General features: G+C 37.3%; 4 protein-coding genes across 8 annotated transcripts; 3 read left to right on the top strand and 1 right to left on the bottom strand.

Annotated features, from left to right (window-relative positions):
- Window positions 1-974: 974 nt before the first annotated feature.
- On the top strand, window positions 975-22,295 carry MS3_00009667 (uncharacterized protein). 2 transcript variants are annotated; one of them, XM_051218066.1, is made up of 10 exons: window positions 975-1,036; window positions 1,747-1,874; window positions 1,910-2,145; window positions 3,218-3,406; window positions 5,029-5,365; window positions 8,770-9,096; window positions 10,913-10,951; window positions 14,854-15,743; window positions 18,144-18,598; window positions 20,812-22,295. In XM_051218066.1, the coding sequence occupies exons 2-9, from the start codon at window positions 1,802-1,804 to the stop codon at window positions 18,144-18,146; spliced, it is 2,094 nt and encodes a 697-aa protein (XP_051064501.1). In that variant the 5' UTR covers window positions 975-1,036; window positions 1,747-1,801; the 3' UTR covers window positions 18,147-18,598; window positions 20,812-22,295. The 2 variants fall into 2 exon arrangements, with proteins under 2 accessions (XP_051064501.1, XP_051064502.1); XM_051218067.1 differs by having other exon boundaries at window positions 975-3,406; window positions 7,717-9,096; window positions 14,854-22,295.
- An 81-nt stretch (window positions 22,296-22,376) lies between these two features.
- On the bottom strand, window positions 22,377-44,586 carry GSK3B_2 (Glycogen synthase kinase-3 beta; the record flags this gene model as incomplete). Of its 2 annotated transcripts, XM_051218065.1 has the most annotated exons (12): window positions 22,377-23,421; window positions 24,938-26,070; window positions 28,508-29,113; window positions 30,910-31,126; window positions 34,067-34,260; window positions 35,701-35,807; window positions 38,371-38,501; window positions 42,038-42,151; window positions 42,189-42,272; window positions 42,313-42,494; window positions 44,326-44,360; window positions 44,448-44,586. In XM_051218065.1, 4 exons carry the CDS (start codon window positions 35,798-35,800, stop codon window positions 28,539-28,541), a joined length of 1,086 nt encoding a protein of 361 aa, XP_051064500.1. In that variant the 3' UTR covers window positions 22,377-23,421; window positions 24,938-26,070; window positions 28,508-28,538. The 2 variants fall into 2 exon arrangements, with proteins under 2 accessions (XP_051064500.1, XP_012798718.1); XM_012943264.3 differs by lacking the exons at window positions 22,377-23,421; window positions 24,938-26,070 and adding an exon at window positions 43,187-43,496 and having other exon boundaries at window positions 44,448-44,517.
- Window positions 44,587-56,888: 12,302 nt separating this feature from the next.
- Window positions 56,889-73,344, top strand: MS3_00009665 (uncharacterized protein). The gene is made up of 8 exons (XM_012943267.3): window positions 56,889-56,959; window positions 70,125-70,314; window positions 70,556-70,599; window positions 70,988-71,057; window positions 71,090-71,290; window positions 71,328-71,456; window positions 71,809-72,463; window positions 73,127-73,344. The coding sequence occupies exons 2-8, from the start codon at window positions 70,150-70,152 to the stop codon at window positions 73,300-73,302; spliced, it is 1,440 nt and encodes a 479-aa protein (XP_012798721.3). The 5' UTR covers window positions 56,889-56,959; window positions 70,125-70,149; the 3' UTR covers window positions 73,303-73,344.
- Window positions 73,345-106,558: 33,214 nt separating this feature from the next.
- MS3_00011194 (uncharacterized protein) lies at window positions 106,559-109,742 on the top strand (the record flags this gene model as incomplete). 3 transcript variants are annotated; one of them, XM_051219600.1, is made up of 6 exons in its annotated part: window positions 106,559-106,754; window positions 106,996-107,039; window positions 107,428-107,730; window positions 107,768-107,896; window positions 108,249-108,903; window positions 109,567-109,742. In XM_051219600.1, exons 3-6 carry the CDS (start codon window positions 107,536-107,538, stop codon window positions 109,740-109,742), a joined length of 1,155 nt encoding a protein of 384 aa, XP_051064497.1. In that variant the 5' UTR covers window positions 106,559-106,754; window positions 106,996-107,039; window positions 107,428-107,535. The 3 variants fall into 3 exon arrangements, with proteins under 3 accessions (XP_051064497.1, XP_051064499.1, XP_051064498.1); XM_051219599.1 differs by lacking the exon at window positions 106,996-107,039; XM_051219601.1 differs by having other exon boundaries at window positions 106,996-107,730.
- Window positions 109,743-121,896: the final 12,154 nt, after the last annotated feature.

Genomic DNA, 121,896 nt, shown 5'->3' with positions numbered 1-121,896 from the left:
CTTCATGAAGTCTCGGATGATTTTGTTATTTGGTTCCGTTCATCCAGGTCAGCCATATAACTGTTAGTAGTCAAACTTCGGAATTTCTGAGTTTCCTGTCTACATCTTCCTGAAGCACCCTGTTGTTTTTGTCTTGAAAACTGAGAGGAAGATCATAGCTGTCTTTAAGGCTCGTAGCTGTTGAGAAATTGTCGCAAAACGTGGTTGGTTTTCAAGACTCTGAGGAAAATTATGGTCCATTTTATTTGACAGTCAGATTAAGGCCCAGATTCCCGTGTTTTCCGTTGACTGGTCGGAGATTTGAGGCGCCAAGCATTTCTGAAAATGAACTTTTATTCTTTATATTCATACTGAAGGGTGTACAATCTCATACAATAGAATTTTTGAGTCCCACAGTTGCAACAGGAGAGGCTAGGGCACACAAGTTTGCAGAGAAGGCCTAACACTACCGATGTTATGATGGTGCTGAGTTTTATCTTATCCTCAGTGATGTCAGTGCTTATTCCACTAATACTACTGTCATTGAAAACCCTCTTCTTTGCCTTACTGTGTGCTGCTTAGTGCTCATTCGTTTCGGGACTAGTTTATTTTGCGCTGTTGAAAAGTTTTCTGTAAACCTATCAAGAGACTGATGATACTTCCCAGAATATGCTTACCATCTTTCAGCATTTTCAGCAAACAACGGTGACGGTGGTATGGAAGTCAAGCTGCTTACATATGCTCTTTATGGTGAAATATAAGTTGCCAACCGAGCGTGAACAAAAGTTCACACCCGTGAGAAAATATGGTATATTCAAAACGAATGAAAGGAATGCAAAGAGGTGGATATGTAGGATTAAGGTTTATTTCGATATAATTACGTATATCTTTGTAACTATTATAATAGACCCTATCCCGAAAATTAAGACTTGTCATGATGCGACTACCTAATCAATAAGATCTTGCGTCGAAGTCACATCATTGTCTATTTTGACTCACTTTGTCGTGAAAATCAGCAATCGAATGTTTAGCGCTCCATCTAATAGACAAGGTCATCGTGAGTTACTTTCTGGCTCCGGCTGAGGTCTTTTGTTATTTTAATTGATGGTTTATGCAAGTTTTCGTGATATGTTTTTCATTATGTGCAAATCACAAAATTGTCATTGAGCTACACATGAATTTTTTGATAAATCTTAAGCACAATTCCTGAGTTTTTGACGATATTTTGTTTGTCACCAGTCCATCTACTTAGCACTTGTTCCATCCAGTATGCCCTGATTGGGTCATCAAAATAGGAGAAGCAGATCACGTCAGAGTAGCAGATATAATATGGTAATAACATCAAATTTACCAAGTAATGGAATTATCTTAGGTCATTTATCATATTTATACTTTTTCTCGGTATTTCTCATGAACACACGTTTGTCACCATTAAGTGACTTAAGACCTGTCTTACCAAGTACATGAAACATTTTATTTTCAGCCCTCAGATAACGAACAATGGTGTATGTGGAAAACCATTTTCTCTTAAACACAAACTTAATTGCTTAAAGTTGTATAAATGCGAACCGGAATTAGTAAATGAAGATATATAACACCCTGGATTGTTGTTGTCTGTCAATTCAGCCTACTTAATTCACGTTGTTTGGTAGTAGCTGTAACCAACTTGTTCTTTTTGCTGGATCTACTTGTTTATTTCTAATTATGATCCCCTCTTTTTTTTCTCGATAATTACTTCGGACATCTTTTGTTTATTTGTCTTAAAAGCATTGGTTTTATTGGTGATTGGGTAGACCGATTTGTTTTTGATGCTGTAACGTCCATGAAGAATGTAGCACTCACCAGCATTATCTTAGTTTATCATGCTATAACTTGTGATGTTTTCGCAAATAATTGTAAGTCTACACTCAGTACATCAAGAAAGTTGTAGATGTTCTGCTTTCTAGTTTCGATAAGCTGTGCAAGGAAAGGAATGACAAAGGATTTGTCGCTAATTATGTAGTGGATGATATTACAATCCGTGAACAGTTAGTGTTATCGTGGCCTGGGGATTTAAATACGTCTTCGTTTTATAATCCTCCAAGGAATCCGAAATTTGCATTGTGTCCTGGATTAGTCATTCATCCTTCTGGTCGTTTTGTAAAAAGATCATTTCCAGAAGGTCTAGTAAGTTCTGATCTTTGTAATCAAACTACAATAATATTTTCTGTGAAACAAAATCAAAACTTGCTAAAAAAGTTCAATTTAACAAGTAAAGCTCTCACTTGACAGTTCTGTAATCTACTTACAATGCTACAAATCTTCTTTTGGGAGCAGAAAGGAATCTTTTTCGCACCTTGTCTAACTACCCAAAGTTTTTCAGACTGGTTTTTCTTTGCTATGTTATTAAAAGCTAAAGCTATAGAATCAATTTGCACTTCGCTTAATTAGAATGTGATGATTGAAATGAGCCAATGTATTTTCTTCCATTGCCCCTTGAAGACTGGTCGCTGATAAAATCTTGGTCCAAATAATATTGACTCTAAGCTATTTTGTATTATTTATAATACCTACAAAATGCTTATTCAAGAAGTATGTGTGCAACTTGTTGCTGTCGTGTACTTTTAATATGTAAATTCATGCCTTAAAGGGATACAGAATTCAAGTGTTTAGTCTTGTGCATCTACGAAGTAGTAGTCAAGTATGGTAAGACTACTGAGAACTTAATGCTAGCATTATATAATTTCAGAAAAAGTAGTAGATTCTTTGATATGAACTTTCTTTGAGCGAGTGAGTGTACTGGCATATTTCATTCTTTGTTTTTCTCAAGACCTGGCAGTGACTTCCTATGCCCTTGCAGGTGTAAATATGGCGATGTATTTGTAAGCTTAACGAGGTCTTGTAGATGATGTTTCAGTTGGCGGTCGTCTGAGCTGTCCAAATAACTGGTACTATAAGAGCACACAAAGGTAGAAATACTCGGAGTTGCGGTTTTGAACGTGGTTTCAGGAGACCGTCGATAGAATTTTGTATGATTGGATCATTAGTATTGATTGCAAGAGCGGAAAGTTGGGATCAGGGAAGGAGCGTTTACAATAAGGATAGAAATGTTAGGAAGCAATAAATAGATTTTGTTCTGTCCAATTCTTCCATGTCTAAGTTGTTTTATATTAATAAATTCTTATCGCGATGTGTAACATAAATATCAATCAAAGTAGTGTGCATGCTTATTTTACATTTCTTTTTCGTGAATAAATAGGCTCTCTTTTGGCTATTAAGAGCTAATATCCACTTTACTTGTCCTAAAAATGCCCATTTGTCTGAATCCTTTTATCTTAAATTGGAACAATGGATTGAATCGTTGGAGTGGAACACAAAACACCGGCGACAAGATGCTTTAAAGGATCAAGATGGTGATAATATAGATTCAACTAGTATCGGAGAAGCAGTGAGTTTAATTTTGAGACGCTAATCTCCTTATTATGTAGTCGATTACCATTGGAGTGTTGCTTACATTTGAATACAGAGTGTTTTAAGCAATAATCGTGGAGTAGATGAAATATAGCTGACTATGGTATCTGCGATGCGGGTCGTTTCATCCTATTTGTGACTTGTTAGCTGCGTTTACTCGCTTTGTAGAGTTAATATTCACTATGGAGTTCGAACCCAGTACCTTTCACTTCAAACGACAACGCGTTATCCACTTAGCTATTAAGTTCAGTTAGGCACTCACTTGTGTAATAAGTATGAATTTTCATGTAGTTTTTAGTGGTTTGGATTATCACAACCAGTGATAACCAGGGTATGTAATTTGAAGACATATCATTCACAAATCTATATAATATTTTAAAAACGATAGCCTATTGCCATTAGTTTAATTAAAACAAACTACGTATTCGGTTGTCTGAATCTATTGAAATTTTACAGACAGACATGTTCAATAGCCTTCAGTGAAGTTATCACATAACCATTTATCTTTTCAGTTTTCTGTTAGTTAATTGTTCAGTTTTTTAATGTGTAAATTCTTCTAATAAGCAAGGGTTTAGTTGATAAAACTGATTTAAAGTCCCATCAAGGTACATTATCATATATCATTGGTACTTTAGAACACTGTGAAAGATTTAATCATGCCAATGAAGGTCAAGATGTAAAAACCACTCTAAAAGTAGATGATTTCCCTTAAGCTGTTTCTTACTTCAAAAAAGTCAAATTATGTCTTAATAATGCTAGTTTAATTGATTTTCACTCCTTAAATTATGTCTACATAATGCTATTTATTCTATTGTATAAAAATAATAAATAAGTATATGGTTATTACGTTGTATTAATATTTTGTGAGAAACTTATAAACCTGGTTGGATATATATCACAGGATGTCTTCGTAAAATATGAAAACCATACATTAAATACATCATTTGTACATCGTCCCTCAGTCGTCTTTTACATACTTCATAACTCTTTTAATTCTGTTTTTACTCCAATTGCTATCTGTTCCCCTTCTTGTTCTTCTCAGTCTAACCTTCTTTTGGCAGGCTTTCCACTTCAGACTGCTGCTACATACTACTTATATCTGTCGGCATAAGTAGCATGAATCACAATACTACGCGGTTGCCGAAATTAAAGTTAGTAGAGTGGTGTTCGAACCTGTGCCTTGAAAACTGAATGCCGAAAGCTTAACTACTAGGCCACCGCTTCACAAAAGGGCTAGTTCAGGATGGAACTATTAAGTGTACACAGTAAGCACCTTTGTATATATCTGAGTATTTTGAGAACTTAACGAGAATACCTTTCCATTCAAATATGCTTGCCACAAACTGTTGTATTTGAATATTCAATGCATGAAAATGATGGTACGATCATCTAATGTTGATGTTCGTTAGAGTGATCTGCTTAGCAGTCAGAAATATTTCTACTTATGTCCTACTTATCGAATGTTTTCAGCCGTATATTATAGTTTCTGTCGTTTATCCAAAAGTCACACTACAGTATAATAATATTAACAAGTAAAATACTTAACCTCTTTAATTTATAGACTATTTGTGCTGTTTCTTTGCTGTCCCTTAAAAATAGCCTGATGAAATCTTACTGATCAACTGCTCGAGTTCTTACATTGGTCAGTCTAACCATTGGAGTTTATCTGGATATTTACGAAGAATTCGCATTACTTGGAAGCTGAGAAATGAAACAGAAATTACAGATCTTACGACAATTACAAATACATCACTGTCGAGTACTTCTTCCTCTTCTGTTATCTTTTTGAATACAAGTTTCAGTGACTCTTCATTGTCATCAACATCCCACTTAAACAATCTGAATAGTCAACATTTTCTTTCCAGATCAGGCATTAAATTTCTTGTGCGTATCTCTTCACATATGCTATTTGTAGGAAATTTCTCTATGGAACGCCGTATGTTATTTGATATTTTTCGGCTTTAAAATATGTTTTAATCAACCGTTTTTTTTTCATTTTGAGTTATATTTAGTAGACATCACATCAAAACCCCTCAGGTAGACTGATGTTGTTTCTGCATAATTCATATAAGTGAATATATACAATCTGATATAATTTTAATACAGTTATTTTCTTGTTAACTATTAGATTTATACCAAATCCCCCATTAATGAACAGTAAATTTCTTAGAAGGTGGATTAAAACGTAGACGAAATAAAAATCTTAGACATAGTACTCTCTTTTTCTCTCCCTCTTCATGATGTATGTACGATATAGGTACAAGTCAGCAAAGGTAGCTGTGATGACCTTGCCATTCTGAAATCGCCTTTCTTTCATCGAATGAGGAAAAGTTACGATTTAGTAGAAAAAAAACATTTCGCTACAGAAATTATGAAATATGTTAGTTGTTTCAAGAAGTATATTGATTCCCCAACGGTTAGATCAATATTTCAAAATAGTTTTCATTAAAATATCGCTAAGTAGCGTCATTTGTATGAATGCGAGTATATCCATGCTAAATGGTCGTTTTCCCAATCCTACCAATAAATGGTTGTCAGTAAAAGGTTGTGGAAATTGTTGAATTACAGTGAAATCACGAACCGATCTAAGTTAGACCACCATTAAAATCTTGGAAGTACTGCACGGCCGTTTCTTCGTGGTATGGAACTCCTCAGCAGTGCACATCCACTAACCCACTGTGGTAATCGAACCCAACACCCGTGATCTCGCGCTCAAATGCTTAACCTTTAGACCATTGAGCCGTTATTCAACATTATCATTGTCTAACTTCAACTAATAAATAGTTTTATAGGAATTTTTATCATCGTTTAATAAATTTACTGATGAAGTTATAAAAAGGTGATACGTATAAGTCATGCATATTTTACACAGATCAATTCCCACTAATTTGTTTCCCAGTTAATGAATCACTAATCAAGTGACTTGTTTAAGAAGTTTACTTACCATAAACAAAGTAGAGTACAATAAAGAAAAACCCATTGATTTACATGTTATATACAGTCTATATAGAAAGATATAGGCATACAACATATTACACACTGTCATTCTCATTTTTTTTTATGTAGAAAAGAAAGGATTCTTTTTCTATGTAATGTAAATAAATACAAAAGTTATGGTATATGGACGAGTCAATATACCATTAAGAATGAAATATTTGATTTTTTTCTTTAATATTCAAATGTTACTTATAGCAAGGAGTAGAAATACCTTTTTATATACTGTCTGAAATAAGCAAATATGGATAGTGGCTAGCAGTGAAATCGAGGATGCGCGTTTTGTCTTATTTGGGACTCGTCAGCTAAATGTACATACATCTCAGAATTGATGTTCACTCTGGGACTCGGTTCAACGTTACTGGTTCCTGATAGCCACTTGCTTATGCAATGGGGTGAAGTTTACATTCACTTGGTATTGTTTTTTAATATTATCTTTACTTATAATGCTTGTGAATTAAGGCTATATCGAGGCAATGCGCATAGTATGCACATATACCAATAAGACTGGTCAACTGCAGTCCTAAACGTCAATGGGAAGATTCAAGTAAACAATACCAAGTGAATTTCCTAGTATACACCCTTTTAAACTTTTGTACAACACCATAAAAGTCGAGTTAAGATCAATCCTATGGCCTGTTTCAAGTATGTGTTTGGCAATAGAGGATGATGGATGTTTATCCTCTACTCTTATTGGGTCATTTGATTCTATTTGTCTGTGCAACCATTTAGGTACATGTTCATACACCCTAATTTTGTGATCGCATCTACTCCTCTCTATTTATATATGGCCACACACACATTTAAATTGGTAAATACAGTGAGATGTGACGAGATAGTTTTCATGTCTCTTAAGTGTTCGATGAAGTATAGACCTTGTTCTATACTGTCTGAAATGTTTCAAATGATGTCGAAAAATTATTTTTTGTCATCATACAGTAAAAATTGTTATCTTAAATGTGTTAAATACTCAATTCTTTCTCAGTAGGTTGTATATATCAGACAAATCGATACTATTTATTAATTACATTCATAAATTCTTAATCCTGAAACTAATTTTAACTTAGCGATACACTACATTTTATGGATAAACTAACCAGTTAGCATCTCTGGCATTTTTTGCGCGAAATTTGTTCATCCATATGGTTACAAAGCATTTTTACATTATAAGTGATGTTGATTTGTGATGAAAACTTTAACCTTAAACCCCTAATCCTTACTTTAAATCCTTTGTCGTAACTAGAAACAATGTAGGGACTTAGAATTATGTTATTTTTCTTTACATGCTCTAAGGTCATGCTTGGAACAATATATAAACAATGGAGCAGTAGCTTACTGGTTAAGGCGTTTGACTTTCAAACACTAAGTCATAGGTTCGAAAATCATTCCATCTACTTCGGTTTGGACAGCTGCGCTGCAGTATCCCACTTAATATATGGCTCATATTCAAGTACCTGGAGAATAAGTTAATTTGACTAATATGATATAAACAGGTTTGTCCTACTACAGTTTTGAATATAAAACTTATGAAAGTTCCGTTTATAATAGTGCAGAATCATACCGTCTAACCAAGCAGAATAAAGAAGGCGACTTCAAGGAAATGGGAGATTTATTGGTGTAGAGGGACCTTTATCTAACTATATGAAACTCAGGATATTGACCATGAGCTGGGAATTTCGGCAAAAAAACAAGATGGATTGCTAACACCAGCACTTAAGTATGAATGCGGTAATGAAATGACGGTGCATGAATGTAGAAAACATAAAATGGTGTGATCTTTCACTGCAATGTTCGCTGAGGTTAAAATTATTACTTAGTGTTGGAATCACAGTAAAACTTTGTGTCAAAGGTCAGGATTATGATTGAATTAAGGCTATGGTTAAAATTATGTTAGTTCGGAATAGGGGTTAAGACTGAGGTTAGTTTTATAAAATTAAGTCTAGATCCTAATCTTTAATCGTAACTCTAATCGTATACTCTAGCAGTTCAGAATCAATAACAAGCGAAGTTAATCAGTCATGTTCAAAGAATATCCTTTCTGTAAATTCTTTGACTTCGTATTGTAACTCGTTTCTGATTGGCTGGGATGAGTGATTTTCACAAGGTCATTCGGTAGTATAGTTTAACAACTACAATCCCATCTCCCCTTGATTCACGTACGAATTATTTGGATTGAAGTGTAGTAGTGTATAAGTCATCTGATCTTTCTAGTTCTGGTAGATCCCATTTCTTATTTAGGGGATCTTCCTCACGTTTTTTAAATTTGGAACTACACTTTAGATTATCTATCCCAAATCATAACAGTTACAATCATTCACAATCATGTATTTCAATCGTAAATTTTAGAGAAAGCATTATGTGAATTTTTCTCTGGATTTTGGTGTCTTCAATCTTTATCTACTTCTAATACTACGTCAACTAATCATCACCAGGACAACCAAAGTAGTCTTATATCATCGTCTACGTCAATGTCGTCCTCACCACTAACACCATTACCGAATCAATCTAATATCTTATCAAGTAAACATCCTATTTGTGTTCAAGCTACAATGCTGTGTGATAGCCTTCCAGATTGTGATTTGAGAGTGCCTATGAATGAAGTTAATTTATCACAGGATGAAGCAAATTGTAATATGATCCCATCAAATTATTCCCTGAAAACATCTAAATTATGTAAGTTACTATTTTGTTTTGTTTTACCAGTGTAGAGTTATAAATGAAGCATTACGTGCATACATGTTCACCTCATAGGTGAATTCATTGGTTTTATTTTGATAACTAGTGATACAGTATAATTCTCTTGACTAAATCAGCTAAATAGGTTCGAACATATAATCTGATACTCATGAGTTATTTGGTTAATTCATAGTTAGATCAGCGTTGTAGTTGTTGCATGTGATGAAAGGGTGTTTGTTTGTGAAGAAAGCAGGTGGTCTTGAGTCATGTCACAAGTATTCCGGCGTTTCCCTACACCATGGTAAAGTACTTCTATGAGTACCTTGAAACGAGACTGGATTAGGATTGGTTATGATGAGTTGGGATTGTGATTGCAGTAATCTAGGGATAACGACTTATCTGTATTCATTCGTTGACCAATCATGGCTTGCTTTCACCTGACACACCTAATATCTGTTCTTTGGCATCTTTTTCAACTACGGTAACAATGAAAAATTCACATATTTTCATAATTCTTCTTATTGTGATGAAACCAGGTTACACACAGGGAAACATATGTTAGTACTCATTTTTTGTGAATTATTTTTTTCTGGTTAGCGTTTTTTAGCGAGTTCGTTTTCTACGGGATGGGGTCGCTAACCCTATGCCCAACTCTCCTCCTTTACCCGGGCTTGGGAGCGGCAGTAACTCTAGACGAGCTAAGATCATGTGTAGTATTCATTTTTTGACAGGGGAAGGTATATAGACGAATTTAAACATTTTAGCCAATCAGAAAATTGTTGGGCTATGAAATAATTCCTAGTAAAATAGTTATAAAATTACAAACGATTAAAAACTTGGGCATCATTAATAAACAATTATGTGTGAATTATTACTTATAGTAAATGAAAATATGTTGAAATTACGGGCGAATAAAAATATTTCCATTTACCACAATATACTACTGTTATACATTAATACAACATGACACAAGATTATACTACCTCTATACTGAATACTCGGTCGATAAGCTATACACAGACTGGAATCACGTTATATCAGATAATTGATTTGCGACTGAATCTAGTGAACTAGAGTAATAGATCAAACAATAGATTTATTCGACACAAACACTAGTGCTTCATACACAGTGAATCCAGAGTAGCAAACAATGATAGAAGAGAATTCATGTGTTAAATATTTAGTAAGACGAATGTCAGTCTGTCTTTTTTCGCTGGCCAATCACATCTTACTATTCCATATGAGAAATGTCATAAGATTTTCATTGCCATGTGATATCGGCTATAATGTAACGATGCTTTATGTACATGGATGAATGAATTCCGTGCACATATCCACAGCGGACTATTTTACCTCTGTTTTTTTACGTCCATAAAGTATAGCACCAAAAATTTTGTTAATCCGTTGTGAGTTTCAAGTGTATTTAGTTTCAACTGTTTCTTCCCTTAAAATTTCTCATCATCATTCCAATAATCGCATACAAGCTTTATAGATCTTTAGTCTTATCATGTTATGAAATTCCAGCTTCTAAATAACAAAATATTGTTAAACATTCCTCAGTTTCTATATAACTCTCAACAAGTTAAAAGTTAACCGTTATGGCGTCGTGAATTTCGCGCTAAATTTTTGATGACTGCCATCTTAAGTCTGATTGGTTCGTCCATATACTTTATTCCTACCACTATTATTATTATTATTTCTATGCGTGTAAATGCATGATATTTTAAATATTTGTAATATTTATTGTAAAATGGATGTTTATAAATTGTTGTTTCTTTTTCATGCTCTACGCATATGTTTGTGAACCCGTCAGCTAAAGACGATCATTGGATATCTAAATTACCATGGATAGGTAAGTATGAAACTTCTGTTATTGTAATTCTTCTTTATGTTTTCTAGAAAAAAGATAATCCTCTCAAGATGTTTCATCACTACGTTGGGCTTTGTTTCTGTTGTAGATATATTGAAACTAGGCTACTCTCTCATTAAGCCTAGCTTCGGTCGCATAATTATTACTTTAGATAACAATTTAATCTATATTCAGTTTTTTTCTTGAGATAGTGGGGATGATTTGTAGATCAGGTGAGTGATTTCGGCAGCAACAACCCTAAGAACTTACAAAATCAACTGTATACAAATTTTATTCAAAAGGACGAAAACATTTACAGCGCGGAATAATGAAGAAAAATATCTAATAACTATCTTTTAAAATAAGGGATATTCACTCATCTTCATCAGAAAATATCAATCCAACTCATCAGCAGAAATGAAATGAAATACAGAAACCAACAAACGGATCATCCTATTTTATGTTGAAAGCATATCAGAAATTAAAACGAGATTGTTGAAGCCGTTTGGAATAGATTTACAGTGAACGTACACTAAGGTGGGGAAGACTAGTTCACCGTTTAATGCTAAATTAGTGTCTTAGTAAAATATGAAAACCATACAGTACATACTTCGTTTGCACATCTTTCATCAGTTGTCTCTTACAAACCTCATCGTTGCTTCATTCATGTTGTTATTACAATTAAACTCTGTTCACATTCCTGTTCTCCTCAATTCCATATTGTCAATATTCTACTACCAGGCATTCTACTCCAGATTTGTGTTACATACTACTTTTATCTGTCAATATAAGTAGCGTTACACCACATGGGTAACACATGAGCCGGGGAAAACAAGTCAATCAATATTATGAAATCATAAGGATGAAATGAAAAAAAAAAAGAAACATCATCTTAAAAAATAAACGGTTCCATTTGTGAGAAACACTACATCGGACAAAATAGACTCCTCTTTCATCTACGCTTGCATGAACATCAATTAGCGATCAAATGCCGTGACATATTTTCCTTATATTAATACATGTGCACAATTGTGGACACACATTCAATTGAGAAAAAATATCGAAATCTTGAATAGAAGGAATACTAAGATTTGAGAATTTTTAGAGTCTTGGAAATCAAGTCAACCAACAATCAATAAACACATCAAAGTCGATAAAATCTATCAACCAATCAGAAAAAAAATCATGGACAAATGTAGGACAAGTAGGAGATTCAATAAAAATAAAAATACGAACAATTACAGAATAAATGTTACTTACTTATTTACTTACGCCTGTTACTCCTAATGGAGTATAGGCCGCCGACCAGCATTCTCCAACCCACTCTGTCCTGGGCCTTCTTTACTAGTTCTACCCAATTCTTGTTCATTTTTCTCATGTCTATCTCCATTTCCCGGCGTAATGTGTTCTTTGGTCCGCCTCGAGTACCTCCGGGGGCTACTGCCGGTCCCAAACCCGGGTAAAGGAGGAGGGGTGGGCATGGGGTTAGCGACCCCATCCCGTAGAAAACTAACTCGCTAAAAAACACCAACCAGAAAAAATTATTCAAACAGATTAAACGTCAACACTAACTAATCAAGTTCGAGGTCGACAAGATAAAATGTTAGTCACATGTGAGGAAACTCGAATACCTCACTTCTACCATAAGTTTATTTGCCTATGATGTTGTAATTCAGTAAAATAATGTAAGCTGCTTCATCATTATACTATCCAGATCAGCGAAACAAAACTCCATCAAAATTAGTCCTTTTGTTTAGGAAATTGAAATTAAATATTTTCACATGTAGATTGTTACATCCTTTTGCAAATCGATCTTGATAGCTTGTTGTATTACTATGGTAATAAATATGAACTAAATTCGTGTCTAGTTGAAATGTGTCAATAATTCTGCTTGTAAAACTTGCTAGATGGATATATCAACAAATGGCAGCAATTCTGGTGTTTATTTATTTGATTTGGACTGGAATCTAGGATTTGGTAAAAGAGTAGGTGGAAAAAATAAGTGAAAATTACAGAAAAAAACCCGAAATATTAGTGATAGTAATAATAGTCTCGGAGGATTTGTGGAGACTGTAGAGTTTTCGTGGTTTAAATCAAGAACTGATCTTAGCTAAATCACCATGGGGAACCTGTAAACACTGAACCACCGTTTTGTTATATCATGGGACCCCTTAGTTCATGATTTAAAACTACGAAATTCTTACTTTCTCCACCGACCCCCCCTATTATACTAATAATAGTTATGTGCTGATTAGTGACTAGGTTGATGATGCAACTACCGGAGTTCTAGTGCAGTCCAATCGGTGTATAGTGTGAGACAGTTATCCATCTCAACCAGTGGATGAGAGTTGCGCAACTTCGTAAATTGATTGAGGTTGGACTTGTACACTATTGCACGCTTATGTTATAAGACATAGGGCAGACATTTCAGCGTACGTCCCTATTGCATATACTTGCAGACAAAGCTACACAAACTGCGACTCATGAGATTCATATACAGATCTGGCAGCCCACAAGATTTAGTGAGCCTCGAAGTTGGAACTCGAGTAGTCCATATTACAACAGAATGTGGGATCAATTCAATCTCTTTCGATTGCTTAAAACTAGCTAGCAAGGTTTCCCCTACTACCTAGCAACTCCACGAGCAGACCTTGGGTTGTATTTTGCTGACTTAGATAGACATAAAATGATAAAAGGTCTCTTTTTGTACTTGTACACTATAAAAGTATGATGATTTGAAATATTCTGTATTGTTTATATGTAGGATAGTAACAGTTATTAATTGGATATGATATGGTATAAAGTTTTTATAATCATCTTAAAAATATTTATTAGTTTACTGTTATTGCAATCAAGTCTCTTGTTATTTTTTCTCGTAATTTATTGTGTAATTTTTCTAAGGATACCATTCATAATGTAGATTAAAATGTTTCTTTGGGAATGGAATCTTCAGTGTTATTTATAAGAAGTATTATTCTTCTCATTTTAGAATAAACTTAAATCCTATATGACACTAGACACTAGTTTTATCTTCACAGTTTGACTTTAACTACACATGCACACAAGTAATGTTTACGTGATGAGCAGTAGGTTTAACGTCCAATTATAATTCACTGATGATCTACCAAATGGTCGTGGCAACTTTGTTGTTCTACTGCAGCATTAAGTTAGATGTCCAGGTTGCAAATAACATGGATAGTGTCTGATTTTGTCATAATTAATATGAAATTAACAAATCAAAAGGTATATAGTTACAATTGGAAATATAAAGCTATGGATCACTGTTTAAATATGTTCGACTTTTAACTACTAAGTCATTAATCTGAACTTCATCTATTTTGATAACTGAGTGGGGTATCATCACGTCTAACACTTGAACTGGACATAGAGAGTCCACCTAAAGGAGGTGGAAATCCCTGATTCTAAACCAATGGTGTATATGAGCTTCAGGATCCTGAGTGAATAAATGGCATATGAACCAATCGTTGGTCACCGACTACCATGGGACTGCATTTCTTGATGTTGCTCCACTACCTTATGGATCAGACCTTCAAATCGAAGGCTCCGAAGTGTGCCCGCTAAGAAAACCATCTGCTTCGGTTTGGGCACCTGAACAGTATCCCAGCCCCCACACAAATCGAATGATTTATGTGGAGCATATCTGTTCGGTGCCTCTTTGTACCGATGTTTATGTGTTTAAATAAATAAATATAAATAAACACATGGAGTGTATGTAAAAATTAAGTACTTGAATATGTACCTGATTAGTGTGTTGGTATGATTCACAGTTATAAATAGGAATTCCTTGTTGCTTTTTTTCACCGAATGAATTTATTTCTGGTTATTTTTTATCTTTTGTTTCATTCAAGAACATGTTTTTCTTTTTACTCTTCTAACCAAACTAGTTCTCGCACCGGTACCTGCTATATTAATCTGTGCTCTAATACGTATCTGTTCACAGAAACGTCAATTAGACATGATTGAAGATAATAATAATAATCATTATAATTTTAATATAAATAATCTTAATGAATGTTCAACAGTAATATCCAGTTCCACAACAACAACAACTACAAATCACTGTGATAAATGTTTACATATGCAATACAAAAAATTACCTAGTAATTATTTTATAATTAAACGTAAATTACACAATTATCGAGGAAGTATACCGGGACTATTGAGTCGAATAAATAAATTATCTAGTGTTACTGAAGTTGATGATGAAATTGATCCCAGTATAGATCAACAAGTGAATATATTGAAAATGAAACCATTGAATACTACTACTACTACTACTACTACTACTACTACTACTAATAATAATAATAATAATAATAATAATAATAATAATAATAATGTTAAAACAAAATTGGCAAATAATTCAAATCATTGTGGTAATTCATTACAACATTGTTATTCCTTACCTGAATTTACTATAAAGCATGATGATAACGATGACGATGATGATAATGATGATGATAATAAATTCAATAGTGATTTGATGTGTTATAGTGTTAACAATGTGATTATTTCCAATCGAAATTTTCATGCAATCAGTACTTGTTCAAGTCGTGAAGCAAGTTTCGATGATGATGATGACAGGCTTAATATCAATCAACATCTTATTACACATTATCAATCGCTAGAAACATTTAATAAAAGTAAGAGTTGTGATAGTCTACATGAAATAAGTACACAAAATGAAAGAATGAATTATTTATCGATTTCTCCTTGTTCTTCCACTTCATCATCAATAGATCGTAATAATGATGAGAATAAAAGGAATCATGTAGTAGGTTTTGTTTTTACTTTCTATTCATTGTATTTTATGTTTTAAGGGAGTTTTACAAAATTATTGCTGAAAAGATACTGATAAGATTTAAAATAGGTGAATGGTGACTAACTGTAAAATCTAGGGAACACGTTTTATCCTGTTTAAAACTAATCAGAGGAAAGTAACTTTATCCCCAGTACTTTTACACTGAAAAATATCATATTCGTTTTTTCTTTACAACAGAAACAGTATATGGTACGATGATTCTGTATTATTGCTCAGATTTCTCTGCTATATCAGCTATTATCCTTTGATCTTGTTTAACTAATATTGACTTAATTAGATACCTAGTATTTATTTGTTTAAACACAAACATTGTCAGAAGGGGTTTTGTGGAGATTTTAGTAATTTCAATAGTTGAAATCATGAGTCAATTGAAGCTAGACCACCATGGAAAACCTGACAGCACTGGACGGCCGTTTCATCCTAGTGTGGGACTACTCAGCTGTGCGCATCCACGATACCGCCCCTGCGAGATTCGAAGCTAGGACCTATCAATCTCGCGCCAGGCGCTTAACCAACTAGACCACTGATTCGGCATCCAACGGTGTTAATGTCTAACTTCAACCAATCCACCAAGTTGAGCCACCGTACACCATTGTCTTCAGTGAGTTGATATCTCACAACAGACCTGGTTGAACTCCACTGGTAACGGCTTCTCACTGGAACTACAGGAGTATCTCTTGAAGTCAGTCATTAGTGAGCAGATGACATCTATCTATCTTAAAATCTTGAGCTATATTTTTAACCAATAATGGCGTTTGTTTGCTCATCATTTGGCCTGTTTAATCCTCACAATGTATCAAATAAGTATTGAGTAACTTTGGTATTAGGTCTTTGTTAAATTTACATTTCCCTATTCTTCATTCGGTTAATGATTATTACTGCGATCTACATTTAATGTCTTACTCATGTGTGTCTGTGTGTGTGCACATGTGTGAGAAGGAAGTTTGTGCTTGTAGGACGATTACTACCTTCTTGTTTCTGTTTGCCCTCTTGAGATGTTTGCAGATATGACTCGGAATAGAAGTCAGTGGTGATCCTGCTGTCACTTTCTTCATCAAAGTAAAAGTAAATTCTTTTACAGAAAGAATCATTTCTGGTTGTATTTTCCTAACTCAACTGTTTGTATTATTAATATTATTATTATCTGACTTACTTAATTACGCCTGTTACTCCTAATGGAACATAGGCCACTGACTAGTATTTTCCAACCCACTCTTTCCTAGGCCTTCTTTTCTAGTTCCATCCAATTCTTGTTCATTTTCCTCATGTCTATCTCCATTTCCCGGCGTAATGTGTTCTTTGGTCTTCCTCTTTTCCTTTGGCCTTCAGGATTCTATGTGAGAGCTTGTTTTGTGACGCAGTTGGGTGCTTTCCTCAATGTGTGTCCTATCCACTTCCATCACTTCTTCCTAATTTCTTCCTCCGCTGGAATCTGGTTTGTTCTTTCTGTTAGCGGGACATAGACTAGATTAAAGCATGCTCAATGCATGATTGCTTTGGTGCACGCTGATTAGCTAATTCTTATCCAATCAGCACTAGTCGATAGTCGGAGAATACTCTGGAATCTTCTTATGTAAAAACTATAAATATACCGACGTTTTCCCTATTGTGCTTCTGACTTGCTTCTCGCTTCCATCTAACCTTGTTATTTGGAATATAATCTCTTCCTGTTCAACCGTGTTTTGATTTGGGGTCTTGTCGAGTGAATCGGTGTCCAAGAATACTAAGCAATAGGAATAGCTGGGTCATAATCGTAAGAGCGAGAGATTTATAACACTTTCCCACACTAGGTTGTTGCTAATAGTGTCCAGCCAACGGATCTGAAATATTTTACGTAGACAACTGTTAATAAACACCTGTATTTTCTGGATGATGACTTTCGTAATTCTCCAGGTTTCCGCGCCATACAGTAGAACTGCCTTGACATTTATATTGAAAATCCTGACCTTGGTGTTGGTTGACAGACAGTTGTTTTGAGTTCCAGATATTCTTCAGTTGTAGATATGCTGCTCTTGCTTTGCTGATCCGCGCCTTCATATCTGCATCAGATTCACCGTCTTATTTCACTCTCATACACTAATTTTAGTTCGTTGTTACTCTCCTTCTGTATATATTCACCTTTCTTTTAACTATCTCTTCACAACCTCATTGTATTTGATGTCGCTTCCTCCATGTACGAATGTTTATGTGTTCAAATAAATAAATAATCTAAATTAGTGATAGTATGAAGAATACCTTTTCATCTTCTTGATAGGATATAGTTAGGTTAGTTGAACAATATCATTATTATTATTTTTTCTTTCTATATCCTATTTTCTTTTTTAATGAGAAGATTTTATCTGATTCCCCCAGTGACAACAATAGTCAATTCATCATACAAAAATTTCCTAAAACAATCATAATATCCAATCAATATTCTAATAATGAATCATTATCAAATTTCAAATTGAATATGAGCGCTCAATATAATAATCAATATCATGATGATGATGATGATGGTGGTGGTGGTGTAATAGAATATGATTATTATAATCAATATCAATCAAGAAATCATTCATTATCTGATTCAACAACATGTAATTCTCAACAGAAATTCAATGATTTACCATTGAATTATACTTCATCTTTGAATACATTCGATGAAATACCAAGAAAACTTTCAACATTGACAAAATGTATAAAGCATATTCATCAATTCATGAATTCTTCATTTACACTTGGTAATTATTTAAAAAATAAACATGTATATAATAGTCAAACAAAATTATTAATGATGGAATCGAAGTATAATATATATCATAATAGAAGTGAGTGAATAATTTAAAATTATATTGTAAATAATATATTAAATTAATTAATGACTCAAGATTTGAGAGAAACTTACATACTTACTTACTTACGCCTGTTACTCCTCGTGAAGGAGCATAGGCTGCTCATCAACATTCTCCATCCAACCCTGTCCTGGGCAATTCTTTCCAACTCCTTCCAGTTGTTGTTCATCCTTTTCATATTTGCTTCTATTTCTCGACGTGATGTGTTCTCTGACCTTTCTCTTTTACGCTTCCCTTCAGGAATCAAAGTTAGGGCTTGCCTCGTGATTCAGTTTGACGATTTGCGTAATGTATGTCCTATCCGTTTCCATCGTCTTTTCCTAATTTCTTCTTCAGTTGGAATCTGATTTGTTCTCTCCAACAGTAGGCTGTTGCTGATGGTATCCGGTCAATGGATGTTGAGTATCTTGCGTAGACAATTATTTATAAATACTTGTACCTTCTTATTTATGGTTGTATTAGTTCTCCAAGTTTCAGCTCCGTACAGTAGAACTGCCTTGACATTCGTATTGAAGATTCCGCCTGTAGCTCTTTTAGAGTTACTGCCGGTCACAAGCCCGGGTAAAGGAGGAGGGTTGGGCATAGGGTTAGCGTCCCCATCCCTTAGAAAACTAACTCGCTAAAAAAACGCTTACCAGAAAAAATAATTTGAAACAAAGTATGGAATATTTTAGTTGGGGCCCCTTTATTTTGTGGTCATTTGAGATCGCATGATGTTGTCGATGGGTTCACCAATTTAGTGGCCCGGGATCTGACTCCAAGTAGATGGTATGAATGATTGTTAGTCGCAGCCCAGGTCCAGGGTTTCCTGTCGACTACCTCCAACCTTGTATCACACAGATTCACAGTAAATATATACGTGAATTTTGTCATACTACTGTAATTTTTGCATAAACAATGGGACACAGTTGAACGAGTTTAAAATTTTTTTGTGTTATACGAAAAGCCCATCTTAATGGAATCCGGTAAACATCTATGATTTATAGAGGACACCTGAGATAGGGATGAATATCTATCGACTGATATGGCTTGAACATTATTACATATGCTTGTCCACCTACTATCTCGGCGTGCCGATGATGGCTAGTATAAGAGCAGGTTGAAAGGAAGCCGAGAGTGGACAAATACAAGACACGGTATCAGTCCACAAGAACACTGACCGTTAGACCGAGCCATGTAAGTTAGTGCAGATTACGTGGTTGGGGTTCATATGATTATCGTAAGCAATGGTTAGAGACTTTGAATAATATGACTCAAAATCGTTCACAGTGGCTCATTTGTATTTACTATTTGTCCTCCTTTAGATCCTAAATTTCTAAATATTCCTCATATTTTTGTTTTACTTCACTGATTTATATTTTCTCGAATTATGTCTTTGATAACTAGTGTTTCCTGTCACTATTAATACTGTTATTATCTCTACTACTCTGTGATTGGTTTTAACAATTTCGTCTCTCTATGCTTTGACAACTTGAACTGATGTCCACATATTTCAGGTTCCATGTTGTGTTTGTCTGACTTATGGCGAGCTATAAAACAAATGTACTGATCGATTATAAAAAAAATAGTTGTTAACAGTGTTACAAACACTTTCGAGGAGAATTTATTTATTTAAACAAACAAACATTGGTACAAGAGGGTACCAAATAGATATGCGCCACATAAATCACTCGATTTGTGTAAGGGTTAGGATACTGTCCGGGTGCCCAAACTGAAACAGGTGGGTCTCTTAGGTGACCAAACCCGGAGCCTTCGACCTGAAGGTTTGATCCACAAAACAGTGGAGCAACGTTAGGAGATACAGTCCCATGTTAGCCGGTGACCAACAATAGGTTCATGTGTCATTTATTTCCTCAGGATCCTGGAGCCCATATGCACCAGTGGTTTAGAATCAGGGTCATCCAACTCCCCTAGGTGGACTCTCTATGCCCACCAACCCGGTTAAAGCGCCGGACATTCGCTTTTCGTCCTCTCAATTTCGTAAACAACACCTTCGCCACGAGAAGGCAGTGAGTAGAACTTCCCTGGCAGGGGCTATATACGCGTGGCCGTGCGAGAGCATTTCAAGAGGGAGAGCTCATAGGTTTTGAATGATTGTCTAACTTAAATCGATTTGTGATTTCAATAAACAGGTACTGTTTTAGTTATTATTATTATTAATCCAGTTTATTTACACTTTTATTCAACAGATGATTGATTTCCTACGGATAATATTCAACTTCCATCTTTTTATGTCGATAAATGAAAATAGTCTTCGAAACCTAACTTATCTGCATTTTTGTACTTATTTTCGTGATGCTTTGAGAATCCTACTTTTTCTCATTAACAACTACTGCTGATGGGTATAGTTATTTCATTGTTTTACCCTTTTTTCGATTATACTCTTCAATCTCACAGTATTTTTACTTTATAAAAAACTGATTATCTAACAAATTTTGTTTGTTTTTTTCTTCCAATTTTTATTTCAAACATTTCTAGACACCTTATGATCAAACCAAATACAAAATTGCATTTAGTTCTATTCTCATCATCTACACAATTCTTCTCAATGTATTTTTTAAAGTTTCTATTGTTGTTGTTGTCGTTTTTTTTCTTTTCTTTTTCTGTATTTTTGTTTACATGTTTATCCTGAATCATTCATATTTTACTGATTTTCTACTTTTATACATAGATACATACATATATACATGCACATACAGACACACACACACATACAACATGTTTCTTTTCTCCAGTTTTGTTATTGTATTAAATGATTGATTTCATTTATATCGTTAAGTGTATATTCTCTTGTTACTAGTTCATAAATATGTTCTGTTTTTTTTTTTGCTTTGAAATGTTCCACACACAAAAAATATTTTGCATGATTAACATTCAGTATTATTTTGTCTATGAAATTAGTTTTAGAAACAAACAAAACAATGTGTGTATCTTATATTTTATTTACTCCCCTATATACATACAAATTCTAATCGATGTTTGTTGTTGTTGCTGTTGTTGAGGTATTGACGAAGAAGAAATCAAAATGCTTACAATATAACTATAGTGATTTATTGTTGAGATTGTATTTAGTTGTGAATTCTTGTTAACGTTCGATTTTCATGGGAAAAATGTTACATACTAATGTATTATTTAGTCTTAGATAGTAGGTGAACATTCGTAAGGTCAATGTAATGTCACTCAAAGGTTGCACATAAATTATAGTTCTCACTGATGGTGGTTCTTGATAAGAGAACATTTTTATTTATAGAACGACGACGTCAGTAATATATATCACAACAATCGAAATGATGAAGGTCAGTTTTACTTAACACTGTTAACAACTTATGGGTTAGGGATAGATTTTTCGGTCAGACTATAAATTATGGACGACCTTTCAGCGACACTAAAGTGACATTGAGAATGTTCACCTAATAACTAGGATCAAATGAGGATTATAAACCGATGCGAGGATTTAGAATTACGATTTACAGTTGATGGTTAAGGTTATGAATTCGATTTAGGGTTTTCACCATGAACTACTGATATAATCTGTAATGCCAAAACTCCATTTAGCAAATTAATGGGTGAATTTCGCGCCAAAATCCGAGACCGGTTATCTGAAATCTGATTGGTTCGTCCATAAATTATCATATCGCCGATTTTCCATTTGTGATCACGTAGTTGAGCAGCAATTTGTTGATCATTAGAATGATTTATTGCTTATTATTAAACCAGCTCTCGGTTAAGTCGCTTGACAGGAGAGGATATACATTGTTTGTCAGTTTAAGTTATCGTACACAATGTACGAGATACATATATTCAATTCTAGGACGCAAGTACTATCGACAGAATTATAAATTGTGAAACGAAAAGTGTCACAAGACATTTATTGAATGTGTTGTATCTTTAAGCTCGGCTAATTATCACGTGATTTATTCGCCAATCGAAATACGACTTATTCAATCTTAGTACTGTGTCAAACCAATGACGTTCGACTGGTATGAGCAGCCTAGCGTCCCTATTTGTCCTTTGTATCCCTAGCCCTTCCAGTCGAGTCCAGAACGTCAATAACAACTTCCACTGTGTGAATCATTTATTTCAGACAGTGAATTATCAACCGGACCAATGACTCATGGGACAAATACGAACAGTCTAGAGTCCTTATCGGTCCTGCTTACTGCCTAACCCTGCCTGTTAAGTCCAGGACACTAATCTCAACCTCCGCCATATCAATCATATATTTCAAACATACTTGGTTTATATAGTAGCCAAACAGACCGCATTATTATACCATAAAATAGGAAGTAACATTTATACAAGATCAAGCCAAAAAGTGGCTGTGAACGTGGGAGACGGTAATTAATAAACTGAGGACAACTTAGGAATAGTAAATTGTATCATCATAGTATATACGTGAAAATAAAGCTTATAATAAGAATACAGATATACAATAGGAATATATACATATGTATAATATTAGTCCATCAATAGTTCTCAGAAGTTACCCGTAATTTTATCTTCACTAAGACATAACAATGCATTTTAGAAGTCACTACAGATTTCTAGCAAGATGAACATGTGAGATTTTCGAAAGTTCTGTAACACTTTACGGTGGAACATCAGATTTTATGGTGACATCGGCATGGCAAACAAGCGAAATCCAAAAAGTAACAAGTTGTTACATTGTTTAGAGTAATCCTTCAACTCAATTACCTTCCCTTTCTATACATATTTCCGGAATTTCTTTTATATAGTTCCCAGATCATTGTTTTATTATATGGACCCTTCAACTACTTTGAACAAAGATGGAAAAATCTCTAATTAAAAGTAGAAAAGAGGTCAAACACATGTTGATTGTTATTAGCATCAATGCATTTTTAATGAAAATAGTCTGCTTTAAATCTCAACCGATTATAAACCATAGAAAAACTCGCAGTCAATTATCATTAATGAGGAACCTGACACAGATGTTCGTTGACCAATGTCAAACCACAATTAACACGGCGAGAAGAAATTAGCAATGTGTATAATGCATAGACATCAAAATAATATAGTATCAATGACAATGTGAACGACTGAGCATTCGGAATAGCGAACGAAGAGACAGTGGGTAAAGGAATAATTGGATTCAAGATTGAGAAAGTAAAGGGTGATTCCATCCACGCTGTTGTGAATGATTCTGAACCATTTCACGCAAAGCCTCAAACTACTGACTGGAGTTATCGCTTGGACCGCTGTTATATCCTAACGAAGAATAGTAATTGCTAGGAATTATTTATGGACTATTATTACCTATATTCCTATTGGATAATTAATAACTATATTCACATTACATTTAACCTATCGACTACTCTCATACGATTTATTATCAGTTACAATCTCTCACAATAACAGCCACTTTTGGTTTGATTGTGTATAAGTGTTATTATTTTATCTTATGGTATGTGGTCTGGTTTCCTTGTATATAAACCAAGTATGTCTGAAATATACAATCTATACAGAGGAAGCTGATATTTGCTTTCTGAACTTGACGGGTAGGGCTAGACGAGAATAACCAATAAGGACTCTACACTGCTTCTACAGATCAACGTTATTAGTTTGACACAATGTTCTAATTAGTGATTAAGTCACGTGATAATCAGCAAGGAAGAAGCCATAACAATCTCAACTATTTAGTCTGTATCTAACAGAAAGACCTAGATCAACAGTCAATGGCTTCAAAGTCTGATATCATGTTTTGGTTTAGAAGCTCCAGAAAAGCTCATCAGTTACACAGAGCCAACATATACACCCCTTTCTCCATATTATTTTAGCGCTCAGTGTGATCATTAAAGCATAAACACTCTAAGGTTCTTGTTAGCGTTACTCGGGTTCAACCAAACGATATTGAACGTCCAAAATGACTAGATCGAAATATGATGAATATTTTTTTACGATTGCTTATAATAATCCGATTAAGATAATACTTTACTTATAATATGATCTCAACTATTGTTTGCATATGTCAATTATTGAAAAGATCATGTTAACATTGAATAGTGTTTACCAGTTTGTGGCTCACAACTGGACAACATGACAAATTAAACACATTTCAATTATTAATCAGAAATGTCAACTGTTTCAACACTGAATTCTTCTTCTTCTTCATTAGTATTATTATATACTATAGACTAATTATTATTATTATTGCCAATAAGTTTCATTGAAAGAGAATTACTATTTATACTGTTGTTATTCTGTTTTATTGTTTGTTTGTTGCATTTCACAATAATGAAATATCTAAATGCATAAGAATAAATTAATATAGAAAAAAAGAAAACAAACGGTTGTTACCTTTTTTGTTGTCAAGAGTTAAGTTAATCATTAAATGATCTATCTCCCTCTCTCTCTCTCTCACACACACATATATATATAATGAATGAAAGAAAAATGATAATTGCACTATGAAAAATTGAATAAGAATAATAAATAATAGAGTGAAGAAATATTGATATTAGGATAAAGAATGATGAAATAACCCATTGTCCATGAGATAATGTATGATAATCATAGAAAGAAATAGAATAGACAATTTGAAGAGAGAATAAGATACAACAAAAATGAAAGTCAAAATGAATTTTACAATGGAATTTTTGTACATTATCTAAAGTTTCATTTTCGGATGAATTCAATGATGATAATATTGTTTCAACATCATGAGGTACTACTACTAACTAACTAACTAACTAATTGTGCGTTATTACTAAATATGAAGAAAATAGTAGTATATTGTTGTCATGTTGAAAATAGTACAAATTGTTGTCCGATGGAACTATACACATCTATACAAATTAAGATACACACACATACATACATACATACATACACAACAGAAGAGAGGAAAATAGACAACTTCTCATTAGTTGACCAATTATTACATGTTGAACAAATAGACAACAACAATAATAACAACCAAAAAAAGAAGGAAAAATTATCACTGTCAATATTGTAATTAAACAGATCTAGTTTAACGTTGTTTTCGTGATGACAGAAATTGAAACAAGATCAGTCAAGGAGACAAAAAAGAACAGACAAACAAATTGTTGAGAAGGTAAAACAAAAAAAGTGATTGTGTAATGACAGGGAAAAAAGATTCACTGGATAGAGAGACAATATGCAGAATAGATAATAGCAATATGTTGTATACAGTTGAAACGATGAAAGGGAGAAAAAAAGGTGAAATAGTGTAGGAAGATTATGTAACAAAATACATTAATTATTTATTACAAATGTAAAACTGAGGTGGATATACATAAGAGAATAAATGTTAGTAAATGATATTCTATTTGAGAAAAGTACATTATGATGTGACCGTTGATTGAAATGGATAGCATAGTAAAGTATATAACATTGCCAGATAAACATTCTTTCATTTATTCATATACATACACAATGTATAAATAAGATGATAGTAATTCAGTAGTATCCTAGATAAAATGAAATAAAATGAAAAGCTTTAGAACAAACCACCAAATGTAGATGTAGTTATATGCACAATCAATGGTAATTATACTAAAAAGATTAAAAAATTGAATTGGTGTGTGTGATGGTATACTCTCCAGGTGCCCAAACCAGAGCAGTTTTTGTAGGGGTGGGGCTCTCCGAGCCTTTGACCTAGATGTCCAATCCACAAAGCAGTGGAGCAACGTTAGGAGATGCAGTCCCATGGTAGCCAGTGAACAACAATAGGTTCACACCCCATTGTTCCTTCAGGATCCTAGAGCCAATGTGAACCATTGGTTTGGCATTAAGGTTTTTTAACTCTTCTGTCGGTGGATCCTCTGTACCCACCAACCCAGTTAAAGCTCCGGATATTCGCTTTTCGTCATCTCAATTTTGCAAACAACACCCTCGCTGAGAGAAGGGAGTGACCAGGACTTTTCTGCCAGTGACTACATACAAATATCCGAATAAGAACATTTGTAGAGCAAGAGCACGCTTTCCCTACCCTCTGTCATACCAGTGTATTTGAAGGTTGTATCAAATTCTGATACCCACTGAATTATGTTGACGTTAAGCAAATGTTTGCAGTAAGAAAACATAAGTTAGACGCTGAAAGCATGAATCTATCAAGCATATGATATGACATTGTGCAATATCATCAGGATTCAAAAAATGAAATTTGAATGGATGAGCACTACAGACTACTACTACTACTACTATTATAGCCCTGAGCCATGTTGCGAATAATAACAATTAATCATAAAGGGAACACGTATTTCTAATCTTTTTATAAATATTATTCCCACGTATATTTGTTTTTCAGTGTTTGATACTTCTAATGTCTATTTTGACATATTTTCGTTTCCTGGTGTTCACGGAGCATGGGTAAAGTGGATTTACAAATAATGCAGTGCTGTCCTTACAATGATAGTTTCAACACCCGCACCAAGAGGAGCTGACAAAATTGAGGGCAACCAAATGCAGATCATATTCAAAGAAACAACTTATGCTACCTGAAAATAATCATTCGACGTTTATTGAAAAGATACTATTGCCGAATTACGTCTAAATATACAGATGGGACTGAATTAATTTAACAGTTATATGAATTTAAATTGACTAATTCACTAGGTATTTGGGTATAATGAGCCATAATCCAAGTGTAAAGATTAGTGATATTATTCGGTTGCTTAAACCGAAGTGAAGTGTGGTTCCAACCTTGGATTAGGTGGCTAAAAAAATGCAATTCGTTTAGGACCCATATACGTCGATAAAGACTGATCACTTGTAACGGTTAACAACAACACCGAGCAAATAGATCTACTAACATTTAAATGACCAGTTAAATAGTGTTTGACTAGTAATTGTGTTATTTAGTGGTATACATTACGAAATATTTTCTTAGAGGAATTAAATATTTCAATGGAAAGTTAAGAAAGTGACACAAGAATACATCTCACAATGGATCTACATCATGGAGTGAAGGTATTGAGAACAAGAGCTTATTTGTATATAGTTTCACCTTTGTCTACAACTTTTTGCTTGTGAACATTTACTTACTTACACCTGTTACTCCCAATGGAGCATAGGCCACAGACCAGCATTCTCCAGCCTAATCTGTCCTCTGCCTTCCTTTCTAGTTCTATCCAATTGTTCTTCATACTTCTCATATCTGTCTCCATTTCTCGACGTAATGTGTTATTTGGTCTTCCTCTTTTCCTTTGTTTAGCCTTGAGGATTTCAAGTAAGCGCTTGCCTTGGTGACGCAGTCGAGTGCTTTCCTCAATATGTGTCCTATCCACTTCCAGCACTTCTTCCTCTTCTGGGATCTGGTTTGTTCTCTCCCATAGTAGCTTGTTGCTGATAGTGTCTGGCCAACGGATCCGAAGTATTTTGCGTAGACAACTGTTAATAAACACCTGTATCTTCTGGATGATGGCTTTCATTGTTCTCCAAGTTTTCGCCCCATACAGTAAAACTATCTTTACATTTGTGTTGAAAATTCTGATTTTGGTGTTGGTTGACAGACAGTTGTTTTGAGTTCTATATGTTCTTCAGTTGTGGATATGCTGCTCTAGCTTTTCCGATCCGCGCCTTCATATCTGCATCAGATCCACCATGCACACCAATGATGGTGCCCAGATATGTAAACGTTTTTACAATCTCCAAAGTGTCTCCGTCAAGTGTGATTTGATTGTTACATGTTGTGTTGTATCGGAGAATCTTGCTTTTCTCTTTGTGTATGTTGAGACCTACTGCTGCGTAAACATTTACTAGCATACGCTATTCAACCAAGAAACATCCATCTAACTTGAATTACATACCCTACTGATTTTGAATATATATTGAGAGAAAATTTAAAACCATAAAAAATGTTCATAAATCCCTTTGTTGAAAATGTCCTACATTACAATAACTTACATGGTTCATTTATTTGAATGGTTTTTTGTTGCTAAGAAGTACAGTTTGATTGAAAGGAATCTTCATGTATAGTATTAGTATTATTACTTGGACATTTTTCATCATTAATTTTAGGATCAATACTTGTAACTTGATTTGTTGAAAAAGATAAATGTGATTGTTGAAATATCTTTGAAGAATTCGTTTTTAAATTGTCTAACATAGAATCTTGTGATGGACGTCTAGCATATTGATTAGATCGACTTTCATTCACTGATGAAATCATATTAGGAAAAAGATTATGATGAACAGAATTTGTTTGATTTATAACTCCAGTTCGACAAGTAAATATACTACTAACAGATGATCTTTGATCTTTTTTAATTCCTTTAGGCAATTGTAAAGATGAACGTGGAGTTATTAAGTTTTCATGTGATGTTTTAGAGTTACGAAGTTTTACTCGTTCCGACTTTGGTATAGATGATGATGCTGGTGTGGATAAATTATTTTTCTTACAAATATTTGATTCACATTTCTCCAATGTTGAAAGATTTACAACAGATTGACTTTTTGAAGCTCTTAATGCTCGTAATCGAGTAGTCATCTCTTTTGGAAGATATGATAATTCTGTTGTTTGAATAGAAAAATCAAAAAATCAAAAATCTAATAACAAATCCTTTTGCCTATAATTTGGATCGGATAGATAGACTATTACTCACATAAACACCATAAAGAATGTTATTGTATTACAGCTATAAATATTAACAGCGATTATCACGAGTTAATGCTGAACATAAAAATGATGTAAAATACCAAGTTGAAATTATGAATTATCTATTCGCCGTTGAGTGGATGAAAGTAAACAGTGAGTGGCTGTCCTATCCAGACAAACTGACATATTCTCAGTCACAACGTAGAACCTGTATGTATGTACATCGGTTCAAGTTGCCACAGCCGATTAGCGCAGAGAGAGGTTTTCAGGTCAAACCCCTATACACTATAAAACATCGCCCGCCGACGTAGGGGGTCGTTCGACATATGTAACACATGTCCCGGAAATAGATGGTCAAACAGATATCTGATGTTTCAGATATATATATTTTTAGCTTTTGTACTTACTTGATTGTTTATTCATACATGTGCTAGTCAAGTGAATCAAGTGTTCATGATTTGACTAATGTGATGTGTGGTAGTGTGGTGTGTGCTACTTATATTGATGTAAGTAGTATATGACGCGAGTTAAAAGCTTAATGTCTGGCAGCAGAAGATGGGGGAATATCAAGAAAGGAAGAGCGGAAACACAATGCAATTTGTAAGAAAACGCATGAACAATGAAATGTGAGACAATGGATGGATGGATGATTGCAAGAGCAACAGTCTGGTTTGATATGATGGAATGATATTTTACAAATTAACGATTTACTATTTGGTTTTTCTATTTTACAAAGTAACTCTGTAATTTTGTGCTAAATACATTCGATTGTCCCCACCCGTGTGCTGTTCACTACAGTAGTAAATTATTTGCTGGCTGAATAACTGGTATAAAGAGGGTTAATCGTGTATCCAGTATAATCATCTATTGTTCATTCTAAGTATACAAGAGTTCTATTAGTGAATCAGAAGAAATTGAACGTTCTTTCATTGATGACAAAAATGTGTATTCCATCAATAATGACGCTATAACTCTGAAATAGTTTCAAAACTAACTACATGTAATACAAGCAACTGATATCGTACATTAATAATGACCCTGTCAAACATAAGTCAATACAAATCACGAATCGTCTTTTCTAATTAACATAACTTTCTTCTTAATTTTGTCTCTCCTTTCTTACCAATATGATTATGTCAGTAAATTGTAGTGGATTCTGTAATTATTTTCAGATTATATTTATATTATAACAAAAATTGTGAAACTTTACGAACAAATCAAAAGGTTTAACGTATGTTTTACATCAATGTGTAGATTGAACAATAACGAGAACGTCATGCTTTACGTTACGAACTGATTGTAGTAGGTGGTAGACAACCATTGAAAACAAAGATATGTTTGACAGCTGTTTCATCCCAGTGTATAAGATTCTAGAAGTGGACATCTACAACCCCGTTATAAGTTGAGCCAAGAACCTACAGGTCTTGCGGCGAACACTTCGTCATTACACAACTGAGCGGATATCCATAGGTCTAAATGCTAGATGACTGCAGCTGGATACAAAATTCCTGGATTCGAACCTGTCTGATTAGCTTGAAGACGCCCATTTCTGAGGATTGATTATACTAGACCAAAACAACTGTCCAATACTTCCTTGTTTTAAATGGTTGTCTATTTAAGATCAGTTCGTTGTGTAGACCATGGAAATCAGCATCCTTCACAAACTCTATATGGTAGTGACAGAGATAAGTATTTTCATGGAAAACTTTACCTTGTTCCGTAAATTGATTCAAAAAATTCGGCGCCGGTTTACCACTAGGTAAATAACCTGTTGCATCGATTGAATGACCAGGTGGTGGCAAGATAAGATCATTAAAAAAACAGCAACTCAAAATATTACAAGCAGTCATACGAGTTTTGGGACTGTAAACTAACAATTTTCCAAGTACATAGAATGCTGCTGTATTGGTACTTCGATTACGAATAAGCTGAAATATAAGTAAGGATGTGAATTATAACACATGTACAGTTATCACATTACGTACCTTATATATTACTGAACTAAAAACAGTCCTCTTTACTATCCAAGATCAATAAAATGATTTATTACCGAAAAAAAGTTTTATCATGAATAATAAAAAGAAATTTGTTGATACAATTTGATCGAATGTACTTATTTAACCATCCTACAATCAGTTAAGTTTCATCTAGTAAGTATACTTATAAACAGAAAGGTTAATCAATATAAAAACTTGCAAAACAAAAGCTTAAATTAAAGAGGAAGAAGAATGTATTTGTAAAATTTCAGCGAATGAATTTGAAATCTAACATTTCACTTGGCAATCTGGTCAAAGCTTTTCCTCTTTAATGTCTCACATCAACTCGGAGCCCAAAATACAATAAAACTATTCGATCAAATTTAGACGAAAGTTCTTATTCAAAAACTGATATTAGCCAAATTATCATGAACTTATTCAACATCTGGAAATAATTAGCATTTTATTGACCTAGACCTTCTTTTATGTTAACTTTCATATGGCGGTGTTTTCAACTCAGAGGTTAAAAGTTTTGCTATTATTATTTTTTCGAATTTTTAATAAAGTTAAATAACGTTATTCATTCTAACAATGTGAGACTCCATGTTTTTCACTAGAGTAACTGATTGATGCAACACAATGAATTTTCTCAAGATACATGAGCATAGTTGGTATCCTCTCCAGAATACTGACACTATAATTACACAAAATTTTCGAATTTGCAGTCTGACATGGGCTACAAATCATATTACAAATAATTGAGATCATGAACTGATCAATGTTAGACCACCATTGAAAACCTGGAAGCACTCGACGGTTGTTTCGGACTAGTACGAGATTCCTTAATAATGTACATCTACGATCCCACACATAGAACGTGTACTCAGGATGGCCATCCAGTGCTTCCAGGATTTCGGTGGTGGCTCGGTTCATGGTTTCAAGGAAATTCAACAATTATCACAACCCTATACTGAAGATCATATTAAATAATTTAAAACTATTACAGGTTCCCATCGTATTATTCTAAATTATAACTGGACAATTCTATGGCCTTGCCACCATATATCAGCGGATTTCGGTTTGGTGGCCTAGAGGATAAGCGTTTGCGCACACGATCGGAGTTTCAGGGCCCGATCTATGAAAGGATTGTAACAGCCCAGTTTTAAATGGTTACATACGTCAAATAAGCGGCTACATACAGTGCTTACTGGCTTTCAATGGTAGTGTAGCTAAGACTAAATAGCGATTTAAATTGTGAAAAATGAAAATAGACCAATAAACAGAAAGGATGGAATAAACAACATAAAATATATAAGAAGTGAGGCTGAAAAAGAAAAGATAAAGAGGAAATACAATTGATTGGTCGCTGAGATGTGACTAATATCGCGACTGTCCCTTTAGAGCTGTCAATCAAATTATATCGACCTAGTTGCAATATGGCCACTAGTCTAACCGATTCGACATCGCCTACATTATATTATGATGCTACTTAGTTGGAGGTTGTCTACAGATATTTCTGAAAGCAGGTTACGTACTAGTTTGACGCTTGTCAACACGGAGTGTCCGTAAAACTGTGGGGGGGAGGAGGACTGATGCTCTCTGAACGACGTGAACTCGCATTGCCCACTCTAACACCCTTAAAGGATAGCACCGAATTATTCAGACCTGAGTGGGTTAAGTAGGCTTGGATCAGTCCCCTTAAGTTTATTTTATTTATTTATTTGAACACAAACATTGGTACAAGGGGGCATCAAATACATACACGCCACACAAAAACAATGAGGCCAGTAGCAGTCATCATTGATTTATTTGAGGGCTGTATACATCCCGGGTGTCAAAACCAAAGTAGGTGGTTTTCTTAGGGATGCACACCCGGAGTCTATGACCTGAAGGTCTGATCCACAAGGCAGTGGAGAAACGTTAGGAGATCCAGTCCCATGATAGTCTCTGACCAACAATAGGTTCATGTGTCATTTATTCCCTCAGGATCCTCGAGCCCATGTGCACCATCGGTTTGGAATCAGGGTTTTCCAACTCCCCCAGGTAGTATTATGTATATCCACAAACCTGGTTCAAGTCCCGGACATTCGCTTTTCGTCCTCTGAATTTCGTAAACACCTCCGTTGCGAGAAGGCAGTGAGTAGGACTTTTCTGACAGTGGTTGTATACGCGTGGCCATGTGAGAGCATCTGGAGAGGGATAGCTGACTCTCAGCCGTATCAGGACATTTGAGGGCTAGTCCTCTTAAGACTACGGTGACACTCCATTTCGATACCCAGTCGAGTACATGAGTTAGTCTGACTGATAATTCTAGATTGCCATATTTATAGACTAAGTGGAACAAGCCATCAAACCCTGTTATGGCTTTAATTCAGTTTAGTTACAACCACCTTAACTTTTGTCTATTGATCAGTCGAATTATAACCATGAAATATTAAACGTATACTGAGTATCTAAAACTACCACTTATCATCTCAATATAGTGTAAACGATGCAGAGTAATACAGAGAAGTGACAGTATTGCAATTTGATTGATAAAATTCGACTGGCAACACAGGAGAAAAATGACATTGGTCATTACTCGAAGATCGGTCAAATGTAAGTACCACAGTCCTACAGGCTAGTCGCTTCCCGAACAGACCAGTGATGATGTCTTTGATTGTGAAGCTGGAAGACACGGGATCCAATCCGAGACATCAGTTCTCTCAATATTACAGGTACACCTTGTTGACGAGTACCAAATAGCATGGAACGTAGGTCCGAAGTATTCTGTTAACTAACCTCCAACCATGTAACATTTATGAAAATGTGCAAAACAGTTAAAATTGTTTTTCGCGGGCTTTTATGAATGCAGAATAATAAACCACAATAATGTTTATACAAGACTCTCACTTTTTCCCATGAACATCCTTGAATATTTGGAAATTTGAATTCACTATAATGAGGATTCATTTCATGGATTTGTTCACGCGTTGGAGTACCAAGAACTTTGATAATTTCAACTAATTGATCAACTCCTGATTCGCCTGGAAAAAGTGGTCGACCTAGTAAAAGCTCACCAATAACACAACCAGCTGACCACATATCTAAATAAACAGAACAAAAAGATATAAATCATTATTAGAAAGGATTTTAATCATACTGTTCTTGATATTCGTGGTTAGCATATGTGGATTATGTGGAGATTGTTTTAATATAGCCAGTCTGCCACAATTTATTATAAAACAGACGGATTTTGGATAGCAGTGGAGTCCAGGACTCACTCTTTGTTTCATTTAGGACTTGTCAGCTAGATATACTTGCATCGCAGTATTAATGTCCACAGTGAGATTCAAATCCAATACTCTTTGCTTCAAATATTCGACGCGTTATCCACTGAGCTACTAAGTCCAAGTAGTGATTTACTTGTGTGACGGGTATGATATTTACATCATGTATGTACCACGCTCATCCAGTTGACGAATCCCAAATATAACGAAACGTGCGCATTGGATTCTACTATTAACAACAATCTATCTATTCCAAAGAAAGATATTTGTTACCCGAAATTATATGGTAAAATGACTTAATTTGCCATTTAAATCGGTGTGATAAAGAATCAAAAGATTACAAACAAACAACAAACTAATTACTTGTGAAGATATACAAGAAGAAAAGACTATATATAAATAAATAGGAACAGTAAAAGACTGACTTTGTTTAGTTAAAAGATACATTTTAGGTTTCACAGATTCAGTAGGAGCTGCAGAATGATTGTCATTGACCTCTAGCAGCAGACATGTTTGATAGTCTCGAGACACTGAGTGGCACGATAGTTGATACAGCCAAGGGATTTGTGACACACCATCAGTTGCCAATCCAATACAGCTATATTTTATCCCACGACTATATGTTTTAAAAACATAGTAATCCACTTCGTACCCTTTGGTTTAGACTTTAGTAAGTATTGTGCGTTATAGGATGTTGTTCACGATCATCCCATTGAAAATGATATTCCGAGATCGTGGAACCAACCGAATTATCACTATTATGCCCGAATAAGACCGGGACCCAGCATTATTTACATGGTGTTGTTACTAGATGTGAAAAATTCGCCAGAAACAATGATGATCGAGCATGAAGAATAGTCAAACATCCTTAACTCAGAAAGGACACGTTTCACAAGCGTACAGCAGAATCTCTGCCAAAACGAAACAGTTTTATGTGTGACAAAACACATTCTCATGGTAGCTGACGACCAGAAGTTTTTAAAAATCATAGTTTGGTAACTTGGGGGAAATAACTTCTGAAGTTAAACAAATCAAGTGAACCAGTACCAATCACTTGATTCCTTCCCTGGTGAAAACCTTAGTACACATGAGTGGTTTGTAGTATTTATACCGAGATTTGCATTTAGCAAGAAACAAGAGAGCTCTCTGAAGTACAATTTTTATAGGTTTTTATTATACTTCAGATAAGGGACAGTAGGATACTAAAATTTATTGACAGAAATCGTATATTGAAGTGAAACAAATAAATACGGTTACCTATTTGTACAGTATAATGAGTAGCGCCAAATATTAGCTCTGGTGCACGATAATACCTTGAACAGATATACGAAACATTTGGTTCATCAGGATTTAACATCTTAGCACTACAATACAAAATTGATTAAAGAACATGTGAGATCAAGAAAAGTGTATTAATTATTCTTTAAAAAATCACTTTTTTTCACCCTACAACATGAAAAAAAACAAATCAAACAAATAAATACATGCTTTGAATTAGACCCGTTATAGGCAACCCTTTCATTATTGAGTTACTGCCATATCAACATTCAAGAGAACCCAAAACTTGTATTTGAAAAAAAAATTGCAAACCTGAAACCTGGATAGATAAACATAACATAAACTAGTGTTTTTAAATATGTAACACTGACGGGTTTGATAGGAAGATATATAGTCCATATTAATACAGGTTATTTAAAGTATTAACTGACACGGCTTATCTAATCATCACGAAAAAACTTTGGATAGGATAATATCACCTCTGACATAGTTGCCCATCAATCCGTTAAACAGAAGGGAATTTATTGAGATCATGAAGCGATCAACGTTAGACCAAGACTAAAAACCTGGAAGGACTGGAAGAATGTTTCATCCTACTATGATTTCAATAAGAACTCAACAATCTCCACAACCTTATACTGAGAAGAGAATTTATTTAAATTCATGCAACTAGGAAATAAGCTTATATTTCATAATAAATTAATATTTGATGTGATATATGGAATTCGTCACTATACACCAACTTCCTTGAATATGAGAAAGCGTTTAACAGCATGGATAGAAGAACCTTGTGGAACCTTATTATACACTATGGTGTAACTGAAAAGATCGTCAACATCATACGGAATTCATACGATGGACTACACTGCAAAGTCGTGTATTGAAGACAGCTGACAGATTCATTCCAAGTAAGAACCGGGGTCAGATAAGGTTGCTTAGACTCTCCCCTTCCTTTTCTTCTTCTAATTGACTGGATTATGAAGACCTCCACATCTGACGGGAAGCACAGAGTACAACGGACAGCTTAGATGCAACTAGATGGTTTGGAATTTGCAGATGACCTGGTCCTTCTATCCCATACACACCTACAAATTCAGTTGAAGAAAGCCAGTGTTGCAGCAACCTCGACTACATCAATGTGCCTCAGCCTACATATAAGAAAAACCAAGATCCTAAAATATAACACGAAGAACACCGACACAATCACACTTGATGGAGAAGCTCTGGAAGAGGTGAAAACTTTCATATACCTTGACAACATCATCGATGAACAAGAAGGATCTGATGCAGATGTAAGGGAGAGATTTGGCAAAGCAAGGGCTGCATTCCTACAGTTGAAGAACATATGGAACTCAAAAAAACCCATCAGACAACATCAAAGTCAGACTCTTCAAGAATCGTCAAGACAGTTATACTGTACGGAGCTGAAACTTGGGGAACTACTACAACCACCATCAAAAAGGTGCAGACATTTATAAACAATTGCCTACGTAAGATACTCAATATCCATTGACCGGATACCATCAGTAACAGCCTACTGCGGGAGAGAACAAACCAACTTCCAGCTGAAAAGGAAATTAGGAAAAGATAATGGAAATGGACAGGACATACATTACGGAAATAACCAAACTGCATCACGAGGCAAGCACTAACTTTGAATTCTGGAGGGAAAAAGGAAAAGAAGAAGACCAAGGAACACATTGTGTCGGGAATTGGAAGCAGACATCAAAAGGTTGAATAGAAACTGGAAAGAATTAGAAAGGATTGTTGAGGACAGAGTTGGGTGGAGAATGATGGTGGGCAGCCTATGCTCCTACACGAGGGGCAACAGGCGTAAGTGATATGGTATGGTGCCCAATACATAGAATAAAATCTGTTTGATACAAATTTATGCTTAAGTTCCATAGTCAATAATTCAGTTAGTGAATTTACTATGAATTGATCAACCTAAAACTTTGGGTGCTTCGATTAAGCTTGATGTGATGACAGATGGTGGAAATACAGATATGGGGTTAGTATTTAACTTACATGCTTGTGGAGGAGACAGCACATTCGATTTCTTGTTAAACAGCACTTTAGTGAGATATTTTCTGGCATGCTATTGTGAGTCTTGGTAAATGATGTTACATATGAAATTGTTAAATACTTTTGTTGCATTGATGATTCGATGGCATCGTTAACATTCAGTGAAAATAACGACCTTAGCTTTTACTATGACATGGTAATGGACCCTGGAAATAATGATGACCCTACTAATCTATAACACTTGTTAGTGAGGTGAGAAAGTGGCTAGCAATAGGATTTTAGAAAAGGCAGTTTCGTCTCACTAGAGTCGTCAGGTGGACGAAAAAGGATGACGCTTTAATTATTGTCTGAATAATTTCCGATAGAATATCTTTGAAACAATAGCTGGTTGACTGGATGCTTTAATTCCAACACAGGAGAATGTTCACGATAAACATTAACTAGTTCGAAGGTCTGCACAAATGAGTGATGTTTAAGGGTATCGTTACTTAATAAGCCCATTTTTAGATATGAAATATTAAACTAACTTATTGTCAAAGGTTCAAGAATTCCTACACGTTAGTAGTGATAATTTTGAGAACAATTAGATAGACAAGATAGTTGTAATTTGCTTGTACTACTTACCTCCCAAAATCGCAAATTTTCAATAAACCTTGATCTGGATGAATTAATAGATTTTGAGGCTTTATATCTCGATGACATACACCTTGATTGTGAATGTAGGCCAATCCACGTAGAAGTTGAAAGCTATACAACTGCATAATAATAATGATGATAACAATAAGACTGGTGATAACAGTATACAGTGTTTATTAAAAATTCATCAAATATAGAATTAAACTATCTGGAAAAGTCAGTTATCATCAACGTAGAGCTTGGCACAGATAAGAGTTGTCGCAAGTTATCATACCACTTCTGTGGCAGTGCCTGTCATTAAAGGCTGTACCAAAGAACTACGTCAACCTTGTTCAGGCACTACTCAAACACTACTGATCGAGACAGAGCTTATGGTGAGCCGTCATCGCAACTGATTACTTCAAGCGGTGTTTGTCAGGATTATTTACTTTCTACAACTTCTACTTAACCTTGTCACAGACCGATGGATATATGTGCCTGGTCCTATGTTGTAGCTGACTGACTTGTCACAGACATGCTCTTATAAATAATGCTTATTGTCTGACTTTTTAAGGGTTGATGTTCGACCAGGGGATTCACCTATTAATTCAGAATACGAAGATAATATGTTTTTTTAATACACTGATAAAATGACAGGAATCTATCTGCTAATAAAAGGACAAATTTACCGTCCTACTTTGTGGGTGTGAACAATGGTCATAAAAAATAAAGGATATTTGTAAGTTACTAGTATCCAGATATCTCCGAAACATTGTTTATTTTGTTGCGCCAGTCGAGTTTTTTATTTGTGATTGCTTATCCAGCCATATAAGCCTGAATTGATGACTTTGAGGCTCCAAGTAGATCAGTTGAAGATCCATCAAATCCGAAAACGATGGCACTTTGCTAAATGTTTTGGAATGTAACATAACTAGTCGCTCCCAAAATAACAAGGCTTACCAGTTACAACAACAACCATTTTAGAGGAAGAGGTTATAAAGACTGACCGTATGGAAAGTAGATCAACCATTCCTAATGTTGATCTAGTATTGGGCAAGTTAAGGGCGTTGACACGACCACACGGAACTGAGATGAGACACTTCCAAAAATATTAAATGCGAATAGTACTTGTTAAGATAAAGCTTTTATAGTTAAGCTCATAGGCCGATAGAAACAAGAGAGTAAGGTATGCTCTATCTAATAACAAACCTGAATCACTTTAACAAAACTGCCAGTTAGTATTTGGCTTCAACCTTGATAATGAGTTACTAGAAGCAATCGGGAAGTTTGGGCACTTGGAGAGCTGTGTGCTTACCGATGATCTGACAGCATAGACCGGTCTATGTATAGCAAAATACAGCAGCATTCAGAAATCTGAGTCATCCATAGGGGTTTAGTCTGGTTATAAAATATCACACATTCAACACTGATATGAATTTTTATTTTACACTTTTGCTTTAAGAAGCCGAGGATGCTTTAAATCAGATCATCACTTACATTTGGTAACTATTATGTCAGTTATTCGGTCATAATTAAAATAGATCCTGTAACAAAGCTGAGTTACCTCAAGTTGGCATACCCGATTATCAGACCCAGAAATCAATATGAACGAAGGATGGAAGTTACGACACTATACGACTCAATTCTCAGTTTTTCTGTTTGGTTTACCCTACCTACCTAAATATCTAAAGCATCCGCTACAATTACATCCAAGTTCCTGGATTTTCTATAAAACTTATCTTCTGCTTCATCCACTATCGAGATAAGTTGAAAGTAAAATGACGAACAATGGAAAATGTAGATGAGTATTTGTGAAATTTACAAGGTGCTATAAAAACGAAAATCAAAGCGGCTTGCGAAATCATGAGGCGTTCCACTGAATTTGTTTGTTCGTGTTTGATTAGAAAGTACAAAGGCAGTTGCTGGATCTAGTAACTGCCGAACTCTACTTCAATCCATTCAAGCCAATTACAGCCATAAGCATAACGGGAGTGAAAACACTGCAAGGATAGTTTTCAAAGACGCCCTGAACGCTGAGAACAAACTAAAGAGCAGTTAAGCTGGTTTACTTCAACTAGACTGTACTATGCTGCACAGAGGGTGAATACCTACTCACTTGAAACAGAACATATTCGAATAGTTTTAGACTTTGAGGTGTCTAACAATATCCAGCCCAGAAAATTTACTTTTGATGCTTTCATAAATGAAGGTGGATACCTACCTAAACAAACGAACGAGTTGTTTGAAAAGATATGGGAGTGAGGTCATTATCGTGAGCTTTTATAAGAACGATATACGTAACGCATATGGTAAATCTACAGTTTTAGTTAACCACTAATCACATCTAAATTATTTACTTTTTTCATATAAGTTAGAAGAAATTCGTGGATGGATTGTAAGGAGCAGATTGGTTTTGTATCAAATAGTGGATGCCTTTACTACGTTTCTATCTTGTGCTCAAGGCTTCAAAACTATCACATCATAAGTCAACAATCACCGGGTTTAACAAACAAAACCGCAATCCACTGATCCAACAAAAGTTCTCTAGCTATTTATTTGAGAAATTTGTTAACATCTTGGTTATAAACAACAATACTTTATACACAGTCCAAACACTTATTTAACTTATGTAACTTATTTACTCAGCACATGAAGTCGAATCTCAGCCACACTGTTTGTGCGAGGGTTAATGATTTTACACATAACTAAAGTGGATTATATATTATTCGAACATGTTGAAAGTCAGGTGCTCCAACCACTAAGTCATTTTTAATTTTTTTACCATTTCAAACCAGTAGTGAGGCTAAACGGGATTGTTTGATGGCGATCTTGTTATCAACGACGTACTATAAATAGCTTTTAAGTACGTGATGATGGTGTACATCTGTAGTACTGGGCGAAAACTTAATATGCAGCAAAATAAATGGTACTTAGATCTTAGTTATTCAGTTGGTAGTCGGCGTTAGTAAGTAAGATATGTACTTTGTACCATCGAAATCCAAAGTACACCTTGAGCGCTGGGGGGAACTTATATCTACACTTTATGGAAAGTCACCAGAAGTAATGGAGAAGTTAGAGTGTCTGAATAGCTCTGAGTGCTGCTAGAGGTGATGTAGACGACGAGGCCAACCTATGTTTAGTGAAAGATAACTGCTTGTACTAATTCGAAACATTTCTTGTGCCGTTGCGATAAGTTTGCTAGTATGGGGTGAGTGAACACATTGTCGCCGTAAAGGGTTACACTATTAACCTGTAAAATGTGATCTTTCTGAGTCAATGATGTTTGCTGACTCTTTGTGATTAAGGTTATTTTGTTTCGTATGTTGCTACCTTTAAGAATTAATTATGTCGTATCCAGTAGTTTGAGTATTGAGATAGAACAACCCATCTAAAAACAATAACGATCACTATTTAAATGGTCAGCCTAAAACATTAGCTTGGTAGTTTGACCATGACTTAAGTATGGTTTCCGTGTGGCTTTGCACTGCAAATGTATGAGTAAAGAGGTGACATGATCCAGGAATAAGGCAGCTGTGTCCAATTAGCATACCTTGGTGCTCTGTGAATCGTTGAATTATATAACTGAGTGATTTGGGGTCAGAAATTCAGTAACTCAAAAGAAAAAATCCGTATAAAAATTCAAGAAGTCGATGTTTATCAACCAATACCCTCTTACCTTAACATATACAAGTGGAATTATCTGCCGAATACGCCAGTAGTGTTTGATAAGGCGACTCAATGTTTGAGGAATGTATTCTTGTATTAAATTTAAGTAAGTTTCATTTGGTTTCTATGGGACAATTAACAAATAAACTACTGAAACTTACTGACGATGATGTTGAATAAAAGTAATAATACAGAGAAACAATATTGCAGTGCTTAAGTTTTCGAAGTATCTGTAATTCACGGTTCTACAACACAAATTTTGGTTAAGAAATGAAAATCACCAACTTTATACCGCTTATCTTGCAGAACCTTTTTAATTGCAACTTTGCGATCGTCAGACAAAGTAGCAATGTAAACAACACCAAAAGAACCGCTTCCAATAGCTTTTTCATCCGTATACGTGATTTGTACGGGACAAGAAGTATCACAGTTAACTGCTTCAACCCATATAGACTTGGGTTTGTCATCTGACAATCAAACGTAAAAGTCAAAATATTTATCAGAAGTACACAATCTTTACATATAAAGCAAAACGATCAAGTAAAGTATGTCATCACTAGGAAATATTAGCATCATAACAGTCGCATCAAGCACAACAGGGATATATATATATATATATATATATATATATATATATATATATACATCAGCTAGTTTCCTTTAATCGCTTATAAGATTTTACCCCGTTTATTCTGTAGGTAAGCATGTTATTTTATCATATGGAAAAACTACTCATCTGGCTAGTGGTTTTGTTTTTGACTCCTAATTATTCGGGGGCCTAATTCATATACGGTGTCGCGTATAGCCATCACGGTTACGTTAAATCATTGCGTTCATCTATGGATTTTAACAACCACTATAACAATCTTAAATGTAAATTTGCATATATCTAATTTCTAAGCAATAAAAGCAACAGATTGGTGAATACAAACAAGTATATGCGTGGAGTTAAGCTAATTTAGTCTAGTTTAAAATAATCTACACTGGCAGGTCATTTTGTATTAGATAAGCACGTTACGATTCAACACTAGAGTCCAAAATATAATTAAAACAATTAGACGGATTCGTAGGGTTAGCACTTCTGTATTTATGACGATGCTCGATCATACAATGGACGAAAGTTAGATCTATAAGCATGTGGTGGTTTACTTATGCATACGATGATACGAAATGATATTCTTTTTTTGACGACCAGGCCAGCACAACTCAAAGGACATGATAGACGAGTTCAAGGACCAAGAATAAACCTTATCCACAGGCAATCTGTGTCTTTTAATGCACAAACCAACCAGTCTTAATAAAAATAGACCCTGCAACAAATATGGGCTAGAAAAAGTTGCTATACCATACCAACATAAAATTGATAAACATAATAGAGCAGAATCAAGAGTACTGGTATGAATATTAGTTAGAAAAACTAGATATTGGGAAACATAATCAGGAGAGAAGTTACAAAAGGTGTGGAGATACTAGAACACAAGATTTAGAAAATAAAATGGACGCACCTGCATCTTTGTGGTCGATTATGAGCACAAAAGCTATGTTAATGAGAAACTGTCATAGCTTGCTACGCGGGATTTAACGTGTGTTAGCGGTTAGTGAAATGGTTCAACTACTCAATGTTTTCAGATTCTTGAATCAGAATTTTGTTTTGGTGATTTTGGTTACCAATTATTCCAATATGAAGTCAGATAAATAATAAATGAGGTTGTCAAAATATAACCATATGTTAAACTGAGTGAATATACTACATAGCTTGATAATTTTAATTTCGATAATTTATTATTAAATTCTCCTTGGAATGATATCACAGATCATGTGAGCTTGGTGATGTACTCCCGGTCGATAACAAGCGCAAATGAAAGTATACGATTCAAGGACCCCTTCTAATTGACTTGACTTTTACCGGACAAGGGCTTGAGGACAAATACTAGCCGAGTTAGTTTTCACTGGGTACTAACTTTTGGCAAACGAAATGAGGAAAATTTGTGCTGATATAGAGTCAATATCTATTAATATAACCAAGAGTGATCAATTCCCCTCGGTCATGTATACTACTGTGAGGTTTATTCGAGCCGGAAACCGAACATTGTTGGAAGATTGCCGTCTAAATGTATCCCGAAGATACGAACATGTACTAAGGACCTACTAGTGAATAAAGCTAGTAAACATTTGTACGCTAATTATGACATTACCAGCCCTTTGGTCATATTGCCAATCATAAAATAAGTCACAGACTTGTAGTCTGGAGAAATAAATGGAAGGCTATTGCGAAATAATTCGACGTTTTAAACTAACCTTGTTTTCCATCTGGGAAACAACGGATGGGATCCCTAAGTAATCATGTAATAAAAGGAGAAAAAATGAACATTAGCAACCCATTACATGTGTAATCTGAAGAAATAATGATTTTGACTTACTAGGAATTTTCGAAAGACAACTATCAATAGATTCGCTGTTCGCTTTTGCCTTTAACTCCACAGAAGTCATAACACTACGTAGTTTTGGAAACGCGCCAACATTGCCGATTCCGCCAACGCGCGGTAGACAGGATTCAAATGGTTCAAATGGTTGTGGACGGAATAGAAGAAGCTTTCGCTTAACAGGCTTCCGTGTCTAGTAGCAGGGGATCACCAAATCCTCCAGGCAGGAACCTAGGTATATCAACAATAAAACAGGAAAAGAAATTAATAAATCATAGTGCGATACTATCTTTAGTCCTTAAGTATAGATCAAGTTGCCTCTTAAAGGACTCCTGTGAAGTCACTTCGACTAGCTCTGCCGGCAGCGAATTCCAGCATTTGACAACTCTTAAGGAGTAGAAGTTGTATCTACAGTCCGTTCTGCTATGTTGTGTCTCCAGTTTCTGGGTGTTACCTCTTAGTTTAGTGTTGGAACTAAGCTTAAGTAGGTGTTTGAGAGGATGTCCAGAAGTGTTAAGGATACTATGGGCCATCAGAAGGTCACCTCTAAGACGTCTATACTGTAATGGGTAAAGGTTAAGTGAATGGAGGCGCTCTTCGTAAGGTTTAGATTTGAGTCCTCGGAATGATTTCGTGGCTCGCAGTTGGATACGTTCCAGGGTATCCTTATCCTTTTGGAGTGAGGGGGGAAATACTATGTTTCCGTACTCTAAATGAGGACGGATAAAACTATTGAAGATTGTATGGAAAGTTCTTCCGTCAAAAGTGCGCTTCAATGTTAGAAGTGAAGACAAAACCAAAGTCTTATAACCCTTTCTCGTGCATCTTTTTCAATACTATGCTTTAAATTTGCATTTTGTTCTCACATTAACTTAGGTTAACATTTTCTAAAGATGATGCGCTTTAGCATGAGATGAAGATCCAAAAATGAATTATAATGCCGATCTAATGAAAGTATAATTAACATTGTAAAGTCGACTAAGTATATTGTGGACCGGAATAACGATCAGGTTTGCCTTCAGAAATTAACCCATATCTCATACAATCAAATCCAATGTTCTTTTAGCTCACATCTAATTACCATAGATGGACTTCATTAGACTACATCTGGTTGGCCATCCAAGTCAAACATAGGTTTGGTAACAAGAGTCGTCTAATTTCTCGTTCCCTTTAATATATTAAAGCGTCAAAGCCAAGTTACGATAAGCGTGGGATTCTGTAACCTTAAAAGAGAAGCGTCGTACGTCCTAATCAACATTATCATTTTATTTAACTATTGGCAACCTTATTTTGTCCTACAGCGACTCTAAATTAATAACTGACATTTGACAGTAATGCTGTACACATTTTTAATCTTTTCGTGAAGAATATACAGACCTGTGTCCGTGTATGCATTACAAACATGCGGACATTTAAAAGATCCCAGGGGGGCAGCAATATTGATTTTGGCTACAAAAAAACAACACATACACTGTTGTCCGATATCTCAGAACGAAACGGATTGACGGTTCATCACACAAAGCAGTTCAGAACAACACTGATTTGAGTGGCAGTGGCAAAAACCCAGAAAACGAAACCGACTCAACGACGTTAGCTCCAACACTTAAATCACTAAGTAGATTGCAACATTCGGGAACACTAACGAATCGAATTATGCAGCGACACCAAAAGTCCAGAAGGAAAGTAAAGAAAGAATCAACCCAGTTATTGTTGCTCACGAAGACGACATAAATGACAATTCCCACTTCATTATGATTGGTCGTTAGTTAGACTGCCAGAGTTCCGAACAAGGGTTGAGTTTATTTCTTTAATGTTTTTAGGGATGCTAGGTCACCTGCAACCATTTGACAAACGTGTTACTTATGTAATTTGACTTTCTCATTTTAGCATTAAAAGCGTCCGTATGGACTTTCAGGTTGTATTTGTCAATAAAAGGACACTAATTGTCATTGATTCGTTTCCAGTTTTAATACACCACTTTGTGACGCTTCACAAGGACATTTTTGTACTGTAAACACGCACGTATTTGTGCTTGTATTTTTGTGCTTCTGGATGCTTGCGGATAATTTTTTCTGGTCAGCGTTTTAAAAAAATTATCCGCTCCATTGGGAGTAACAGGCGGAAGTAAGGATGCTTGCGGAATATACTTTTTCCTCGGTTAAAATCTGGCCTTTTCTTTCTAGCTATCAGGGCTGAGACGCGTTTTAATAATAAGTTTTTTCTGTTGTTAGGCTGCTGTCTTCTTTCTGTTTGCCAGTTTTAGGTGATATTGCAATCACTTAAAACATAGAAAGTGTCTAGTCCTGTACCAAGACCACATAAGTTATTCTGTTTTCCAGATATACGGATCGCGTCAAGCTTTCATTTACATTTTAAACCTTGTGTAAAGATTAGAACTATTTGAATTATTATAAAAACTAGAAATTTTAAATATAGTGCAATTTAAACTTAACGTATTGTATTGGGAATTCCAAGTCCGGTAGATCCCAAGTACAAAATAATCACTAGTTAATACTGATGATGTCACAGGTATTCAGTGTTTGACAACGCTTCTACCAGTAACACCTTCTAATATATTTCGTTCCCACTCAGAGAAATCAAAAGACAGAGTCAAGGAGATCGGAAGAGTATATTTGGTGATGACCAATATATCGGAATTCTCTGATCTAATCTGGCTAGCGATTGCGGTAGATGTTGAGCACGGCGTTACCACACGTGATCTGGTGCGGATGCATGACCGAGCGCCTTCAGCTAGATGAGTCCACTAAAACATATGGTCAGCATCCAATGTCGAAAACTTAGAGCTATTTATTTTGGGGATTTATTTACCGCTACAATACGAACACCACAGCCACAGCTTGTGTACTGGAACCACTGATATCTGGAGTTCTAATCATAGATTTTCCAACACTATCCTCCCTCACGAATAGGTAGGATTCTAATGTCGCAATTTCATTACCAGTTTGATGTTCTTAATTTGCATTTTCCTCTCATATCTCACACTGATTATATGTGAGTACTTGAGGATACATACTGGCATATAATTTGGGGCATTCCATCATGTGACTGACTCGCATAAAATATATGACACATATTCCTTTTTTTACGTTAGAATACACAAGGCGATTGTTCCAGTTATCAGACAAATATACATTGATGTGTGTAATTACACATATGATTCATCTAGGCTCGACTCACCTGCAAAACCATCAAGTGAAAATTATGCATCTGTCTCGTGCTCATTAGGATAACCTTGGACTCGGTTTGAATTTTGTGTCTGTGCAAACTTCTTATCTCAAAAAACTGATCTTCAGACTGCTTCTGGAAAACTTGCTATTCCCTTTGATTCATCATACCACTGACTAGCGACTCTCCTCGTTGGTTGAGAGAATAACTAACATCTGGTACAATTACATTAGAAATGTGACTAGAACGCGATTCATTCGGAACATATTTGTAACATCCACCAGGGATATCACAGAGATAAATCCATTGTGAGGACAAATAACATTTGATGCGTCATAATAAGCACTTTGACCAGATTTTAACTCATTCCGAACTTGTTCGTGACATTTATATAGATTTCACTAGAAGTAAATAAATCATTAGGGAGAGCCACATCTGATAAAATAACGTCAAAGTTCTGATCAGGATTTGGTGCACTCGCCATATCTACCGCATATTTTTAAATAATTTCATTAAAAATACAGGAATTGTGAGAACAACGTATATCTGGTAAAATAATATCATGAATCTGATCAGAGTATGATTCGTTTGAAACATTCAACTTAATAGGACCGGGAATTACAAATTTTAGCATTACTTGCAAACTGCCCATATGTATCCGACTTTACCACATTTAAAGCATTTCGAATCACAAAATACACATGAATTACATAAGCGAGATTGACCACAGGACAAACATTTACAAAACTTGAGCTCATCTTCGTGAACTGCTTTGGAAATCCTCAATGAATCGTCATTTGTATAACCTTGAGTACGCAATAGAGTGAGATGACTTGGTAATGCAGTGGAATTCTTGTTGTCCTGACGAATCATTGCATGGGATTTTCCTCCTTTACAGCACTTCAGACTTGTACACTTTATATTGTCTAGTAGTAGTTCCTCGACACTTGCATAAAGGAGTGAAATATGCTTTCTTGGAAATGCCAAAGATTTTAATAGGCTTCAGGCTTCTTTTCCGATGAGTGTGCAGCGGTACATATATCTCAAAAATCCGTATCTCCCTAAGTCTTCAATATTCGATGTTGACCACATTAGTTTTAATAGACTCACCTAGCTGAAGGCTCTCGGTCATGCGCTCACACCAAGTCACGAGTGGGAGCGCCGTGCTCAATTTCTCCTGCAACCGCCAGCTAGTTTAAATCAATCACTTTTCGATATATTGCTAGTCTACCAAATATATTTTCGAACCTCTTTGCTTCTAACTTCTGATTTCACTGAGTGGGCACGTTTCCATCATCGAAGGTGTTACTGGTTAAAGTGTTGTCAAACTCCAAATACTTGTGGTATATTCAAATGCGAGAAAACGCGCCACAATGTCAACGTCCCCATCATCTTCCTTGATCAAAGCCCGGATCTTGAACCCTTCAAATCTACTGTTCAAAAACTATCAGTAATAACCTACCGTGAAAAGATTTCTGGAGCTACAAATTTAAGGGATTACTTAACAGAGTTTGTACTAGTAAGTCCATCATACATTTAGTAATTAAATAGTTAGAAATTAAATTAATTACTTTTCATGAAAGAAAGGCAATCCAGTTAGTCTAGGAGCGTATTTCAACCTTAACAATAGTCAAATTGATTTGTGGTGGATCCTAGTACGACAGATTACTCAAAATATAACAATACACACGGTCACTAATGAAATACCAAAATGAATTAGTACTGTAAACCAAAATCTCTGTTTATGACTAGGGCGGTACGGCAATAAATAACACTTACAACTAAATGGATGCACACTGCTGAAGAGGAAGAAACGGACATTCATTGCTGCCCGGTTTTCAATAGTAGTCTGACATCAATCGATTCATGATTTCAATCAGAAACTTAATAATCTCCACAACCCCTATACTGGAAAGATGTAATGCTCAAGTCGTCAAATTAATGATCCTTTCACTAATCTAATGACTAACAATCATTGAGTTGTAAAACTTCATTTGGTCATGCTACAAATTAGATGGACAATAAGGAGAATTATTGGTGTTGCACAACAGAATCGGTTGTCAAAACCAATTTACGATTACTTGGGGAGTCTTTAACTTCAGTCCCCAGTGCTCTGCATGATTTAATTGACCATGTGCAAGTTATCAAACAACACTTGAGCAAAATTAAGATGTCATATTTTAAATGTTAACAACCACCAATACACTTCCCTCACTAACTAAATTACTGCGCAAACAATTTCGTCAGAAAAACACTATCCAGTGATGGCAGCAAAGACACTTCCTGAATAGACAAACTGAAAGCCAGTTGACATTGACAGACAAAACAGATTCCCCACTTCAAGATTTACTGAACAGTTTATATCATAACGTGTATTGTCTAAAATATCTACCACAACACACAACACAGTAACAAAGTCGAGATGATTTGTTCATTGACTGAAACAGTATCTAAAGCTAGTCATATCTCTTTAATCAAGTTCATTCCTTCATTAACCATGTGTCTGTGTGTTTATTTCTTGTCACCGCAGTACATGCCACTATTTCACTTATTATTCAATTATACTCATATACATTTTGCATACATACATGGATGTACACTTTAGATACTGCACAAATTATCATTATTTCTGAATTTAGACACCTAACAGTCCTCTAGACGTTTTAGCTATTCATCATACATTATTATGTTATTTTTATCGTCAAATCTCATGATGATATTAGCATTTATGTCATAGTGAATTAGTCTAATTATTTATGTCAATAAACTGTTTGTTTACTCACATACAAATGCGGTTCAGATTGCTTCATAATAAATTACCATAAAAACACTTTATACGAATTCTTAATAGTTTTTATCAGTAAGGGGTTGTGGAAATTGTTAAGTTTTTGATTGAGATCATGAATCGATTGATATTAGAACAACATTGAAAATCTGGAAGCACTGAACGGCCGTTTCTTCCTCCTCAGCATTGTGCATCCACGATCCCGCATGTGGGATTCGGTCTCGTGCTTGAAAGCTTAATCTCTAGACTCCTAAGCCTGTATTAAATGGTGTTAATGTGTAACTTCAATCGACCCATGATCCTGCACAACCATACATCCTTTGTCTAAGATAGATACCTGTCTCTACGCGACATAGATTGGACTCCACTGATCACGGCTTCTCACTAGAACTCCAAAAAATCATCTTGAAGCCAGTTACTAGTGTGTACATTTATTTATTCAAATAACCCTTGTGTAATTGTGTATTGTATTCTAAAGTAATAAACATTCTACCACAGTTAAATTTCTATTTTCGTATTTCTTGTATTGTTATTACGTTCACTTTCCAACACATTCATTAACTGAATTATATATTTACATGTAATTTTGTATTTCATAACCACAATTGTTTGTTCAAAGCTTACTTATTGTCCAAGCAAAAGCTTCCTCTCTGGAATTTTGGCGAGACTCTAATTTATGGATAACCTTTGGATGAATCTTAAGTGACTTTGAGAAATATTAGTCAATCAGAAAACAGTCAGCACAGAGTAAAAATAAAGTGGATACACTTCTTATACGTGGTTCAAAAACTTTTCAAGGTTAGAAAGAGGCTCCAAAATCGTAATGCATGCAGTAGAGGAAATCCTCCATATGGTAACAGAATAGTCGGCCTCTGGAGCTATGATAAAGTCTCAAAATCTCTTTCAGCCTGGACCACATATTTTCATTATTGTTTATGTGCACTTCGGTTGTTGAGTACACAAAATGCTACTTGTGGATAATGACACGATGCACATAACCAAGCCTATGTAGGAGTCTACACGCTCTCCAAACATCCGAATATATTGTAGTACATGGCTGCAGCCAATGTTACTGGTGTTTTTATTATCCAGTTCTCGATAATTGTCATAATTTGCGTTAGTTAGGAATTATATATGGGGTTTACATCACGAACTGACATAAGCTAAAATCCCAGAAATCTATTTAGTCAAATGGATGAAAGGCTTTCGCGTTAAAATCCGAGATGTACTATCTTATACCTGATTGATTCGTCCAGAAATTATAGTCTCGCCGTTTTATTTGTTATAGCCTCTCAACTATCACGTTTTGTACAAAATTCCTTGCGAACCAATCGTACGTTAGCATTAAGCACTGAAGTTGGCGCCGTAACCTTGAAGTCCCTAAAACGCTTCTGATTGGCTCGTCCATAAATTAGAGTCTCGCCCAATCTTAATTACATGTATGTTTACTGTATTTTACTACCTTCAAAATACAATTCAATAAGAGATTTGTATAATTTACACATTTATTATTTATAAGAAGAGATGCTTCACTTTAATTTAAAATGACTTGAACAGAAGTTTCTTTTGTTTGTATCGACATATTCCTGTATTTTATCCAGGGAAAATCAATTTCTTCAGATTCCCAATATCCAAGAAGCATCCATTTAAAAATGTCAACAAATGAGTTCTGAAAATGATAATAATATAGTTGAAATATGTGTAATTCAGATTATATTCATTTGATAGTATGGGATTGTGAAGATTATTAAATTTTTGAATGAGATCATGAATCCATTGATGTTAGACCACCATACTGATAATTGCCATGTGCTCAGTAGTGACTAGCTTTGTGAGGGAATTCTAGGAGTTCTAGTGAGAAGCTGTAACCAGTGAAGCTAGTCCGTGTCGCGTAGAGACAGATGTATCTACATCAGTACGATCGAAGATGGTCGAGCGATTTCATGGATTGGTTGAGGTTAGTCATTAACACCGGTGGATGCCAGCTCTGTGGTCTAGAGGTTAGGTGTTCGGGCGCGACATCTGAGCCCTCGGGTTCGAATCTCGCGAGCGGGATCGTGGATGAACATTCCTGAGGAGTCCACAATAAAACGAAACGGCCGTCCAGTGATTCCAGGTTTTCAATGATGATCTAACATCAGTCGATTCATGATCTCAATCAAAAATATATTTATTTAATTTTATGAAATTGGAGGAAAGTCTCATCTATCTTTCAATCAACCAACCAGTAAAATCAACAATGGTTATATTTGTTCAAATTTGTCACTATGGTCTTTTTCATTTACTATATACCTATTAATCTCTGAGTACTAACCATTATTTGGCTTAAGTTGAATTTTAATTAGAAATACTCAGAAATTTATTGAAAAAAATCCCTGACCTCTTAAGTTTACTCGAACGCGTTCATTCTATGTATCCACTTTTCGAATATCTTAAGTAGTTGACTTTTGGCAATAACTCTACACTATATCCATCATAGTTTAATACTGTTTCTATTTAGTAATGCATTTCATCGAAACTGTTCCTTTAAATTATCAATGATGTTGGTGAGGTTTTGGAAAAAGATCAAGATTACTTAAACTGAATAAGGTTATTCTTATACTCCAACGTTGGAACCTACTATCTTCATAAATTCACTTATTATTGTTTTTTTTAAATCTTCCCATTGATGTTTAGGACTGCAATTGAACAGTCTCGTATAAGCATATATGCACACTGTGAGTATTGCCTCGATATTGCCTTAATTCACAAGCATTATGTGCAAAGATGGATAGTGACTTGCTGTGGAATCCAGGACTCGCGTTTCGTCCTATCTGAGATTCGTCAGCTGGATGAACCTGCATCTCAGAGTTGATGTTCACTCTGGGACTCACCCATCTTTGTATATAATGCTTGTGAATTAAGGCAATGTTGAGGCAATCTGCACACGATGCAAATATACCAATAAGAGACTGACTAATTGCAGTCCTAAACATCAGTGCGAAGATTCAAACAAACAATACCAATTGGATTTAAACTCCACCCCATTGCACAAGCAAGTGGCTATCAGGCATTTGAAGCGAACGGTACTGAATTCGATTCCCAGACTGAACATCCACTTTGAGATGCAGGTACATCCGTCTGATGAGTCACAAATAGGGCGAAACGCGCAACCTGGGTTCCACTGCTAGCCACTATGCATCTTTGCATCTAATATCTCCGTGTCTAAAGTTTTACAGTTGTGGGAGAAACTTCAAAATGTGTCTGAATTATTAAATACACTGCAATTTAATGAATCAAATAAACCATTCAAATTCAGTTCGGAGATCATTTATGGTATAAAATCTCATTTTTTGTTGTGGTAATTATACCTAAAATAGGTACAAGAAGATAAAAATCGTCGACGGTTTTTTCTCAAATTAACCAAAATCAAACGTTATTTCCCGGAAATTTAACTCGATATCTATGTGTCAGTGGTACATCCGACTTCCATAGAAGTTCCATCATAAACATAGATATAATTCATTTACTTTGTTCTACAATCCGTTATTTAATTATGGCATTTATAGTGTGCGTATGTGTATATGGAATAGTAATGTGTGCTACTGATGTCCACAGACATAAATAGCATGTATCACCAATCGGAAATGGAATACAAGGTGGCACGAAGTTAAGAAGATCGAAGAGAAGGAAACGAGAACAATGACTGATTGGTATAGAAGCGAAGAAACAATGAACTCTGAGACAATTGATGGATATCTCTTAAATGAGCTACTTACTGTATGGTTCACAGATTTCACCAAAATATTCTGTAATGTTATGTTAAAATACATTTGGATGTCCCCACTTGGCATTCTCATTCACTACTGAACTACAGATATATTTTATGAAAGTCCACGATGAAAAGTTTGGTCTTTGACAGATTTTAAGTACATCATATAGTGAAGAGGAATAAATTTTGATATTCAAGATCAAATAGAAAACAAATCAATGATTATAAGGATGTTCAACTAACTTACCCAATAGCCGTCGCAATTCTAGTGTAGAGAAAATATGAACAGTGAGAATAATTTATCGAATCTTGAGTGAGCCTATAATTTATGGACAATCTTTGTGCCATGTTAAAGTGATCTTGAGAGTGTCCACCTAATAACCAGAACTAAGCGACGGTTATAGACATGTGTCAACAATTCGAATTATGATTTACAGTTAATAGTTAAGGTTAGGAATTACATTTGGAGTTTTCATCATGAATTGTTATCAACTATAATGCCAAAATTCTATTTAGCCAAATAGATTGGTGAATTTTGCGCCAAAATTCGAGACCTGTTATCTTATATGTGATTAGTTCATCCATAAATTATAGTCTCGCCGAATCTTGCTATGATACTATAGATATGTTTTGATTGTTCTATGAATAGACTATTGATAACCATTTTTACCAGTTTAGATTGGAAGAAAAGTATAGTCATGTTGAATGTACAAACATATAAAGTTGACCAATATCAACGTATAAAACTTCTTTGGTTAACCCCCAAACTCCCAATAATGTTAAATGAATTATTTTAGTCAAAATCATAAATTAATTTGACTGGACTTAAATGAATATTTGGCAACTTTCAAACACAATCTTCATTAAGACAAAGAATGTTCACTTCAGCTTTGTGGAATATTACTCAATTTTGCATTGTTATTCCAAAGTTATTTGATATGATGTTGAATAATGTTGTTTTAAAATGATCTTGAACAACTCAGTCTAAATATACATTTGACTCTTCAGAAATCTTTGACTTCTGTTACTAAGGTCTAAGATTCTAACACTTCACATAATTTATAAAAGAATATATATTTTGAAAAACTGCTCCCATTACAATTATAACCTAGACTGCTCACAGGTACTTGAAAGTATTCACAGAAGACATTTCACTACTTAATATTGTTCAAGCATTCAACTGGCATCGATCATTTTCACACGAATAGAACATTTCCTAGTCTAATTCATTATTCTTCTCACAGTTATTGAGTCCAGTTTATTGATGAGCGATTCAGATGGAAGTCTTAGAATGATCATCATACTTCAGAAAACTCTTGACGTAACACTCTAACAATAACTGCCTGATTCGCCTGAACTATCCAAATTATCTGACCATAACTTACACACCTTATTCAAGTGTGCATATATGTTTAGCAATACGTTTAGAGAATGTGATCTGTAAATGTTTTATTAACCTCGAAAACAGAGTTTAACTTGTTATCAACATTCATTAAAGTAACTCAAATTCAATGTTACATAATCATTGTCTTTTCAAATGACTATCACATTGTATGATATTTTCTTCCTTGAAAGTTAAGAGAACATTTAGTTACAAGAAATTTGTTAATAAACGAATTGTGTAAGTACAATTCGTCAACACTAATCAATCAAGTGTTTCATTCAATAAATAGTACTAATGAAATTGGTTGTTATCACATCTACTAAACATAATTCACTTTTCTGAATTCTTTCAGTAATTTGAATTGACATTAATGTTTCACACTTTCAAAACTGACCATCTCAAACGATTGTTCAACTAACCGGCTACATTTTGTATTTGAAAAATGTGATAAGGAGGATAAGACAAAGTGAGTTTGAATTCGAAAACTCCACTAAGGTTTATTTGAAAATGAACATTTTAAATCATAAATTATCATCTATTCATCAGTAAAAATGATAGAACAACAGATATACGACATATACTACTGAATTACATCATTTAATTAAAGTACAAACACTGAGTACTTTAAAATCTTTATGAAAATTAAATACATTTTAAACAACTTAGTCTTTCAACATTATCAATCGTTTACTGTAATTGTAATATATGCTACTTATATCAACAAACATAAGTAGTATATAACATTAATTAGAAGTGAAATGTCTGATAACAGAACTTTGAGAAGATCGAGTCGAAGAGAACAGGAATACAATGAACGTTAAAGATTGCAATAGACAATTGATAGTAGATGTACAAATGAAATACAGTATTGAATGTATGGTTATCATATTCTTTTCCGAAGAATTCTATAATTTTGCCTTAATCAATAATTTGATCTACCCTACTTACATCTGAATGTTCATTCATATTACATGATGATTAAGTTTAATTAGAATGATCACAGTATTCAGTATCTAACCAGATTCATGAAATTGACTTTTTAAAGAAGTACTGAAATCTAAAGTGGATATTCACAATATTAATAACATACATTTCATTAAAGTACTCTATTTTCATAGCAACATTACTGATTCCATACAAAATGACTTACGGGGCAAGAAAAAATTGTGATCTAAAATATATGTATGTAGATAACATCTTAACAAACCTATCTGAAATCTCGTTTTACATTGTATCAATGAGAGGTAATAAGTTAAGATCAATTATAATCTCATCTCCATGATTGAATTTACACCATAAACCTTCAGTGTCAATTCTGTCTTTCAATCAAATCTTTCAGTTCATCTTGCTGGAAATGTACGTCAACATTGAAGCAGTACTTGTTATGAATTATGAATTCTAAGGTAAGATAGAGATTATCAATAAATTTCATTTTATATAAAAGATATCAATTATAGAATAGTCTAAACCCTTAATAATAATGATATAAGTATCAAATCTATTGAATAAGTTGCTAACTATCTACACTCTCTAATTCAATGGATAATTCATTGTCTTCAAAAAGATGAAAAGTACTCATTTCAAGTGTTATTGAGTATAGGTATATCAAGTTCGTTTGTGCTAACTAGAATGAGGTATGACAACAATTCAGTTTACTTAAGAATAAAAATATAATTCAGTTATTCACTAATTTAACTTTTCTGCATAGGCATGGTTGCTCAAGACTATGGATCGATTGAAGTTAGACATGAACACCGTTGGATAATAGCTCAGTGGTCTAGAGGTTTAGTGTTCACACGTGAGACCGAAGAGCGTGGGTTCGAGTTCCGTGTGTGAAATCGTAGATGTGCATTGCTGAGGAGTCCCGTACTAGGATGAAACGATCATTCAGTGTTTTCGGGTTTTTTCATGGTGATTTAGATTAGGACAACTCATGAATTCAACTTTATAAAAAGTTATTTACAATAGTTTTTATAAGCCTACTTTACATTAATCAGAAATCAGTTTTATATAACCTGATCGCTTATAAAGATCATAAAAAGTTTTGATAGTTATTTGTAACTAAGTCTATCCTATTAAATGTTATTTGTATTAGCTAATAGCTAATACCAACTGGTGATAATAACATCTTGTTTCGTTCGTGGTTGTTTAATTGATTATGACAAATTGGACTTGTTAAACGATTCAGTAAATGTAAATATATACTTGATCTTTTGACCTGTATAACATCACAGATTGATTAAATGGTAGAGATGTAAATCAGTGGATGCCAGTACAATGATATAAAGGTTAAACTGTTGTTATCATACATGAAGATCTTGAGTTCAACCTCCAATTAAGATTTGGATTCATACTGTTAAAGAGCCCTATTCTAAGATAAAACAGTTGTTTATTGCTTCCTGGCTTCAGTAAGTGTCTAACTGTAATCAATCCATAAAGTAAACAATGAACCTATCAGAAGAAAGATTAAATTATAACCGACTGGACATATGATACATATGTCATAATTACACACATTACATAACATAAGACATATCTACTCTTCTCCCCTTAACACTAAACTACATTTATACAAATGACCGTTAGATAGTAACCAATATCAGTGTGTATAGCCTTATCATTTAATAGATATATTTTTAATCTCACAGGTTGAAATCATGAGTCAGTTGAAGCTAGACCACCAGGTTTTCAATGGTGGTCTAGCTTCAACTGACTCATGATTTCAACCTGTGAAATTTCTAAAACTCTCCACAAAACCCATTCTGATATTTTCAATCCTTTGAATTTTAGAAATTCCCGAAACAGATTTAGGAAATGAACAAATAACTCACTCTTCAGGTTTTTGACTAAAATTGATATAAACAATAATAGAGTTATTTATAAAATGTTTAAATTGAAAACGAAACTGATAACTGGTTGATATATTGATCGGGTTCGAATCCCGGAAGGTGGGATCATGGATGCGCACTGTTGAGAAATCCCATACTAGGACGAAATGGCCGTCCAGTGGCTTCCTGGTCTAGCTTCATGAATTCAACTATTGAAATTACTATAATATCCATAGGAATCTCTTTCTGATTACATTACTTATTGGACAAAATCGAAATTAATATTTTGTAAATTATTGTTATTATCAAATTGTATTGACTTGACGATCGTTTCTTATTGTTATTAGAACTTCTGTGAATATTAGGTTGTGTCTAGATTCCTTGGTATGAAGTGAAATTGGGACTAGTAAGAATTATCTTGGAGATTATCTAATGTAGTTTCAAAGGGGTGATTGATATGTGACAATGAAGCTAAATGTGTTAGGTCATTGATTGTGGGCAGACAGGCACTCAATTCACCTTATTGATTTCTACCCCTGGCTCAGTGTAAGTGATTGGTTATAACTGTGTGAGATGAAATATTATGGTTAGAAAGGGGGGATTGTGGAGATTATAGTAATTTTAATAGATGAATTCATGAGTCAGTCTAAAATAAACCTGGAAACACTGGGCGATCGTGCATTTAATCCCTATTGTGGGACACCTTAGCAGTGCGCATCCACGATCCTGCCTCGCGAGATTTGAACCCAGGATCTATCAGTCTCGCGCGTGAACGCGAGACACGTAATATGAAGTCTATAAACTTGAAGTTATACAGAAAAAAAACAAAAAAAATCACTTAGTTCTAGATCATTAACATTCAGAGATTGACTTACTTTGTATTTCCGCTATCATGTACAACTGACGAAGATTTTAGAATATGAATGTAAATTATTTAGAATAGGGATTCACATGTTTGATAATGAATTAAGTTATAAAGGAAGATGAATTAATGAAGTCTGTATGAAGTACTGAAGTGAATTCATGAGTACAGTTGATCAACTTTATTGTATAAATACTATAGATTTGGAGCTATTTACCAGCAAACTGCTTTACTGTAATCGTTAATTATTAAGTGTAATAATTATTATGTAATCTACTACATAGGAACTGTAACAGTTAAACAGATTGATTACTTCATTTCTTTAAGTTCACTAGTCTTTTGATAAATGTGATATAAAATAAGACACACACACACACACGCAAACGATATAAACAGACATCAGTCAACACCAGAAATAGTATACACTTATTGATGAAGTAGAGACTAAATCTTTTTGAATAGAAACTATCCATTCATTTCTCTTTAAGGTAAATTGTGATAGAAATGAGATTGAATACATGTTCATTCTATACCATATACACCTATATTTTTGATGAATAGTCTTGTGAGAAAATGCTTTAGAAAAGAATTGAGATATCAACTTACCGAAACCTGTACAAAATATTTATTAATAGACACTAGATATATATAGGTAAACTGGATAGTAGGTTCATGTTGACAACAACAACAACAACAACAAATAAAATGACCATATCTATCAATAATCAATAAAAGTTAGGAATTATAGATGGAAATGGATAGGATATACATGACGCAAATCATCAAACTGCATCACGAGGCAAACTCTAACTCGGAATCCTGAAGGGAAACAGAAAAGAGGAAGACCAAAGAACACACTACGTTGGGAAATAGAATCAGATATGGAAAGGATGAATAAAAACTAGAAAGAGCTGGGAAGGATTGTCCAGGACAGGGTTGGGTAGATAATGGTGGTGAGCGGCCTATGCTCCTTCACGAGGAGTAACAGGCGTAAGTAAGTAAGTAAATATAGATTATTGATTTTTAACTTAATGAATGGATATTATTCTCTTTGTTAAATGATTTGAAAACTTAAGTTTCATTTCTCATTCAAGAGTATGAGAACTACTGTTTAGTGTTCTTTTTTGAAATCATGTTAGCCAGTGAGAAAAAACGAACTTTAAATCCAGGATATACACAGGACTCTGTTTTTGAATATGAACATTCAATGGAATAAAGTTGTGTATATCCAACTTACTCTTATGTCTTAGCCATAAAAAGATGAGTAGTAAATGAACTTTAATAGTTCAGGATAAATCAACTATGGTAATCAATTGTGATCTTCCTTTTATGCAGTATATAAACTATTCTTGAATCTTAAATTCATAGAATGAACTTTATTGAATCAATTTTGTTATGTTGGTGCTCCCCCTTTGCAATTGGAAACCTATATTTATTGCCTATTTATCACGAATGATCATTTATATTTTGATGGAGCATTGTTCTCTGAACTGGATGGTTTAGTCGTGAAGCTTTCATCGTTCTGCTAAACGACATCATCAACACAAAATTCAGGTAGAAGCATTTATATGGCTTAGTCAAATTTATCCTGAATATCATCATTAACTTCTGTTTCTAAATTCATGTTAATAATACCATAGGTGAATGTTGAATATTTGAGACATAATCTAGTTGACCGATGACCGTACGTAATCTATGATGATGTTTGTCTGAGATAATGTAAAATATAGTCACATATTAATTCTATGAAGGATGATGATTTAGTAATGTTTTCATTCAAATGAACCAAATCTAAGCTTAAACTAAAGGATTTTAGTTGGTCATCTGTTGTATACTTTTAAATCAAAAGTAACCTGATAAAGATGTCAACACAATGTACAGAAATGAAGGTAAATATGATGAGTTGATCAAGTTTATAAGAATGGCGGAGAAGATTTGTAACTCAGATTGATGATTTTGATCGAGTTTTCATCGTTCTTCTGGATGATATCATCAGCTTTACGACTAAACCATTCAGCTCAGAGAACAAAACTCCATCAAAAAAAAGTTTATAAGAATCTTGTAGAATGATAAGATTTCGGATTCCTTCTTCTAAACATTGATCAATAGATCTTATCGTCATTTTCACGTTAGTAAAAAAAAAAGAAAAATTAAAGAAATAAAATCACTCAGCCAACTTTTTATTGATTTTGGATTTCATTATTGCATCAAATTTGAATAGAGTGGTTTAGTGAAAAACTCTATCCCTAGGGAAACACTTACTGGTTTATAGAATGAATGGTAACTGGGTAGTAATGGAATCCAAGACGTTAATTTTATCCTATTAAGGTTTCGTTACATAGATGTACCTACATTTTGGAGTTGACATTTATGCTGACATTCATACCCAGTATCTTTTACTTTAAATGTCAACACGTTGTTCAATTAGCTACTGAGTACACAAGGTTACTTATACAACGGTTTAGAAATTCTAACATGATTTATTATGGTTTAAATTATTCCGTTGTTGATACTTTAATTGAATTTTCATCAGTTTTACTTGGCATATCGTCATTCGGCAAGATCATAATTTATGGACGAACTAATCACACATAAGATAACAGGTCTCGAATTTTGGCGCAAAATTCACCAATCTATTTGGCTAAATAGAATTTTGGCATTATAGTTGATAACAATTCACGATGAAAACTCCAAATGTAATTCCTAACCTTAACTATTAACTGTAAATCATAATTCGAATTGTTGACACATGTCTATAACCGTCGCTTAGTTCTGGTTATTAGGTGGACACTCTCAAGATCACTTTAACATGGCACAAAGATCGTCCATAAATTATAGTCTCATTCATTATTTAGTGTAGACTCATTTAAAATATAAAATACTGGATGCGATTTCTGGAATAACCATCAATGTTAAGATTCATCTACATCCAGATCATTTTATTCATATCAGAAGTGATTTTATGAAGATTGTAGTAATTTCAATAGTTTAGATCATGAATCAATTGAAACTAGACCAACATGGAAAACTTGGAAAGTACTGGATGGCCGTTTCATCCTCAGCAATGAACATCCATGACCCTCACCTCGTGAGGTGATCTAGCTTCAATTGACTCATGATCTTAACGATTGACATTTTATTCATCTTTAACTTTACAACATGAAGTTTACAATTTAGTTTTCATTGGAAACATACATAGATGTGTATAACTCAAATTAGAATTCACTAACCTGTAATGAATTGTGAACTGATTATAAGTAATAAAGTTGTTCCAACAATAGAAACTGGTAACATCTTGATTTTCTAATAAAGTTTTTTTCTTTAATTTCTTCTCTCTCTTTTTTTGTTGTTTCCCTTGTTAAAATAGTTAAATATTAAAATAGAAAGTATTCAGTAATATTTATACATATTTATCATAGGTAAATAGAAATCATTGTTTATTAAACAAACATTTCTTTCTTTTTTCTTCTTTTCTTTCTTTTTTTCTCCCCCCTCTCTCCCCCTCCCCCCTCTTTTGTTAAAATTACTCAAATTTCAATTAGATTTATTATTTACCTTTTTTTCTTTTCTTCTTTTTTTCTTTTTCAAAGAAAAAAATATTTATTTTGTTCTGAAAACAAAAAAGAGGGGGTTGTTTATTTGTTAATGAAATGTATCAAATTTTCAATACGTATGTAGAAACCAATGTATCCTACATTGATATTAATAGTAATAATACTTAGTTACTTACACCTGTTACTTCCAATGGAGCATAGGCCGCCGACCAGCATTCTCCAACCCACTCTGTCCTTGGCATTCCTTTCTAGTTCTACCCAATTCTCGTTCATTTTTCTCATGTCTATCTCCATTTCCCGGCGTAATGTGTTCTTTGGTCTTCCTCTTTTGATTGGTTTAGCCTTGAGGATTCCATGTGAGGGCTTGCCATGTGACGCATTTGGGTGCTTTCCTCAATGTGTATTCTATTCACTTCCATCACTTCTTCCTAATTTCTTCCTCCGCTGGAATCTGGCTTGTTCTCTCACACAATAGGTTGTTGCTGATAATATTTGGCCAACTAATACAAAGTACTTTGTGTAGACAACTGTTAATAAACACCTGTGTCTTCTGGATGATGGCTTTCATTGTTCTTCAAGTTTTCGCCCCACACACAGTAGAACTGTTTTGACATTTGTATTGAAAATTTTCACTTTGGTTTTGGTTGATAGTTGTTTTGAGTTCCAGATGTTCTTCAGTTGTAGATATGCTGCCCTTACTTTTCCGATCCGAGCCTTCACATCTGCATCAGACCCACTGTGCACATCAATGATGATGCCCAGATATGTAAACGTTCTTACATTCTCCAAAGATTTTCCGTCAAGTGTGATTTAATTGGTGTGTGATATGTTGTATCGCAGAATCGGAGAATAATAATAATACATTAATGTAAGTTTTTACGAATAGTAGTGATTATAAACATTTAATCAAAGAGAATGCTTTAAGGAATTAAAAAAAACCTTCTTATAATATTCGTCGTGTGCTCATTAGTGACTGGCTTCAACACGGATTTACTGGAGTTCTAGACAGAAGTCATGACCAGTGGAGTTCAACCATGTCTGCTGTGAGATGGTAACTCACTGAAGACAATAGTGGACAGTGTCACAATTTCGTGGATTAATTGAAGTTGGATATTAACACCGTCGGATAATGACTTAGGGGTCTAAAGGTTAAGCATTCACTCATGAAACCGAAAATTCTGGGTTCGACTCCCATTAGTATCAGATTGTTGGTGTACACTGCTGAGGAATCCCATACTGCGACGAAACGGCCGTCCAATGCTTCCAAGTTTTGCATGACGGTCTACCTTAGATCGACCAATGAATTCAACTAGTAAATTTTCTATGGCAAAAATATTTATCATACGATTTTATTTTGATCTAAAAGAAAAAACGAGGGGGCTGTTTATTTATCAATGAAATGTATCAAATTTCCAATACTTATGTAAAAATGAATGTATCCTATACTAATAATAATAATAATAATAATAATAATAATAATAATAATAATAATAATATTCATACATAAATTGAGCATGATTGCTTCAGTTTAGTTACAAGACTTGATGAAGTCTTTCGAACAGCTTCAAAATACTCATTAGTATTACAGTCAACAGCTATAACTTAACTAAAAAGGTAACGAATTATTAATGATTGATTTTGTGGTAGTCTTGTGTCGCAGTTAACTATGATCACCACTACAGATCGATTACGTGCCAACTACCAGGTTAAAACCCTCTGTAGGATAAATATTAGAAGGACAGTTGTAGATTGTAGTTAAGATGTATTTGTTGGTGATCTCGTGGTATCGAAATAATACCGAGATCGTGCCAAAGTTTATAGGCGAGACTGCGTAGGTGAGTAAGTTCATGGTCACAAAAGTTTGTTTTTGGTACAATTAAACATAAGGATACAGTAAAACAATCACTGGTACAGTTGGTTATAATAATAAATGTTTCCATGGCACTAATCGCGTTCTCTTCATAAAATTAGATCACCACAATTCCATCCAAAGTTTTCTTTATTTAGATATAGTATGTCTCAATAGTGAAAAACGATTTCATCAATCTGACATGATTAAGGGTGTTCAGTGGTTGTTAGCTGTTTCCAGGCAATTCGAAAATAAGATCTAATGCTTGCTAACGCTCATCATCTGGAAGTATTTAAGACTTAAAGGAGACTTATAGTAGCTAATGTGATTAATCGTTACGTTACATAATTAAGTATAAAACTTTTCAGGCTTCAGTTGGTTATCATGCTTAGCTGAGTACACTCATCTGTCAAAATGGAGTAATCAAAGATAATTGTTGAAAATATGACAAGTGAGCTCGTCAGCGAGGTAACTTTGTATAGGAGATACATGGATGATAGTTATAGTTATATGTGATAAAGATTTTGAGGTTTCTCAGTTATTAGATAAACTCAAAGGCGTACAGAACAACAACGTAATGACCTATGAAGCAGAAAGTAATGACCAATTGCCCTTTTTATACATACTTTTGAGTCGAAGAGAGGATGGAAATATAAGACAGTTAGTTTATAGGAAGCCAACTTCGACTGGTCAATATTTAAATGTCCACAGTTTCTGTCTATTTCAATCTGGTTAAGTACCTCTTTAATAGGATTCAAAGAATATGCATCACAGATACGGTTGAAAAAGATGAAAAGTTGCTGACTGACACACTAATATCAAACGGTTATCCACTAAAGTTTATAAATAGGTGCAAAAGTCAGTCAACCCTAAAACATCTTGTTTATTCTGTTCCGAAGAAAACTGTTTATATCTATCTACCATATAGAGGCAAATCTAACAGTATGTTTTTAAGACAGAGATTGAAAACAGCCATCGAGAAAACCTATTATGCTGCTAAATTGGTTGTGATTGACAAGACTGAGCCCATTATTCCAAATAGACTTAGACAATGTACGAGTGATTAAGTTACATGTGATTGCATTTGCTAATTTACATGAATTTGGGGACACATAAAATGGGAGGAGTAATCGAACACTTCAATCAAGGGTCACTGAATATGTGCCTACACGGCTTCAAAACCAGTTAGTGTCAAGTGTTGCGATCGACGTGGGACATAGAAAACCATATTCATCCATAACAAACCACATAATTGAAACGGGACACAGCATTGACATTAATGCATATTCAAAAATTTTGTATAGAAATTGTCAAGGATGAATTCTCAGGTTCACAGAAGCCTTAGCCATTCGTAAATTTATCCCCCTCCCCCGCCTTATATGTACAAAAACAATTTGTCATAACCTTGGATTTACTCTGGTAATGTTTAAGCCATTTTATGGCCTAATGTGGTAATACGATAATTTCTTACTCTTTATATAGGATGTAAGATCATGTCTCTCTCCCCTTTATTACCATGTTTACTTGAACTGTCATTTAATTGACCTTTATTAATTTCTATATAAAATGTCCTGACCGGTAATGCTTGTGAATGAAGGCGATGTCGAGGCAATACGCACAGTATATCCATATGCCAATAAGAGACTGATCAATTGCAGTCGTAAACATCAATCGAACGATTCAAGTAAACAAAACTAAGTGAATCTAAAACTTCACCTCATTGCACAAGCAAGTGGCTATCAGGACTCAGTAGCTAAGTGGATAACGCGATGGCGTTTGAAGCGAACGGTACTGAATTCGAGTCCCAGAGTGAAAATCACTCTGCGATGCAGGTACATCCAGCTGACGAGTCCCAAATAGGATGAAACGCGAGTCCTGGATTGCACTGCTAGCCATTATCCATCTTTTCTTGTCCTCATCAGTATATGTGTGACCACAGTGTTCGGAATGTATCACTCAATTACATCACATTTTTTAAAGATCAGCTCCGCCTTCTCATTACTCTATCGAAAGATAATTGTGTTTTAGATAATGTTTATTCAGTAAAATAAATTGAATATTATGGGAAATCTGAATGTTCCAACTCTTGATAAATTAAGCTATCATAGTTATGATGATCCTCTTTGAACATGTAAACAAAAATTCATTTTGTATTGTTTATTTGAATCTTCCCATTGATGCTTAGGGATTGATCAGTCTCTTATTGGCATATTGCTTTAAGTCACAAGCATTATAAGTAAAGATGGATAGTGGCTAGCATCAAAATCCACGACGTACGTTTTGTCCTATTGGGGACTCGTCAACTGGATGTTCCTACCACATCCTAGAGTTGATGTTCACTCCAGAACTCCAACCTAATACCGTTCGCTTCAAACTCGATCACGTTATCCACTTAGCTACTGAGTCTTGATAGCCACTAGCTTGTACAATGAGATGAAGTTTAAATTCATTTTGTATTGTTTATTTGAATCTTTCTAAATAGGACGAAATGCACATCATGGATTCCACTGCTAGCCACTATACATCTTTACTTGTAAACAAATAGCTTAATAATATATAAGACAGAAATGTTCTAAGTAAATAATCCAAACTATTATGTAATTAATCATTTCAATATGATGACGTATATAGAAGTGAGTAACTTCACTCCATAAGTATTAATCTTTGTACTTGGCAAAAATGCTCTTTTTTTCTCAGAAATCTAAAAATTTCAAATCATAATGACCTGACTACTTATTAAATTCCCATTTAGTAGTATCATTAACTTTAAGTTTATTATTCCAATAATCATCATCTTAGATCGGTTAATGAATTTAACAAAGTTTGAATTGAAGGGAATATTTATATTCTGAAATTCTACAGTGTAATATAGCAGTTACTGGTGGAGAACCTGAATTTCTAAATCCTGCTCCATTTTCATATCAGATTTATAATTGTTGAAGTCAAAATTCACTCTCTATATTTATTGATTTGAACACATAAATATTGGTACAAGGAGGCACCAACATAGATATGTGCCACATAAATCATTCGGTTTATGTGAGGGCTGAAATACTGTCCGGGGGCTTAAACCGAAGAAGGTAGTTTTCTTAGGGGGTCACACCCTGAACCTTTGACCTAAAAGTCTGATCCACAAGGCAGTAGAGCAATGTCAAGAGATGCAGTCTCATGGTAGACGGTGACCAACAATCGGTTCATACACCATTTGTTCCTTTAGGATCCTCGAGTCGATGTACACCATTGGTTTGGAATCAGGGTTTTCCAACTCCTCTAAGTGAACCAACTGTGTCCACCAAACCGGCTAAAGCTCCGGACATCCACTTTTCTTCCTCTCAATTTCGTAAACAACATCCCCACCACGAGAAGACAGTAAGTAGGACTTCCCTGCCAGTGGTTGTATGCATGTGGCCATGTGAGAGCATTTGGAGAGGGAGAGCTGACTCTACTCACCCTCGACCATACCAGGGTATTGGGGGGGGGCAGATTTCTGTCTAAATTTTACTACATCATTAATCAAACACAGCTATCTATTAAACTTACACATTGATTCTTATTCATTTATCTGTACAATCACTCATTTACATTTAAAAATTATCATATATGTATGCGATTAGATATATTGGTTAGTATAGTTTTTCAACAGATGGTATCTCGAATCATTTGAATGAATAGTCCAAGAAAGTATATTCAGTTGTTTATAGTTTACTTCAATAAGGCTTCCAAGTTCACTTTAATGACATACATCTATGTTTAGTCACTATCCCAGAGACCAACATTTCTTTGTTTCATTTGTAGTCAATATTTGGAAGAATTTCTGCCGTCTCAATACCTTATTTTTGTTAATTGCACCCCTACTTGAATATTCGTCTGGTTGTTTATTTGCTTGACTCTTTGCTGCATGTCATGTTTTTTCTAAGTAACATTAAAAAAAACACAGATGGAGTCTATGGAGTGTTTGTTCTATGGTGAAAACATTTGTGTTACCCTGTGACTTTTATTACAACGAACAATGGTTGCAAAGAACTATTTCAAGAGATTCCGTAACACTCATGTTGTAATATATTCCGAGAAGTTGATTTATGTTTAACAATTTTAAAAGAGATGTATTCTTTGGGCATGGGATGTACTGGTTATCTAAAAGTTCGTACACACATCAGCTAACAGTACTGAATCTTTGTTTTTGCTCAAACTGAACAGAATATTGATAAATGTTGTGATGGAAACACAGTTACTTAAAACAATTTAAGTAGTATAACTACATTTAACATATGAATTATCAGATGAACTGATAGTCACAAGGACAACTATAAATAATAAAAAATGAATTAATCGTTACTGTTCTAATCCTACTGGGTTGGAGAATTCTTCCATTTAAGTTATGATCGCTGAATGCTAGGAGAAGTCAGTCATTAAAGACCATCTATTTTGCTCGATATATTCAGTGGGTTTCAGTCATAAAACTTGTTAGGTAAGGTGCAAACCAACATATCACTCAATTATTCACATTTATATATTTGGCTAGAAAGTTTTGCTATTATAACATTCGTAAATCTGTGTTCATATAGCTTTGTAATACATGAATCACTTAACCTCGCTGAATGTGTCTAAGGATTTAATCAAAGAATTGAAAAGTTCATGATCTCTTATTTCACGGCTCAGTATTAGTATTGTAGCATTAAATAAATTGTGTAAGTTTTCGACAATGATGTTGACCTCATTAGTTTACTGGACACATGCTGTCTGAAGGTGTTCGGTCAAGCATCCGTACCAGATCACGAAAGAGTACTCCGTGCTGCGAATCCATTGTAACTGCTAGTCAGCTTAAACCAAACGCTTTTTAGCATATCAATAGCCTTCCAAATATATCTTCAAACCCTTTCATTTCTGACTTCTGATTTAATTGGGTTGGTATACTTCAATCATAAAAGTGTCACGTGTAAAAACGTTGTCAAACTATGACTACCTGTCATATCTTTAGTATTATTTTAAGGTTTGAAAAACGTTTATTAAGTTTCTTCATTTAAGAAAAAAAATATACACATGATTATGCAACTAATGACAATCTCCAAATCAGAGAATAAGAATAAGAGCAGATTTTTTGTCAAGATTTCCTAAGACCCTAACAAGATCTGATATTTCAACATTAAGCCACGGCAGTGTGAAGAAACAACCTAGAAAGTTATACATTTCTGTTGAAATAACGATAACAAGTATTACTCTGTTGCATATGAAAGTACTTTACCAATAAGGACAATGTAAGATCATGCTAAATGAAATGATATTGAACGTAAATAAGAGTAACATATCGAGATTCAATTAAATTCATTAATGGACCATTTCATAAGCTAACCAATTAGCCAATACATAAAGTATAAATTAACTGGAACTTTTCATTACATTTTATTTGAGCTGTTGAACAACTCTATGTTGAATGGTGTTTAAATATACCTGTTTGTTTGTCTGCTTACCACTCAGCCGGTAGCCATTCGCCTTAGACGCCATGAAACGGGACAACTCAGGAAACAACCAAGATGGTCCTCCGTCAAAATTCCAACGTTCTTCCGTTGATTTAACAAATGTTTCCATCAGATTTCTTATTCCTGGGAGGGCTGCAGGGATAATGATTGGGAAGGGTGGGGAAAATATCAAAAAAATTCGATCACAGGTTTGTTCTTTCATAATTCATTTAGTGACTTGCTCAATCGCTGTTTTGGCACCAACTGACTCGATTCTTTGTTTTATATTCTTTACGGTTCCTCCACCTTCCGGACACTTACTCGCTGAATCTGGTCAATCTCCTCTGATAACCCAATGGTTTGGGTTGGTACCACATGCCTGCCTTATTCTCAAACTGATGACTCTGGCTCACTGAAACCGGCCCTGCTTTATCCCATTTATTGTCTCAGTATAACGTCAAGCTGAATATTCCCGACAGCAGAGGCCCTGAACGGTAGGGTAACCCAGAAACTTAATGTCACCTTGATGTCTATTCGGTCGATTAATTAGTTTGCCTAAATTGTTATTTTCATGTTTTTGGTTCATTAATGTATTTGTAAAGCCCTTTTTGGATATGATTTGCAAAGTCATTCCTGACTGCTTAACTACCAGCTAACCCACGAGTTACTGTTGTAACTGGAAACCCCAGTGACTTAGTCATTCATTGGATTCTATTGTGTAAAAATCTAGACAAGTTTTGATGATAACCCTCAGACGGTTGTCTAGTTCTCCGAGCCCTCCACGACTGTCACTATATGGAAGGGTGTCATGAGCTTCGCTATACGATTAAAGTTTTTGTTTTCTTCCTTCTTTCCCATCCTAACTTGCTTTTTCTCCGATAGGATAATGACTATCGAAGGTGACCTGCAGGCTATCTGCAGCATCATGCGCGATGTTTGTCCGAAACTGAAGGTAAGGTGAACTTAATAAAATTGACTTCAAAGGATATAATGAATGCCAAACTTTCCGACCCTAAACGCATAATGGGTGCCCAAGGATCTCGACGCCGCCCGAGACGAAGTGAAGATCCAGAACGAGATGATGAGGAAGACGAAAACATGATTGACTTCAGAATATTAGTGCACGAAAGCCAAGCTGGGTCTGTAATCGGTCGAGGCGGTGAACGTATTAAGGACCTTCGTGATGTAAGTTTGTCGGCGTTTGCTAAAACATGAAATTTAGAAATACAAAATGCGTGTTATCAAGGTGTACCAGATGTTGGCTCCGTTATCTACTGACCGAGTTGTACAGATGGTTGCTGACCCAGACAATGTCGTCCAATGTTTGAGAGCTGTGATAGAAGCAGTAGAGGTAAGTACATACGTTTAGCTCGGTCATTTCTGCCTCCCCCAATCGGCTCTCACAATCAAATCATTGATAACCACAAACCTGGGTCTGTTGTCCTATGGTCGTACTGTCACGACCCTATCGACAACCAATTGCACTCCACACTTGCGGTGTCGGTAAGCAGTCATACTTCCAAAACTAAGAGTATTGACGAACGGTGTGTTGCACTAACATCTGAGTGTTGTGTCACGCCTTCGAGTGCATTGGCTGACCTTTTGTGGTGTGGGTGCATTCACTGCATATAGTATTAGCAGTTACTTGGTATTTATTGTGTTGTTTGTGCTCCTGACACAATGTTGTGTTTTGTACTTTTCAGTCTGCTCCTCCTCGTGGTCGCCGTGAGGATTATGACGCTGCCAACTTCAGTGAGGGTGATGCTCTCAACTATGGCGGTTGGTTGTCTCGAGAAGCTGCAGCAGCACTCGCTCAAGGGATGCCTCTCCGTGGACCTGGGTGCATGCCGCCGATGGGTTATAACATGGGAGGTCCGTACATGATGGGTGGTGGAGACATGGGGCCGATGGGTGGCGGTATGGGCCCTATGGGAGGAGGGATGGGACCAGGTGGAGGAATGGGTCCTATGGGTGGCGGACCGGTTCCCGGAGGTCGTGGTAGAGGACCTCGCTCCGGTGGCGGAATGATGAGTGGAAGCGCGCCTCTCGCTCAAGGCCAGCGAGGAATGATGGGCTCTTCAGGCCCAGCACCTGTCCCCCTCCTGCCGGTCGTAACAACTCTATGGGTCCTCCAGGTGGTTATAGTAGTTCCGCAGACGGAGGCTACGGTGGTCAAGGTGGATATGACGGGTCAGGAGGATTCGACAACGGAGTATACGGAGGCATTGACCAAACTGGACAGGGAGGATTCAGCGGCCCTGGATACGGTGGATCAGGCAACATGGCTTCTGGAGGTTACGGTGGGTCTGGGTATGGTGGAAGCCAGCGTGGATCGGCTGACATGGCAGGTGGTCAAAGGTAAGTCATTTCATGTTATACTACGTAACGCAACACTAAACGACCAAAACTCGTGAAAGTTTAAGTAGTTTATAGGAATTAGGATCCAGCTGTGTACCTCAGGGTTGACTACGTAAGAAGAACTCACCCCGAGCTATTGTTCAACTTAGTTCGGAAATCATACACGCGGTGACAGCTGGGGGACCATCGTTGTTTTTGGGACCTCGGCCAACCGTCAGATGCTCCACTGTTGAATCAGCCGGTCTGTAACAATCCACATAGTTGCTAAGAATAGCCGCCCTAGGTTGTAAGGAGTACGCTTCACAATAATTTCTACAGAACGGGGTTGCCTATACTGAAGTGCACCCACTGGCAATGCTGGCTGTGAATGGAGTTCCGAGAGGTATCAGGGTTCGTCGTGGGCGGAGAGACTACTTGTAGTGGGTCTGAAATTCAAACTTCGACTCACACACATCGGTTCGGGCAACCGAGTGGTACCAATAGTCCTAACAAAAATGGTGTGGCTCAAGGCCCGCCACATGGTCCTGTATTACTAGTGTGTGTCGGACTGAAGCAGAGAAGGCGGTACTTGCCGTAACCTAGCTACTGCAGAGTTGGATTATTGTTTACTCCCTCGTTCCGAGATCACAATCTTTTCCTAACAAATGTTTGTTTTCCTTGTAGTGCTTCCCGTGGCGGCACCTATGGTGGGTATGGAAGTATGGGATCTGGAGAGCATGTTGGAGGCAAAGCCAGCCAGTGGTATGGCGGATGGTCTTAAACATTTACTTGCATTTAATTTCAGTAAAATATACCTGTTAATAAATAACAATCACCTGTTGGTTCTTGATAACGTGTAGATAAGATTGAGTCCTTGGTTTGCGTGTTCATTGCAGTTAAACGAGTGCCGTTTTGTAGGTGTGTTTGACTTGAAGTTCATGTGGATGTTAATCTTATTTTTGAGCTTCATGACTGTGAACTAGAGGTTGAGATTCCGTTTGAATATGAGCCCCTAATATTTTGCTGTTAGTTGTTGAGTTCAGAATTTCAGTGTCAAAATAGAAACAATATGTATGAATCGCCTGGAAGCTGTGCGTTCTGCACCTTAATCTGTACAGTGCTGGGGTCCCATGATTTTATAAAAGGATTTAGGTTTTTCTGATTGTATTGTCTTTAACGAGCACGTATGGTGGTCTAATAAAGTTCGATGTACATGTGTACTACTGCTGTCACTGTGCTACTTGACCGATATTTACCGATAGCTAACACAAAAAGGAAAGGGCTCGTTTACTTAATGTGGCTGCTCAGAATATGTATTTCATTCCTCCTATCTGGACCGGTTCTATAGTGCAATGGGTTTATACTCACTAGCATTAAAATTGCATTCATATAACTTTAAAGAATTATAGGGTCATGAAGTATATAAATGTGGGTATCTCCAAATCTTCAGGTCACTGGGACGAACAGATGCAGTTTATTTTAAAAATCGGGCTTATTCTAACCTTATGTGTATTGGTTATCAAAGCATCCTTGGTCGACTTTGACTTGATTTTTTTCGGCCAAGGTTTGAAACGTTTCTCAAATCCATTTTTGTGCGACCATTTTTGGTCGATCTTTAAGATGGTCGGTTCTGCCGCCAAATGTGGACAGCCATACTGTTTATTACATGTGGAGGAAGGAATGAAATGTGATGAGTGTAAGAAGTGATTCCATAGGATGCGTACTGACTTAAACTCACCTGCATATGAAAGGTGCTCAAAGACCTAATTCCCATTTGCTGTGTATGTCTTGTTCGAGCAAAAAATTACTCATCCATGTGGCAATTAACTTTCTGGCGTTGGCTAACACAAAGGTTATTGAGGGTTGCATCAGTAACTTATGTATTGATGGCGAAGAATGTGTCGGTGTTGTGAGTGCTGTTACTGTATGTACAAGACACCCTGTAATGTCGGTTACTATGTTAGGCTCATATAACTTATTTTAGCTTCTGGACAGGCCAATTTATCCACTCTTGTTAAGTCACATTTTGACCTTGTTAGATATTCGGCTATCAGCTTTGAATATTTTTATAAAAGCGTATGCGTGTGTACACTTCTTGCCCCATTCATCACATGTCCGTAACTTATTTTTGTCTGGCTATAAATATTGGTTAACGCTTGATTAAATGGAGTTGGCTCACTCGCTTTCTCCACTGCGCGTTATTTCGCTTCGTTCTCTTCTCTTTGCTTTCTTTGCTTCGTTTCTTCAATTGTTTGTCTTGATCAACAGTTGTATAACATATATGTATTCAAAAATCTGCTCTCCTATTTGGCATTTATAATTGCGTTATTCACTAAAGTGGTTTAAGTCGTTAATTATATACGGGGATTGACGATATGTATATTATCAACAACAATCATCCGTACGATCTAATTAGAGGCAGATCTCGGGCCAACAAAACCCGTCTGTGCAACATACAATAGGTATTTCTACCTCGAAGCAATTAATGAGTGAAACACCATTGTATACTGGTGGCCAAGTTGTTATAGCAACGATTGATAACCCAGATAAAATTTATGTCCTCCCGAGTACTTCTAATGTGAATGCTGCGACTGATGGGAAATGGATGGCGCGAAGACATTGAAGAGAAGGAAAGATGGACAAAATCAGAGCGCGTTTAGCTCCAAAGTCCTTGATGAACTCATATTCTGTGTTGCAGATTACTTCGCCAAAGCTCCAGCGCAGGGCAATATTTAACCCTATAGTAGGTGGGGAACGTTTGGCCTCGGCAAACATTGTCGTGAGCCATTTGCTCAGCTCCCACAACTCAGGCACAATAAAACCGATGGCAAGTTCCAAGTAGTTAATAGGCAGGAGCTAACTTTCAAAGAAGTTAAATCTGTTGCCAGTCTAGTTATTTGGAATCTAGAGGAGTCGAAAGACAATGATCCTGCTAAACGACATACAAATGATTTGGAGTTAATGGAATCCGCCATCAGAAATGTATTGCCTGAAGATGTTTCAGGGGTATGTGTCACGAAAGTAATGAGACCAAGTGACTGGGTTGGAGGTAAAACCCAATCAAGAATAGTCTTGAAGTAGGCGCTCGGGTATTTCGAAGAAAGAGGCGTATTATTAGATAACGCATACAAGACTCGTGATTCAAATATTTGTATTCGACCAGATTGACCTCTTGAGTGTCGAATCAAGCGAAAGAATGCCCTTACGAAATTAAAAACTGGAAAGCTAAATGGCGAGACGAACCTTACGATCAAGGGTTTCGGGTAGTCAGGTCTTAGAAGCTAATGCTTCCGAAACCTGTATGAGTGGAACGAGTGATCCTTAAAACATCTTAAATGTGTGCTATACGAATGCCTCTAGTTTTCAAAATAAAATGTCAAAGCTAAGTTTGGTAAATCAGGTCGCGATATAATTGTTGGCACAGAAACGTAACTCGTTGTAGATGTAAACTATTCCTTCACCATTGCAGGCTACATCTGCATTAGAAGTGATAGAGTTATAACTTGCAAGGAAGGAGGCATAATGTTATACGTTATGGATCACTTTTATGTATAATTGATCATCTCTGAGGTGCATGTGAAGTAGCATGTCGTATAACTCAGTCTAAACACAAGTTAGTGACTTTAGGAGGAATACACTGTAATCCGTGTTGTCTTGCTGACTATTTTACCCTAAGATACATTTGTTCTTTGAGTAAGGCCAAATGTTGTCTCATCATTGCAGATTTCAACGCAACGCGAACCAACTGGATGGGGCTTACAGCTCCAGGTAGGGGTTTCGATAGCGACCTTCTATCAACCATTTTTCAGTGTACCTTTTTAGAATGTGTCGCAAAACTGACACACATTGATTCGGAACATGGTTTATCTTTTCTGGACTTTGTCTTCACACACCACTGTGGTGATATCTTCAACATTCAGCACCTTCCACTACCAGCTAGTAGTGATTACGTTGTCCTTTACTTTGGGTTTCGGAAACATGGTATACAACATTTATCTGTTCCATCCCGTCCCAATAACTGGCTAGCTAGTATTCCGGCAATCAGAGACTGTTATGTGTACAAACTAATCGGTCGATAGGGATGGATCGATCGAAGACGAATGCAATAAGTTTAAGAATACATTCGAGTATGTAACCACTGTTTATCCCATGGTCAACACGTAAGCTATCACATTGTCCTTCGTGGAGTGATAAGGGAACCCGGAAACACTTCTGGGAGTTATTCTTGTCGACAAGACACAAATCATTTAAGTGTAAATACCGAAAAATCCGGAATATATTCAAAAACATCATAGATAAATGCGTACTATTTACGGAAGATAGTAGGTATATAATAACCATACTTGTCCGGAGAGACTGTTTTCGTACGTTAAATGGAGGACAAAACGTAGTGATGGTGTTCCCCGCATTAATGTTGCGCGAATATTTAGATTTACTAGCTGAATCAGATCTGGGAAAGGCTGAGATTATCAAACTGTCTCTTCGAAATCTACTCCACATGCATTGTTAAAAATACTTATCCTAGTCACACCACTGAGATACCAGCCATAGGACCTGTACATGTGACTGGGAAGACTGTTCTTCCACTGATTATTAACCTCGAACCTTGCAAGATACCGGGCCTTGATGGGTTCCATCCACGATTGCTATCATCTCTCGCAGACATTATTTCAAGACCATTCGCGATGCTCTTCAACATATCCCTTTCCCTTACCCAACTCCCTAGAGATTGGATAGATGCTACAGTCAATCCTGTACTTAAAGATGGTCAGAGACAGATAGTATCTAACTACCGGCCTGTCAGTCCAATCAGCATAGTCGTTACGTTGCTTGAAAAGATAATTCGGGTTAAATTACTAGATCTCATAGAATTGTACATTCTGTTAACTCTCGAGCAACACGGGTTTCGAACACAAGCATTCATGTTTGACCAAATTACTCATTGTGTGAGAGGATCGGACGGTGACCCAGACAACATTCAGTTTGTCAATGTGATATTCATAGACTTTAACAAAGTGTTTGACAAGGTTTCGTACTCAGGTTTTATGTAGAGGCTCTTGAGCTTCGGAATAACAGCTACTGTACAGAAATGGGTAGGAAACTTCTTATAAGACCACATACAGAGAGTGAGGGTTGATCGAACGCTATTCGAATGAAAGCCGGTCATATGTGATGTACCCTAAGATACCATCTTAGATCCTCTGCTTCTCCTTCTTTACATCGATGAATTACCGTTATTGGTTAAATCGTCAACATGATCGTTTGCGAATGATGTCGAAATCCGGAGAACAATAAGAAGTGGAGTTGATCATTTTGATCTTCATGTCGACCTAGACGAATTATCCAGATGGGCCCGATGTTGGGGCTTAGAGGCTAATTCTAGAGAGTGTGCTCATGCACACTACACATGATAAGCTATTAGTGTGTTATTGACGGTACATCACTTCGATGAGTGCAGGAACATAAAGACTTCGGAGTAATATTAAGTCACGGTTTGAAAATAATTATTCATTACAGCGCAGTAGCTGCCAAAGGGTTTCGTGCGTTATGGTCACTCCGCTGAGCATTCAAATGATTGACTTGGTATTTCAAATTATGTATCCCATCTATGTAAGACTGTGGAAACAAATTTAGTGAACAGTCTTTCCAAAGTCCCTTACGTTGAGCGCTTAAAACGCCTAAACCTTCTCCCTTTGTCGTATCGTAGGATGAGAGGTGACCTGACACTGGAACATCGCATCTTTAATTACAATTCAGGTATTGATATGTCCTATCTCTTTACTCCCTCCGGCACTAAGAATATCCGAGGTCATAGCGAGAAGTTTCACAAACCGCGATCTGATAAACCTGAAGGTTCGGTTTTTCTAATATAGTGGTCAATGACTGGAACGACCTACCCGAACAGGTGGTTTCACCAGCACCAGTGAACATTTTCCAGGAGAAGCTGGACCTTCACCCGAAGGTAAAGTGTCAAGATTAAAACAGGTCCACCAACCTACTATTCTCATTACTGAAGACAGAGACCATTCAGCTGATGGTATCTATCGAACAATATTTCGGATTAAAAGTCAGAAAGGATAGTGGTATTTTTCCTGAGTAATTTTCATAGTATTGTTCGTTAAATTACGCATCAAGACTACTGTTCTTTCTTCCATTGAATTTTTTTAGTAAAAGAAATCCTCAAGAGTGCCGCTTTTGTCTAGTGAAGCTTATCACCTGTAATTCACGAGTGCAGATGCATAAAAACTAAAGGCACTGGTACTTATTCTTCGTCGTTGAATATAGCTTTGAGCATTGTTTGTATCCATAGGTGTTGAAGTCTTTCTGTAACTACTGAAGTCCGATTTTTTCTGTTAAGTTTTTAATTATATATAAACATAAATCAAATCTACGGCGCAAGTGAAACATCGTTGTGGTAGGCCAGCATGCTGTTTCTCGTTCGACGAGAGGATACAGTGGGACAACTGCAATAAGTGGTATCACAATGTGTGCACCGGACTCACAGCAGATGCATATAAACGGTGCTGCAAGCCATTATCATGTCGGTTGTGTAAACAATGTTATTCTACTAAGTCTCTACTGATTCTCGAGGTGGTCGAACTGCTAAACATAGCTAGGAAATTGTCCCCTGATAAGCAGGCAGCAGCAGGTGAACAGAATTATTTTTTCAAGGAAACTGAGAGCGTTATTATGAGCCCAGCTCTAGACTTAAATGAGATCATAAGGGTGGACCTCATCAGGGAAGCAGATAAGCATATGGATGTAGGCATTGTTACAAGAAGGAAAAAGAAGCGCGCAGAGAAGAAGAAACTACCTGTAGACATTACTGAGGCATGTGAATCTGCGGGTTCAGTTCCGGATTCACATATCAATGTAATACAAACTATTGGGGATTCAAGTCTGAGCTGTTCAGAGGAAGTGATCAAGAGACAAAATAAGGTAAATGAGTGGCTCAGTCACACCTATGAAAAGAAAAGTAAGAAAACAGGATGCTACCTATGCGTTTGACGCTGAATTGAAATCGGATTGCAAGGAAGAGACGGTTTCAGGAAATAAAATTCCACAGCGAGTCAAGACAGACCCGGATGAGAGGTCAGTTATTTTTCATAAGTTGAGAGAATCCTCCCATAAGGAATCAAAGGCTAGATTTGAGCACGACCTCAGCCATATTAAGTTCGTAATAAGCAAAATACTACCAGATATAGTTTCAGGAGTTAGCATCTGTAAGGTTTATAGAATAGGACAAAAGATAGATTCTGAAAGTACTCAGAAAAGCCTCCACTTGAAGGGTACCTTTGCTACGGTTGAAGAAAGAAACATGATACTAGGTAACTCCCCTAAACTGATCGGATCCGGAATATATATCAGTGAGGATCAGCCTAGCTGATCGTATTAAGAGACGAGCTGCAGAAGTGAAAATAAAGGAGCGCGCCGAAGTGCTGAAAGAAACTTCGTTCTTAAGGGCGCACACACATGTGGACTTTAAGCAGACTTAAATAATATGATTAACTGGTCTAAAGAGCGGCTGATGCTTATCAACGCAGCAAAGTGTGTCTACATGCACTTTGGGGATGTAAAGGTTAATACGTACAGCATAGGTAAAGTGCCTGTACCACTGGTCCGGTCTAATAAGGATCTTGGGGTGACAGCGAGTCATGATCTTAAGACCACGAGTCATTGCCGGGAGGTCGCAGCTAAGGGGATTAGGACCCCCTGGGCATTAAGATGGACATCCACTAAGTTAGATACTACCATATTCACTACAGTATACACAACGTTGGTTAGAACTAAACTTGAGAACTGCGTTCAGGTTGCAATCCCCTGTTTAAAAGGTGACTCGAATATCCCGGAAAAAGTACAAAGGGCGGCTACACATGCAATTCCAGAACTCCGGGGTTTACCATACAAAGAGCGGCGGAAAAACTGGACCTCTTTACTCTGTCCTACCTCAGACTAAGGGATGATCTAATTTTGATGTATAGAACACCGATAAATGATTTTGGACCTAACTTATTCTTTCTTTTTCTTCCTACTAGATCGGGACATCTCAGAGGACATAGGAGGCGAGTTGAAAGGCCAAGAAAGAACAAAATACTTGTGTCATACAGGTTTTCTCACCGAGCTATAAATACGGTTGAAGAAAGAAACATGATACTAGGTAACTCCCTAAACTGATCGGATCCGGAATATATATCAGTGAGGATCAGCCTAGCTGATCGTATTAAGAGACGAGCTGCAGAAGTGAAAATAAAGGAGCGCGCCGAAGTGGTGAAAGAAACTTCGTTCTTAAGGGTTTCCATGTTGTAAAAGTTCCGAGAAAAACGATCTCCAAACCACTCTGGGTGGCAAGGGAAGGTTCCCCACAGATTTAAAGGTGTGCTACACAAATGCTCACAGCCTACTAAATAAAATGGTGGATAAAGAAAAACCGGACGCTATTGCTGTCTCAGAAACATGGGTAACATCAGACGTATTAGATAATGAATTTCAGTTGACTGCTTTTTTATCCAGTAGAGCTGATAGATTAGTCCGTTAGGGAGGCGGGGTTATCCTGTAAACGAAAAGTAACTTAACCATACCAGCAGTTGAGACAGTGGCACATGATTTATAGATACGTGAACTGGTGCGATCCAAGCTGGAATGTAGACGGCAAGATATTGAATTAGCTGTAGCATATCGTGGTCCAGAATGTGTAGTAGATGATGTCCTCCTCAGCGAACTTAGGTCCTGGTGTATTAGGGGTAAAAGCCTTATAGTAGACGACTTTAATGCATCGTATATAAACTGGGTCAATTTAGAAGTAGGGTAATCGATAACGTCATTCGACTGCAAACTGTTAGAAACCTCAATTACTTTAGCTTTATTCCAATACATTAGAAATCCCTTAAGATGTGACTTAAGAACCTCCTCCTCTTCTCTTTTGGATTTAGTCCTCACACACGGTGATGACGCCAGTCAAATTAATTTTCTCCCACCACTAGGGAGGAGTGACCGTGCAGTCATATTATTCAAATTCATGGCTGAGATTGCTTGTCAAACAGTTGCGCTGGCCCGTTTAAATATATGGAAGGCAGATATGGAGGCAATCAACTCCTCAGCATCAGCCGATGACTCGGAAATTGACTCAAGGGCTTCTGTACAAGAGGTATGGAATTATTTCAGGCAGTTATACAATCAGGCAACTCAACCATACATGCCCTGGACAGTCCAAAGGAAGAAGAAACACGGTCATTTCTGGATAGCGTGGGTTATTAAACGTTTACTGAGACAAAAGAAATGTTGGAATGTTGCTATCAGCCTTGGTACAGCAGGTACGATGGAACGCTGAAGATTGGTAAGAAACACGTTTATAACTAAAATTCGGGAAGCTCAAGGAAAATATGAAATGCACTTGGCACAATCTTCGCTCAAGCAGCCTAAGAGAATATTCACGTATATAAACTGCAGAACAAGGATGCATCATTGGATTCCCAACCTAATTAAAGAATGAAGTGAATCTGATATGATAAAGGAAGATCAGGAAAGATTAGGTGTTATGACCAACTATTTTGAGGCAGTTTTCACTCAGGAACCTCCTCTAGACAAAGAACCGAATCCGAATACATAGTCAACAAACCACTTGCTCGCGGTGGACTTCGATCAAGACGATGTTCTCAAGGCTCTTAGCACCTTAAACATGGAAAGGTCAACAGTACCAGGTGAACCACACCCCAAAATCTTGAGACTTATTGAACAATATATCGCGGCTCCACTAATTGTGATATTCAACATGTCGCTTGGCCTATGTGTGTTACCTATGGACCGGAAGGACGCAACTGTCACTACCATACATAAAACAGGACCAAAACAACTTCCAACGACCTCTCTAGCGTTGTAGTTAAAATATTGGAAAGAATAATGACATTTGTGGAAACAAAAACCTCTTAAACGGCAAACAACATGGTTTTAGAAAGGATTTATGTTGTATAAAGAACCTCCTTACAGCAAGGGAATATTGGATAAAGGCTCTAGACAACGGAAACTCAGTGGATGTTGTCTACATTAACTTCAGTAAGGCTTTTGACAACAAATAGACTGCTACTGAAGTCAGAAAATCTTGGTATAGCCGGACCTCTTTTAAAATAGCCTAAAGATTTCCTAGTAGGTCGTAGACAGAAAGTAAGAATAAATTCCATGTGCTCTACCTGGAGACCAGTACTTAGTGGAGTACCTCAAGGTTCCGTCCTAGGTCCTTTACACTTTGTACTGTATGTAAATAATCTCCCAAGTATAGTACAGTCCTCAATGTTACTTTACGCTGAAGATGTAAAAATCTGGCGCAGACACATGTGGACTTTAAGCAGACTTAAATAATATGATTAACTGGTCTAAAGAGCGGCTGATGCTTATCAACGCAGCAAAGTGTGTCTACATGCACTTTGGGGATGTAAAGGTTAATACGTACAGCATAGGTAAAGTGCCTGTACCACTGGTCCGGTCTAATAAGGATCTTGGGGTGATAGCGAGTCATGATCTTAAGACCACGAGTCATTGCCGGGAGGTCGCAGCTAAGGGGATTAGGACCCCTGGGCATTAAGATGGACATCCACTAAGTTAGATACTACCATATTCACTACAGTATACACAACGTTGGTTAGAACTAAACTTGAGAACTGCGTTCAGGTTGCAATCCCCTGTTTAAAAGGTGACTCGAATATCCCGGAAAAAGTACAAAGGGCGGCTACACATGCAATTCCAGAACTCCGGGGTTTACCATACAAAGAGCGGCGGAAAAACTGGACCTCTTTACTCTGTCCTACCTCAGACTAAGGGATGATCTAATTTTGATGTATAGAACACCGATAAATGATTTTGGACCTAACTTATTCTTTCTTTTTCTTCCTACTAGATCGGGACATCTCAGAGGACATAGGAGGCGAGTTGAAAGGCCAAGAAAGAACAAAATACTTGTGTCATACAGGTTTTCTCACCGAGCTATAAATACGGTTGAAGAAAGAAACATGATACTAGGTAACTCCCTAAACTGATCGGATCCGGAATATATATCAGTGAGGATCAGCCTAGCTGATCGTATTAAGAGACGAGCTGCAGAAGTGAAAATAAAGGAGCGCGCCGAAGTGGTGAAAGAAACTTCGTTCTTAAGGGTTTCCATGTTGTAAAAGTTCCGAGAAAAACGATCTCCAAACCACTCTGGGTGGCAAGGGAAGGTTCCCCACAGATTTAAAGGTGTGCTACACAAATGCTCACAGCCTACTAAATAAAATGGTGGATAAAGAAAAACCGGACGCTATTGCTGTCTCAGAAACATGGGTAACATCAGACGTATTAGATAATGAATTTCAGTTGACTGCTTTTTTATCCAGTAGAGCTGATAGATTAGTCCGTTAGGGAGGCGGGGTTATCCTGTAAACGAAAAGTAACTTAACCATACCAGCAGTTGAGACAGTGGCACATGATTTATAGATACGTGAACTGGTGCGATCCAAGCTGGAATGTAGACGGCAAGATATTGAATTAGCTGTAGCATATCGTGGTCCAGAATGTGTAGTAGATGATGTCCTCCTCAGCGAACTTAGGTCCTGGTGTATTAGGGGTAAAAGCCTTATAGTAGACGACTTTAATGCATCGTATATAAACTGGGTCAATTTAGAAGTAGGGTAATCGATAACGTCATTCGACTGCAAACTGTTAGAAACCTCAATTACTTTAGCTTTATTCCAATACATTAGAAATCCCTTAAGATGTGACTTAAGAACCTCCTCCTCTTCTCTTTTGGATTTAGTCCTCACACACGGTGATGACGCCAGTCAAATTAATTTTCTCCCACCACTAGGGAGGAGTGACCGTGCAGTCATATTATTCAAATTCATGGCTGAGATTGCTTGTCAAACAGTTGCGCTGGCCCGTTTAAATATATGGAAGGCAGATATGGAGGCAATCAACTCCTCAGCATCAGCCGATGACTCGGAAATTGACTCAAGGGCTTCTGTACAAGAGGTATGGAATTATTTCAGGCAGTTATACAATCAGGCAACTCAACCATACATGCCCTGGACAGTCCAAAGGAAGAAGAAACACGGTCATTTCTGGATAGCGTGGGTTATTAAACGTTTACTGAGACAAAAGAAATGTTGGAATGTTGCTATCAGCCTTGGTACAGCAGGTACGATGGAACGCTGAAGATTGGTAAGAAACACGTTTATAACTAAAATTCGGGAAGCTCAAGGAAAATATGAAATGCACTTGGCACAATCTTCGCTCAAGCAGCCTAAGAGAATATTCACGTATATAAACTGCAGAACAAGGATGCATCATTGGATTCCCAACCTAATTAAAGAATGAAGTGAATCTGATATGATAAAGGAAGATCAGGAAAGATTAGGTGTTATGACCAACTATTTTGAGGCAGTTTTCACTCAGGAACCTCCTCTAGACAAAGAACCGAATCCGAATACATAGTCAACAAACCACTTGCTCGCGGTGGACTTCGATCAAGACGATGTTCTCAAGGCTCTTAGCACCTTAAACATGGAAAGGTCAACAGTACCAGGTGAACCACACCCCAAAATCTTGAGACTTATTGAACAATATATCGCGGCTCCACTAATTGTGATATTCAACATGTCGCTTGGCCTATGTGTGTTACCTATGGACCGGAAGGACGCAACTGTCACTACCATACATAAAACAGGACCAAAACAACTTCCAACGACCTCTCTAGCGTTGTAGTTAAAATATTGGAAAGAATAATGACATTTGTGGAAACAAAAACCTCTTAAACGGCAAACAACATGGTTTTAGAAAGGATTTATGTTGTATAAAGAACCTCCTTACAGCAAGGGAATATTGGATAAAGGCTCTAGACAACGGAAACTCAGTGGATGTTGTCTACATTAACTTCAGTAAGGCTTTTGACAACAAATAGACTGCTACTGAAGTCAGAAAATCTTGGTATAGCCGGACCTCTTTTAAAATAGCCTAAAGATTTCCTAGTAGGTCGTAGACAGAAAGTAAGAATAAATTCCATGTGCTCTACCTGGAGACCAGTACTTAGTGGAGTACCTCAAGGTTCCGTCCTAGGTCCTTTACACTTTGTACTGTATGTAAATAATCTCCCAAGTATAGTACAGTCCTCAATGTTACTTTACGCTGAAGATGTAAAAATCTGGCGCAGACACATGTGGACTTTAAGCAGACTTAAATAATATGATTAACTGGTCTAAAGAGCGGCTGATGCTTATCAACGCAGCAAAGTGTGTCTACATGCACTTTGGGGATGTAAAGGTTAATACGTACAGCATAGGTAAAGTGCCTGTACCACTGGTCCGGTCTAATAAGGATCTTGGGGTGATAGCGAGTCATGATCTTAAGACCACGAGTCATTGCCGGGAGGTCGCAGCTAAGGGGATTAGGACCCCCTGGGCATTAAGATGGACATCCACTAAGTTAGATACTACCATATTCACTACAGTATACACAACGTTGGTTAGAACTAAACTTGAGAACTGCGTTCAGGTTGCAATCCCCTGTTTAAAAGGTGACTCGAATATCCCGGAAAAAGTACAAAGGGCGGCTACACATGCAATTCCAGAACTCCGGGGTTTACCATACAAAGAGCGGCGGAAAAACTGGACCTCTTTACTCTGTCCTACCTCAGACTAAGGGATGATCTAATTTTGATGTATAGAACACCGATAAATGATTTTGGACCTAACTTATTCTTTCTTTTTCTTCCTACTAGATCGGGACATCTCAGAGGACATAGGAGGCGAGTTGAAAGGCCAAGAAAGAACAAAATACTTGTGTCATACAGGTTTTCTCACCGAGCTATAAATACGGTTGAAGAAAGAAACATGATACTAGGTAACTCCCTAAACTGATCGGATCCGGAATATATATCAGTGAGGATCAGCCTAGCTGATCGTATTAAGAGACGAGCTGCAGAAGTGAAAATAAAGGAGCGCGCCGAAGTGGTGAAAGAAACTTCGTTCTTAAGGGTTTCCATGTTGTAAAAGTTCCGAGAAAAACGATCTCCAAACCACTCTGGGTGGCAAGGGAAGGTTCCCCACAGATTTAAAGGTGTGCTACACAAATGCTCACAGCCTACTAAATAAAATGGTGGATAAAGAAAAACCGGACGCTATTGCTGTCTCAGAAACATGGGTAACATCAGACGTATTAGATAATGAATTTCAGTTGACTGCTTTTTTATCCAGTAGAGCTGATAGATTAGTCCGTTAGGGAGGCGGGGTTATCCTGTAAACGAAAAGTAACTTAACCATACCAGCAGTTGAGACAGTGGCACATGATTTATAGATACGTGAACTGGTGCGATCCAAGCTGGAATGTAGACGGCAAGATATTGAATTAGCTGTAGCATATCGTGGTCCAGAATGTGTAGTAGATGATGTCCTCCTCAGCGAACTTAGGTCCTGGTGTATTAGGGGTAAAAGCCTTATAGTAGACGACTTTAATGCATCGTATATAAACTGGGTCAATTTAGAAGTAGGGTAATCGATAACGTCATTCGACTGCAAACTGTTAGAAACCTCAATTACTTTAGCTTTATTCCAATACATTAGAAATCCCTTAAGATGTGACTTAAGAACCTCCTCCTCTTCTCTTTTGGATTTAGTCCTCACACACGGTGATGACGCCAGTCAAATTAATTTTCTCCCACCACTAGGGAGGAGTGACCGTGCAGTCATATTATTCAAATTCATGGCTGAGATTGCTTGTCAAACAGTTGCGCTGGCCCGTTTAAATATATGGAAGGCAGATATGGAGGCAATCAACTCCTCAGCATCAGCCGATGACTCGGAAATTGACTCAAGGGCTTCTGTACAAGAGGTATGGAATTATTTCAGGCAGTTATACAATCAGGCAACTCAACCATACATGCCCTGGACAGTCCAAAGGAAGAAGAAACACGGTCATTTCTGGATAGCGTGGGTTATTAAACGTTTACTGAGACAAAAGAAATGTTGGAATGTTGCTATCAGCCTTGGTACAGCAGGTACGATGGAACGCTGAAGATTGGTAAGAAACACGTTTATAACTAAAATTCGGGAAGCTCAAGGAAAATATGAAATGCACTTGGCACAATCTTCGCTCAAGCAGCCTAAGAGAATATTCACGTATATAAACTGCAGAACAAGGATGCATCATTGGATTCCCAACCTAATTAAAGAATGAAGTGAATCTGATATGATAAAGGAAGATCAGGAAAGATTAGGTGTTATGACCAACTATTTTGAGGCAGTTTTCACTCAGGAACCTCCTCTAGACAAAGAACCGAATCCGAATACATAGTCAACAAACCACTTGCTCGCGGTGGACTTCGATCAAGACGATGTTCTCAAGGCTCTTAGCACCTTAAACATGGAAAGGTCAACAGTACCAGGTGAACCACACCCCAAAATCTTGAGACTTATTGAACAATATATCGCGGCTCCACTAATTGTGATATTCAACATGTCGCTTGGCCTATGTGTGTTACCTATGGACCGGAAGGACGCAACTGTCACTACCATACATAAAACAGGACCAAAACAACTTCCAACGACCTCTCTAGCGTTGTAGTTAAAATATTGGAAAGAATAATGACATTTGTGGAAACAAAAACCTCTTAAACGGCAAACAACATGGTTTTAGAAAGGATTTATGTTGTATAAAGAACCTCCTTACAGCAAGGGAATATTGGATAAAGGCTCTAGACAACGGAAACTCAGTGGATGTTGTCTACATTAACTTCAGTAAGGCTTTTGACAACAAATAGACTGCTACTGAAGTCAGAAAATCTTGGTATAGCCGGACCTCTTTTAAAATAGCCTAAAGATTTCCTAGTAGGTCGTAGACAGAAAGTAAGAATAAATTCCATGTGCTCTACCTGGAGACCAGTACTTAGTGGAGTACCTCAAGGTTCCGTCCTAGGTCCTTTACACTTTGTACTGTATGTAAATAATCTCCCAAGTATAGTACAGTCCTCAATGTTACTTTACGCTGAAGATGTAAAAATCTGGCGCAGACACATGTGGACTTTAAGCAGACTTAAATAATATGATTAACTGGTCTAAAGAGCGGCTGATGCTTATCAACGCAGCAAAGTGTGTCTACATGCACTTTGGGGATGTAAAGGTTAATACGTACAGCATAGGTAAAGTGCCTGTACCACTGGTCCGGTCTAATAAGGATCTTGGGGTGACAGCGAGTCATGATCTTAAGACCACGAGTCATTGCCGGGAGGTCGCAGCTAAGGGGATTAGGACCCCTGGGCATTAAGATGGACATCCACTAAGTTAGATACTACCATATTCACTACAGTATACACAACGTTGGTTAGAACTAAACTTGAGAACTGCGTTCAGGTTGCAATCCCCTGTTTAAAAGGTGACTCGAATATCCCGGAAAAAGTACAAAGGGCGGCTACACATGCAATTCCAGAACTCCGGGGTTTACCATACAAAGAGCGGCGGAAAAACTGGACCTCTTTACTCTGTCCTACCTCAGACTAAGGGATGATCTAATTTTGATGTATAGAACACCGATAAATGATTTTGGACCTAACTTATTCTTTCTTTTTCTTCCTACTAGATCGGGACATCTCAGAGGACATAGGAGGCGAGTTGAAAGGCCAAGAAAGAACAAAATACTTGTGTCATACAGGTTTTCTCACCGAGCTATAAATACGGTTGAAGAAAGAAACATGATACTAGGTAACTCCCTAAACTGATCGGATCCGGAATATATATCAGTGAGGATCAGCCTAGCTGATCGTATTAAGAGACGAGCTGCAGAAGTGAAAATAAAGGAGCGCGCCGAAGTGGTGAAAGAAACTTCGTTCTTAAGGGTTTCCATGTTGTAAAAGTTCCGAGAAAAACGATCTCCAAACCACTCTGGGTGGCAAGGGAAGGTTCCCCACAGATTTAAAGGTGTGCTACACAAATGCTCACAGCCTACTAAATAAAATGGTGGATAAAGAAAAACCGGACGCTATTGCTGTCTCAGAAACATGGGTAACATCAGACGTATTAGATAATGAATTTCAGTTGACTGCTTTTTTATCCAGTAGAGCTGATAGATTAGTCCGTTAGGGAGGCGGGGTTATCCTGTAAACGAAAAGTAACTTAACCATACCAGCAGTTGAGACAGTGGCACATGATTTATAGATACGTGAACTGGTGCGATCCAAGCTGGAATGTAGACGGCAAGATATTGAATTAGCTGTAGCATATCGTGGTCCAGAATGTGTAGTAGATGATGTCCTCCTCAGCGAACTTAGGTCCTGGTGTATTAGGGGTAAAAGCCTTATAGTAGACGACTTTAATGCATCGTATATAAACTGGGTCAATTTAGAAGTAGGGTAATCGATAACGTCATTCGACTGCAAACTGTTAGAAACCTCAATTACTTTAGCTTTATTCCAATACATTAGAAATCCCTTAAGATGTGACTTAAGAACCTCCTCCTCTTCTCTTTTGGATTTAGTCCTCACACACGGTGATGACGCCAGTCAAATTAATTTTCTCCCACCACTAGGGAGGAGTGACCGTGCAGTCATATTATTCAAATTCATGGCTGAGATTGCTTGTCAAACAGTTGCGCTGGCCCGTTTAAATATATGGAAGGCAGATATGGAGGCAATCAACTCCTCAGCATCAGCCGATGACTCGGAAATTGACTCAAGGGCTTCTGTACAAGAGGTATGGAATTATTTCAGGCAGTTATACAATCAGGCAACTCAACCATACATGCCCTGGACAGTCCAAAGGAAGAAGAAACACGGTCATTTCTGGATAGCGTGGGTTATTAAACGTTTACTGAGACAAAAGAAATGTTGGAATGTTGCTATCAGCCTTGGTACAGCAGGTACGATGGAACGCTGAAGATTGGTAAGAAACACGTTTATAACTAAAATTCGGGAAGCTCAAGGAAAATATGAAATGCACTTGGCACAATCTTCGCTCAAGCAGCCTAAGAGAATATTCACGTATATAAACTGCAGAACAAGGATGCATCATTGGATTCCCAACCTAATTAAAGAATGAAGTGAATCCGATATGATAAAGGAAGATCAGGAAAGATTAGGTGTTATGACCAACTATTTTGAGGCAGTTTTCACTCAGGAACCTCCTCTAGACAAAGAACCGAATCCGAATACATAGTCAACAAACCACTTGCTCGCGGTGGACTTCGATCAAGACGATGTTCTCAAGGCTCTTAGCACCTTAAACATGGAAAGGTCAACAGTACCAGGTGAACCACACCCCAAAATCTTGAGACTTATTGAACAATATATCGCGGCTCCACTAATTGTGATATTCAACATGTCGCTTGGCCTATGTGTGTTACCTATGGACCGGAAGGACGCAACTGTCACTACCATACATAAAACAGGACCAAAACAACTTCCAACGACCTCTCTAGCGTTGTAGTTAAAATATTGGAAAGAATAATGACATTTGTGGAAACAAAAACCTCTTAAACGGCAAACAACATGGTTTTAGAAAGGATTTATGTTGTATAAAGAACCTCCTTACAGCAAGGGAATATTGGATAAAGGCTCTAGACAACGGAAACTCAGTGGATGTTGTCTACATTAACTTCAGTAAGGCTTTTGACAACAAATAGACTGCTACTGAAGTCAGAAAATCTTGGTATAGCCGGACCTCTTTTAAAATAGCCTAAAGATTTCCTAGTAGGTCGTAGACAGAAAGTAAGAATAAATTCCATGTGCTCTACCTGGAGACCAGTACTTAGTGGAGTACCTCAAGGTTCCGTCCTAGGTCCTTTACACTTTGTACTGTATGTAAATAATCTCCCAAGTATAGTACAGTCCTCAATGTTACTTTACGCTGAAGATGTAAAAATCTGGCGCAGACACATGTGGACTTTAAGCAGACTTAAATAATATGATTAACTGGTCTAAAGAGCGGCTGATGCTTATCAACGCAGCAAAGTGTGTCTACATGCACTTTGGGGATGTAAAGGTTAATACGTACAGCATAGGTAAAGTGCCTGTACCACTGGTCCGGTCTAATAAGGATCTTGGGGTGACAGCGAGTCATGATCTTAAGACCACGAGTCATTGCCGGGAGGTCGCAGCTAAGGGGATTAGGACCCCTGGGCATTAAGATGGACATCCACTAAGTTAGATACTACCATATTCACTACAGTATACACAACGTTGGTTAGAACTAAACTTGAGAACTGCGTTCAGGTTGCAATCCCCTGTTTAAAAGGTGACTCGAATATCCCGGAAAAAGTACAAAGGGCGGCTACACATGCAATTCCAGAACTCCGGGGTTTACCATACAAAGAGCGGCGGAAAAACTGGACCTCTTTACTCTGTCCTACCTCAGACTAAGGGATGATCTAATTTTGATGTATAGAACACCGATAAATGATTTTGGACCTAACTTATTCTTTCTTTTTCTTCCTACTAGATCGGGACATCTCAGAGGACATAGGAGGCGAGTTGAAAGGCCAAGAAAGAACAAAATACTTGTGTCATACAGGTTTTCTCACCGAGCTATAAATACGGTTGAAGAAAGAAACATGATACTAGGTAACTCCCTAAACTGATCGGATCCGGAATATATATCAGTGAGGATCAGCCTAGCTGATCGTATTAAGAGACGAGCTGCAGAAGTGAAAATAAAGGAGCGCGCCGAAGTGGTGAAAGAAACTTCGTTCTTAAGGGTTTCCATGTTGTAAAAGTTCCGAGAAAAACGATCTCCAAACCACTCTGGGTGGCAAGGGAAGGTTCCCCACAGATTTAAAGGTGTGCTACACAAATGCTCACAGCCTACTAAATAAAATGGTGGATAAAGAAAAACCGGACGCTATTGCTGTCTCAGAAACATGGGTAACATCAGACGTATTAGATAATGAATTTCAGTTGACTGCTTTTTTATCCAGTAGAGCTGATAGATTAGTCCGTTAGGGAGGCGGGGTTATCCTGTGAACGAAAAGTAACTTAACCATACCAGCAGTTGAGACAGTGGCACATGATTTATAGATACGTGAACTGGTGCGATCCAAGCTGGAATGTAGACGGCAAGATATTGAATTAGCTGTAGCATATCGTGGTCCAGAATGTGTAGTAGATGATGTCCTCCTCAGCGAACTTAGGTCCTGGTGTATTAGGGGTAAAAGCCTTATAGTAGACGACTTTAATGCATCGTATATAAACTGGGTCAATTTAGAAGTAGGGTAATCGATAACGTCATTCGACTGCAAACTGTTAGAAACCTCAATTACTTTAGCTTTATTCCAATACATTAGAAATCCCTTAAGATGTGACTTAAGAACCTCCTCCTCTTCTCTTTTGGATTTAGTCCTCACACACGGTGATGACGCCAGTCAAATTAATTTTCTCCCACCACTAGGGAGGAGTGACCGTGCAGTCATATTATTCAAATTCATGGCTGAGATTGCTTGTCAAACAGTTGCGCTGGCCCGTTTAAATATATGGAAGGCAGATATGGAGGCAATCAACTCCTCAGCATCAGCCGATGACTCGGAAATTGACTCAAGGGCTTCTGTACAAGAGGTATGGAATTATTTCAGGCAGTTATACAATCAGGCAACTCAACCATACATGCCCTGGACAGTCCAAAGGAAGAAGAAACACGGTCATTTCTGGATAGCGTGGGTTATTAAACGTTTACTGAGACAAAAGAAATGTTGGAATGTTGCTATCAGCCTTGGTACAGCAGGTACGATGGAACGCTGAAGATTGGTAAGAAACACGTTTATAACTAAAATTCGGGAAGCTCAAGGAAAATATGAAATGCACTTGGCACAATCTTCGCTCAAGCAGCCTAAGAGAATATTCACGTATATAAACTGCAGAACAAGGATGCATCATTGGATTCCCAACCTAATTAAAGAATGAAGTGAATCTGATATGATAAAGGAAGATCAGGAAAGATTAGGTGTTATGACCAACTATTTTGAGACAGTTTTCACTCAGGAACCTCCTCTAGACAAAGAACCGAATCCGAATACATAGTCAACAAACCACTTGCTCGCGGTGGACTTCGATCAAGACGATGTTCTCAAGGCTCTTAGCACCTTAAACATGGAAAGGTCAACAGTACCAGGTGAACCACACCCCAAAATCTTGAGACTTATTGAACAATATATCGCGGCTCCACTAATTGTGATATTCAACATGTCGCTTGGCCTATGTGTGTTACCTATGGACCGGAAGGACGCAACTGTCACTACCATACATAAAACAGGACCAAAACAACTTCCAACGACCTCTCTAGCGTTGTAGTTAAAATATTGGAAAGAATAATGACATTTGTGGAAACAAAAACCTCTTAAACGGCAAACAACATGGTTTTAGAAAGGATTTATGTTGTATAAAGAACCTCCTTACAGCAAGGGAATATTGGATAAAGGCTCTAGACAACGGAAACTCAGTGGATGTTGTCTACATTAACTTCAGTAAGGCTTTTGACAACAAATAGACTGCTACTGAAGTCAGAAAATCTTGGTATAGCCGGACCTCTTTTAAAATAGCCTAAAGATTTCCTAGTAGGTCGTAGACAGAAAGTAAGAATAAATTCCATGTGCTCTACCTGGAGACCAGTACTTAGTGGAGTACCTCAAGGTTCCGTCCTAGGTCCTTTACACTTTGTACTGTATGTAAATAATCTCCCAAGTATAGTACAGTCCTCAATGTTACTTTACGCTGAAGATGTAAAAATCTGGCGCAGACACATGTGGACTTTAAGCAGACTTAAATAATATGATTAACTGGTCTAAAGAGCGGCTGATGCTTATCAACGCAGCAAAGTGTGTCTACATGCACTTTGGGGATGTAAAGGTTAATACGTACAGCATAGGTAAAGTGCCTGTACCACTGGTCCGGTCTAATAAGGATCTTGGGGTGACAGCGAGTCATGATCTTAAGACCACGAGTCATTGCCGGGAGGTCGCAGCTAAGGGGATTAGGACCCCTGGGCATTAAGATGGACATCCACTAAGTTAGATACTACCATATTCACTACAGTATACACAACGTTGGTTAGAACTAAACTTGAGAACTGCGTTCAGGTTGCAATCCCCTGTTTAAAAGGTGACTCGAATATCCCGGAAAAAGTACAAAGGGCGGCTACACATGCAATTCCAGAACTCCGGGGTTTACCATACAAAGAGCGGCGGAAAAACTGGACCTCTTTACTCTGTCCTACCTCAGACTAAGGGATGATCTAATTTTGATGTATAGAACACCGATAAATGATTTTGGACCTAACTTATTCTTTCTTTTTCTTCCTACTAGATCGGGACATCTCAGAGGACATAGGAGGCGAGTTGAAAGGCCAAGAAAGAACAAAATACTTGTGTCATACAGGTTTTCTCACCGAGCTATAAATACGGTTGAAGAAAGAAACATGATACTAGGTAACTCCCTAAACTGATCGGATCCGGAATATATATCAGTGAGGATCAGCCTAGCTGATCGTATTAAGAGACGAGCTGCAGAAGTGAAAATAAAGGAGCGCGCCGAAGTGGTGAAAGAAACTTCGTTCTTAAGGGTTTCCATGTTGTAAACGTTCCGAGAAAAACGATCTCCAAACCACTCTGGGTGGCAAGGGAAGGTTCCCCACAGATTTAAAGGTGTGCTACACAAATGCTCACAGCCTACTAAATAAAATGGTGGATAAAGAAAAACCGGACGCTATTGCTGTCTCAGAAACATGGGTAACATCAGACGTATTAGATAATGAATTTCAGTTGACTGCTTTTTTATCCAGTAGAGCTGATAGATTAGTCCGTTAGGGAGGCGGGGTTATCCTGTAAACGAAAAGTAACTTAACCATACCAGCAGTTGAGACAGTGGCACATGATTTATAGATACGTGAACTGGTGCGATCCAAGCTGGAATGTAGACGGCAAGATATTGAATTAGCTGTAGCATATCGTGGTCCAGAATGTGTAGTAGATGATGTCCTCCTCAGCGAACTTAGGTCCTGGTGTATTAGGGGTAAAAGCCTTATAGTAGACGACTTTAATGCATCGTATATAAACTGGGTCAATTTAGAAGTAGGGTAATCGATAACGTCATTCGACTGCAAACTGTTAGAAACCTCAATTACTTTAGCTTTATTCCAATACATTAGAAATCCCTTAAGATGTGACTTAAGAACCTCCTCCTCTTCTCTTTTGGATTTAGTCCTCACACACGGTGATGACGCCAGTCAAATTAATTTTCTCCCACCACTAGGGAGGAGTGACCGTGCAGTCATATTATTCAAATTCATGGCTGAGATTGCTTGTCAAACAGTTGCGCTGGCCCGTTTAAATATATGGAAGGCAGATATGGAGGCAATCAACTCCTCAGCATCAGCCGATGACTCGGAAATTGACTCAAGGGCTTCTGTACAAGAGGTATGGAATTATTTCAGGCAGTTATACAATCAGGCAACTCAACCATACATGCCCTGGACAGTCCAAAGGAAGAAGAAACACGGTCATTTCTGGATAGCGTGGGTTATTAAACGTTTACTGAGACAAAAGAAATGTTGGAATGTTGCTATCAGCCTTGGTACAGCAGGTACGATGGAACGCTGAAGATTGGTAAGAAACACGTTTATAACTAAAATTCGGGAAGCTCAAGGAAAATATGAAATGCACTTGGCACAATCTTCGCTCAAGCAGCCTAAGAGAATATTCACGTATATAAACTGCAGAACAAGGATGCATCATTGGATTCCCAACCTAATTAAAGAATGAAGTGAATCTGATATGATAAAGGAAGATCAGGAAAGATTAGGTGTTATGACCAACTATTTTGAGGCAGTTTTCACTCAGGAACCTCCTCTAGACAAAGAACCGAATCCGAATACATAGTCAACAAACCACTTGCTCGCGGTGGACTTCGATCAAGACGATGTTCTCAAGGCTCTTAGCACCTTAAACATGGAAAGGTCAACAGTACCAGGTGAACCACACCCCAAAATCTTGAGACTTATTGAACAATATATCGCGGCTCCACTAATTGTGATATTCAACATGTCGCTTGGCCTATGTGTGTTACCTATGGACCGGAAGGACGCAACTGTCACTACCATACATAAAACAGGACCAAAACAACTTCCAACGACCTCTCTAGCGTTGTAGTTAAAATATTGGAAAGAATAATGACATTTGTGGAAACAAAAACCTCTTAAACGGCAAACAACATGGTTTTAGAAAGGATTTATGTTGTATAAAGAACCTCCTTACAGCAAGGGAATATTGGATAAAGGCTCTAGACAACGGAAACTCAGTGGATGTTGTCTACATTAACTTCAGTAAGGCTTTTGACAACAAATAGACTGCTACTGAAGTCAGAAAATCTTGGTATAGCCGGACCTCTTTTAAAATAGCCTAAAGATTTCCTAGTAGGTCGTAGACAGAAAGTAAGAATAAATTCCATGTGCTCTACCTGGAGACCAGTACTTAGTGGAGTACCTCAAGGTTCCGTCCTAGGTCCTTTACACTTTGTACTGTATGTAAATAATCTCCCAAGTATAGTACAGTCCTCAATGTTACTTTACGCTGAAGATGTAAAAATCTGGCGCAGACACATGTGGACTTTAAGCAGACTTAAATAATATGATTAACTGGTCTAAAGAGCGGCTGATGCTTATCAACGCAGCAAAGTGTGTCTACATGCACTTTGGGGATGTAAAGGTTAATACGTACAGCATAGGTAAAGTGCCTGTACCACTGGTCCGGTCTAATAAGGATCTTGGGGTGACAGCGAGTCATGATCTTAAGACCACGAGTCATTGCCGGGAGGTCGCAGCTAAGGGGATTAGGACCCCCTGGGCATTAAGATGGACATCCACTAAGTTAGATACTACCATATTCACTACAGTATACACAACGTTGGTTAGAACTAAACTTGAGAACTGCGTTCAGGTTGCAATCCCCTGTTTAAAAGGTGACTCGAATATCCCGGAAAAAGTACAAAGGGCGGCTACACATGCAATTCCAGAACTCCGGGGTTTACCATACAAAGAGCGGCGGAAAAACTGGACCTCTTTACTCTGTCCTACCTCAGACTAAGGGATGATCTAATTTTGATGTATAGAACACCGATAAATGATTTTGGACCTAACTTATTCTTTCTTTTTCTTCCTACTAGATCGGGACATCTCAGAGGACATAGGAGGCGAGTTGAAAGGCCAAGAAAGAACAAAATACTTGTGTCATACAGGTTTTCTCACCGAGCTATAAATACGGTTGAAGAAAGAAACATGATACTAGGTAACTCCCTAAACTGATCGGATCCGGAATATATATCAGTGAGGATCAGCCTAGCTGATCGTATTAAGAGACGAGCTGCAGAAGTGAAAATAAAGGAGCGCGCCGAAGTGGTGAAAGAAACTTCGTTCTTAAGGGTTTCCATGTTGTAAAAGTTCCGAGAAAAACGATCTCCAAACCACTCTGGGTGGCAAGGGAAGGTTCCCCACAGATTTAAAGGTGTGCTACACAAATGCTCACAGCCTACTAAATAAAATGGTGGATAAAGAAAAACCGGACGCTATTGCTGTCTCAGAAACATGGGTAACATCAGACGTATTAGATAATGAATTTCAGTTGACTGCTTTTTTATCCAGTAGAGCTGATAGATTAGTCCGTTAGGGAGGCGGGGTTATCCTGTAAACGAAAAGTAACTTAACCATACCAGCAGTTGAGACAGTGGCACATGATTTATAGATACGTGAACTGGTGCGATCCAAGCTGGAATGTAGACGGCAAGATATTGAATTAGCTGTAGCATATCGTGGTCCAGAATGTGTAGTAGATGATGTCCTCCTCAGCGAACTTAGGTCCTGGTGTATTAGGGGTAAAAGCCTTATAGTAGACGACTTTAATGCATCGTATATAAACTGGGTCAATTTAGAAGTAGGGTAATCGATAACGTCATTCGACTGCAAACTGTTAGAAACCTCAATTACTTTAGCTTTATTCCAATACATTAGAAATCCCTTAAGATGTGACTTAAGAACCTCCTCCTCTTCTCTTTTGGATTTAGTCCTCACACACGGTGATGACGCCAGTCAAATTAATTTTCTCCCACCACTAGGGAGGAGTGACCGTGCAGTCATATTATTCAAATTCATGGCTGAGATTGCTTGTCAAACAGTTGCGCTGGCCCGTTTAAATATATGGAAGGCAGATATGGAGGCAATCAACTCCTCAGCATCAGCCGATGACTCGGAAATTGACTCAAGGGCTTCTGTACAAGAGGTATGGAATTATTTCAGGCAGTTATACAATCAGGCAACTCAACCATACATGCCCTGGACAGTCCAAAGGAAGAAGAAACACGGTCATTTCTGGATAGCGTGGGTTATTAAACGTTTACTGAGACAAAAGAAATGTTGGAATGTTGCTATCAGCCTTGGTACAGCAGGTACGATGGAACGCTGAAGATTGGTAAGAAACACGTTTATAACTAAAATTCGGGAAGCTCAAGGAAAATATGAAATGCACTTGGCACAATCTTCGCTCAAGCAGCCTAAGAGAATATTCACGTATATAAACTGCAGAACAAGGATGCATCATTGGATTCCCAACCTAATTAAAGAATGAAGTGAATCTGATATGATAAAGGAAGATCAGGAAAGATTAGGTGTTATGACCAACTATTTTGAGGCAGTTTTCACTCAGGAACCTCCTCTAGACAAAGAACCGAATCCGAATACATAGTCAACAAACCACTTGCTCGCGGTGGACTTCGATCAAGACGATGTTCTCAAGGCTCTTAGCACCTTAAACATGGAAAGGTCAACAGTACCAGGTGAACCACACCCCAAAATCTTGAGACTTATTGAACAATATATCGCGGCTCCACTAATTGTGATATTCAACATGTCGCTTGGCCTATGTGTGTTACCTATGGACCGGAAGGACGCAACTGTCACTACCATACATAAAACAGGACCAAAACAACTTCCAACGACCTCTCTAGCGTTGTAGTTAAAATATTGGAAAGAATAATGACATTTGTGGAAACAAAAACCTCTTAAACGGCAAACAACATGGTTTTAGAAAGGATTTATGTTGTATAAAGAACCTCCTTACAGCAAGGGAATATTGGATAAAGGCTCTAGACAACGGAAACTCAGTGGATGTTGTCTACATTAACTTCAGTAAGGCTTTTGACAACAAATAGACTGCTACTGAAGTCAGAAAATCTTGGTATAGCCGGACCTCTTTTAAAATAGCCTAAAGATTTCCTAGTAGGTCGTAGACAGAAAGTAAGAATAAATTCCATGTGCTCTACCTGGAGACCAGTACTTAGTGGAGTACCTCAAGGTTCCGTCCTAGGTCCTTTACACTTTGTACTGTATGTAAATAATCTCCCAAGTATAGTACAGTCCTCAATGTTACTTTACGCTGAAGATGTAAAAATCTGGCGCAGACACATGTGGACTTTAAGCAGACTTAAATAATATGATTAACTGGTCTAAAGAGCGGCTGATGCTTATCAACGCAGCAAAGTGTGTCTACATGCACTTTGGGGATGTAAAGGTTAATACGTACAGCATAGGTAAAGTGCCTGTACCACTGGTCCGGTCTAATAAGGATCTTGGGGTGATAGCGAGTCATGATCTTAAGACCACGAGTCATTGCCGGGAGGTCGCAGCTAAGGGGATTAGGACCCCTGGGCATTAAGATGGACATCCACTAAGTTAGATACTACCATATTCACTACAGTATACACAACGTTGGTTAGAACTAAACTTGAGAACTGCGTTCAGGTTGCAATCCCCTGTTTAAAAGGTGACTCGAATATCCCGGAAAAAGTACAAAGGGCGGCTACACATGCAATTCCAGAACTCCGGGGTTTACCATACAAAGAGCGGCGGAAAAACTGGACCTCTTTACTCTGTCCTACCTCAGACTAAGGGATGATCTAATTTTGATGTATAGAACACCGATAAATGATTTTGGACCTAACTTATTCTTTCTTTTTCTTCCTACTAGATCGGGACATCTCAGAGGACATAGGAGGCGAGTTGAAAGGCCAAGAAAGAACAAAATACTTGTGTCATACAGGTTTTCTCACCGAGCTATAAATACGGTTGAAGAAAGAAACATGATACTAGGTAACTCCCTAAACTGATCGGATCCGGAATATATATCAGTGAGGATCAGCCTAGCTGATCGTATTAAGAGACGAGCTGCAGAAGTGAAAATAAAGGAGCGCGCCGAAGTGGTGAAAGAAACTTCGTTCTTAAGGGTTTCCATGTTGTAAACGTTCCGAGAAAAACGATCTCCAAACCACTCTGGGTGGCAAGGGAAGGTTCCCCACAGATTTAAAGGTGTGCTACACAAATGCTCACAGCCTACTAAATAAAATGGTGGATAAAGAAAAACCGGACGCTATTGCTGTCTCAGAAACATGGGTAACATCAGACGTATTAGATAATGAATTTCAGTTGACTGCTTTTTTATCCAGTAGAGCTGATAGATTAGTCCGTTAGGGAGGCGGGGTTATCCTGTAAACGAAAAGTAACTTAACCATACCAGCAGTTGAGACAGTGGCACATGATTTATAGATACGTGAACTGGTGCGATCCAAGCTGGAATGTAGACGGCAAGATATTGAATTAGCTGTAGCATATCGTGGTCCAGAATGTGTAGTAGATGATGTCCTCCTCAGCGAACTTAGGTCCTGGTGTATTAGGGGTAAAAGCCTTATAGTAGACGACTTTAATGCATCGTATATAAACTGGGTCAATTTAGAAGTAGGGTAATCGATAACGTCATTCGACTGCAAACTGTTAGAAACCTCAATTACTTTAGCTTTATTCCAATACATTAGAAATCCCTTAAGATGTGACTTAAGAACCTCCTCCTCTTCTCTTTTGGATTTAGTCCTCACACACGGTGATGACGCCAGTCAAATTAATTTTCTCCCACCACTAGGGAGGAGTGACCGTGCAGTCATATTATTCAAATTCATGGCTGAGATTGCTTGTCAAACAGTTGCGCTGGCCCGTTTAAATATATGGAAGGCAGATATGGAGGCAATCAACTCCTCAGCATCAGCCGATGACTCGGAAATTGACTCAAGGGCTTCTGTACAAGAGGTATGGAATTATTTCAGGCAGTTATACAATCAGGCAACTCAACCATACATGCCCTGGACAGTCCAAAGGAAGAAGAAACACGGTCATTTCTGGATAGCGTGGGTTATTAAACGTTTACTGAGACAAAAGAAATGTTGGAATGTTGCTATCAGCCTTGGTACAGCAGGTACGATGGAACGCTGAAGATTGGTAAGAAACACGTTTATAACTAAAATTCGGGAAGCTCAAGGAAAATATGAAATGCACTTGGCACAATCTTCGCTCAAGCAGCCTAAGAGAATATTCACGTATATAAACTGCAGAACAAGGATGCATCATTGGATTCCCAACCTAATTAAAGAATGAAGTGAATCTGATATGATAAAGGAAGATCAGGAAAGATTAGGTGTTATGACCAACTATTTTGAGGCAGTTTTCACTCAGGAACCTCCTCTAGACAAAGAACCGAATCCGAATACATAGTCAACAAACCACTTGCTCGCGGTGGACTTCGATCAAGACGATGTTCTCAAGGCTCTTAGCACCTTAAACATGGAAAGGTCAACAGTACCAGGTGAACCACACCCCAAAATCTTGAGACTTATTGAACAATATATCGCGGCTCCACTAATTGTGATATTCAACATGTCGCTTGGCCTATGTGTGTTACCTATGGACCGGAAGGACGCAACTGTCACTACCATACATAAAACAGGACCAAAACAACTTCCAACGACCTCTCTAGCGTTGTAGTTAAAATATTGGAAAGAATAATGACATTTGTGGAAACAAAAACCTCTTAAACGGCAAACAACATGGTTTTAGAAAGGATTTATGTTGTATAAAGAACCTCCTTACAGCAAGGGAATATTGGATAAAGGCTCTAGACAACGGAAACTCAGTGGATGTTGTCTACATTAACTTCAGTAAGGCTTTTGACAACAAATAGACTGCTACTGAAGTCAGAAAATCTTGGTATAGCCGGACCTCTTTTAAAATAGCCTAAAGATTTCCTAGTAGGTCGTAGACAGAAAGTAAGAATAAATTCCATGTGCTCTACCTGGAGACCAGTACTTAGTGGAGTACCTCAAGGTTCCGTCCTAGGTCCTTTACACTTTGTACTGTATGTAAATAATCTCCCAAGTATAGTACAGTCCTCAATGTTACTTTACGCTGAAGATGTAAAAATCTGGCGCAGACACATGTGGACTTTAAGCAGACTTAAATAATATGATTAACTGGTCTAAAGAGCGGCTGATGCTTATCAACGCAGCAAAGTGTGTCTACATGCACTTTGGGGATGTAAAGGTTAATACGTACAGCATAGGTAAAGTGCCTGTACCACTGGTCCGGTCTAATAAGGATCTTGGGGTGACAGCGAGTCATGATCTTAAGACCACGAGTCATTGCCGGGAGGTCGCAGCTAAGGGGATTAGGACCCCCTGGGCATTAAGATGGACATCCACTAAGTTAGATACTACCATATTCACTACAGTATACACAACGTTGGTTAGAACTAAACTTGAGAACTGCGTTCAGGTTGCAATCCCCTGTTTAAAAGGTGACTCGAATATCCCGGAAAAAGTACAAAGGGCGGCTACACATGCAATTCCAGAACTCCGGGGTTTACCATACAAAGAGCGGCGGAAAAACTGGACCTCTTTACTCTGTCCTACCTCAGACTAAGGGATGATCTAATTTTGATGTATAGAACACCGATAAATGATTTTGGACCTAACTTATTCTTTCTTTTTCTTCCTACTAGATCGGGACATCTCAGAGGACATAGGAGGCGAGTTGAAAGGCCAAGAAAGAACAAAATACTTGTGTCATACAGGTTTTCTCACCGAGCTATAAATACGGTTGAAGAAAGAAACATGATACTAGGTAACTCCCTAAACTGATCGGATCCGGAATATATATCAGTGAGGATCAGCCTAGCTGATCGTATTAAGAGACGAGCTGCAGAAGTGAAAATAAAGGAGCGCGCCGAAGTGGTGAAAGAAACTTCGTTCTTAAGGGTTTCCATGTTGTAAACGTTCCGAGAAAAACGATCTCCAAACCACTCTGGGTGGCAAGGGAAGGTTCCCCACAGATTTAAAGGTGTGCTACACAAATGCTCACAGCCTACTAAATAAAATGGTGGATAAAGAAAAACCGGACGCTATTGCTGTCTCAGAAACATGGGTAACATCAGACGTATTAGATAATGAATTTCAGTTGACTGCTTTTTTATCCAGTAGAGCTGATAGATTAGTCCGTTAGGGAGGCGGGGTTATCCTGTAAACGAAAAGTAACTTAACCATACCAGCAGTTGAGACAGTGGCACATGATTTATAGATACGTGAACTGGTGCGATCCAAGCTGGAATGTAGACGGCAAGATATTGAATTAGCTGTAGCATATCGTGGTCCAGAATGTGTAGTAGATGATGTCCTCCTCAGCGAACTTAGGTCCTGGTGTATTAGGGGTAAAAGCCTTATAGTAGACGACTTTAATGCATCGTATATAAACTGGGTCAATTTAGAAGTAGGGTAATCGATAACGTCATTCGACTGCAAACTGTTAGAAACCTCAATTACTTTAGCTTTATTCCAATACATTAGAAATCCCTTAAGATGTGACTTAAGAACCTCCTCCTCTTCTCTTTTGGATTTAGTCCTCACACACGGTGATGACGCCAGTCAAATTAATTTTCTCCCACCACTAGGGAGGAGTGACCGTGCAGTCATATTATTCAAATTCATGGCTGAGATTGCTTGTCAAACAGTTGCGCTGGCCCGTTTAAATATATGGAAGGCAGATATGGAGGCAATCAACTCCTCAGCATCAGCCGATGACTCGGAAATTGACTCAAGGGCTTCTGTACAAGAGGTATGGAATTATTTCAGGCAGTTATACAATCAGGCAACTCAACCATACATGCCCTGGACAGTCCAAAGGAAGAAGAAACACGGTCATTTCTGGATAGCGTGGGTTATTAAACGTTTACTGAGACAAAAGAAATGTTGGAATGTTGCTATCAGCCTTGGTACAGCAGGTACGATGGAACGCTGAAGATTGGTAAGAAACACGTTTATAACTAAAATTCGGGAAGCTCAAGGAAAATATGAAATGCACTTGGCACAATCTTCGCTCAAGCAGCCTAAGAGAATATTCACGTATATAAACTGCAGAACAAGGATGCATCATTGGATTCCCAACCTAATTAAAGAATGAAGTGAATCTGATATGATAAAGGAAGATCAGGAAAGATTAGGTGTTATGACCAACTATTTTGAGGCAGTTTTCACTCAGGAACCTCCTCTAGACAAAGAACCGAATCCGAATACATAGTCAACAAACCACTTGCTCGCGGTGGACTTCGATCAAGACGATGTTCTCAAGGCTCTTAGCACCTTAAACATGGAAAGGTCAACAGTACCAGGTGAACCACACCCCAAAATCTTGAGACTTATTGAACAATATATCGCGGCTCCACTAATTGTGATATTCAACATGTCGCTTGGCCTATGTGTGTTACCTATGGACCGGAAGGACGCAACTGTCACTACCATACATAAAACAGGACCAAAACAACTTCCAACGACCTCTCTAGCGTTGTAGTTAAAATATTGGAAAGAATAATGACATTTGTGGAAACAAAAACCTCTTAAACGGCAAACAACATGGTTTTAGAAAGGATTTATGTTGTATAAAGAACCTCCTTACAGCAAGGGAATATTGGATAAAGGCTCTAGACAACGGAAACTCAGTGGATGTTGTCTACATTAACTTCAGTAAGGCTTTTGACAACAAATAGACTGCTACTGAAGTCAGAAAATCTTGGTATAGCCGGACCTCTTTTAAAATAGCCTAAAGATTTCCTAGTAGGTCGTAGACAGAAAGTAAGAATAAATTCCATGTGCTCTACCTGGAGACCAGTACTTAGTGGAGTACCTCAAGGTTCCGTCCTAGGTCCTTTACACTTTGTACTGTATGTAAATAATCTCCCAAGTATAGTACAGTCCTCAATGTTACTTTACGCTGAAGATGTAAAAATCTGGCGCAGACACATGTGGACTTTAAGCAGACTTAAATAATATGATTAACTGGTCTAAAGAGCGGCTGATGCTTATCAACGCAGCAAAGTGTGTCTACATGCACTTTGGGGATGTAAAGGTTAATACGTACAGCATAGGTAAAGTGCCTGTACCACTGGTCCGGTCTAATAAGGATCTTGGGGTGACAGCGAGTCATGATCTTAAGACCACGAGTCATTGCCGGGAGGTCGCAGCTAAGGGGATTAGGACCCCCTGGGCATTAAGATGGACATCCACTAAGTTAGATACTACCATATTCACTACAGTATACACAACGTTGGTTAGAACTAAACTTGAGAACTGCGTTCAGGTTGCAATCCCCTGTTTAAAAGGTGACTCGAATATCCCGGAAAAAGTACAAAGGGCGGCTACACATGCAATTCCAGAACTCCGGGGTTTACCATACAAAGAGCGGCGGAAAAACTGGACCTCTTTACTCTGTCCTACCTCAGACTAAGGGATGATCTAATTTTGATGTATAGAACACCGATAAATGATTTTGGACCTAACTTATTCTTTCTTTTTCTTCCTACTAGATCGGGACATCTCAGAGGACATAGGAGGCGAGTTGAAAGGCCAAGAAAGAACAAAATACTTGTGTCATACAGGTTTTCTCACCGAGCTATAGGTACTTGAAACCTGCTGCCCGGAGCAGTGATGTCCGCATCTTCAAATGCCTCTTTCAAGCGGAGACCGGACACTCACAGAAGCATACGAGAAAAGGAATAACATAGCCCATAGGGCTTCTGTTCTTACTACACAAATCTGAATTTGAGTCAGTCTGATCCAATGGTATTTAGTGCTACCGTATTAAGATAATAATTTTATCTTTCAACTCATGAAGAAAAAAATTAACTGGAATTTTTCATTACATTTTATTTGAGCTGTTGAACAACTCTATGTTGAATGGTGTTTAAATATACCTGTTTGTTTGTCTGCTTACCACTCAGCCGGTAGCCATTCGCCTTAGACGCCATGAAACGGGACAACTCAGGAAACAACCAAGATGGTCCTCCGTCAAAATTCCAACGTTCTTCCGTTGATTTAACAAATGTTTCCATCAGATTTCTTATTCCTGGGAGGGCTGCAGGGATAATGATTGGGAAGGGTGGGGAAAATATCAAAAAAATTCGATCACAGGTTTGTTCTTTCATAATTCATTTAGTGACTTGCTCAATCGCTGTTTTGGCACCAACTGACTCGATTCTTTGTTTTATATTCTTTACGGTTCCTCCACCTTCCGGACACTTACTCGCTGAATCTGGTCAATCTCCTCTGATAACCCAATGGTTTGGGTTGGTACCACATGCCTGCCTTATTCTCAAACTGATGACTCTGGCTCACTGAAACCGGCCCTGCTTTATCCCATTTATTGTCTCAGTATAACGTCAAGCTGAATATTCCCGACAGCAGAGGCCCTGAACGGTAGGGTAACCCAGAAACTTAATGTCACCTTGATGTCTATTCGGTCGATTAATTAGTTTGCCTAAATTGTTATTTTCATGTTTTTGGTTCATTAATGTATTTGTAAAGCCCTTTTTGGATATGATTTGCAAAGTCATTCCTGACTGCTTAACTACCAGCTAACCCACGAGTTACTGTTGTAACTGGAAACCCCAGTGACTTAGTCATTCATTGGATTCTATTGTGTAAAAATCTAGACAAGTTTTGATGATAACCCTCAGACGGTTGTCTAGTTCTCCGAGCCCTCCACGACTGTCACTATATGGAAGGGTGTCATGAGCTTCGTTATACGATTAAAGTTTTTGTTTTCTTCCTTCTTTCCCATCCTAACTTGCTTTTTCTCCGATAGGATAATGACTATCGAAGGTGACCTGCAGGCTATCTGCAGCATCATGCGCGATGTTTGTCCGAAACTGAAGGTAAGGTGAACTTAATAAAATTGACTTCAAAGGATATAATGAATGCCAAACTTTCCGACCCTAAACGCATAATGGGTGCCCAAGGATCTCGACGCCGCCCGAGACGAAGTGAAGATCCAGAACGAGATGATGAGGAAGACGAAAACATGATTGACTTCAGAATATTAGTGCACGAAAGCCAAGCTGGGTCTGTAATCGGTCGAGGCGGTGAACGTATTAAGGACCTTCGTGATGTAAGTTTGTCGGCGTTTGCTAAAACATGAAATTTAGAAATACAAAATGCGTGTTATCAAGGTGTACCAGATGTTGGCTCCGTTATCTACTGACCGAGTTGTACAGATGGTTGCTGACCCAGACAATGTCGTCCAATGTTTGAGAGCTGTGATAGAAGCAGTAGAGGTAAGTACATACGTTTAGCTCGGTCATTTCTGCCTCCCCCAATCGGCTCTCACAATCAAATCATTGATAACCACAAACCTGGGTCTGTTGTCCTATGGTCGTACTGTCACGACCCTATCGACAACCAATTGCACTCCACACTTGCGGTGTCGGTAAGCAGTCATACTTCCAAAACTAAGAGTATTGACGAACGGTGTGTTGCACTAACATCTGAGTGTTGTGTCACGCCTTCGAGTGCATTGGCTGACCTTTTGTGGTGTGGGTGCATTCACTGCATATAGTATTAGCAGTTACTTGGTATTTATTGTGTTGTTTGTGCTCCTGACACAATGTTGTGTTTTGTACTTTTCAGTCTGCTCCTCCTCGTGGTCGCCGTGAGGATTATGACGCTGCCAACTTCAGTGAGGGTGATGCTCTCAACTATGGCGGTTGGTTGTCTCGAGAAGCTGCAGCAGCACTCGCTCAAGGGATGCCTCTCCGTGGACCTGGGTGCATGCCGCCGATGGGTTATAACATGGGAGGTCCGTACATGATGGGTGGTGGAGACATGGGGCCGATGGGTGGCGGTATGGGCCCTATGGGAGGAGGGATGGGACCAGGTGGAGGAATGGGTCCTATGGGTGGCGGACCGGTTCCCGGAGGTCGTGGTAGAGGACCTCGCTCCGGTGGCGGAATGATGAGTGGAAGCGCGCCTCTCGCTCAAGGCCAGCGAGGAATGATGGGCTCTTCAGGCCCAGCACCTGTCCCCCTCCTGCCGGTCGTAACAACTCTATGGGTCCTCCAGGTGGTTATAGTAGTTCCGCAGACGGAGGCTACGGTGGTCAAGGTGGATATGACGGGTCAGGAGGATTCGACAACGGAGTATACGGAGGCATTGACCAAACTGGACAGGGAGGATTCAGCGGCCCTGGATACGGTGGATCAGGCAACATGGCTTCTGGAGGTTACGGTGGGTCTGGGTATGGTGGAAGCCAGCGTGGATCGGCTGACATGGCAGGTGGTCAAAGGTAAGTCATTTCATGTTATACTACGTAACGCAACACTAAACGACCAAAACTCGTGAAAGTTTAAGTAGTTTATAGGAATTAGGATCCAGCTGTGTACCTCAGGGTTGACTACGTAAGAAGAACTCACCCCGAGCTATTGTTCAACTTAGTTCGGAAATCATACACGCGGTGACAGCTGGGGGACCATCGTTGTTTTTGGGACCTCGGCCAACCGTCAGATGCTCCACTGTTGAATCAGCCGGTCTGTAACAATCCACATAGTTGCTAAGAATAGCCGCCCTAGGTTGTAAGGAGTACGCTTCACAATAATTTCTACAGAACGGGGTTGCCTATACTGAAGTGCACCCACTGGCAATGCTGGCTGTGAATGGAGTTCCGAGAGGTATCAGGGTTCGTCGTGGGCGGAGAGACTACTTGTAGTGGGTCTGAAATTCAAACTTCGACTCACACACATCGGTTCGGGCAACCGAGTGGTACCAATAGTCCTAACAAAAATGGTGTGGCTCAAGGCCCGCCACATGGTCCTGTATTACTAGTGTGTGTCGGACTGAAGCAGAGAAGGCGGTACTTGCCGTAACCTAGCTACTGCAGAGTTGGATTATTGTTTACTCCCTCGTTCCGAGATCACAATCTTTTCCTAACAAATGTTTGTTTTCCTTGTAGTGCTTCCCGTGGCGGCACCTATGGTGGGTATGGAAGTATGGGATCTGGAGAGCATGTTGGAGGCAAAGCCAGCCAGTGGTATGGCGGATGGTCTTAAACATTTACTTGCATTTAATTTCAGTAAAATATACCTGTTAATAAATAACAATCACCTGTTGGTTCTTGATAACGTGTAGATAAGATTGAGTCCTTGGTTTGCGTGTTCATTGCAGTTAAACGAGTGCCGTTTTGTAGGTGTGTTTGACTTGATATTCATGTGGATGTCAGTCGGATCAGTAATCGAGGGAATGGTGTTGCAGTTATTAGCTTGTGCAATCCGCTCGTGAATATACGTTGGTAGGTCACCAGCACGAAAGTAGAGTGGTCCGGTTGTTCCGCATAGATCCTGTTGCAGTCGGCGGTTGGGATATATTGTGCGATAGGACGTGGTACACAGAACGGGTACTCGTATATATACATAATCGTTTCCTATCATTATTTTGTGTTTGTAACATGTCCTATCCAGATTAAGCTATGGCTTGTGGTTCGTCCATTTCTAACAAGATTTACCGAAGTATATTTTATGATATATTAAGGTTGTGTGTTCGTACAAAGCAAGGCGGGACTCAGTATTTTTCAAACTGAGAATTTGTTGGTGTTACGAATTGGCGGTGAGTTACGGTAATACCCATAATGTAGAGACAGGAACATCAATGGTTGCAATCCAATGCTTAATTGGCAGACCTACAGTCTTGGAACTAGGGTTAGGTCGCTTCCATTTTATTTACCTAGTCAGATGTGTAGAGACTTTATTCGGTAATGAACGCTACTTGTTTAGGTAGAACGTCCACTTTCATAAATCTTATCAGTGGACGTGTTGAATTCGCGATACTCTCCAGGTGATTCTCCTTATACTGTGTTTTTCTTCACTCCAGGCAAATAATACTCATAATATATTTAAGAAGCACTAAACATGATTGTGAATTAAGTAAAATTTAGGCAATAAGCATGAATAACTAGTATATTTAAATCTTGAGCATTTGTCAGATTTTACGACTTCTCGACATGGTTACTGCAAATTAGCAACAGCTTAATCGTTTCTCTTCGCAATTCGACAACTACACTGCATACGATTGGTACTTCGAACATATCACTTGTTGAATTCATTGGCCACATACCTCTTTGATCAACATGGTCGTGAAATTGAAAAGTGAGTACTGTAACATTAATTACTAGTCTCTTGTTGGAAGGGAGTATATCGTCTATCTGTATGAATATTATTATTCTGATTCTAAATTTTCTTAACCTATACACTTGGCATAATAATAATAACGTTTAACTGATCTCAGTGTGATCTAGAATTTCCTAGTATGATGAGTTGGTAGCTGTATAAAATATTTTTAGAAAGTTATGAACAAACTCGATATCTTCGTTAGTCATCACTCATTATAATTATCTATGATTAAAGCCTCAATCAGTTGTTTGACAACCTCACATTATCAAATATATTTTTGTTTTGTGATCTCATTCGGTGAAGTAAGTCACCATATTTTGCAGTTAATTAAAAGTAAGTCAGCCAGTCGTATGCACACAGAACTTGGTAATTATATATGCATTGGTTCAAGTTGCCACACTACAGTAACATGGGGAGATGAAATTACCAAAACAATCACAGTAGCAAAAATATCAGTAGTCGTAGGAATGATTAGGTATAAAAGGAAAAAAGATATACAGTGTTTCCATATAAAATGTGGATGGAGTATAGCATAGTACCATTAAGTCTATATTTATTCTAGAATCGATAAGAGGGTGAGTATGTGATCAGTTTATCCTTGAGCAATAGTGAAACATACCTAATCCTCTGTATGACAGTAATCTTAGAGCTTAAAAATTAACAGGGTCTATCTCCTTATACTTGTTAAGTCATGTTATCAGCCCTTATTCACAATGATAGACTGGTCTAAAGAGACTATAAGTGTCATGTGGCATATGTATTTGTCTCTCTTATCAATAAATTCAGGCTACTATATCTAAAAGGGGCTTGTCTGGACAATCTAATGACTAAGTAATACAATTCCAAAATCTGAATTCATCAAATGTTATGTAGGAAAATCTTATCAATTGATGAAGTTCTTACTTTTAAAATGAATGAATTAAATGCGGATCTATTAGTGTGACCGCGTGCTAGCTCCTCACATGACAGGAATATCTACTCGATCACAAATGAACTAAGATCAAAAACACTAGGTGGAACAATAGTTTTCCTTTCTTATTAAATTATATACTTACACATAAATTATTAGCAGAAAAATAGACGCGATTCAATATCATAAGCGATTAAAGGAAATTAGTTTTGTCAACCCCTCACTTTTTAATCGATTAAATTCTGACTGACTTAATTCTTATGGATTAGTTCATTGAACATTAAAACGTGCTGATCACAAGGTATGTGTATTTAGTTTTATTTATAAAATATCCAACTTTATTTACAAGTTATGGTAGTGATATTGATAATCATTACTGATTAATCGGCCCATATCCGCAGAACAATCCCATAAGTTTATCCTGAATTATTGGCTGTCTTGTCTGAACAAACTATGAAGTCCAATCGCTAAACAGTGTTTAATATTTTTTACCTACATATCTGAATGCTGTCTGGTCACTGTGTAAATAAGAAATAGATACAATTATTGTAAATATAAGTTGTAATGATTGTATTAGGCAGTACATTTAACTGAAAGAACTGGTTCACAAATGTAGATTAGTGAACAAATGATGTATTACGTCAAATATCAGGTCAATAACAATAAAGATATTAAAAAAAGACTTAAATCAACTAGTGTTCAACAAGTACCCATCACGACCGTGAGCAGTGGTGGGCAATGAAAGCAAAAGAGATGGAAATGGCGGCGACTATAGGTAAGACAAGACAGCTTTACAGACTAATAAAAGAAACTGGAATTAATAAGTCAAGTGTAAGTGAGATTATTTCGGAAAAAGACGATACTCTCATCTGCTCCCAGTCCAGACGTTTAGAACGATGGGCGGAACATTTCAGAGAACAGTTCAACTGGCCTTCAGCTACTCTACAACTACCCTCCATTCCCAGACAGTGTGAATGGAACATTGAAGTAGGTCCCCCAACCCTTGCTGAAGTTCAAAAGGCTATAGTTAATCTGAAGCGAGGAAGGTCAGCTGGTCCAGATGGACTGGCTCCAGAGGTCTTTAACGATGGTGGTTCAATTTTAGCGATTAGGTTGACTAATATTTTAGCTAAGATCTGGGAGTTAGACGTTATCCCATCTAACTGGTCACAATCACTTATCGTCCCAATATATAAGAAGGGGTCAAAATCATCCTGTGACAACCACAGAGGGATTAGTTTAACTAATATAATATCTAAAATACTAGCTTCGATAATTATCAGACGCCTAACTAAGACTCGTGAACTGCAAACACGAGAGACTCAAGCTGGCTTCAGACCTGGTCGTGGCTGCATCGACCACATATTCACCATTCGGCAGATTCTAGAACACAGGCATACTTATCGGCGTCCGACAATGATGGTCTTTCTCGACTTAAAAGCAGCATTTGACTCGATCGACCTCGAGATTCTGTGGCAGTGTCTGTCATTGAAAGGCGTACCTCAGAAGTACATAAACCTTGTAAAGGCTCTTTACTCGAACACTACTAGTCGAGTCAGAGCTTATGGCGAACTGTCATCTACTTTTGCAACCTCAAGTGGTGTCCGTCAAGGCTGTCCACTTTCCCCATTTTTGTTTAACTTCATCATAGATCTACTGATGGAAATAACTTTCTCGTCGACTGAGTTCTCGGGTGTTGATCTCCTACCAGGAGGTCCACTTATCGACTTAGAATACGCAGATGACATAGTCGTGTTTGGTGAAGACGCTGACAAAATGCAGAGTCTTCTGGTAGCACTGAGCAACAATGCCAGAATGTTTGGAATGCGCTTCTCTTCCTCTCAATGCAAGTTGTTGCTTCAGGACTGGTCTGCGTCAACACCTGAACTAAGGATAGGGAGTGAAGTAGTCGAACGCGTTGACAACTTCACTTATCTTGGAAGTCTGATCAGCCCTAATGGGTTGGTGTCTGACGAAATCTCAGCACGGATTTGAAAAGCTCGCTTGGCTTTTGCCAACTTGCATCACCTTTGGCGAAGGCGAGATATCCGTCTATCAATAAAAGGACGGGTATACTGTGCGGCAGTCTGTTCTGTTTTAATTTACGGCAGCGAAACATGGCCACTAAGAGTAGAAGACACTCGTAAGCTGCCAGTATTTGACCACAGTTACCTTAGAAATATTGCTGGCGTCTGCTGGGATCACCGGGTAAGTAATAGTGAGGTTGGACGCAGGGTATTAGGGAATGATGGTAAATCAGTTGATGAGGTTGTGAATCTTCATCGACCGAGATGGTTGGGCCACGTGTTACGTATGCCCGAACACCGATTACCACGACGTGCAATGCTAATCGGTGTTCGGGATGGTTGGAAGAGAGAGAGGGGCGGCCAAACCAAAACGTGGAATCAGTGCTTCAAATCACTAACTTGTAGTCTGAGCCATGTTGGTAGATGCAGACTACTTGGTTGGGGTCCGCGTGACTGTCGTAACCAATGGTTGGAGAGTGTTGGTGACATGGCTCAGAATCGATCACAATGGCGTAGGTGTATACACTCTCTGTCTTCCCTTAAACTAAGAGATTAAAATCGCTTCATATCTTTCTTTCTACTAACTAATTCTTTCTTCCTGTACTATATCCTTATTGCAATCTTTCTTTTATATATTACCACCTCTGAATTAACTACTTCTATGAATCCGGTGTCATCTTGTTGTGTTAATGAGGTATGGAAACTTGGATCGATGCATATATGTGCCTGGTCCAACGTTGTAGCTGACTTACTCTATAGGTTAAGATTTAGTGGACGCCCAAATTAAAGATAAACGGGGTGGATTCCGTAAGCATAGATCGTTCACAGATCAAATTGTGACACTACGGATCATCATTGAACAACCAGCTGAATGGAATTCGTCACTATACATCAACTTCCTTGGTTGTGAGTAAGAATTTAACGACGTAGACAGGAGAACCTTATGGTGTATCTGAGAGGATCGTGAACATCATCCAGAATTCATACGACATACTACACTGCCAAGTTGTACATGGAAGGCAGCTCACAGATACGTTCCAAGAGAGGATCGTTGCCAGAAAAGGTTGCTTGTCTTCACCTTTTCTGTTTATTATGGTGGTTAACTGGATTATGAAGACCTTCACACCTCAGGGGAAGCGCGGAATACAATGGACGGCTTGGATGCAACTAGACGACTTTGAGTTTGCTGATGACCTAGCTCTTCTATCCCATGCACGCCAACAAACGCAGGTGGAGAAAGCCAGTGCAGCAACGGCCTGTGCATCAGTAGGCCTCAACATACACAAGGAAAGAAGCGAGATACTGAAATAAAACACAAAGAGCATCATTCCAATCACACTTGCCTGGGAAGCTCTGGAAGAGGTGCAAACTTCCACGTGCCTGAACAACATCGATGAACAAGGGGGATCTGATGAAGATGTAAAGGCAAGGATTGGCAAAGCATGGGCGGCATTCCTACAATTGAAGAACATATGGAACTCAAAACAACCGTTAGATAACATCAAAGTCAGAATCTTCAAGACTCTTCAAGAATCGTCAAGACAGTTCTAAAACTTGAAGAACTAATACAACAATAATCGAAAATATACAAGTGTTTATAATTAGTTTTCTACACACGATACTCCAGATCTGTCTGTCAGATACCATCAGCAACAGCCTACTATGGGAGAGAACAAACCAGCTTCCAGTCGAAGAGGAAATTGCGAAAAGACTCTGGAGGTAGTTAAGACATTTGTGGAAATCATCAGAATGCGACACGAAGCAAGCGATAACTTGGAATCCTGAAGAGAAAAGTAAGAGAGGAAGACCAAGGAACGCATTGCGTCGGGAATTGTAAGCTAACATCAAAGTGATGAATAGCAGCTGGAAACAACTGAAGAGGATTGTCCAGGACAAAGTTCTATGGAGAATCTTAATCAGCGGCCTATGTTCCAGGAGGGTAACGGGCAGAAGTAAGTAAGTACTTAATAAATCTTCGTTTGTGCCAGTCCTTGTATCTTTACTTCGCATCGTAAGATGTGCAGTGGTTCCTCTTTCTAATTGTAGACAGTAGGACCGCGGATGGAACAGTGTTAACACGTAAAAAAGAGAGGCGGTGCCAGATATAATACTTCCATTAGGATGTCATCAGCCCTGATGCATGAAAAATTGCTGTTATAAGTAAATAACGATACTTATTCATTTTTCTATCGAACGTCCCATCCTATTTTTAATTCCTCTTGTAATGCTTCCGAGTTATTTTCGAGCATCTTGCACAAACTATGTTTTGTTAGCAAGCAGTTATTACACCAAAAATCAATTAGCTACATTAAGTTGACTATTTCGAAATACAAATAACATAATAAATAGCCTGCAAGAGATTTAACGGTAACTGAATTACAAATTTAAAGTTGTAAATTTAATCTCTGAACCATTGCAACAGATAGTTGGTGAAGTGACTTATCCGAGTAATTATTTATTATTATTTATTTAAACACATAAACATTGGTACAAGGAGGCACCAAGTAGATATGCGCCACATAAATCATTCGATTTGTGTGAGGGTTGTGATACTGCCCGGGTGCCCAAACCGAAGCAGGTGGTTTTCTTAGGAGGCCATACCCCGAGCCTTTGACCTAAAGGACTAACCCACAAGGCAGTGGGGCATCGTGAGGAGATGCAGTCTCATGGTAGCAGGTGACCAACGATTGGTTCATACGCCATTTGTTCACTCAGGATACTGGAGCCCATGTGCACTATTGGTTTGGAATCCGGTTAAAGCGCCCAAAAATTCGCTTTTCGTCCTCTAAATTTCGTAAACAACACCTCCGCCACGAGAAGGCAGTGAGTAGGACTTCCCTAGCAGAGGCTGTATACGCGTGGCTGTGTGAGGGCATTTCGAGAGGGAGGGCGGACCCATCCCACTCTCGGTCATACCAGGGCATTTGGGGGCCGAGTAATAGATGAACTATAGTGTTATACACTTCTTTTTATCATCTTGAAGAAAGCACGAATAAACATTTTAGCAAAATAAATTTTTTTTATACCTGTGTACGACCTGTATTACTTAATACATATACCAACGTATTTCCTTTGATATTTTATAATCGCTTACCATATTTTTGTCATATACACGCATATAACTCCTTCATTCAATAGTTGTCCTGACAAAAGTGAAATCTATTATCACTGTAGGTTTTTTTTGAAGTCCCTCTCCTTCTTATGAAACAAAAAAATCATTATGAAAGCGTCAGTGTTCAGATTGAAGATTACTTGTTAGGAAATGATGTGTGTTTCAAGACACATCAACTTACATCCATATACCTTTTCCACACTTATTCTTCATCTGACCATTAGTGGTTAGGAATAGTTAATTTCCACAGGTGATAATAATAACCTGGAAGCACTGGACAGCCGTTTCATCCTACTGTGGGACTCTTTATCCACGATCCAACTCGCAGGATTCCAACCCAGGGCCTTCAGTCTCGCGCATGAATACTTAACCTCTAGACTACTGAGTCGGCATCGAACGGTGTTAATGTCTAACCTCAACCAATCCACGAAATTGCGCGACCATCTTCTATTGTACTGAGGACATTCCTGCTGAAGGCCTTGGGTTCTGTTAGGTTCGTTAAGCTTGAATGTTACTACTGATTCGGCTTATTGGGAACGGAATGAAGGATCAGGATTCAGAGATTCGATAGGCTATTCTGGTCCGTTGTCCCCGACTCAGCTAACTCAATCAAGAAGTCTTGGTAAGACGTAGAAGTGTATTCTACAGGCAATCATCAGATACCAGGTCAGGTCAATCAGGCACACAAATCAAGCGTATTTATACAAATATTTATAATCGATATTGTCATGGTAAAATGTTTTTAAACATTAATCAATAAGTTGATCAATCGACAGTCGTTCAAATATTTAATCGATAAGTTCGTCAATTGACTGCTATTTAATCATTTGATCGATAAGTTCATCAATTGACTGCCATTCAAACATTTAAACATTTAATTGATAAGATAATCGATAAGATAAAATTACGAAATATGAGTTTTGGGGATCTATCGTCTCCAACAGGTTCTAATCCCATGAACGGGATCATGGATGCGCACTGCTGAGGAGTCCCACAATAGGACAAAACAACCGTCCAGTGCCTCCAGGTTTTCAATGATGGTCTAACATCAATCAGTTGATGATCTCAATCAAAAACGTAATCATCTCCACAACCTTATACTGATAATAACAACAATTGGATTCTTTTTTTATTTTTCACCTGTTACCAAGTTTCTATTACCATTAGATTAAATATACGATCAATACTCTATACAAAAATTGAATCATTTTATGACAGGTACATAATAGATAACCAAAACATAAAGAACTAATATTTTTAGGTTAAACAATACCTTAATCAATACAATGATATACAATCTAACTTAAATAGGTCAAAGAAGAAACCAATGATAATAAAGAAATCATATATATATTGATTAAATAGTTGAATATTTATCAGTCTATAGTCACTTAGCAACCAATTAAATCTTACTTGCGTTAGTTACATATTCATAATATTATTAAAAGAAAAAAAAGAAAGAGAATATATTTATACATAAAAGAAAATTGGTGTAATCACATGACAACTACATAGTATTGAATAAATGTAAATAGATTTAGGTGACTAAATAAAAATATTTAAAAAAATGTTACAAAGATTATATGAATAGTGATAGTAACTAAATACTAAAGGAGCTAGAAATAACTGATTATGTAATATATGAATAAACACTGACGATCTATGTCGATGAAGTGAATGAAAGTTAGTTAGAAATAAAATAAAAATCTGTGACTAGTGGAGCTAATTTATGTCGGGTAGAGACAGGTTTCTACCTCAGTACAATAGAAGATGGTCGCGCAATTTCGTGGATTGATTGAGGTTAAACATTAACACCATTGGATGCTGACCTGCTCAGTGGTCTAGTGGGTTAAGAGTTCGTGCGCGAGACTGATGGCCCTGGGTTTGAATCCCGTGAGCGGGATCGTAGATGCGCACTGCTAAGGGGTGCCATAATAGGATGAAGCGGCCGTCCGGTGATTCTAGGTTTTCAATGGTAGTCTAACATCAATCAGTTCATGATCTCAATCAATAACTTAATAATCTCCGCAACCCTATACTGAGAAATAAAATTATTGATTTAGATGAAACAGAAAGGATTATATGCAATTTTATGATATGTAACAAAGATGGATTTGTATTACTAAGTATTACCTGGAAGTATATTTTATTCTACAAGTGAGATTATAAGAACATCAAATGTTTAGCTATTCTTATTAGTGAATTCCTTAAGTTGAACCAATTACCTGCTGTCACCTTACGTTAACACTGACCCTAGAAAACTTAACTAATTTGAATAATATCTAACATGAACAGTAAACCACTGTGTCACATGGCATATGCATTATTGTAGACCTTATTAATATATTTTGGTAATTATTGTTTATTCAATAGTCGAGATCGTGACACATACCCAGTCACATGGTCAGTAAAATCAGGTTATAAGTATTTACAGGCTTGATATACAGGTTTCAGTTTTAAGTGCAGTTATCGGTGACTGGCACCATCATGTTTGTTTAAATCAAATCCTTATCAACTATTTAGTTTCGCCAAATGATGGATAAGAGTCAATGAGGTAAACAACAGTGCATTCGTTTGTCCTATCTATCCATCGTTTGGTGTGCGATTCCATTATGAAGAACTTAGACAAAGCAAAAGAGTCAATTGGAGAAGGAGAACACTGCGCATTCTTTTTTTTGGTTGGAGAAGTATCATGAGAGCCGAGATACTGACACCAGTTATCTCGTTTGATCGTAATAACATCTCAATATTTGGCCCTAGCATTTCCATGTTGTGGCCTTGTTTTTCATGTTTATTGTTGTTTAAACTCACAGTACGTGGTTATGTTTCCGAGTCAGTCCGTATGTCTAACCGAAATGAGGGTGACATTTATGTTCAATATAGTTTATCAAACAGTTGGAATTGACTCTGCGCTGACATTTTTGAATCAGTGACTGGACTTTCTGTATTTGTTGAATAAACGAGTTACTTGTTCACGATTTCTGTTTTCGGCAATTGACGATAGTTAATTACACTGGACTTCATTCTTGTTTTCGAACACTTGTGCTCAAGAAACGACCAATATCTTCTTGAAGAACGAGTGTTAATGATTATTCGAATGAAGTAAAGTGTAGGTAAACACTCTGCTTCTTTATTTGCTCCAACGGAAAACAACCTATATGGATTATGGGGCATGTTACACCTTGAACTGCAAGGGCGTAGTCTACGAAACAAAACATGGGAGAGATATAGTCATAAAAGTACGGAAGACACAATCAGCGTTTAACATCAGTAGGACACATCCGTGTAACATTTTTCCATCTACCCATTGGCATGCACCATAGACACTAAAGAACTGATCTCAAGAGCTTGGCTCTGCACCGCAACTTACAGCGCCACAGTTTTGCCTATCATATCACAGTTGACGGACATCGAAGGCACTCTCTCTAAGTGTGCAATACATCTAGCGTAACTGGTTTATCAGTATTATTGAAACTAGTCATCTAAGACATTAAGTACTGTTTCATCAAACACAATTGTACTGTGCTCACAAACGTTTCACTCACTACTGCAACTTCATCTATCCCCTACTCCACAAGATAATTAATTGTTCAATTGAACACAAACAGAGCCAGGATCTGAGCTGTCCTGCTCAGCTACTAAATCCGTCAATCCAAACAAGCGATTTGACTTAGGCGGGAATCAATGACGAGCATGAAGTTTAGAAATCAGGTCAATACGACGAATAACTCATACAATTGAAATGCTACCATGCATTTTCAGTCTGAACATCCACCACTTACCGTTCATAAATCAACAGGCTGTCCACTTAAGAAAATTCAAAAGTTCCTGGCTAATGCATTAGATTACTCTAATACATGTCCTAAATGTACTACCTAAACAATTACTGAACTAAAATACTTAAAACTATCTTATATCACATGTTATGACTAATTTAACTTTGACAGAAATATAATAACTATTTGGTGCAGTTGAATTTCTGTGTTTGTTGTCAGGTCATAGTAGAACGTATGATTACAGTTGACTTATTACGAGAATCGATAGACAAGAACATGAAAATTACTATTATATTTCATTATATATGTATATATTTCACAAATTGTCATCAATATGACGTTAGGTAACGAGTATCAACCACGGTACCACTGGATAGTTGTTTCATGACAGAATGGTACATCTAAGTGTCACCCTACATCAACTAAACCAGTAAGGATTAAACTCTGGACTTGCAGGTTGTCTAGAGAACATTTCACTTTTCAACCTATTTGTACGTGTGATAACGTATTCTAATAATTACGTCTCACATCAATTTCACAATAGACTGGACATTGATTCACTGTTTAATTGTTGCGAAATTCCATCAATGTTGTAATAGATGCAACACAGTCGATTTCAGTTTTCACAAGGTTCACTCATTTGCGCGAACTGATGATTATTTCTAGTGTTTCAGTCACTAAATTACCAAATTCACTGGATAGGTCTTGAGTCGTCGAGTATTTGATCAACCACCATATATGCAGAAAACATCCACTGAATAGCAGCCACTTTCAAGGACGCGGAAGTATTGACATCAACAAGTTCGTTTAGTCGTAGTAACATTTGTTTTTCTGGCACGAGCACCTCAATATTGTGACCTTGTTTTCTGTGTATGTTGTGTCGGACACTTGCAGCTAGTGCTTGAACTTGAGTGTCAGTCAGAATGTCTGACGAGAGTGCGGATGACATTTACACTTAAAATTGTTGTTTAGACAGTTAGATTTGGCACTGTGCTATTATTGTTGTACAACTGAATGAACTTGTTGTAATTTTGAAATTAACGGAATATTGTTTCACTTGTTCAAGTTGGCAGTTGTAGATAGTTCTTTTCACTGTATTTTACCATCAATAAGCACGTGGATGCTTCGAATGCGACAGCCTAAAAGAAATACTGCTTTAAATGTCGAACAATTATATAAGTTATTTGATGGATGCACTAACTTTTGATAGTTGTTTACATCTTTCTATTGAGAATTCGCGTTTCATAGTAATACTAGCAATCAACATAACAGTCGAATAATTGTTGAATAGT

This window comes from Schistosoma haematobium, chromosome 7 (assembly GCF_000699445.3).
Source record: "Schistosoma haematobium chromosome 7, whole genome shotgun sequence".
In the NCBI taxonomy this organism is placed as follows: Eukaryota; Metazoa; Platyhelminthes; class Trematoda; order Strigeidida; family Schistosomatidae; genus Schistosoma; species Schistosoma haematobium.
This window is presented reverse-complemented; position numbering and strand designations above follow the sequence as displayed.

Bases quoted from the DNA above. Each gene is read 5' to 3' on its own strand.
- MS3_00009665 (XM_012943267.3), top strand. From the start codon at position 70,150: ATGAAACGGGACAACTCAGGAAACAACCAAGATGGTCCTCCGTCAAAA. The intron at 70,600-70,987 runs GTAGGGTAACCC...TTTCTCCGATAG, and splicing joins GACAGCAGAGGCCCTGAACG to GATAATGACTATCGAAGGTG. The intron at 71,058-71,089 runs GTAAGGTGAACT...TTGACTTCAAAG, and splicing joins ATGTTTGTCCGAAACTGAAG to GATATAATGAATGCCAAACT.
- MS3_00009667 (XM_051218066.1), top strand. From the start codon at position 1,802: ATGAAGAATGTAGCACTCACCAGCATTATCTTAGTTTATCATGCTATA. The intron at 1,875-1,909 runs GTAAGTCTACAC...AGAAAGTTGTAG, and splicing joins TGATGTTTTCGCAAATAATT to ATGTTCTGCTTTCTAGTTTC. The intron at 5,366-8,769 runs GTATGTTATTTG...CGTAAATTTTAG, and splicing joins AAATTTCTCTATGGAACGCC to AGAAAGCATTATGTGAATTT.